The sequence below is a fragment of the Macaca nemestrina genome, chromosome 4 (assembly GCF_043159975.1).
Source record: "Macaca nemestrina isolate mMacNem1 chromosome 4, mMacNem.hap1, whole genome shotgun sequence".
In the NCBI taxonomy this organism is placed as follows: domain Eukaryota; kingdom Metazoa; phylum Chordata; class Mammalia; order Primates; family Cercopithecidae; genus Macaca; species Macaca nemestrina.
Genome location: NC_092128.1, coordinates 119847537 through 119991715, shown reverse-complemented (window position 1 = coordinate 119991715; position 144179 = coordinate 119847537). Strand labels below are relative to the sequence as shown.

Below are 144179 nucleotides of genomic sequence, written 5' to 3'. Positions count from 1 at the left end.
AAAAAAAAAGAAAGAAAATTACTGGCATTCCTGTACACCAACAACAGCCAAGCCAAGTGCCAAATCAGGAATGCAATCTCATTCACAACTGCTGCAAAAAGAATAAAATATCTAGGAATACAGCTAAGCAGCGAGGTGAAAGATCCCTACAACGAGAGTTATAAAACACTGCTCAAAGAAATGAGATGACATAAACAAATGGAAAAACATCCTATGCCCACGGATAGGAAGACTCAATATCGTTAAAATGGCCATAGTGCTCAAAGCTATTTATAGATTCAATGATATTCCTATCACACTAACAATGACATTTTTTCACAGAAGTAGAAAAAAAATCAAAATTCACATGAAACCAAAAACAACAACAACAAAAAAGAACCTGAATAGCCAAGACAATCTGAGGCAAAAAGAACAAAGCTGGAGGCATCACACTACCTAACTTCAGACTATACTATGGGGCTACAATAACCAAAACATCATGGTACTGGTACAAAAACCAACACACAGACGGATGGAACAGAATAGGGAGCCTAAAAGTAAGACCACACACCTACAACCATCTGATCTTCAACAAAGGTGACAAAACCAAGCAATGGGAAAGGACTCAAGGACCTATTCAATAAATGGTTCTGAAATAACTGGCTAACCACATGCAGAAGACTGAAATTGGACCCCTTCTTCACACCATAAACAAAAATCAACTCAATATGGATTAAATACTTACATGTAAAACCCAAAACTATAAAAACCCTGGAAGACTGCCTAGGCAATACCATTCTGGACATAGAACCTGGCAAAGATTTCATGATGATGCCAAAAGCAATTGTAACAAAAGCAAAAATTGACAAATGATATCTAATTAAACTGAAGAGCTTCTGCAAAACAAAAGAAACTATCAACAGAGTAAACAGATGACCTACAGAATGGGAGAAAATGTTTGCAAACTATGTATCTGACAAAGGTCTAATATACAGCATCTACAAAGGACTTACATAAATTTTCAAGAAAGAAAACAAATGAAAAAAGTGAAAATATCTGTTCATGTCCTTTGCCCATTAAAAAATAGGTAAAGGATATGAGCGGACACTTTTCAAAAGAAGACATACATGTGGCCAACGAGCATATGAAAAAAAGCTCAAAATCACTGATTATTAGAGAAATGCAAATCAAAACCACAGTGAGATGCCATCTCACACCAGTCAGGATGGCTATTAGTAAAAAGTCAAGAAATCACAGAGGTTGGCGAGGTTGCAGAGAGCAGCAAATGCTTGTATACTGTTGGTGGGAGTGTAAATTAATTCAACCATTGCATAAGGCTAAAAGAGCTAAAGGCAGAATTATTATTTTGGTGCAAAAGTAATTGCGGTCTTTGCCATTACTTTTAATGGCTAAATGATGAGAACACATGGACACAAAGAGGGGAACAACAGACACTGGGCCTACCTGAGGGTGGAGGGTCAGAGGAGTGAGAAGGTCAGGAAAAAAAAGAAATGAAAATGAAACTATTGGTTACTAGACTTAGTAGGTGGGTGATGAAATAATCTGTACAGCAAACTCCTGAGACAGGAGTTTACCTATATTACAAACCTGCACATATAACCCTGAACCTGAAATAGAAGTTAAAAAAATAAATTTTGTTTAATTTTAAAGAGAAATTTAAAATTAGTAGGATGAAAATTATCAAAAAATAATAAAATATAATTTCCATAACTGAACAACTTGAGTTTCCAGATGAAAAGAGACCACAAAATGACCAATCTAATGATTATATAAATTAATTAATTTATATACTGCACACAACGTGTAGTCCCCAACACCCATCCCACCCTTTCCCTGTGTCCCCCAAGTCCATTGTGTCATTCTATGCCTTTGCAACCTCATAGCTTAGCTCCCACTTATAAGTGAGAACATACAATATTTGTTTTTCCATTCCTGAGTTGTTACTTCACTTAGAATAATGGTCTCCAACTCCATCCAGGTTGCTGCAAATGGCATTATTTCATTCCTTTTTATGGCTGAGTAGTATTCCACAGTGTATACATACCACAATGTCTTTATCCACTCATTGATTAATGAGCATATGGGCTGGTTCCATATTTTTGCAATTGTGAATTGTGCTGCTATAAACATGTGTGTGCAAGTATGTCACTGTTTGTTATTGGTTATTGGTCTGTTCAGAGTTTGTATTTCTTCCTGGTTTAATCTAGGACGGTTGTGTATTTCCAGGAGTTTATCCAACTCCTCTAGATTTTCTAGTTTATGAGCATAAAGGTGTTCATAGCTTTGAATAATCTTTTGTATTTCTGTGGTAGTGGCTGTAATATCTTCTGTTATTCTGTAATATCTTGTTCTGTAATATCTTCTGTTTCATTTCTAATTGAGCTTATTTGAATCTTCTCCTTTATTTTCTTGGTTAATCTTGCTAATGGTCTATCAATTTTATTTATCTTTTGAAGGAATTAGTTCTTTGTTTCATTTATCTCTTGTATTTTTTTTTGTTTCAATTGCATTTAGCTCTGCTCTGATCTTTGTTATTTCTTTTCTTCCATTGGTTTGGGGTTTGATTTGTTCTTGTTTCTCTAGTTCCTTGAGGTGTGACCTTAGATTGCTTTCTGTTTTCTTTGTGCTCTTTCAGACATTTCACCCAACAATCACTCAAGAGCAGGTTATTTAATTTCCATGTATTTACACGGTTTTGAGGGCTCCTTTTGGAGTTGATTTCCAATTTTATTCTGCTGTGGTTTGAGAGAGTACTTGATATAATTTTGATTTTCTTAAATTTATTGAGACTTGTTTTGTGGTATATCATATGCTCTACTTTGGAGAATGTTCCATGTGCTAATTCATAGAATTTATATTCTGCAGTTGTTAGGTAGAATGCTCTGTAAATATCTGTTGAGTCCATTTGTTCTAAGGTATAATTTAAATACATTGTTTCTTTGCAACGTTCTCTCTTGATGACTTGTCTAGTGCAGTCAGGGGAGTATTAAAGTTCTCCACTGTTATTGTGTTGCTATTTACCTCATTTCTTAGGTCTAATAGTAATTCTTTTATAAATTTGGGAGCTCCAGTGTTAGGTGCATATATATTTAGGATTGTGATTATTTTCCCGTTGGACAAGTCCTTTTATAAGTTTATAATGTCCCTCTTTGGTCTTTTCTATTTGCTGTTGCTTTAAAGTTTGTTTTGTGTGATATAAGAATAGCCACTCCTGCTCACTTTTGGTGTCCATTTGCATGAAATATCTTTTCCCACCCCTTTCCCTTGAGATTATGTGTCCTTATGTGTTAGGTGAGTCTCTTGAAGACAGCAGATATTTGCTTGGTGAATTCTCATCCTTTCTACCATTCTGTGTCATTTAAGTGGAGCGTTTAGGCCATTTACATTCAACATCAGTACTGAGATGTGAGATACTATTCTATTTATGCTAGTTGCTGCCTGAATGCCTTAGGTTTTTTTTTTTTTTTTTTTTTTTTCCATTGTGTTTTTGTTTTATAGGTCTTGTGAGATTTCTGTTTTAAGGAGGTTCTATTTTGGTGTATTTCAAGGAATTATTTCAAGGTTTAGAGCTCCCTTTAGCAGATCTTGTAATGCTGGCTTGGTAGTGGTGAATTCTTTCAGCATTTGTTTGTCTGAAAAACACTGTATCTTTCCTTCATTTATGAAGCTTACTTTTATTGGATATAAAATTATTGGATGATAATTATTTTGTTTAACTAGCCTAAAGATAGGGCCCCAATCCCTTCTAGTTTGTAGGGTTTCTGCTGAGAAATCTGCTGTTAATCTAATAGGTTTTTCGTTATATGTTACCTGATGCTTTTGCCTCACAGCTCTTAAAATTCTTTCCTTCATCTTGACTTTAGATAACCTGATGACTATGTGCCTAGGAAATTATCTTTTTACAATAAATTTTCCTGGTGTTCTTTGAGCTGCTTGTATTTGGATGTCTACATCTCTAGCACGGTCTGGGAAGTTTTTCTTGATTATTCCCTCAAATATGTTTTCCAAACTTTTAGATTTGTACTATTCCTTGGCAACATGAATTATTCTTAGATTTGGTTGTTTAACATAATCCAAAACTTCTTGGAGACTTTGTTCATTTTTTTATATATACTCTTTTTTTCTTTTTCTTTTTTTTATCTTTGTCAGATTGGGTTAATTCAAAAGCCTTGTTTTCAAGCTCTGAAGTTCTTTCTTCTACTTGGTCAATTCTATTGCTGAGACTTTCCATTATATTTTACATTTCTCTAATTGTGTCCTTCATTTCCAAAAATCATGATTGTTTTTGATGTATGCTATTTATTTCACTGAAGATTTTTCACTTCATATCTTGCACGAAGAATTTGATTTCATTAAGTTGGACTTCACCTTTCTCTGGTCCCTCCTTGATTAGCTTAATAATCCACCTTCTGAATTCTTTTTCTGGCAATTCTGAGTTTTGTTTGTTTGTTTGTTTCTTAGTTTGGATCCATTGCTGGTGACCTAGTGGGATATTTTGATGGGGTGGCGGGTGGATTAAAGAACCTTGTTTTGTCATATTTACAAGATTGTTTTTCTGGTTCCTTTTCATTTGGGTAGACTATGTCAGAGGGAAGATCTGGAACTTAAGGGCTACTGTTCAGATTCTTTTGTCCCCTGGCATGCTCCCTTCATGTGGGGCTTCCCCACTTCCCCTAGAGATGTGGCTTCCTGAGAGCCACACTACAGTGATTGTTATTTCTTTTCTGGATGTAGCCACCCAGCAGAGCTACTAGGCTCTGGGTTGCTACGAGGGAGTATCTTCATGGAGTCCTGTAATGTGATCCATTTTTAGACGTTTCAGCTGTGGATACCATCACCTGCTCCAGTGGAGGTGGTAGGAGAGTGAAATGGACTCTATGAGTCCACATGGCTGTAGTTTTGTTTACTGCACTGCTTTTGTGTTGGTTGACCTCCAGCCAGGAGGTGGCACTTTCAAGAGTACATCAGTTGCAGCAATATAGGGAGGATCAGGTGGTGGGAGTTGGGGGGCGGGTCATAGAACTCCCAAGTGATTATGTCCTTTGTCTTTGGCTACAAGGGCAAGCAGAGAAGGACCATCAGGTGGGGGCAGGGTTAGGCATGTCTGAACTTAGACTCTCCTTGGTGGGGCTTGTTGTGGCTGCTTTGGGGATGGGGGTATGGCTCTCAGGCCAATGGAATTATATTTGCAGGGTGATTATGGCTGCCTCTGTTGCCTCACACAGGTTGCCAGGGAAGTGTGGGAAAGCCGGCAGTTACAGTGCTACCTAGCTCCCATGCAGCCCAATAGGCCGGTCTCACTCCCACTGTGCCCCCACAACAGCCCTGAGTTTATTTCCAAGCAGCAGGTGAGCAGGGCTGAGAACTTGCCCCAGACTACCAGCCTCCTGGCTGAGAAAGCAAGCGGGGCTTCCATGTTTCATGCCTCCCTGCCTGCCATGACTTCTTTGCTGGGTCTACTACTCCCAGTTTGCCCCCTCCACCAGGTTCTGTCCAGCAAACCTTGCATTTGTTCGAAATTGTTACAAAGTTCAGCTGGAAGTTTCTTTCTCACTGTGGTTTCTTCCCAGTTCCTCTGGGAGCCTTCCCCAAGGATCCTTGTGAAACAAACCCAGAAATGGCTTCCCTGGGGACTTAGAATGCCCATGGGGTTCTTTCCACTGCTTCTCGAACCCTTTTATTTCACTCAGCTCTCTAAATTTGTCTCAGCTCCAGGTGAAGTCCAACCCTTTTCCCATGATCTGGACCTTCAGGTTCCTCAGTGAGGGTACATGTTCAGGGGCAGACAATCAATCCCCCTTTCGCACTTCCACGCTTTGGGCACTCACAGTTTTTTGGTTGTCTCCAAGGGCCTGCAGCAGCAATCCATTTCCTTCAAAGGGTCTGTGGATTCTCTCTGCTTTCCTAGTATTTTCCTGTGGCAGTTCTTGGAGCAAAAGTTCATAATGTGAATCTCCACATGCTGCTCTGTCTGTCCGAGTCCAAGAGTAGATTTTAAATAGTTTGTATGTTAATTTATTGGATGTAGCCATTTCACAATGTATACATATTTCAAAATATCATCTTTGACAACATAACTATATACAATTTTTATTTTTTAATTGAAAGGCCAATTATTTTAAAAAAATCATTTTGAAAATTCATGTGAAAACAAGTTAAAAAAAGGTTTTGAAAGAAAATGGTTGATTATAGTCTGCTAGATAGATTGATCTATGAAAAATATAATTGAATATCAGCTGGTGAAAGATACTCTTATAGTTGCTATGAAAGATGTTAAAAAGTTTAAGAGAAAAAAAGAATTTAAATCAGAAATTAATAATCTTCCAAAAAAGTAATGATCAGGACAAAATAGTTTCAGTGGTGAATTCCACCAATCACTGAAGAAAGAAATGTCATTAATTCTCCACCAATTCTCTTCATAATCTATTCCAGAAAATATAAGCAGAGGAAATATTTCCTAACTTTTTCTATGAAACTAATATTACACAAATACAAAACTATATAAAAGCATTACAATAAAGGAAAACTTAAGACGAATACCTCTCATGAACATCAATCCAAAATTCTTCAGCAAAATATTAGCCAACTGAATCTAACAATTTATAAAAAGAATTATAAACTGCAACCAAGAAAAGTTTATTCCTGTTATTAAAGGCTGGTTCAGCATTAGCAATTTACTCAATGTGATCCACTCTATCAATAGGCACAAGAGGAAAAATCACATACTTTTTTTCAGTTCATGCAGAAAAATCATTTGACAAAATCTAACATCCATTCACAATAAAAACTCTAAGTAAAATAGAAATTTAGAAACAACTTCCTAAACTTGATCCCCAGAATACCTCCAAAAATATGCAGCTAATGTCATACTTAACAATATGAGACTGGATGTTTCCTAAGGAAATAGAAAGTATACATATTTGGAAGGAAGAAATAAAACTGCTTTTGTTTGCAGATGGCATGATTGTCTACATGGAAAAACCCAAACAACAGATAGAAAACTTCCTGGAACTAATAAGCAATAGAAATTTCACAGGATATAAAGTTAATATGTAAGAGTCAGTTGCTTTCCTACATATCAGCAACACACAGTTGGAATCTGAAATTTTAAAAAATGCCGTTTTACAATAGCACTAAAAAAAGAAACATATAAATTTAACAAATTATGTATAGGATCTTATATGGAGAACTACAAAACTCTGATAGAAGAAATAAAAGAAGATCCAAATAAATAGAAGATGTTCTGTGTTCATGGAATAAAAGATTCAATATTGTTAACATGTCTTTCCAAATTTGATCTAAAGATCCAATAAAATCCAAAACAAAATTCTTACAAGCTATTTTGTAGATATCTACACACTGACTGTAAAATTTATATGGAAAGTCAAAAGACCTGGAAAGCCAAACGACATTAAAGAAGAGCAAAGTTGAAGGACTCATACTACCCATTTTCAAGAATTATTTTAAAGCTACAGTAATTAAAATGGTATTATGATAATGGAGAAAAAGTAGGCAGACCAACAGAAAAGAACTGGGAGGTCTGAAATGGACCCATACACACATTGATAATGAAGCAAAGGCAATTCAATTGAAAACAGGTACTCTTTTCCACAAATGTGAAAAAATGAGAACTTGGAGACAGACTTTATATCTTGCACAAAAATTAACTCAAAATTTATCATAGATATTCTATGTTAACATATCTAAATGTGAAATGCAAAATTATAAAACTTCTAGAAGAAAAAACTGTAGAAAATCTAGGTAATCTTGAGTTTCATGATGTGTTTTAAACTACAACACCAAAAGCTTGATCCAAAAAAGAAAATTTGGTAAGTTGTATTTAACAAAATTGAAAACTTCTATTCTGTGGAAGACACTGTTGAAAGAATAAAAATACCAATTATATGCAGGGAAAATGTTTTCTGAATACATATCTGATACATGACATGTCAAAAATATGTGGAGAACTATTAAACTTCAACAATAAAGAAACAAACAACCCAATTTTTAAAAAAATGGACAAAAAAAAATGAGCAGACAACTCACCAAACTAAGTAGATGGATGGCAAATTAGTATATAAAAGAATGCTTACATCGTGTATCAGTAGGGAATTGCAAATTAAACAACGATGAGATACTGCCACACAGCTTTTAGAATGGCTAAAGTCCCAATCACTGACAATACCAAATGCTGACATGGAGCCACAGAAACTCTCATTCATTGCTGGTGAAATTCAGATTGCTACAGCCACTTTGGAAAACAGTCTGGCAGTTTCTAACAACTTAAAAATAGACTTATACTCCAGAAATCATGTTCCTAGGTATTTACGCAAATGAATTAAAAACATGTCCACACTAAAACATTCACAGAAATGTTTAAAGTAGCTTTATTTATAATTGTAAAAACTGAGAGCAGCTAAGATGTCCTTTAATAGGTGACTGGATATACAAACTGTGGAATATAGACAATGGAATATTATTCAGTGAGAAAAAGAAATGAGTAATCAAGCTACAAAAGGCATGTATGAAACTTCAGTACATATTACTAATAGATAGAGATGAATTTCAAAGAGCCAGATACTGTATGATTCCAACTATGTGATATTCTAGAAAAGTCAAACTATAGATATAGTAAAGAGATAAGTGGTTAACAGGAGTTTGGTTCAGGGGAGGGTTGAATAGGTGAAGGAAAGGATGTTTTAGGGCTCTGAAACTATGCCGTATTATACCATCATGGCAGACACATGACAGCATGCATTTGTCAAAACCCATAGAACTTTATAGTACAGGGAATAATCTTAATGTATTAAAAATTAATTTTAAAAATAATGAGCCCAAAAGTTTGAGAACAGTCTAGGAAGCACAGGCAACCCTTGTCTCCATAAAACATAGAAAAAAAAATTAGTTATGTATGGTGGCATGCCCTGGCTACTTAGGAGGCTGAGATGGGAGGATCGCTTGAGCCCAGGAGGTCAAGGCTGTAGTGAGCTGGAATTGTGCCACTGTACTCCAGCCTGGGTGATACAGCAGTCTCAAAAAAAAAAAAAAAAAAAAAAAAAAGAAAAGAAAACAAGAAAAAAAAAAGAAATGTGTTATAAAAATAAGAGGTCGACAGAATCCAGGACGGAACTTGGAATGTGACAAAATAATCTAATTGTACTACAAATGTATACACCGACTTAACAGAAAGGGGTGGATGAAGGGTCGTGACCTTAGCAATTCTGGAAATGAGTGGAGTATTCACAGGGCATTGGTTAACAGTGCTGATAGTGCTATACACATGTACAATAGAATGAACAACTTAGTATGCTAATGGTTGATGATGTGAGCTGGGTTTCTCACTGTTAGAGACAGAGTTTACAAATAAGCAAGGGGAGAAGGCTGGGATGACTTATGTGGCAATGGATTAGGCTTGGCGATGTCAGTATAAACTCATATTTAGTTTAATGTAGATTCAGGTATGTACATCTAGAAATGAGTATAGACATGTGTTTATTTATGGGCTAGTATACAAATATATTTCCCTGCTGTCAGCTGAGTGAGCTTAGGCTACCCTAGTAGCAGTGAACATACCTGGTGCCCAGATCTTGGTTTCTAATACTATACCCCAGTGAAGGGAACTAGAATTCCTTAGAGAAATCACTGATTCTAAGACTGGGGCAGGAAATAGACAAGAGGAGTCTGGGGCCTCTTTTAGTGCCCAAAGGTAAGGAAGTGTTCAAATAAAATTCCCACAATGATGGGAGTATGTCAAAGGGACAGGAGCTAACTGAAAGCACCGCCTATCCCCAAGGCTGGAAAAATTTGAGCAACAATGACCCCAGGTAAGTAGTATGGGTTATAATCTAAAGTATAAAGTGCATATCTCTGAGCTCTTGCTAATATAAGCAAATGAATTCAGGAGAATAGACAAATGCCCTATACAGACAAAGTTCCAAATACTTTATTTACTTTATTTTGAAGCCAAACACTGAATTTATTAATATAGTACTAAGTTTCTGTGTGTGATAAAGTCTTTGTACATAGTAATAAAAAAAAGATGAGGCAGGATGCATTAAGCAGAAACCTTCCTGCTTCTTTCCTCTGTATTCTTACAGAGCCACTGATGAATTGTGAGCACAATCCTCAACCCTTCAAGTGCGGGCTGTGTGTAGCGGCTTGTTTCAAAAGATACAGTTTGGAAAGGATGGAAAAAGAGTGACTTTAAAGTGGAGAAACCTGACAACTCCCCTCATTCAGGTGATGAAGGTCACCATCAACAGTGGCAAGTCATATTGGTAGCATGTGCCTTGATATGATGTGATAAAGATGACACTTTATTTCCACGATCTCACTCCCTCAAACCCATACCCCCAGTGTAATCATAAGAAAATAATCAGATGATCCCAGTGAAGGGGCATTCTACATAGTACCTGGCCATAACAGCTCAAAACTGCCAAAATTATCTCAAAAAGGTAAAAAGTCAGAGAAACCATCACATCCAAAGGAGCCTAAGGAGACAGAACAACCAAAGCGAAGGTAATATCTTGAATGGACTCCTAGATTAGAAGAGGGAGTTAAGTAAAAAATAAAGGAATTTGGAAAAAATATGGGCTGTAGTTAGTAATTATCAATAAAATAGATTCTTTGTTTTCTTGAGATGGAGTCTCACTCTGTTGCCCAGGCTGGAGTGCAGTGACACGATCCCGGCTCACTGCAACCTCCGCCTCCCGGGTTCAAGCAATTCTCCTGCCTCAGCCTCCCGAGTAGCTGGAATTGAGGGCATGCACTACTACACCCGGCTAATTTTTCTATTTTTAGTAGAGACGGGATTTCACTACATTGGCCAGGCTGGTCTCAAACTCTTTTTTTTTTTTTTTTTTAATTTATTTATTATTATTATACTTTAAGTTGTAGGGTACATGTGCATAACGTGCAGGTTTGTTACATATGTATACTTGTGCCATGTTGGTGTGCTGCACCCATCAACTCGTCATTTACATCAGGTATAACTCCCAATGCAATCCCTCCCCCCTCCCCCCTCCCCATGATAGGCCCCGGTGTGTGATGTTCCCCTTCCTGAGTCCAAGTGATCTCATTGTTCAGTTCCCACCTATGAGTGAGAACATGCGGTGTTTGGTTTTCTGTTCTTGTGATAGTTTGCTAAGAATGATGGATTCCAGCTGCATCCAAGTCCCTACAAAGGACTCAAACTCATCCTTTTTTATGGCTGCATAGTATTCCATGGTGTATATGTGCCACATTTTCTTAATCCAATCTGTCACTGATGGACATTTGGGTTGATTCCAAGTCTTTGCTATTGTGAATAGTGCTGCAATAAACATACGTGTGCATGTGTCTTTATAGCAGCATAATTTATAATCCTTTGGGTATATACCCAGTAATGGGATGGCTGGGTCATATGGTACATCTAGTTCTAGATCCTTGAGGAATCGTCATACTGTTTTCCATAATGGTTGAACTAGTTTACAATCCCACCAACAGTGTATAAGTGTTCCTATTTCTCCACATCCTCTCCAGCACCTGTTGTTTCCTGACTTTTTAATGATTGCCATTCTAACTGGTGTGAGATGGTATCTCACTGTGGTTTTGATTTGCATTTCTCTGATGGCCAGTGATGATGAGCATTTTTTCATGTGTCTGTTGGCTGTATGAATGTCTTCTTTTGAGAAATGTCTGTTCATATCCTTTGCCCACTTTTTGATGGGGTTGTTTGTTTTTTTCTTGTAAATTTGTTTGAGTTCTTTGTAGGTTCTGGATATTAGCCCTTTATCAGATGAGTAGATTGCAAAAATTTTCTCCCATTCTGTAGGTTGCCTGTTCACTCTGATGGTAGTTTCTTTTGCAGTGCAGAAGCTCTTTAGTTTAATGAGATCCCATTTGTCAATTTTGGCTTTTGCTGCCGTTGCTTTTGGTGTTTTAGACATGAAATTTTTGCCCATACCTATGTCCTGAATGGTACTACCTAGGTTTTCCTCTAGGATTTTTATGGTATTAGGTCTAACATTTAAGTCTCTAATCCATCTTGAATTAATTTTCGTATAAGGAGTAAGGAAAGGATCCAGTTTCAGCTTTCTACTTATGGCTAGCCAATTTTCCCAGCACCATTTATTAAATAGGGAATCCTTTCCCCATTTCTTGTTTCTCTCAGGTTTGTCAAAGATCAAATGGCTGTAGATGTGTGGTATTATTTCTGAGGACTCTGTTCTGTTCCATTGGTCTATATCTCTGTTTTGGTACCAGTACCATGCTGTTTTGGTTACTGTAGCCTTGTAGTATAGTTTGAAGTCAGGTAGCGTGATGCCTCCAGCTTTGTTCTTTTGACTTAGGATTGTCTTGGAGATGCGGACTCTTTTTTGGTTCCATATGAACTTTAAAGCAGTTTTTTCCAATTCTGTGAAGAAACTCATTGGTAGCTTGATGGGGATGGCATTGAATCTATAAATTACCTTGGGCAGTATGGCCATTTTCATGATATTGATTCTTCCTATCCATGAGCATGGTATGTTCTTCCATTTGTTTGTGTCCTCTTTTATTTCACTGAGCAGTGGTTTGTAGTTCTCCTTGAAGAGGTCCTTTACATCCCTTGTAAGTTGCATTCCTAGGTATTTGATTCTCTTTGAAGCAATTGTGAATGGAAGTTCATTCCTGATTTGGCTCTCTGTTTGTCTGTTACTGGTGTATAAGAATGCTTGTGATTTTTGCACATTAATTTTGTATCCTGAGACTTTGCTGAAGTTGCTTATCAGCTTAAGGAGATTTTGGGCTGAGACAATGGGGTTTTCTAAATATACAATCATGTCATCTGCAAACAGGGACAATTTGACTTCTTCTTTTCCTAACTGAATACCCTTGATTTCTTTCTCTTGCCTAATTGCCCTAGCCAGAACTTCCAACACTATGTTGAATAGGAGTGGTGAGAGAGGGCATCCCTGTCTTGTGCCAGTTTTCAAAGGGAATTTTTCCAGTTTTTGCCCATTCGGTATGATATTGGCTGTGGGTTTGTCATAAATAGCTCTTATTATTTTGAGGTACGTTCCATCAATACCGAATTTAGTGAGCGTTTTTAGCATGAAGGGCTGTTGAATTTTGTCAAAAGCCTTTTCTGCATCTATTGAGATAATCATGTGGTTCTTGTCTTTGGTTCTGTTTATATGCTGGATTATGTTTATTGATTTGCGAATGTTGAACCAGCCTTGCATCCCAGGGATGAAGCCCACTTGATCATGGTGGATAAGCTTTTTGATGTGTTGCTGAATCCGGTTTGCCAGTATTTTATTGAGGATTTTTGCATCGATGTTCATCAGGGATATTGGTCTAAAATTCTCTTTTTTTGTTGTGTCCTTGCCAGGCTTTGGTATCAGGATGATATTGGCCTCATAAAATGAGTTAGGGAGGATTCCCTCTTTTTCTATTGATTGGAATAGTTTCAGAAGGAATGGTACCAACTCCTCCTTGTACCTCTGGTAGAATTCAGCTGTGAATCCATCTGGTCCTGGACTTTTTTTAGTTGGTAGGCTATTAATTGTTGCGTCAATTTCAGAGCCTGCTATTGGTCTATTCAGGGATTCAACTTTTTCCTGGTTTAGTCTTGGAAGAGTGTAAGTGTCCAGGAAATTATCCATTTCTTCTAGATTTTCCAGTTTATTTGCGTAGAGGTGTTTATAGTATTCTCTGATGGTAGTTTGTATTTCTGTGGGGTCGGTGGTGATATCCCCTTTATCATTTTTAATTGCATCGATTTGATTCTTCTCTCTTTTCTTCTTTATTAGTCTGGCTAGTGGTCTGTCAATTTTGTTGATCTTTTCAAAAAACCAACTCCTGGATTCATTGATTTTTTGGAGGGTTTTCTGTGTCTCTATCTCCTTCAGTTCTGCTCTGATCTTAGTTATTTCTTGCCTTCTGCTAGCTTTCGAATGTGTTTGCTCTTGCTTCTCTAGTTCTTTTAACTCCGATGTTAGAGTGTCAATTTTAGATCTTTCCTGCTTTCTCTTGTGGGCATTTAGTGCTATAAATTTCCCTCTACACACTGCTTTAAATGTGTCCCAGAGATTCTGGTATGTTGTATCTTTGTTCTCATTGGTTTCAAAGAACATCTTTATTTCTGCCTTCATTTCGTTATGTACCCAGTAGTCATTCAGGAGCAGGTTGTTCAGTTTCCATGTAGTTGAGCGGTTTTGATTGAGTTTCTTAGTCCTGAGTTCTAGTTTGATTGCACTGTGGTCTGAGAGACAGTTTGTTATAATTTCTGTTCTTGTACATTTACTGAGGAGTGCTTTACTTCCAATTACGTGGTCAATTTTGGAGTAAGTATGATGTGGTGCTGAGAAGAATGTATATTCTGTTGATTTGGGGTGGAGAGTTCTAGAGATGTCTATTAGGTCTGCTTGCTGCAGAGATGAGTTCAATTCCTGGATATCCTTGTTAACTTTCTGTCTCGTTGATCTGTCTAATGTTGACAGTGGAGTGTTGAAGTCTCCCATTATTATTGTATGGGAGTCTAAGTCTCTTTGTAAGTCTCTAAGGACTTGCTTTATGAATCTGGGTGCTCCTGTATTGGGTGCATATATATTTAGGATAGTTAGCTCTTCCTGTTGAATTGATCCCTTTACCATTATGTAATGGCCTTCTTTGTCTCTTTTGATCTTTGATGGTTTAAAGTCTGTTTTATCAGAGACTAGTATTGCAACCCCCGCTTTTTTTTGTTCTCCATTTAATTGGTAAATCTTCCTCCATCCCTTTATTTTGAGCCTATGTATGTCTCTGCGTGTGAGATGGGTCTCCTGAATACAGCAGACTGATGGGTCTTGACTCTTTATCCAGTTTGCCAGGCTGTGTCTTTTAATTGGAGCATTTAGTCCATTTACATTTAAGGTTAAGATTGTTATGTGTGAACTTGATCCTGACATTATGATATTAACTGGTTATTTTGCTCGTTAGTTGATGCAGTTTCTTCCTGGCCTCAATGGTCTTTACATTTTGGCATGTTTTTGCAATGGCTGGTACCGGTTGTTCCTTTCCATGTTGAGTGCTTCCTTCAGGGTCTCTTGTAAGGCAGGCCTAGTGGTGACAAAATCTCTAAGCATTTGCTTATCTGTAAAGGATTTTATTTCTCCTTCACTTATGAAACTTAGTTTGGCTGGATATGAAATTCTGGGTTTAAAATTCTTTTCTTTAAGAATGTTGAATATTGGCCCCCACTCTCTTCTGGCTTGTAGAGTTTCTGCCGAGAGATCTGCTGTTAGTCTGATGGGCTTCCCTTTGTGGGTAACCCGACCTTTCTCTCTGGCTGCCCTTAAGATTTTTTCCTTCATTTCAACTTTGGTGAATCTGGCAATTATGTGTCTTGGAGTTGCTCTTCTCGAGGAGTATCTTTGTGGCGTTCTCTGTATTTCCTGGATTTGAATGTTGGCCTGCCCTACTAGGTTGGGGAAGTTCTCCTGGATGATATCCTGAAGAGTGTTTTCCAACTTGGTTCCATTTTCCCCCTCACTTTCAGGCACCCCAATCAGACGTAGATTTGGTCTTTTTACATAATCCCATACTTCTTGCAGGCTTTGTTCATTTCTTTTTCTTCTTTTTTCTTTTGGTTTCTCTTCTCGCTTCATTTCATTCATTTGATCCTCAATCGCTGATACTCTTTCTTCCAGTTGATCGAGTCAGTTACTGAAGCTTGTGCATTTGTCACGTATTTCTCGTGTCATGGTTTTCATCTCTTTCATTTCGTTTAGGACCTTCTCTGCATTAATTACTCTACCATCAATTCTTCCACTTTTTTTTCAAGATTTTTAGTTTCTTTGCGCTGGGTACGTAATTCCTCCTTTAGCTCTGAGAAATTTGATGGACTGAAGCCTTCTTCTCTCATCTCGTCAAAGTCATTCTCCGTCCAGCTTTGATCCGTTGCTGGCGATGAGCTGCGCTCCTTTGCCGGGGGAGATGCGCTCTTATTTTTTGAATTTCCAGCTTTTCTGCCCTGCTTTTTCCCTATCTTTGTGGTTTTATCTGCCTTTGGTCTTTGATGATGGTGATGTACTGATGGGGTTTTGGTGTAGGTGTCCTTCCTGTTTGATAGTTTTCCTTCTAACAGTCAGGACCCTCAGCTGTAGGTCTGTTGGAGATTGCTTGAGGTCCACTCCAGACCCTGTTTGCCTGGGTATCAGCAGCAGAGGCTGCAGAAGATAGAATATTTCTGAACAGCGAGTGTACCTGTCTGATTCTTGCTTTGGAAGCTTCCTCTCAGGGGTGTACTCCTCCCTGTGAGGTGTGGGGTGTCAGACTGCCCCTAGTGGGGGATGTCTCCCAGTTAGGCTACTCAGGGGTCAGGGACCCACTTGAGCAGGGAGTCTGTCTCTTCTCAGATCTCAACCTCCATGTTGGGAGATCCACTGCTCTCTTCAAAGCTGTCAGACAGAGTCGTTTGCTCTGCAGAGGTGTCTGCTGCGTTTGTTTAGTTTACTGTGCCCTGTCCCCAGAGGTGGAGTCTACAGAGACAGGCAGGTTTCCTTGAGCTGCTGTGAGCTCCACCCAGTTCGAGCTTCCCAGCAGCTTTGTTTACCTACTTAAGCCTCAGCAATGGTGGGCGCCCCTCCCCCAGCCTCGCTGCTGCCTTGTCGGTAGATCACAGACTGCTGAGCTAGCAATGAGGGAGGCTCCGTGGGTGTGGGACCATCCCGGCCAGGTGTGGGATATGATCTCCTGGTGTGCCTGTTTGCTTAAAGTGCAGTATTGGGGTGGGAGTTACCCGATTTTCCAGGTGTTGTGTGTCTCAGTTCCCCTGGCTAGGAAAAGGGATTCCCTTCCCCCTTGCGCTTCCCAGGTGAGGCAATGCCTCGCCCTGCTTCAGCTCTCGCTGGTCGGGCTGCAGCAGCTGACCAGCACCGATCGTCCGGCACTCCCCAGTGAGATGAACCCAGTACCTCAGTTGAAAATGCAGAAATCACCAGTCTTCTGTGTCGCTCGCGCTGGGAGTTGGAGACTGGAGCTGCTCCTATTCGGCCATCTTGCTCCGCCCCCCTCGAACTCTTGACCTCAGGTGATTTGCCCGCCTCGGCCTCCCAAAGTGCTGGGATTACAGGCGTGAGCCACCGCGCCTGGCCTAATAGGTTCTTTAATTTTAACAGTTGTGTTATAGTGACATAATAATATCTAGCTACGTATAATTATGTCGAGTGGTCCAAATAAAGTAAATTTTACCATGTTCCAAAAGGGCTTTCAGAGGTCACGTTTGGATGATTGCCTCCTGTTTCATTCTGTTCTGTGTAGCTCCTTACAATATCTTCTCCCCCAAGACTCTACACAGATGTTGTTACCCTCAAAGAGTAAAACTCAAGGGTGTATCTACCTTTTGATAGAAATCAACAGAATTTAAAAATCATTAATGTCAAAGTTGTATCTTAGTCTTTTGCAAAATAAAAATTGAAGTTGGAAAGTAATGCATTTTAAAATACATGACTTGAAGGTGGTAGGTTTGATTTTACTGAGGAGATCCTTGCTCTGCTCGGGAGGTCTTTTACATCATCCCATGTGAACATCGTGCTTTGGCACTCAGCAGTTCACACTCTGAATACACAGAGGACTTGGCTTGTTGTGTTAAACTGAATGTTATTGCACATTTTATGAAAGATATATAAAGGGTTTCTAGTGCACAGTTCTCGGCTCATAATTGATCCTGAAGGAAATGTTGAAAACTGGTATAAAAAATAGAATTTATTCTCTTTGTTACTATGTTCTGAAAAGCCTAAAATGAGCTTCTTAGTCATATATTATAAAATATGAGCAGGCTTAGCTCAACTTAAGGTGTTGCTTAACTGTGGCATTCCAAGCTGAGACTAAAATTTATTTTGCCTTCAATTAAGATACCTGGAGTCCTGATACCTACCTGTAATTACATCTTAAAGGGTTCTCTAAATGTGGACTTCTCAGCTGAGATATAACTAAAAATATCTAAAACTACGCTATAAACTGAGAACTCTTTGTTTTTTCTGTAGAGTCATCTTTCATTTATAGAAGGAAAATCTCTAAACAGTATATGCCACCAAGAACTCAAGTTCCACAAAGAACTTGAGATGGTCTGCTCCTGGCCTGTGCAGGTCCCTGATGATGGCCCTTTTAAAATATCTGAGTCAGTCATTTCTCCATGCATTGCTTCAAACCCATCTTCCCATTTCCTGTCTTGGTCTCTTCTGGTCCATTTTTCATCCTACAGTCAGAGAGAACATTTTTAAATTAACCCAATTATATCACTTCCATTTGTAAAACCATTCAATGGCTTTCCAATGCCCACAGGCTGAAGTCTAAAGTTGTTATTGTAACCTGTTACTATAGCACATGCTTGCCTCACTTCCAGCTTCGTCTCCAGCCACTCCTCTCTGTGCATTATGCCAGTAAACCACAAGAAACTTCTCTAGGAGCAGGATGTGCTCACTCATGACACTATCACATGCTAGCCTCTGTCTATTACACTTCCAACCTCACCTAACAGTTCTGACCCATCCTTGGATATCTTTTCCTCCAAGGAGCATTCCTGGATTGCAAAGTCAAGACAAAATCCACGCTTTAATAAGGTATGCCCAGCAGCCTTTAGCTCAGGCATTTCGCTGCACAAGATCCACTGTTTTTGAGAGCTTATTATCATTAACACGAGTAATTCTATAGTACTATTGATTTTTTTAGTTTCACTAGAGGAATAAAGAAAATAAACTTCCTAATATTGATTTAAAGAAAAGGGAAGAAGACTATAAAGTAATTTGAATTAGATAATTTAACATCCTTTATATTGAATATTAACCACTACTTCCTTTATGGAGATTTTGCAATGTTTTCACTTATCTGGAGCCAAAAAGTTTGACCTGAATATTATTATGAACACTTTTACACTATTGGTGGGATTGTAAACTAGTTCAACTATTATGGAAAACAGTATGGCGATTCCTCAAGGATCTAGAACTAGAAGTACGATATGACCCAGCCATCCCATTACTGGGTATATACCCAAAGGATTATAAATTATGCTGCTATAAAGACACATGCACACGTATGTTCGTTGTGGCACTATTCACAATAGCAAAGACTTGGAATCAACCCAAATGTCCATCAGTGACAGACTGGATTAAGAAAATGTGGCACATATACACCATGGAATACTATGCAGCCATTAAAAAGGATGAGTTTGTGTCCTTTGTAGCGACATGGATGCAGCTGGAAACCATCATTCTCAGCAAACTATCGCAAGAACAGAAAACCAAACACCGCATGTTCTCACTCACAGGTGGGAACTGAACAATGAGATCACTTGGACTCAGGAAGGGGAACATCACACACTGGGGCCTATTATGAGGAGCGGGGAGGGATGGCATTGGGAGTTATACCTGATGTAAATGATGAGTTGATGAGTGCTGACGAGTTGATGGGTGCAGCACACCAACATGGCACAAGTATACATATGTAACAAACCTGCACGCTATGCACATGTACCCTAGAACTTAAAGTATAATAATAAATAAATAAATAAATAAATATTCTTGATAATATTTTCCTGCTACTTCATGCAGCTCCCACTGCATGAATCCTCCATATAGTTGAAATGAGTAACGATTTATAAATTGTTCTGGGGAAATTGTCACCTCCTTACAAACAAAAATAGAAAGCCAATTATTAAAACCCAAGAGCTTCCCACTGACTGTAGGGAATAAACCAACAAAAACGGGATGTGAAAACAAAGCCAGCCCTCTGTCATTTCCTTCTTCAACTAGAGCTAAAAACTGTGGTTCATTTATCTTTATATCCCTAGACTTAAGAGTGCATAGTAAATGCTCAATAAATTTTGAAGGAAGGGGGAATAAGGGAGTTAGTTAAAAGCTTATCAGTTTTAAGCTGTCTCTTGAATCACAATCATAAGGTCTGGGTAACTGTGTATGTCAAAATAGCTTTCCCAAGGCAATTGTCATAAGTAATTGTGCAATTCTTTTCTCTATCATCTGCAATAAGGGCATTCTAACACAACAGCTGAGATAGCTGGGACTTGTTAATGGACTTGAAAACATGCAAACCCCTGGCTGCTCATTTTTCCGCTCTAGAGAATGGGGCCAGCATCATGGCATTCTCAGAGACATTCTGTGCAGTAAATACTGGTGGTGGAGCTTAGTCACATAAATTCCACAAAGAATATTTGCTGAGATATTTAAGGCCTCTATGCTGAAAGTATTTATTGACAAATGTCTTCAGATTAAAGGAATTTGAGTCATGAAGGAACCAGGATACTGCACCTTGTGAGGCATATGAAAAACAGATTCTCATAATGGTGTAGTGCTTGCTAAATTATGACAAATGATCTAGACTCAGAGATCATGTTCTAAATAACACTGATAACTCCAAAGAGTTCTGGTCAATGGCGATGTCCAACACCATGTGCCAAATGTTGGCAGAAGTACCACAATGATGTGAGAACAGCACAGACAGCAGAATGCAAGAGCAGGGTAAGCAACCCCGTATTTTGTTCATACTCTCCAAATTGACCCCTACTTGACATAAATGCGGGTGACATATGTTCTCCTCTGCTACCACCTCCACCTCATTATTCTTATTAGATTCCCGGTTAAAAGAAAGGTGGAAAAGACATCACCTGTCTCACCTGGCGTGCTCCAGCACAGCACATTATAAAATGAAGTTACATCTTTTACCCTCATGTACTTCGGTGTCTCTTGACTAAGAGATAAAAAGTCTGTTCTTTCAGAGCAATTATAAACAAGAAACATTTTATTTTATTGTCATTAATTCCTAACACTCTTCATTTGTTCTTGTAGGTTCAAGGTTCTCACCTATATTTTATTCCTTCTACCTAAAGAACTTTAACATTTCTTGTAGAGCACCTCTGGTAGCAAAGATTTTTTTCAGATTGTGCCTAAGATGGTGTTTCTGCATTACTTTTGAAGTTTACTTTCACTGAATATAGTACAGCATTTCCCCCCCAGCACATTAAAGACCTTACTCCATTTTGTTCTTTCTTACATGGTTTCTGATGAGAAATTAATTAGTTAATTTGCATTAATTTGCATGTTTACCCAAGATTTTTCTTGTAAGTATGGGGTGGAGATTCCTTTCAACTGTCTACCTCTCCAGGGTGAATTTGGAATGCCCATCATTATTTTTAAAAGATATTTTCAATAGATACTGAATCCTGGGTTAGCAGATGGCTTTTGCATTTAACTTTTCTTCTCTACTGTGTTCTAGCTTGTGTTGTCTTAGACAAGAAATATGGTGGTAATGATTATCTTTGCTCTTCTGTATATATTCTGTCTTTTTCTTCATGGCTAATTTTAGTATTTTTCTTTCTTACTGAATTTTAGAAATTTGACAATAATATGCTGTGGTTTTGGTTTATAACGCCTGAGTCCATTGAGTTTCATGGATCATCAGATTTGAAAAATATATGGCCATTATTTCTTCAAATAATTTTTGTGATTTTTCTGCTCCAATCTTCCTTTCATTTTTTTCTCTCATATTCAATGTATATGTATTATACTTAATATTGTCCAGCCGTTTACATAGGCTCTGTTTATTCATTGTTCTCCTTTTTGTTTCTCTGTATTTCTTTGTTGTTGTTGTTGTTGAGTTTATATTATCCTGCATTCCTGTTCATTGATCCATAAAAGTTTTATTCTACTATTGCATCTTTTAGCCCTAGATTTTACATTTGGGTCTTTTTTATGTGCTCAGTATCTCCTAAGTACATTAATGTTTCTCTTTAAATCTTCTAATATAATTTTAATAGTTGCTTAATGTGCTTCTTTGCTAATCTCATCATGCCTTCTATTTTTGTGTCCATTTTTGTTAAGTTGTAATTCTCCTGTTTATGGATCAAATTTTCCTGCTTCTTTGCATTTCTAATATTTTTCATTGTACATTAAATATTGCATATTCTAACACTCAAATTCTTTATTGGTGCTTTTTTTTTTTCCTTTCAGGTTTATTGGAAATCAGCTTGAGAGTCCCAAGGCTTAAAAAAAGATTGGTTCTGAGTAGCCTTCAGTGTAGGGCTAGATTAACCTTAATCCTATGGTATGAGCTTTCTGGATTCTCTTGTGAACTACCAAGGTGCTTAACAAGGTTTCTCCTATCTGCCTTCTTGGAACTTGCAAATCATTTTGTGCAAACTTTGGTTTTCCATTCGCAGCTTCCCTGTAGCTGTTTTTTCTCTGATACCTTTTTTCACCTGACCTTTGGGTCCTGACCTGTACAGACGTAACACAATACTAGAGGAGATCCTTATGCAGAATTCTGAAGTCTGTTGCAAGTTTCCAAGCCCTGACTTGTCCCCTCAGCTCAGAAACCTTACTGTGTTCTCTTCAGGTTTCCTGTCCCAATACTGACATCTGGGAAGTGCCTCCAGGTAGAACTGAGATAACCATGATGCTCACATTGTTTGTTTCCTTCTTTCAGGGATCCTAATCCTGCACCACCTGTTATCCAATGACTGAACACAGTTATTTTATACTTTTTGTCTATTATTCTAGTTGCTTGTGGAAGGAATCCTTGCTTCTTAAAATTTACTCAACCATGGCCCTACATAAAGTGTTTGATTGCCTAAGGCATTGCATCTGTTTGCCTGATGCTCTGCCTTCTATTGGTATGTGTGCTTCCTAGTACGAAAATAAATCTATTAATTACAAAAGGGTCAATCTTGTTTCCAGATCACGATTTCCATAAATTCAATATAAACTTATCTTTGTCAATTGTATGCCTTCTATTAACATATTTTTTCAATTGCTTTTGCGCTATCATCTTTCTGTCCACAAGGATTTCAGAAGGCATAGAAACTTTCTCTTATGAAAATATAAGAAGCAGAAACACTTGTAATAACTTCCTTTCTTCTTCTCAAAGCCTGTGTGTGTTTTCTTGAAATAATCTTTGGAACTCCCTGTTAATGCACATTATTGTCCCATACCCCTTTCTTATGTTTATTGGATGCTTGCATTATGTTTGAAGCTAGATAAGAGATCAAATCAGCTGATTAACTTTGCTCAGTGGTGGGCACAGAGGGAGCTTTTCTGAACTAACCTCAGAATGCTTAGAGTTGAAAGATGAATACAAAAAGTGTTAACAATGATTTCTTGTTAAAAAAAAGGCATGAATAAAATATTCTGACAAATGAGGAAGAGCTAGTACATACTTTTGCATGGCACATAGATAATATTTAAGTAATACTTATTTAATGGTATAGGAAAAAATAATGAATCTGAATCTGGTACAGAGAGCTAATTGTAGTTCAGCTACCCAGTGAAGAAAATACAAGAAGCAGAGGCTTAGATGGTTAAATAAGCAATAGTCTAACTCCAGAGATGAGGTGTCAATACTCATAGTAATAATCACAATATTAGTTCACACGTACTTAGTGCTTAAGTTAGAAGTAGCATAGAGTCAAGTGCTTTAAAAATTTTCAAATATTGTGTGTTAAGTGTTTCACTTAGTGAAACATAGTTTTGATACACATAGCTTCATCTGATTTGTTAATTCCTCTGGGATCACTAACATTATCATCATTCCCATATTACAAATAAAGTAACTATCCAAAGAAAGTTGAAATTTCAGTAATTCACATAAGGTCACCTACAATTCGTAAGGGATGCAACTGAGGATCCAGTTGAAGCAAGCCACACAAAAATCCATGTTTCTAACCACTGTACTCTATTGATTTCTATGTAGGTGGGGCTTTTGCAGGGCTCTACTGAATTCTATGTAGGCGGGGCTCCTCGTCTGTCTCTGTGGGTGACCAAAGTTCCTTTAAAGGTCATGGGACGGATGGTCTGGACACTATGATTGCCTCTTTTCATCATACAGTTTACAGCAATCCCTTGTCCCCCTCCTCCCCTCCCTGGATCAGTATCTCATCAGCTAGTCTAGGACAACTGTCTCATGTTACTTTACTTGGCTTTTGCTATTGTATCAGCTCCTTTACACATGGATTGTATTTTAAAAGGTTAGAATCTGACAGAACCCTAGGAACCAATAAAAAATTAAACATTTAGCTAACATAGCATGTATAAAATTCAGCCCCCAAAACATACAAAACCTCAAAAAAATGCAAAAGAATGATTAGGACACATCCAGTGTGCATGATCTCCACCATAAACAAATGGAAAACTTATATAAATTCCATATTTAAAGGAAAATTAAACAATGATTGGAAACATTAATCTAGTTACCCTTCAACAGCTCTCTAAAAGAAACCCTGTGATTTTTTATTTATGAACTTTCAATTAAGCACAGTGAAACTATAGCTTCAGAAGTAAAAATCCTCTTAAGCAGATGTCAAATGATTTTAATAAGATACTTCTGTAATTCATCTCTTTGCCACTATCAAAACACACTGGTAGTCTTTCAAGTTGCTTCCCTCAGTCATGAACCTTGATTCCTGTCCCAGTTTCTGTTGTTTTGCCTTTTCCTCTCTTGGGTTGTAATGTGGTTAAGTTTCATTAGAATTTTCAAATAAAATGAATAAAACATATACAGTTAAAATACATTTTTCAAATTCAAATTTACATATTAAATTATTATATTTATGATTATTGAGCTATTGAAAATAATGTGCAACTGTAAGTTCTGTGCAAAATTCAGTTAGAATAAATCTATAATTTGAATGTACAAATATAAATTACTCATAATGCAAACAAAACAAAAAACAATGAAAAATTAAGTAAAATTTAATGGAGAAGTTATACATTTAGGATAAATGTGAGCATTGAGATACTCAGCTTCTTTCTTTCTCATGAATTAGATTTCCTGCATTTATCAGCATGAATTCATGTATTATTTTATAAAATTTAGTTATAATGGGTCAAAAGAGAAGCTTGAATATATGCTCTAATTTTTGTTGTATTATTATTTTCATTTCCTGTTTACAAAAGCAATATATAATTTGAAAAAATGGAAATATTTTACCACAAATAATTGGTTATAATACCAGATCCAGATAGTCACTGTTAGTATTTTTGTATATCTTCTTTATCTTTTTTCTTTTTTTAAATTTGTTATTATGGAAAAGTTAAAATATACTGTAAAGAAGGAAGAATAATATGATGAATATCTATGTTTCCCTTAGCCAGCTTCAACAACTTTCAGCCCTGCTTTTTCTCCACTCTTCTCTCCTAAGTCCTATTGGATTATTTCAGTGCAGTTTCATGACATTATATTGTTTCATCCATGAATTATTCCGAGTCTCTTCTAAGAGACATGAGGTTTTTTCATTTTTGCTTAATTTAGTATTACACTTATGTAAAACATTTACATGTGACCAGAGTATAACTGTGAAAGAATGTGTCTACAGAAAAGTCTTGCATTCACCCAGATTCTCTCTGCTACCATCCTGTTACTTTCCTCTCTATGTGGAAAACCATTTTTCATTAGTTTATGATTGGTCCTTTATTTTTTTAAAGCATTGGTAGATACATATTTGTGTTTACTTCTTCTTCTTTGTTAAATAAAATACACCTTGTGAAGCACAGTTTTTTACCTTGCCTTTTGTTTGTTTAAAAATTGTATCCCGAGGCTGGACGTGGTGGCTCATGTCTGTAATCCTAGCAGTCTGGGAGGCTGAAATGGGTGGATCCCTTGAGCCCAGAAGTTTGAGACCAGCCTGCACAACTTGGTGAAAGCCTGTCTCCACAAAAATACAAAAATTTGCCAGGCGTGGTGACATGCATCTGTAGTCCCAGCTACTCCAGAGGCTGAAGTGGGAGGACTGATTGAGCCCAGGAGGTAAAGGCTGCAATGAGCAGAGATCCCACCACTACACTCCAGCCTGGGCAACAGAGTGAGACCCTGTCTAAAAAAAAAATTGTAACCTGGACACCCATTTTCAGCAGTGCATACAGATTTCTTTCATTCCATTCTTAAAGCTGCTGATACTCCACAGCATGGAATTATTATTTATTCATCTAGTTCCCCACTGGTGGACATTCAGCTCAATTACAGTCTTGCTCCTGCATGTAGTACTTCACATGAGAAACTTGTGCATACATTCTCCAATACATTTGCCAGTTTGCCTTTGGTGTACATACTAAGAATTTGGATTTCTCAAATTGTGATTCAGATGAAATTTTGCTGGATAGCACCAAATTCTCTTCTACACAGTTAGCATTTTGTATGTGAGTTGCTGTTGTGCTCTAGTCCACATTATGTTGTCAAGCATCTGAATGGTAGCCAATTTGACATGAAAGAAATATCTCAGTGTAGTTTTTCCCTTAAATTTTATCAAAGTTTAATATACATACAGAAAAATTCACAAAACACAAGTGTCCGACTCAATGATTTTTCATAAAATAACTATGGATGTATAATTAGCCTACAGTTAAGAAATAGACATTGCCAGCCCTTCAGAAGCCCTACTCAGGAACTTTATCCACCCAAAAGTAACCATTGTGTTAAATTCTAAAACCCTCAGTTTGATTTGCCTATTTTTGCACAATTACCTGAATCAAATTGTACAGTAAATGCTCTTTTATTTACAGTTTCTTTTTTTGAGGGGTTTAAATATTGTTTTTATGAGATTTAATTTTGTTGCAACATGTGATAATAGTTTGTTCTCATTTCTGTATTGCATTCCAATGTATGAGAGAATCATCATTTATCCTATATTTTTGTAGCATTACAATGTATCTGATTTTTGCCTGTTATAGATTGCTACTATGAACGATCTTATATAATGTTTTCTTCTGAACATATGCATATATCTGCACAATATTTATAAACATTTGGCATTACATTTAAAGTTACCAGGCATTCCAAGATACAGGATTCTATGACTGAAAACTAAGAATAGAATGAGACTACACACAAATTCCCAGATGATACAGGTATTGTAGTTAAGAGAAAGTAATTTTTAAAAGCTATGATTACAAATAGTGGAAAGATGGATAAAATATTTAAAATGGAGAAATTTACCATGTAATTGAAATATATAAACACCTACAGTTTTAGAAATAAAAAAGAACTCAACTAATATGTTTATCAGGCTACTAGACAACACAAAAGAATTTATTATTGAAGTAGAATACAGATCAAACAAATATGTCCATCCAGAATACAGCACAGAAATCAAAAGTGTAAAGAGAATATATCTTACTGAAATTAGTTACAGAAAAGCATGACTGCCATTAACACCTACATTCAACATTATACTTCAATTCTAGCCAAAATACTAAAAAAGAGAATAAAATAAGATATTTAAATACTAGGGGGAAAAACCCATCATATTTAAGATAACATAATTGAGCACATAGAAAATTCAAAGTAATCAAAAGGTAAACTCAGGTTTATCAATGAATTTAGAAAACTTGATGGACATGATATGAACATTAAGTACCTTCCATGCAATAGCAGCAAATACAAATGACAAAATATCACAATAATATTGGAAAACATTAAACACTTAGAAATAAATGTTATCAAATGTATATGGGTCTTCTGTCTTGAAAACTATATAACACAGAGATTACATAAGTAACAAATAAATGGAGACAAATAACATCTTTAATAATTAGAAAACTTAAAATTATAGATATAAAAGATTTTCTCATGCTGATCTATAGAATTAATGTAGTCAGTCCCACCCAAAATCCCAGCAAACATTTTCTACAGGAATTTGTAAGCTAATTTAAAAATGCATGGAATTCACAGGGTTCAGAATAGCCAAGAAAATCTTGAAGACACAGAAACGTACAATATCACATATATTTAAAAATTTATCGTGACAAATGTCCCCCAAAAATAACATAAAAGTTACCATCTTAATTATTTAAGTGTGCAGTTTAATAGTGTTATGTATACTCACATTGTTATGAAACAGATCTTTAGAACTTTTTCATCTTGCAAATCTGAAACTCTATACCCATTAAATAGCAACTCACCTTTCCCCCTTTCCCTAACTCCTGGTAACTACCATTCCATTTTTTGTTTTTCTAAATTTAACTACTTTAGATAACTCACATAAGTGGAATCATATATTATTGGTATTTCTGTGACTGGACTGGGTTATTTCTATTAGCACAATGTCCTAAAGGTTCAGCCACGTTTTAGCATGTAAATAAATTTCCTTCCTTATTAAAGGAGAATATTGTTCTTTTATATGTATACCCTGCATTTTGCTTATCCATCCATCCATCAAAGAATATTTGTGTTGTGTCTCCCTCTTGGCTATTGTGAATAGTGTTGGTATCAATATGAGTGCGCAAACACCTCTAAAAAGAAGGGTGCTTTCAGGTCATGTCCATGGCCTCAATAAAGGTGTAGAACATGACCCCTGTCCTATACCTACATTTAACTTTATACCTTTAAATATATACATTTATAAATAAATTTTCCATTTTATTGTTGAGGTAGAATACAGATCAATAAAAAATGTGGGGTGCAAACACCTTACTTTGAAATATTTTGGATATATATGCAGAAGTGGGATTGGTAGATTATATTATAGGTCTATTTTTAATTTTTGGGAAAACCTCCATATAGTTTTCCATAGTGGCTGCACCATTTTCCCATCAACAGTGCACAAGGTTTCCAATTTCTCTACATCCCCACTGACACTTGTTACTTTCCGTTTTTTGATAGTAGCCATCCTGATGGTGAGAGGTGATATCACATAGTTTTAAAAGTTATGGTGTAAGTGTGACCTCGGCTCAAAGAAAGACAAGTAGGTCAATGATTTCTTAATAAAGAGTTCTGGAAAACATTTATCAATATAGATATATTAGTTTTAGAACAAAGGTAATATTGTGATGCAGTAGACAAAGTGTTCTCTTGAATGTGTGTTCGATTAAGTACATATAAGGAAAAAAAATGAATCATGACCCCTGTCATATGCCAAACACGTAAGAGTCACCAATCCCAGATAGATTGCAGATTTAAACACAAAACTTTTAGAAAACCTAAAAGAATAAATATCTTCATGATGTTGGTTTGGCAAAAATTTCACAAATAGAATTTGTAAAGCAGTAGCTATAAAAAAATAATAATTTGTTTTAATTTTAAATTAGAAACTTATTTATCAAGAGAAATATTAAGATAACTAAGATACAAGACCTAACATGAAAATATTTGCATATATGTATAAATGTAATAAAAATAAACAAAAGAACAGAGTAGAGACTTGACAAATGACTGTAACTTCACCATTATTTGTTATTGGAGAAAATACAAATTATAACTACACTATAATATTATGAATATACACTCAAAAATAGATAAAATGGAAAAAAGATAAACAATAGCAACAATAGTGCAGATGTGGTGCAATTTGATCTCTTGTAGACAGCTGGTGGGATTTATACAGATATAACAACTTTGGGATTCTAAATTTACAGTGCCTATGACCCTGAAATTTGAGCCTAACTTTAGAAGCAATAAAAATGTATTTAAAAGACCAATTATATAAAATTTCATGTAAAAATATAGACAAGATTATTCATAGAAGAAATATGTAAGATAGGCAAAAAAGGAAACACTCAAATGCCAATAAATAAAATGATTAAATTAGCTGTTATATATTCATAAAATGTACAGTGGTTATTATTGATGCATAACTTCAACTCTTAAAAAAACGAACAAGCCTCAACAAAAAAAAATTAAAGGAAATAATCCAAGGACATTTATATAAAATTCAGAAAGAGGTAAAGTATATATGGGTTTATAAGTCAAGGTAGGGGCTATCTAGAGAGGAGGTTGTAACCTAGACAGGGAGGGGAAAAAGTGGACTTCTGAAGCACTAATATTCTATCTCTAAATCTTTTACATGGTTGTGTTCATTTTGTGAAAATCGATAAAGCAGTTCACTTCTGATCTATATGCTTTTCTATATCAGTGATACTTCAAAACAACTTTATAAAAACTAGAGAAAAAAAAAGAAAAATTAGAAAAATGATGGAACCCAGGATAGAAGCATGTACAAGGGCAGTCCCACAACACTGGAGGTATAGACAACATAATAGAAGGTGTTGCAGGAAGTCAGGCACTCCGAACGGAGGGACCGGCTGAAGCCGTGGCAGAAGAACACAAATTGTGAAGATTTCATGGTCATTTATTAGTTCCCCAAATTAATAATTTATAATTTCTTATGCCTGTCTTTACTGCAATCTCTGAACATGAATTGTGAAGATTTCATGGACATTTACCACTTCCCCAATCAATACTCTTGTGATTTCCTATGCCTGTCTTGTCTTTAATTTCTTAATCCCGTCATCTTCATAAGCTGAGGATGAATGTCGCCTCTGGACCCTGTGATGATTGCGTTAACTGCACAAATTGTTTAAACTATATGAAATCTGGGCACTTTGGAAAAAAAAAAAAAAAACAGGATAACAGCGAGGTTCGGGGAACAAGGGAGATAACCATTAGGTCTGGCTGCCTGAGAGCTGGGCAGAACAGAACCATATTTCTCTTCTTTCAAAAGCAAATAGGAGAAATATCGCTGAATTCTTTTTCTCAGCAAGGAACATCCCTGAGAAAGAGAATGCGTTCCCAAGGGGAGGTCTCCAAAATGGCAGCTTTGGGTATGTCTGTCTTTTATGGTTGTAGATAAGGGATGAAATGAGCCCCAGTCTCCCATAGTGCTCCCAGGCTTCTTAGGATGAGGAAATTCCCACCTAATACATTTTGGTGAGTCGAGTTGTTTGCTCTCAAACCCTGTCTCCTGATAAAATGTCATCATGACAATGTGTGCCTGGAAGTTCATTAGCAATTTTAATTTCACCCAGGTCCTGTGATCTCACCCTGACTCCATTCGCCTTGTGATATTTTACTACCTTGTGAAGCATGTGATCTCTGTGACCCACATCCTATTTGTACACTCCCTCCCTCCCCTTTTGATAATCGCTAATAAAAACTTACTGGTTTTGCAGCTTGTGAGGCATCATGGAACCTGCCGACATGTGATGTCTCTCCTGGATACCCAGCTTTAAAATTTCTCTCTTTTGTATGCTTTCCCTTTATTTCTCAGGCAGGTCAACACTTAGGGAAATAGAAAATAACCTACGTGAAGTAACTTTGAAATATTGGGGGCTTGTTTCCCCCAATGAGAAGGAAAACCCAGGCTATAGGGGGAAAATGCCCACTAGAATTCTTATAATTCATTAATGGTATATTTTATATTTAACTCAGATCTCCGTGATAAGGCCTCTTTTCACGTTAAAACATTAATTTTCTCCTACCATAAAGTAAGGTCTTTTTTATTGTTTACTTTGTTGGGTACATAGTAGGTGTATATATTTATGGAGTACATGAGATATTTTGATACAGGCATATAATGTGTAAAAATAACATCACAGTAAATAGAGTATCTATCACCTCAAACGTTTATCCTTTCTGTTACAAACAATCCAGTTATACTCTTGTAGTTATTTTTACATGTACAATAAATTACTGTTGACTGAAATCACTCTGTTGTACTTCAAATACTAGATCTTACTCATTCTTTCTAACCACATTTTTGTACCCATTATCCATCCTCATGTCCCCACAGCCAATGTCTTTTCCAGCCTCTGGTAACCATCCTTCTACTCTAAATCTGCATGAGTTCAATCGTTTTAAAATTTTAGGCCCTACATTTGAAGTTTGTCTTTTGATACCCAGCTTATTTCACTTCACATAACAACCTCCAGTTCTATCCATGTTGTTTCAAATGATAGGATCTTCTTATTTTTAATGACTGATTAGTGCTCCATTGTGTATATGTACCACATTTTCTTTATCCACTTGTCTGTTGATGGACATATTTTATTTTTTAAATGTTCTTCCATCAGATTCTGAATGGATGATTCTATGAAGAAAATTTGTCCTGAAAGCCCAAATTTTGCCAACTTATAAAGATATGTTTCAGCATTTTGAAAAGTCTGCATATAATTTTCAGTCTTTATTGCTATTAGGAAATTGTGGTCTTTAGAAATAAAAATTCTGGATACTTTGATAAGGAATCAAAACAGTGGGAGCATGACAAATAGAAATATAACAATATTTATTTAAACATTTTTATTTATATATCTGAGGTTTGTAGTTAAAACATAAAATACATTTCATAAAGAATATTACTTTGAAATATGTGTTACATTTAATTTATGTTAAGCTTCATATAATGATCATACTATCACTCAGGCTATATTTCACGTGACAGATTTAATACAATACAAATTTGGGAATTTAATTAATTAATGTATTTATTTAAGACAGAGTCTTGCTCTGTCACCAAGTCTGGAGTGCAGTGGCATGATCTCAGCTCACTGCAATCTCCACCTTCCTGGCTCAAGCGATTCTCACTTTGCAGCCTCCTGAGTAGCTGGGATTACAGGCATGTGCCACCACACCTGGCTAACATTTGTATTTTTAGTAGAGGTGGGGTTTCGCCATGTTGGCCAGGCTGGTTCTGAACTTCTGGCCTCTAGTGGTTTGTCCCACTTGGCCCCCCAAAGTGCTGATTACACCATGCCTGGCCCAAATTTAGGAATTTCATAATAGTTTATTTTTAAATAACATATTTACTAAGCTTTATAGAAATTATGATCACCTTTTATAAAAGCAAAGTTATTCTATTTCTTAATAAAAATAGATACTTTAATAGAAGAATCAGAAAAAAATATTTTACAACTCATTGAGAATAACCAACTTTTCCAGTGAGCCAATGGAAATTGTAGGGATTGAGGTGGGTCTAAATCATCAGCTCTTTGTAACTGGAGAGAAATCATACCATAGAAGAGGTAAACTAGGGAAAAAGCAGACATTTTAAACAACGGCCTAAGGCACAAAATCTATAAACTTGCATGCCAAGTCGCCTCCCATATGCAGATAATTCCAATTTCTGACACATAATAAAAGTATTTCTTGAATAATTAAATGAGTGAATGAGTGAATAAATGAAAAGTTCAAATCAGTCAAACTAAGATGTATAAATCACCACGTAAGAGTGACCGGCGCTTCCAAATATCAATTTGACCTTTCTCCTACTCATACTGTTTTCAAATACCCTGGGGGCCAGTGTTTTTAACAAATTAATATGACCCTGATTGGGCATTTTTAAGATTTTCATCTTTTTCCAAGGTAGTCTTTAGTCCTTTTTCTAATTATAACCAATTATGATTCCAGTGTATATATTTTCCTGATACATCATTTGATTATTTCTCTCATAAACCACAGTTTGTGTTTCTATTCTCTTATGCACGTATTTTATAATTTAAATTAAAGGTTTCAAGTGTACTTTATGATTTAAATTAAAGGTTTCAAGCATTTATGCTCACATGGGTCTTTAATTTCTGAGAGTCTGCTTCCACTTTCATATCAGTGAGCTGCAAAATATAAGGGAAATGTGAATCAGAATCTAAGCAGAAAACCCATATAAAAGTGAAGATGCAAGCAGGAAACAAGATGTCAATCAGATTATTGATTACTGCTCTGGTTGTTCCAGGTGATGTGCACCAAGTTGTGTAGAGCTAATAATTCAGTGAGAGAGATAAGGTTTAAATGAAGGAAAGAACTGCAAAATCATGCAATGTGTTTAAGAATATAGAAATCAATAAAATACGTAAGTGTTCTTGTTCTCAGTCTAGTGGAAAAGTCAGACACGTAAACCAATATATATAGTGCCATTTGCAAAATTCTATGATAAAATATAGACAAAAAGCTATTAGGACCCTGAAGAAAGAATGACTGACTATTTTTTAATTGGATCATTCATTTACACCTTACTTTAGTGTACTTTAATTGTCATAATTGGGAAAGGTCACTAAGGTCTTCCGTGGGTTTTCCCTCTCAAATGTAGACTTGTGACCTTATAGCAGGATATTCTTCTCCCTTCCTTAGTGAGGCAACTTCATTGGTCAGACCCATCTGGCATCTACCACCTTTTCTTTTGCTCTGCCCCAGGGGAGGGAGGAGGTATGACTTATTCTAATTGGCACTTTTAGAGAGGTTAAAGTGGGCATGCTGGTTTCAACTCCCTGCTTTGCTTCAGGAAGTGCTTATAGGGAGCAGCTGTCTGTTTCTCCATTTGCTGTACCTGAGGAGGAGGAAGTCTCACTGACTCTGGAACTGTGTGTGCACATCTGTTTAGCTTGGGATGTCAGTCGGCTAGCCCATTTTTCTCTAGAGTAACCATAGTCTACATCCTCCCATTTAGACTTCCTCAGGAATAAAGACCTTATTTTGTTTGATGGCTATCTTATAATTAAATTTTTAAAAATTTAAATAACAATCTCATAAGAAAAGAGCGGTGTCTTTATTGGATAATTTAACACTCAATAAAGCCACCTATAGGAATAATTGGACTTGCAAAAAAGCCACCTGGACAGTCACATGAACAGGAATGTCCTGCCTCACACCCTCTAACACAGAGAGCAGTGTCCCAGAGAGCCCTATTGTAGGACCAGAGACAGAAATATAGGAAGGGAGAATGGGACAGAAAAATAGGAAGGGAGAATGGCTCTCTGCTGCTTCCCAAGATGGTGGTCTTCTCTTGAGCTCAATTTACACAATTTACACAAATTATGTATCTGACATATTGGTCCAGGACAGGGTACCATACATTTTCTGTTAGACAGCATATTGGTGTTCTAGGGCTGCCATAACTAATAGCCACAAGCCAAGTGATTTAACAGGAATTTATTTATTCACAGTTTTTAAGGCCAGATATTTGAAATCAAGATGTTGGCAGTACTGGTTTCATGTGGAGGTTCGGTGGGAGAATCCATGCCATGCCTCTTTTCAAGCCTCTGGTGACTTCTGCAATCCTTGGTGGTTTTTATTTCATGATTGTCCTCCAGTCTCTGCCTCCATGTTCACATGGCCTCTTCCTCTGTTTCTCTGGGTCTCAAATCTCCTTCTTCCTTCTCCTACAAGGATACCAAAGAGTTAAAATCTAACTTGAAACCAGTGTGGCCTTGAGATCCTTAACTTAATTACATTTGCAGAGACCCTCTTTCCCAATAAGATCAAATTCACAGTTATAACAAGTTAGGAACTGAATATTTCTTTTGGTTGAAAGGGCACACAATTCAACCCACTATGAATAATTATACCTGTTATCAACTCATTGCCCTATGCATGTCTTCCTGAAATTTCTGTGTTTTCTGTATGTTTGTTTTTTCTTCCAGAATCTTTTGCAATAGATTGCTAACAGAGTAGGAAAGTTTTCTTATGTGATAGAGTTCAAATTAGGAAATTTGGATTTAATTTCATTTCACATTTGTATATATGATGACATACTTTAATAAAAATATCGCTGACCTTAGTATTGGCCATGTAACTGGGGACATTAATAATATTTTGCACATGAACTAAGTATGATTATGATAATTAAAGCATGTAACAGTACCTGATTCATAGTACACACATTTCATATTATGTGGATGCATTCATATGCAAATGTATGAATAAATGAGCAATAGAGTGAATGAATAAAATAATGAGTAACGGGGAGAAAACCAAAGACAGATCAACCAGTGACAGAGTTTATGTTAGTAATCCAGGATGAGGTGATGAGAGTGAGATAGGAGTGAAGGGAATGCAGTTAGACAGCTTCAATTTTCAAAATGTTTCAAACAGAAACTAAGCTCGTTTCATGAGTGTTGTGAGTGGCACAACATCAGACATAACCAGGTCCATGCACATTTGTGTTTTTTCACAAGGTCAGACTTTTAGTGATGCTATCTCAATCATAAAAGCCATGGGCTACATGGAGTTCCCAAGGGAGCAATTTTCCTTAGTACCACCATTTCAGTAGTCAGAGCTGTGGGCACATAGTCTCAAGCCACTCCACAAGTCAGTCAGTGTTGCAAACCATATGTAGTAGTATACTTAGTCAATGTGTAAATGTTATAGATTAAGCATTCCACATCAAACAAAGTAACATTTAAAGTCAAGAGAGAATAAAATAGGAAAAGTGATTAATGAAATAGTCCAGGAAGAGTAATGTGGACAAGGATAGTGCCATGGCTTGATCTGGGTGGGAGTCAGTGGCTTCCAAGAAGAGTTTTTGATTTGGACAGAACCTTTGACCAACAAATGCTGATCAGAAGTGACAGCCATATGGGAGTCTATCAAGTCAGCCATCATGAGCTGGTGAAGTATTGCTTTTTTTATGGCCACAGAGTCCTCTGGTGAGGGCTGATGTCCAGTTACGTTTTTCTGCAGTTGGGTACAGTCTCTACGGATTAGGCTAACTTCTGGTCCTTGTTGGTATGATGCCTTTTGAAATGTAAGATGGAGTCTTTTTTTCTAAAATGAAATCACTTATATCAAGGGTGCTCTATACAATAGGGAAAAGAATAGGAAATAGATCAACTATGCCTTCAAGGTAAATCTAGAACATGTAGATATTCTAAGGCTGTTAACTTGTTGCTTGGAAATAAAACTATTGAGGGACAGTGATAAGCACATTTTTTTTTTTTTTGACAGTGAGGTAACTGTGGGTGACCCTGGTAAATATTTCCTTTAAACCTTGAACATGCAGAGTTATAGCATGAGTAAGAATTTCAAACAAGCTGCGTGGGTTTGGCTTACCTTTCACTGTCTATGAGTTGTAGTGATGAGATTAGTATATACGGGCATTAGAGTTTACAGGGATTATTATGTCATGCTATGCTATAATCATTATGTTATATGTACTTGGGGTAGAATGGAGATGGTATCTCTCTCTTTATTCTCTGCTTTGGGCAACTAAAAGGCTGCAAGGACATAGAAAGCACTGGTGGCCTGAGGTGTTGTGACCCCAGACCAATAGGCACAGGCTTCAGGAGAATGAGCTCTTGGCTGTTTCAATTCAAGTTGTTTCTAGTCAGTAAAGCTGATAGAAGACAAAGCATACACACATACTAGAATTTTCACCAATGTACATGACCAGAGTTAGTGGGAGAAAAAATAGATCATCAGTCACAGAAGCACCTTGAATAGCAATCTTGAGTTAACTCTTTCATCCATGACTCATTTTTTTCCTTTATTCCTTGTGGCACAGACAACTTTAAAATTCCTGCCTATATCTGCCATCAATGTGCTAGCCTCTAGTCCATGGGTGGTGACTTCCTTCCAATTATAGTTTATTTCCAGTGCATGGCTTATTTCCTTATTGGACTATTCTTAGCATGTTATGTGGAAAATGCCAGTTTACTCCCAATGAAACTTGTGTCCAATTTGTTCTACACTGATTGTGCTCCTCTAAATTTTGTAGTACAAAAACTGAAAAAAAAAAATCTACAGCAACCACCACTACTTTGTGTTTTTCTTCCCCGTATTGTCTTGTTTATTTATATGTCTTTGTCTGGTTTAATGTCATCTAAATTGTATTTTTTATTAACTGTCTTTGAAAGTCCCCCTCTCACTACTGCCCATCAACACTTTCTTATTAAATAAGAAATGCTTGATGAGTTACTACATTTTACAGGAAAAATATAGCACACACAGTAACATTTGAATTTTAGATTAAAAATAGGCAACTTTTTCTTCTTACATTTTATTGATAATCGCTATGGCTTTGAAATGAAGGTGGCACTATGAGTATACAGATCTGTTTTGTCCTGCAATCTTTGGCCATATTTGCTTGTTTGTTTTAAATTTCAGTAATTGTCACTATGCGTTGAATGGGCAAGTGACGTGAGATGTGACTTTCCAACGTAATAGTGAATGGAAGTCCAATCTGATTAAGATTTTAACAGAGTTTCCAGTCACATAAACAAAACCCTATAGATTGCAAGGCTCCCATGTCGCTTCAGCTCCAGCTCCTTGACAATGCCTGCCACCCGCACAGCATTTTGGCTTTGCTTGCACAGCAGCATCCTTCGTTCTCTTTAGGACATGTTTGTAGCTCATCACATATTTCTTTTCTTTGCTGTGTTCACCCAACAGTAAATGAGACTCAATGCCATTCCAAATAACGGGGAAAGGGGAAGTTCCCCGTTTAGTGCTTATAAAATAGAGAGGCACTGAACAAATTCCAAAAATGTCAGTTCTTTAACAAAAGGTGCCAGGCAGGATATATCCAGGTTCTGAGACACCTGATACTTACATAATTTGAAGCCATTTTGAGTAAATGAACACAAAATTATGAATACAATTTAGAAGAGATAATGAATTTTCTCAAATGCCTGCTTTTTATTGGCATTAGAGAAACCTACCTCATTTATATTTCTTAGGGCCTCTCCATCAAGTATGTGGATACTTTATGACTCATTAACTTGTCTTCCTCTTCTTACTTCCTAGTTTTTTCTTAGTATGACTAATTGATTGATTGCTTGCTTAATTCATGAAATACTTTCTGACATTCTCTGTCAGAAAGAATGTGCTGGGCACTGTGTTCCATATATTTATAGAACATTTATTAAGTACGTACTACATGTCAAAGTCTGCTGTGTTTTGTAGGTGTCATTTTGTGAAACCCTCGCCATAACCCTGAAGGAGTTTATACTGTCATCTCCACTTTGCAGGAGAGAAAACTGAGGCAAGAAGTTGAAATATTCGGCCAAGATAGCATAGTAAATGGCACAGTTGGGATTACAGCCCGAGCAATCTTCATCCAGACTCTGAGTCATAATCCCAGGACACAGTCTCTGGCTGGCTGACACCCGTGCTAAGAAGAGGCAACTTCCCCTACTTCCAGGGAGCTGACAGTTTACTGAGCTCAGAGTTGTACACAGGACAACTAAATCAGTAGGTGCCATGGAAGAGAAAACCAGGGGACTCTGGGACGGGTAAGGGATAGGGTTTGTTACTCCCACCTGAATTAAGGGAGATTTCAGAATCGAAAGTAAAGCCTATCAATCCTCTTTGGTAGTTACACCGCGAAAAGACTCCCTCATCGCTTATTTCCGGCTCAGGTTGCGTTTCTGAGTCAGGGCATCCGGAGCCGCCCCGGGGACCGCGCCCTTCCTAAAATAACCGTGGGGCCTTGGGGCCGGGCCGGCTCCACCTCAGGGCACTTTCCTTGGGGCCGGGCTGGCTCCATCTCAGCGCACTTTCCTCAGCCAGCGGGTACTGCGGCCGCCAGCCAGGAGGGGCAGTGCCTCGCGCGGCCCAGGCCTGTGCTTAACAGTGAGAACAACAGCGAACACGTGGAATATCTACATTGAACAGAGATTTTCACCAGAAAATGCAGCAGGTGTATCCACTAGCAAAATGCTAAATTAAAAACTTATTAGAGTAGAAATATAGGTTTGATATGAACACCTGTTTCATAGAATCTCCTTGCCTGAGGCTGGCCGGACTAACCACCGGAGAACATAGTTTAAAAAACCTCTTGCAGATGGAGAGGGCAGTTCCTGGGTGCCAGTCACGCAGTTCGGTCCTCAGGGCTGCTAAGTGCTCATTTATATTTCTAGTTCATTTATATTTCTTAGGGTCTCTCCATCAAGTGTCAAGTAAGCTCAGCTCCGCGTCCCTAGGGCACGTTGGTCCCGTCCCCTAGGACCTGGCTTCTCTAACCCCACACCTCTCCCGAAGGGGCTGCAGGAGTGGCATGAGGAGCCAGCTGCCAGTCGTTTCTCTTACTCTCCCACTGCCAGAGTTTCCCTGGACTTAGACGGGCGTTGAGCTACACAGAAACCCACCCCTGTGGCCATTTCTGAGATCGGCTTGCTCCCGGTGTCGGCAGCGACCAGCATTCGGCTGGGGAGTGCTCTGGTCTCAGCGGTACAGAGCCCTGCACCTCCCCAGCTGGCTCTGGTCCTGTTTGCCATCCTCTAAAATGGGCAGGGAATCTCAATGCCTCAGTCGTGTTTTGTGGCTGGAGTGGAAGCACAAACAGGAGCAATAGCGTTGCGCCTGCCCCCCGTGGGAAACGTGCTGCGGTCGCTGCTGCTATTGCAATTACTGCTCATGTCAACACTGCCACCGCCCTAGCAATAAACACAAAAAGTGACTGGCACACAGCCAGTGCTCTGACGGCGGGTGCTTTTTGTTGTTGTTGTTGTTGTTATATAAAGATACTAACAGTAAGTTCCTTAAACTCAGAATTTTGAGAACAGTTTTAATAGTTTTAGCCCATACCCAATTTATGACAAAATTATATGAAATGGGGAAAATGTACAAGTAGGCTACAAATATTGTATTTCTTAGAAAATTATGTATTGCATTAACTCAAAATAATTACAGGACTTGAAAGTCTGAATATTTTGGAAAGGGAGATCCCCTAGGAAAACTGACGAAGTTTGAGAGTTAGGAGAATGACATATGATCAGAAAATAATTGCTGTAGCATCAGATCCCATGGGATATCATAGGTGATATTGTTTTTTGATCTTTATCATAATAAGCAATTAAGACCATTGAACATTCTCATTAGAGATTGAGATGACATCTTTGGTATATGTGTAGAAAGGAATTAAGGGTGAATAAAGCTAATATATGAGACTTTTGGAGGCCCTTACATTGTTCTAGGAGAGGAGAGAGATCACAATAGCTTTGACCAGGATACTGATAGATGGATGGAAAAAAAGAAAGAGGTTTGTTAGAAATAATATACCAGAACCTAATGATAGATTATAATTGAAAGATGAGGTACAGAGTGGTGTCAAAACTAGTTCCAGCTTTTTGAATTGCATAAAATGATGGATGGTGGTGACATTAATCAAGATAGAACACATTGGAAGATTTTTTTTTCTTTTCAGGGAAAAGGTCATAAGTTTGATCATGAATCTAGATCATGAAGAGTCATCTAGCTTGGCAATACATCTTGATAAGTCTGCTGTGTAAATGTTGTAGTTAAAGTCATGAGCATAGATGAGAAGTTTCAGGGAGAGAGAATATAAAGGAAAACTGTGAAAAACCAGTGGCAATTAGAATCCTTCCTACCTCAATTTATCAGACAAACCCATTCTACCAAAAGAAATAGATACAGTCTATTATTAAGAATGACTACAATAAAGTATTCATTATGAGAAATTAGAAAAATGACAAACAGAAGGCAAGTAATTCTTTTTTTTTGACTCCTCTTCCCTTGAGTTCCAAAATTCTTGCCGTTTTCAAACAGTCCAAATAGTCCTATCATGTGTAGAAGGTGTCACTTATGACTTCTGCGAGTTTCAAAACCACTCTGAGAACAGGTGCAGAGAGGCTTCAGAATTTCCACCCTCTTCATGACATGGAACTTCTGGGCTCAACACCTGGCGCTTACTGGAGCTGTTGGTATGGGGGAACCAAAAATTGGTACAGAGAAATGGAGCATATTCTCTATCTCATTCTTTCTCTTCTTTCCTGCTGTTGTAGCACACAGTTCTATTCTTCTCTTTGGAAGATTGCTAAAAATGTTGAGGTAAGCAATCAGAAAAGTGGAGGGGGTAAAAACTTGACTCCATCCTTTCTCTCTTGCTCCCTTCACATCTTCTCTTGCAGAAGGTTGCCAGATGACAGAACAGAAACTCCGGAGTCACCATGCACGGCCCACCAAGGTTGGAAATTGATGATACTCTAGAGATTAAACTTATTTTATGTGGGTATCAAGTAAGTACAGCTGATGCAGATGGCACACAGGAGTAGAAAGTCTAGAGTCTAATTGCCTGAATTTAATAAACAAGATAAAACTTTGTGACAGCATTCAGATGAGGTCATGAATCTACCACAAACCAACAAAGAAGCATCAGTGGATCTGAAAACAGCATGAAATATCTCAGGTGTCTAGAACCCTACATGAAACAGTGAACTCAAGAAATAAGTGGTGGATAAATGAAAGAATTAGTAAATGAACAATGGAAGATGCACCTCATTTCTGTTAATAGGAAAATTGGTTGGATTGGGGGAGGAAAAACATGAAAGATGAAAGACCAGTTTGAACTCTTTCTTTCATATTGTCTATATTTCCCCAGAAATCTAAATTCTATTCCTAGCCATTAGAAAAACAGAACAATCTGTCATTGATATACAGACATAAAAAGCTTAATAATGACATGGTTTTCAAACATCATAAAACCCTGACAAGTATTGAGGATTAATGTCAGAGGGTAATGTCTTCCCAGCCATATACTTTGTATATTCCAGTTAGAATTCCTTATTTTTAAAAAACCATCCTCACTTTCTTACACCAGGCTTAGGAGACAGGTCTTCCACCTCCCCAGTTCTTGTCACTGGCCCCACACAAAAGAGATCTAAGAACCTTTAAACTTTAGATCCTAATAATAAAGATATAAAACTAAAACATTAACCATAGTTCTAGTAAAAAAAATGCTTTTTTTTGGTTGTTTTAAACATTTCATTGATTTTGAGGAATATATAGCACCAGATTCTGGTTGAATATTTAAATATTCAAAGGCTTTATAATGGTGTGACATTTAACAAGTGAATATAATAGCATTTAGTTTAAAACTACTGCTCTCCAGAAAAACAAGGGAAATGTCCTTGAAACAACTTACTGAAGACTCAATGATAAAAGAAGATTGTGTCATATTATCCTTTTAATGTTTAGTTATAGCCACTTATCTAGACAATGTATTGTCATTTTACTAAAAAGAATGTTTTCATTTCTAGTGCTTGAACATTTTGAGAGAAAACTTTGTTGACATTCCTAAGCAAATATATTGAGGTTAAGAGAAAAGTAGAAAAAAAATGTTATCTTAGAATTGGGAGAGATTGGAGCCGGGAATTGGAAATACTGCTTTGCTTTGCCTTCTGCTAGTTTTCCAGAACTTCGCCCCCATTCCTGTTCACTAACAGAAAGCAGGGAACTTGAACAAGGAACCATGACCTAAAACATGGGGTGCTTCCTTTTCTTCATAAGAAATTTGGAAAAGGGTATTAGAAAAGGCTGGAGTAGGAACAGGCAGCTCTGCAGGGCTGTCATTTTTAAATGAAAGGATAAAATGCTAATATTCTTTATTTGGAAACTGAATATATATATACACACACATATATACACACATATACACACATATATACACACATATATACACATATACGTACAAATATGTACATATGTATGTATATGTGTATATATGTATGTATGTATATATGTATATGTACATATATGTATATATGTGTGTGTGTGTATATATATACACACATTTGATTTTCTCCTGACATAATTGCATTAGATGAAAATTTCTGCTAGGTAATTATGATGTGAATTTAGGACTTATTTTTCATTCTTTATGCCTCAGAGTACCGTGTTTAACACATAGAATATATGTAATTAGAGTCTCTCACTGTATCGGAAAACTTTTAATGCTTGTTGCTCCATTAAATTCACAGACATTGTAATAAACAGACATTGTAAGCCATGATTTGTATATATAGAAACTAAAGTGCAGAGATGTACCAGATATACCCAAGGCTACACACCCATTAAAAAGAAACACATCCCTGCCAAAGCCTAGCCAAGATTGTGAATATGTATGAAGGTTAAAGTCCATCGCAGTCCTGATCCTGTAGGTCATTCTTACTGGCTCACATAATGAGTCCAACTAGTGGAATTTGCTTATGCCTCTGAATAGGATGGTAAAATGGAACGTAGGATTGGCTTAGTCCCCCCAGGCAAGAAGAGCTGCAGGTACTCTCACATCCCCAAATATGACTGATGCAATACGTGCAAAGACAATGGTCAAAAAAGAGTTTTGAAACCCATAATCTCATGCCCTCTGCAGGGATCAAAATCTTGAAACTGAAGTTATCAGAAGGGAGATTTCTTTGGTAAAATTTGCCAGTGGGCTGTGAGACCCATGTTTCTATCACCTCAACTTTCTGAGAAGGATTCCAAGGACACTGTTTGAAGAAAAGTAAACATATTTGCTGTGTTTCAAAGTAGACAGGTGTCAGACTTACGCCTGAAAAATATCCACAGACAAAAGGCTGATTGAAGGGGCCACTGCATTCTTATCTGAGAGTCACCAGAAAAATCATATCCAAATTTCACCGAGGGAGGAAGGAAGACCTAGCCCTAAGATTGGGTCTGATTAGGCAGTGTAGAGAAAGAGTAAGATTAATCCGTGATTGTGTTTGTCAAGCTATTGGTGCACTGCCTTTACTTTCCTTTATTCTCCCTGACCTTATCTTATACTTCATTGAATAAAGATATTAAATTAAGGATTATATCCTTTAAATTAAAGGATAATCAGAGTGCTATATCTTATTAGTGATGTAGATTCAGAGATTGCAAATACCCTACATTTGTGCTAGTCTAGTAGGATAACATGTCACATGTACATACTCACTGTTGCTCATTGTTCCTTTATCTTTCTTCTAGTGCTTTCCATTTCTTTGGTTTCTGAGCTGATGGGTAAAAATAAATCTGGACCCCCTTTCATTACACAACATGCGCTCTCTCTAGACTTTAGAAAGACAAAAAGGGAACCATCCTGAGGCAGGTAGTTTACATCTACTTAACCTTGACAAATAGCATTTCTGCAGGTTCTGCTCTGCCTGGTTCATCTGAGTCTCTAGAGGTAGTAATCATAGTACTGTGATTAACACGTAGAATACATGTAATTAGAGTCTCTCACTGTAGAGGAATATTGCTAATGCTTCTTAATCTGGGGTTGGGACCAAAGCTTAGATATAATGATATTTGTGTTTATCTCCCTCTCCCTTCCATTTTGAAGGGACAGAAGTAGGATAGGATTAAATATTGGGGATTTGGGCTTAATATCTATCTGTGTTTCAGAGAATGTATTGATAATATATTCCATTTATTATCTAATTATATTTTAAACCTTTCTACCGTGACTTACATATGCAAAGTTGGAAGAATTTGGTTTTGGTATTAGTTCATGATAATAATTCTGAAAGCCTATTATTTGGACAACACTGTCATTTGGTACATATTATACAATCTCATGTTGTAAACGGAGTAAAATTCATGATGGAAAATACAATTGAGATTGTTTTTTTACCTTAATATCAGTGTTCTCTTTGGGCAGACATTTTAAAAATAATTTAATACATTGATCCATTTCACAATTTTAGGACATAAGGTCAGTGAGCTTTAAAGAAGCATGTGTGAAGATGGGCTAGTCCATCTAACTGATACTTAATGGATAGAAGAAGCAACATCAATGATTGGGGAAGCAGTTTCATAAAGGCCTGGACACTTACGTCTAGCATCTTTAAGGAAAAGCAAAGAGGCTAATTTGGCTGTAAAGCAATGGAGAGGGAAGTGGGAGATATGACAAAGAGGTAGCAAGGAAGAGATTGTGCCAATCTTTGTAAACCTCTGCAAGATGTGAAAAGGAGATTCAATGCCAGGTGTTAACTGACTCCAACTCATATTTTAGCGGGATCATATCCACGATGCTGAGAATAAATGGGAAGGAACATGAGAAAAACAGGGATACCAAAGCATTGTAGTCATTTAGGCAAGAAATTGCGGTGACTTGGACCAGGGTGTAAACACTGGAGGAGAAAATAGGTGGAAATATGAATATATTTTGAAAGTACAGCCAACACTATTTCCTGAGCAGATGGAGTCAAGTGCAAGTGAGAAAAAGAAGAGTCAATAATGACTCCATGATTTTTGCCATGATGAATGGAAGGATGAAGTAGACATCAGCTGTAATGGGAGTGGCTACAAGTAAAGTATGTTTAGGATTAAATTCCAGGATTTAATCTAAAGATTAAATCTTTAGAATCTTTAGAAATACTCATTTTGAGATGTCTATTTGATACCCAATGGAAATTGAGTAATTAGGTAGATATGTGAATCTGGGATCAGGAAAAATCACATATGCTCTAGAGATAGAGAGTTATCCACATAGATAGTATTAATTAATTATTTCGACTTTAATTAAAATTTCTGAAAGTTGTTTAATTGTACATGTATATCATAAGCAGTTTCCAAACTGAAAAGTCATATTTATAATAACGGTCAGAATATCATCAGAATCCAGAATATCATCAGAACCTACACATCATGTGCCTCTCAGTCCCACGACCCTCCACAAAATAAACACTGGCCCAGCTTTTAACAGCACATATGAATTTCCTTTGTTTTGTACTTACCATACAAAATTCATTCTTTTGTGTCTGGCTGCTCTTGTTCATCATCATATTTGTTGTAGATAAGCATGTTGTTGTAGCTGTAACTCATTCATTCTCAATAGTAGTCTATTGTAATATTATAACACAATTGGTATTTCCATTTTATTTTTGTTGGGTACTTGGGTGTTTTACAACTGTCTTGTTAGGTTGCATGTTTCTAGAAAGTCACCCATTTTTCTAGATTATCTAGTTCATTGCTGTATAGTTATTTACAGTTTGTCTCTTATAATCCTATTTATATCTGCAGCATCAGTGACTATGTCTTCTTTTTCATTTCTGGTTTTTGTTGTGTATACATTCTCTGTTTTTTCTCTAGTTCATCTACTAGTTGCTTGTCAAATTTGTTGATCTTTTTAAAAAACACTTAATTTTTCTGTTGTTTTTCTATTCCTTATTATTCTGCCCTAATCTTTATCTTCTTCTCGTTGCTGACTTTTGGGTTAATTTATTCTTTTTCTAGTTTCTTGAAATTTAAAAGTGTTTTTTTTTGAGATCGTTCTTCATTTTTAAAGTAGGTGTTGCCGGGCATGGTGGCTCACGCCTGTAATCCCAGCACTTTGGGAGGCTGAGGCTGGTGGATCACAAGGTCAGGAGATCAAGGCCATCCTGGCTAACATGGTGAAACCCTGTCTCTACTAAAAATACAAAAAATTAGCCGGGTGTGGTGGTGGGCACCTGTAGTCAGAGCTACTGGGGAGGCTGAGGCAGGAGAATGGCGTGAACCTGGGAGGTGGAGCTTGCAGTGAGCCAAGATTGTGCCACTGCATTCCAGCCTGGGTGGCAGAGCGAAACTCCATCTCAGAAAAAAATTAAAAAATAAAAAATAAAGTAGGTGTTTACCTCTATAAATTCCCCTCTTATAAGTTTTTTTGGTGCATTGGTTTTGGTATGTTGTGTTTTAATTTTCATTTGTCTCAGGATATTTTCTAAGTTTCCTTGTGATTTATTATTTTACCCATTGTTCTTGTTTAAGAATATCTTGTTCAATTTCTGTATATTTATGAATTTTACCGTTTTCCTTTTTCTTTTGATTCCTTTGCTACTGACTCCTTTGTGGTCTATGAAGACTCTTGGTATAATTTTGATCTTCTTAAATTTGTTAAGACATTTTTGTGGCCTCACATATGACATATCCTGGAGAATGTTGAATGTGTACTTGAGAGGAATGTGCCATTTTGGTGTTATTAAGTGGAGTATTCTGTATATGTCTGTTAGTTGCAATTGGTCTATGGTGTTGTTCAAGTCCTCTGTTTCCTCATTGATTGTCATAGTTTTTCTATTCATTATTTATTTATTTTTTCAAAGAAACATGAGAAACTTTATTACTACCTATGTAGCCTTTTGATCCCAGTAATAGACCCACACCCTGCCAAGTGGTATTGGGATCTCTTACTGTTATTGTTTTATTGTCTATTCCTTTCTTTTTTTTTTTTTTTTTTTTTTTTTGAGACGGAGTCTTGCTCTGTCACCCAGGCTGGAGTGCAGTGGCCGGATCTCAGCTCACTGCAAGCTCCTCCTCTCGGGTTCACACCATTCTCCTGCCTCAGCCTCCCGAGTAGCTGGGACTACAGGCACCCGCCACTTCGCCCGGCTAGTTTTTTGTATTTTTTTAGTAGAGACGGGGTTTCACCGTATTAGCCAGGATGGTCTCGATCTCCTGACCTCATGATCCGCCCGTCTCGGCCTCCCAAAGTGCTGGGATTACAGGCTTGAGCCACCGCGCCCGGCCTATTCCTTTCTTAAATTCTGTCCATGTTTGCTTCATATATTTGGATGCTCTGATGTTAGGTGCATATATATTTATCATTGTGATATCTTCTTGATAAAGTGATCCTTTTGGCATTATATAATGTTGTTCGTTGTCTCTTGGAATTATTTTTGACTTACTTGCATTTTTGTCTGATATAAGCATGGCCACCTCTATTTTGTTTCCCATTTGCATAGAATATCTTATTCTGTCCTTTCACTTTTAGCCTATAGCCTCTGAGTGTCCTTATATAAAATGTGCTTCTTCTAGATCATTTCTAGTTGGATCTTAGTTGTCGTTGTTCTTTTTTCACTTACCCACTCTATGTCTTCTGATTGGGTAGTTTAATCCATTTATGCTTCATACTGATTACTGATAGGGAAAGGCTTACTGTTGCCATTTTGTTGATTTTTTTGTGTATGTCTTGTAGTTATTTTGTTCTTCTTTTGCTGCCTTCCTTTGTATTTTGTTGATTTTTTTGTAGTGATTTGCTTTGATTTATTTTCTCAGCTTCTTTTGTGTGTCTTCTGTAGGTATTTTCTTTGGAGTTACCATGAGGGTTACATAGAAGATCTTAGAGTTACAAAAATCTATTTTAAATTGATAACAACTGAACATCAATTGCATACAAAAACTCTACTCCATTTGTATCTTCCCCTCCATTTTCTATTGGTGTTATAAATTCTACCTTTTTCTATTTTGTATCCATTAACTAGTTTTATATAGTGATTTTTATGCTTTTGTCTTTTAAATTTTACACTAGAATAATGTGATGTATATGCCACCATTAGAGCATTACATATGCCTATATTTGTCTATGTATTTCCATTTCCAATGTATTTCCATTTCCAGAGAGCTTTATTCTTTTATGTTTTTGTATTGCAGTCTATTAATAAATATAAAAATACAAATTTAATAAAAATAAAAAATGTTCTTTTATTTCCACTTGAAGGGCTTTTTTTTTTTTTTTTTTTTTTTTTTTTTAGCATTTCTTATGAGGTCAGATCTAGTAGTGATGAAGTCCTCAGCTTTTAAAGCTTTTTTCTGAGAAAGTAATTATTTTGCATTCATTTTTGAGGACAGCTTTGATGGATATACTGCTATTGGTTGGCAGGTAGTTTCTTTCAGTATTTTAAATATATGCTCCCATATCCTTATGGCATAAAATGTTTCTACTGAGAAATCTTCTGATAATCTTAGGAAAGCTCCCTTGTATGTAGTGTATTGCTTTTCTCTCGCTGTTTCAAAATCCTCTCTATCTTTAATTTTGACAGTTTGTTTTAATGTGTTTCAGTGTGGACCTGTTTTAGTCCATCCTTGTTGGAGCATTTGAATTCCTTAAAATTGAATTTTCATTTCCTTCCTCATATTTGTGAGGATTTTGGCCAATAGTTCTTCAAATAAACTCTCTGTTCTATTCTCTCTCTCTCTCTCTTTTCCTTCTTGTATTTCTATAATTCATGACTTGGTATGCTTGATGGTATCCCATAAGTCCTTTAGGCCTTCTTTGCTTCCCTCATTCCTTTTACTTTTTTCTTCCCTGACTTGATAATCTCGAATGACTTGTTTTCAAGTTCACTGATTCTTTCTTCTCCATAATCAAGTCTGCTGTTAAACCACTCTACTGAATTTTTCAGTGCAGTTATTGTGTTCACCATGTCTAGAATTCTTTGCTTTTTTAATACCTTCTATAATACCTCTTTGTTGGTGTTTTCATTTTGTTGACTACTTTTTTGTTTCCTGAGCTCAACAAATTTTGAATTCTTTTTTGAGTAATTTATATACCTCCTTTACGTTAGGATCAGTTTCCGAAGATTTATCTTAATCCATTGTTTAACTCGTATTGCCCCATTTCTTCGTATTCCTTCTTAGTTTTTTTCTGCGATTTGACTATTTCATTATGGATGCTTGTGTCTTTGAAATTGTCTGGGATACTACAACTCTTAATTGATTTCTAGAGTTCTCATTAAGACTTCGTGGACCAGACATGGTAGTTAAATCAATGTCTGTCTGAGAATGAGGTTTTGCGTTTCCTGTTCTGCAATTTGCTAAGATCATTTTCTTGTAAATATTTTCTAACAGATTAAGAAGGCTTCAATTTATTTCTAGTTTTCTAAATTTCATTTCTAGTTCCTTAATTTTATCAAATGCTTTATTTTGTGTATGTGAGTATAATGGTATTTTGCCTTTATCTTTTTAATATGATGAACTACATTGACTTTTTAATATTAAACCAACTGTAGAATAAATACAACTTAATCATGAGGTATTTATAGTTGTATATATTGCCAAACTAAATTTGCTAAAATTTTATTTTTTAATTTCACATCTATATTAATGGGAGGTATTTTCTGATCTTTCTCATAATTTCCTTATCCAGATTTGATATCAATTTATACTAATATTATAAAGCCTATTGGGTTTTCTCTGTTTTTACTCTTTTTATAAATTAAGCATATTATTTTTATAATTTAAAAATATTGGCCAGGTGCAGTGGCTCATGCCTGTGATCCCAGCACTTTGGAAGGCTGAGGCAGGTGTAACACTTGAGGTCAGGAGTTCAAGAACAGCCTGGTCAACATGGTGAAACCCCATCTCTGGTAAAAATACAAAAAAAAAAAAAATAGCTGGGCATGGTGGCTTGTGCCTGTGATCCCAGCTACTGGGGAGGCTGAGGCAGGAGAGTCGCTTGAACCCAGAAAGCAGAGGTTGCAAGCAGCAAAGATCATGCCACTGCACTCTAGCCTGGGTGACAGAGTGAGCCTCTGTCTCAAAATAAATAAATAAATAAATAAATAAATAAATAAATAAATAAATAAGAAAATAGAATAAAATGAAATAATAAAAATATTGACTTTTATTATAGATACAGGGGGTACACATGCAGGTTTGTTGCATGGGTATATTGTGTAGCTGAGGTTTGGAGAATGCATCCTATAATTTAGGTAGTGAGCATAGTACCCAATAGATAGTTTTTCAGTCCTTACTCCCCAGTTAGTCCTCACTGTCTATTGTTCTCATCTTTAAAGATGCCCATGAGTACCCAATGTTTAGCTCCCACTTCTGGGAACATGCAGTATTCAGTTTTCTGTTCGTGTGTCAATTACTTACGATTATGGTCTCTAGCTGGATCCATGTTGCTGCAAAGGAAATAATTTTTTTCCTTTTATGTCTGTGTAGCATTCTATAGTGCATATGTACCACGTTTTCTTTATTTAATTCACCATTGATGGGCACCTGGGTTGATTCCTTGTCTTTGCTATTATGAATAGCTGAGATGAACATACAAGTGCATATGTCTTTTGGGTAGAATTATTAATATTTATTTTCTTTCGGATATAAACCAAGTAATGGGATACTGGGTTTAATGGCACCTATGTTTTAAGTTCTTTGTGAAATCTCCAAACTGTTTTCAAAAATGACTGAACTAATTTACATTTCCACAAACAATGTATAAACATTCCTTTTTCTCTGCCAGCATTTGTTAGTATTTGGTTTTTAAAAAATAGTTATTCTGAGTGGAGTGAGATACCTCATTGTGATTTTGATTTGCATTTCTCTGATTAGTGATGATGAGCATTTTTTCATATGTTTATTGATTGCTTGTATGTCTTCTTTTGATAGGTGTCTTTTCATGTCTTTTGACCATTTTTTAAAGGGGTTACTTGCTTTTTTGTTTGTTGAATTGTTTTTGTTCCTCATAGGTTCTGGATACTAAATCTTTGTCAAATGCATAGTTTGTAAATATTTTCTCCCATTCTGTGGTTGTCTGTTTACTGTGTTGATAGTTTCTTTGGTTGTACACAAGCACTTTAGTTTAATTTGGTCCTACTTTTCAAATTTCGTTTTTGTTGAAATTGTTTTTAGGGACTTAGTTGAAAATTCCATATACCCATGTAACAAACCTGCATGTGTACCCCCTGTATCTAAAATAAAAGCCAAGAATAATTTTGAGAAGGGTATTTCCTAGGTTTTCTTCCAGGATTTTCACAGTTTGAGGTGTTACATTTAAATCTGTAAAGGATGTTGAGTTAGTTTATGTATATAGTGAAAGCTAGGGGTCCAATTTCATTTTTCTTCATATGGCTAGCTAGTTATTTTGGCATCATTTATTTAATAGGGAGTCATTTCCCTATTGCTTGTTTTTATTGGCTTTATCAAAGATAAGATGGTTCTAAGTGTACAGCTTTATTGCTGGGTTTCCAATTCTGTTACACTGGTCTATGTGTCAATATGTGTACCAATACTATGCTGTTCTGGCTATGGTGGCCTTTTAGTATAGTTTTGGGTAGTGTGGTGCCCTCAGCTTGCAATTTTTGCTTAGAATTGTTTTGGTTATTCAGGATCTTTTCTGGTCTGATAAGAATTTCATAATAGTTTTTTTTTTCTAATTCTGTGACATATGACATTGATAGTTCAATAGGAATAGCACTGAATCTATAAATTGCTTTGAGCAGTACGGCCATTTTAATGATATTAATTCTTCCAGTCCATGAGTATGGAATGTTTTTTCGATTTATTTGTGTTGTATCTGATTTCTTTCAGCAGTATTTTGTAGTCCCTGTGAAATATTTCACTTTTTTGGTAGACTCTATTTTTAAGCATTTCAATATTTTATGGCTATTGCAAATGGGATTGCATTCTTGATTTGGCTCTCATCTTGAACATTATTGGTATATTATTGGTGTATAGAAATACTACTGATTTTGTACATTAATTTTGGATCCTGAAACTTTAATACAATTCTTTTTCAGTTCTTGGAATCTTTTGGCAGAGCCTTTAAGGTTTTCCAGGTATAAAATCATATCATTAATGAAGAGATATAGTTTGGCTTCTTTTTGTATTTGAATGGCTTTTAATCCTTTCTCTTGTCTGATTCTCTTGTTCTGGCTAGAACTCCCAGTACTATATTGAATAAGAATGGTAAGAGAGGGAATCCTTGTCTTGTTCCAGTTCTCAGGGAGAAATGGTTCCAGCTTTTGCCCATTTACTATGATATTGCTGTGAATTTGTCATAGATGACTCTTATTATTTTGAGGTATGTTCCTTTGATGCCTTGTCTGTTGAGGGTTTTTTATCATGATGCTATGTTGGATTTTACTGAAAGCTTTTTCTGTGTCTATTGAGATGATAATATGATTTTTGCTTTTAAATCTGTTTAAGTGCCAAATAATCTATATTGATTTGCATATGTTGAACCAGCATTGCATTCTAGGAATAAAGTCTTCTTGATTGTGGTGTATTACCTTTTTGATGTGCTGCTGGCTTCAGTTTGTTGAGGATTATTGTGTCTAGGTTTATGAGGAATATTGGCCAGATGTTTAATTTTCTCATTGTGTCTCTGATAGATTTTGGTGTCAGGCTGATGCTGGGTTCACAGAATGAGTAGGAAGTTACCCCTTCAACTTGATTTTTGGAATAGTTTCAGTAGGATTGGTACGAGTTCTTCTTTGTACATCTGATAGAATTTGGTTGTGAATCCGTCTGGTTCAGGGCTGTTTTTAGTTGGTGGGTTTTAAAAATTATTAATTCGGTTTTGGAACTTGTTAGTTGTCTATTCAGGGGGTTTGTATTCTTCCTGGCTCAATCTTGGGAGGTTGTGTGTTTACAGGCATTTATCCATTTAGCTTTTCCAATTAAAGTTTCTAATTTGAGTGTATACATTTGTTCATAATTGTTTCTGAAAACCTTTTCTGTTTCTGTGGGATGGCTTGTAATGTCACTTTTGCCATTTCAGATTGAACTTAATTGGATCTTCTGATTTTTTCTTTGTTAGTCTAGCTAGCAGTCTATCAATCTTATTGATTCTTTTGAAAAAAGGGTTCATTGATCTTTGCGGGAATTTTTGCACCTCAATTTTGTTCAGTTCTTTTCTAGTTTTAGTTATTTCTTTTCTTCTGCTAGCTTGTTTTCCCCCTAGTGTTAAGTTGAGAATTTCTTTGTTAGTTTTCAACCTTGATAATCTGTCTAACGTTGTCAGTGAAATGTTGAAATCTTTTACTATTATTGTGTGATTATCTAAATTTTTTCATAGGTCAAGGAGAACTTGCTTTATGAATCTAGGTGCTCCAATGTTGAGTGCATATATATTTATGATAGTTAAGTCTTCTTGCTGAATTACACCCTTTATCATTATGTAATGCCTTTCTTTGTCCTTCTTAATAATTCTTGGTTTAAAGTCTGTTTTATCTAATATAAAAATGGTGACTCCTCCTCTTTTTTTGTTTCTGTTTTCATGGTTCATGTTTTTCCACCCATTTGCTTTGAGCCTGTGAGTGCTATTACTTGTGAGATAGGTCTCTTGAAGACAGTAGATGGTTGGTTATTATCTTTTGATCTAGATTGCCACTTTATATATTTTAAGTGGGGCATTTTGTCCACTTAATTTCAGGGTTAGTATAGATATGTGAGATTTTGATCCTATCATTGTGTTGTCAGCTGGTTGTTATGTATACTTAATTGTGCAGTTGCTTTATAGTGTCTGTGGGCTATGTGGCTTAGTGGGTTTTCTGCTATTCTTTTGATTTCATGTTTAACACTCCCTTAAGAACCTCTTGTAAGGCTGGTCAAGTTTTAATGAATCTCTCAGTGTTTGCTTGTCTGAGAAAGTTTTTTCTTTCACTCATGAAGCTTGTTTTGGCAGGATACAAAATTTTTGGTTAAAATTTATTTTCTTTAATGGTGCTGAAAATAGGCCTCCAATCTATTCTGGCTTGTAAAGGTTTTACTGAGAGGTTGGCTTTTAGCCTGAGGCATTTCTCTTTGTATATAACCTGACCCTCCTCTTAGCCACCTTTAATATGTATATATATATATATATATATATATATTTTTTTTTTTTTTTTTTTTTTAATTGATCTTGATGAATCTGATTACTACATGCCTTGGGTATGGTCATCTAGTAGAGTATCTAGCTGATGTTCTCTGTGTTACTTGAATTTGCATTTCAACCTTTCTAGCAAGATTGGAAAAATTGTTCATGGACTGTATCCTCAAATATATTGTCAAATTTCCTTACTTATTCTCCTGTCTCAGGAATGAAAGTGAATCATAAGTTTGGTCTCTATACATATTCCCATATTTCTTGGAAGTTTTACTCATTATTAACGTTTTAAAAAAATTTTGCTTGTCTGAGTTGATTTGAAAAAGTGGTGTTCGAGCTCTGAGATTCTTTCCTCAGCTTGGTCTATTCTGCTGTTAATTCTTCCAATTGTGCTATGAGATTCTTATAGTGAATTTTTCAGTTCCCAAAATTCAATTTGGTTCTTTCTTACAATTACTACTTCATCTTTTAGCTCTTGGATTCTTTAACTGGATTCCTTGGATTGTGTTTCACCTTTATCCCAGATTTCAAAGAGCATTCTTGCCATCCAGATTGTGCATTCTATGCCTGTCATTTCAGACATTCCAGTCTGGTTAATGACCACTGCTCTTGGTTTAGTAGGCTTATTTTGAAATTAGGGGATACTCTGGCTTGTTGAACTGCCAGGGTTCTTGCCCTGAATTTTTTTCTCATTGTTGGGGGAGGGGGCTGGTTTTTCTTTAACTGTGATGTAAGTTGAGTATAGTCATTTGGTTTCATTTCTTGCTGCTTTCAGAGACTCTGTATAGGATCTTTATTCGTGGGTGAATTCTTGTACTTGGTTTCACAGCTGTGCATCTTAGCTGAGTAGTTTTGGTGTTGCAGTTTGGACTGCAATCCAGTAGATGGATAAGAGTAATGGCTGATAAATAGACTCTTACTAAGCCATACAGCTCTCTTGTGTTATCTTACATTCACAGGCGTGCTCTGCAGTGGATGGCCTCAGTGGGGGAAGAGAACATTTTTAGCAGGCCCACTCCTGGGCCATATGGGGATACTCCAATCATGGGCATCACATCCCTGTTGCTTTTGTGAGGTGTTCCAGGTTGCAAGTCTCCCTCAGGCAAAGGCTGTGGCAGGGAGATAGGCTACACCCTTTCTGGACTGGCCTTGTGGAGTGAGTTACACCCTGCTCCTATGCTCACCCACTTAACACACACTTCTTGCTCCGCTAAGTGCTTTGAGAGTAGGGGCTCCTATCCCACTTTAGTGCAAGTCGCAAATCTTGGCTCAGCATTCCCAAACTGCACACTGCAGCCCTGGGGCCCTGATATGGCCTGTAGCTTGGAGTTGGGCTCCAGCTGTTGTGGGATATCCAAAGTGCTCCCAGGTTGCTGGGAAAGTACTCATATGAAGCAAAGCACTTACGCTGTGCGTCAGATGCTGCACTGTGCAGGAACTCCTATGAGGCAGCTAGGCAGGGGCCATGGGAGGAGCTGTTTGGCAGGAAGCCCTGCAGAACAGATGCATCTTTGTCCCATGGGGAAGTTGGCCTCACTTTTTCCTGGCCTGGTAATCAGCTGGGACTAGAGCCTCTCAGAGGGAGATGGGGACCCCTGTGGGATGGGTACCAATGACCATGCTCCACCAGAGCTGCCCTGCACACAAAAGCTGCTGTGCTCCATATTAGCTGAAGCCCTGTCTCTGCCTACTCCCCAGGCAGATGCCCCTGTGAGCTCAGCTGTCAATAGGGAATGTGGGGGCCCTGTAGCTGGGAATTCAGAGGTCCATGGTGAGAGTGGGCTATTCCTCAGTCCCCTCACTCACCACTTCTTCAGGAACTGTTCAGGTCCAGGAACTAGCCATAGCATTTGGGTACCCCATGAAGGTTCCTAGCTTCCTCCCTTCTCAGTCTCAGTGTCACCTCTCCATTCACTTGGTGTTTTCTCTCTAAAGATATGCCTAATTTATGTTGGTTTTCTTGATAACTTGGTCTTTCTTGGTGGGAGCAGCACTTCCTGTCTGTGCCTACTTTGCGATCTTGTGTGGCCCTCTCTCCTTTTTTTCTGCAGGAATTTGTAGGAGTTCATGAGTAAAGTTGCTTTGCCATGGCATATTCTTTGAGGGGAAGTTTTAAATTTAAAACACAAAAATATCATTAATAGATAATAGAATTATTGAAACTTTTCATTTCTCCTGTTTCAAATTATGATGTAATGTAAGATATAATTGTTTATTCTGGTAATACAACGATATTTGGGCTTTATTTGTAACACAGCAATAGCTTAGTTAAGCCTGACTATAATCATGCAGAATAATTATTTGGTGACATTCAGCATTCATTTATTATTTTAAAAAGTACTTCCTAAAAAGTAGGAAGACATTTATTAACTTTATTTAACAATATAAACCTGGGAATAAATGCCTGCAGTAAATATCATAATTAATGCAGAGTTTTTGAACCTTTCTTTAAATTTAAGGCACAATGTGAGGCACTCTCATATGTTTGCTTAATATTCTACTGAAAATCCTAGTTAATGTAATTATGTGAGAGTAAGAAATAAATTTTAAGCATTGAAAAGGTAGAAAAATATGTCATTTTTGACTATAATATTTAATTTTTGCCTATGATTACAAATATCCAAAAGAATGTAAAGACCATTATAAAAGTTATAATTGAGCTTAAGACATTTGCTGGATTGGCAGTACATAAAATTCAGTCATATTTCTATATATTGGTAACAAAGAGACATTATAAAAGTTAAAAAATACAGTTTATAACAGAAACAGAAAAAAATTAAGAAAAAAATCTGTCAAAAAGCATACAACTATTAAGAAAAGTTATAAAATATTGTTGAAAGTCATAAAACATTATATAAATAAAAGTAGAGATATACCATGGACATTAATTGGGAAACTTACCGTGTAAATATATCTTGCTTGAAAATTAACTTATATCAGCAGTTTTTAATCTTTTTGGTCTGAATACTACTTTAAAATTCTTCAAATTTTTAAAATCCACAGATCCATTTTATTTGTGTAGATTATATCTATCAACATTTACCTTATTAGAGATCTTAAGATACAAATTTTTAGTTTATTTTAAATGACAGAAGTCCACTAAATATCAAAATAAAAACATAATTTATGAAAGATGATTATTACTTCCAAACAAATAGTATAATGAACAGAGTGATTTTGTTTTTTAGTTTTGGAAATGTCTTTAATGTCTAGCTGTATCATCGAAGATGTGATTTGGATATTTGTCACCTCTAATCTCATGTTGAAATTTAGGCTGGGCTTGGTAGCACGTCAACTATAATCCTAGCATGTGTCCAGTGATAAGCATGCAGGTGGGTTTCAAGGGTCCATGGTATCATGGGTGCTTTTCTCACATCATTATTAGGGTATAATTAACAAGTAACAATTATATACATTTAGGGTGCAAAATGTGATATTTTGATTTATGTATACATTTGAAATAACACAGTTAAACAAAGTAACATATCTACCACATCACAGTCACTATTTTTTGTGTTTGTATGATAAGAACACTTGAGATCTACTGTTTTAGCAAATCTCAAGTATAAAATACATTATAATTGACTGCTGTCACCCTATTGTACAATAGGTTTTTAGTACTTATTCATTTTATACCTGTTGCTTTATACTCTTTTCCCCTTAACCCTTCAGCCTCTGATAACACCCATTCAAATTTCTTACAGTATATTTATCTTTTTTCTTTTTCTTTTTTTTTTTTTTTTGAGACGGAGTCTCGCTCTGCCGCCCAGGCTGGAGTGCAGTGGCCGGATCTCAGCTCACTGCAGGCTCCGCCTCCCGGGTTCACGCAATTCTCCTGCTTCAGCCTCCCCAGTAGCTGGGACTACAGGCGCCCGCCACCTCGCCCGGCTAGTTTTTTGTATTTTTTAGTAGAGACGGGGTTTCACCGTGTCAGCCAGGATGGTCTCGATCTCCTGACCTCGTGATCCGCCCGCCTCGGCCTCCCAAAGTGCTGGGATTACAGGCTTGAGCCACCGCGCCCGGCCTATCTTTTTTCTTTTTACATTTCACATATCAGTGAGATAATACAGTATTTGCTTTTCTACATCTGACTTATTTTACTTAGCATAATGTTATCAACGTAAACATATTTATCACAAATGGCAGGATCTCTTTTATTTTTCAAGGCTAAGTAATATTTTTATATACATATATACACCCATAATATATATGTAAAGGAATGTATAACATATACATAATTGTCTTCATTCAGCTGTTGATGGATGCTTAGGTTGTTGTTTCCATATTTGGGCTATTGTAGTGATGCAATGAACATGGGAGTGCAAATATCTCTTTGAAACTGTTAGTTTTTTCCTTTGATTACACACCAAGAAGAGGATTGAATCATGTGGTAGTTCCATTTTTAATTTTTTGAGGAATATGTATACTGTTTTCAATGGCTGTACCAATTTACATTTCCAACAACAGTGTACAATGGTCCTCTTTTCTTCATATCCTGAATGACACTTGTTATCTTTTGACTTTTTAATAGTAGCCATCCTCACAAGTATGAGTGGATAGCTTTTGGTAGTTTTAATTTACATTTTAAAGCCTGCTCTCTCAACTACCTCCTTCCCCAGACTTTTCCTTCCAGATATTTTCGTTCTCTCTATGGCTTACCATGTATAAAATTTCTTGTCTTATTCGTCTTTAAATTCATTTTGCAAACACCGCTAAAGCAAACCACTTCCTTTCTGGGGAATCTTTGAGGCAGGCAAAAAAGGGCTAACCCTGGAACTGATAGCTCAGGGAGCCACAAGACAGATCGAAACACACAATTATTTGAAACTTAAGACCTGCACACTCCCTCTGGTTAGAGTAACCTACATGAAAAATGCTGACTGCCATCTTCTTGGCAACTGTCAAGCTGGGGATTAGAGGATGTAAGTGGGTAAGGAATGATACCATAGTGCTCACTTATCAAAACCCAGCTGCTTCTTTCTTCATTCAACATTCCCCTGGTTGTTGTAAGTTTTGTTATTAGATTCTGGAATTCTAAAATATTTAATTCTATTTTTGCCAACTTATTTATTGCCTTTGTGGTGGGATGGTGTTTTCTAGTTCCCTACTCAGCTATTTTAGGTGATGTCAACTTTAACAAATAGTCTTTGGGACATCGTGGACTTCCTTGTTATTTCAATTTGCTTTTTTAACTTTTATTATTATTATTATTTATTTAAGGAGTACAAGTGCCGTTTTGTTACATATATGGGTAGCATAGTGGTGTAATCCTCTCCTGAATAATGCATATTGTACCCATCAAGTTATTTCTCATCTCTCACCCTCCTCCAACTCCCGCCACCATTCTGAGCATCCATTATCCATTGTCTATTATTCCACTTTCTATTCCATGTGTGCTTATCGTTTAGCTCACACTTATAAGTGAGAGCATGTGGTATTTTGCTCTATGCTTCTGAGTTATTTTACCTATGATAATGGCCTCTAGTTTCATCCATGTTGCCCCAAAAGATATAGATATCTTTCTTTATATGACTGGGTAGTATCCTGTGGTATGTATGTGTGTATATATATATTCTAATATATATATGCACATTAAAATGTATACATAGCATCTATTCTATGGTATACATATATACACATACCACATTTTCTGTATCCAATCATCTATTGATGGGCACACATTGATTCCATACATTTTCTCTTGTGAATAACAGTATACTAAACATACAAGTGCAGGTATTTTGGGGGTATAATGATTTCTTTTTCTTTGAGTAGATTACTAGTAGTGGGATTGCTGAATTGAATAGGAGTTCTATTTTTAGCTGTTTGACAAATGTCCATACATTTCTCACAGAGGTTGTATTAATTTACATTCACACCAATAGAATATAAGCACACTGTTATGTCTGTATCCTTGCCAACATCTATTCTTTTTTGAATTTTTTATAAAAGCCATTCTGTCTTGTGTAAGATGGTATCTCACAGTGGTTTTAATTTACCTTTCTCTGGTGATTAGTGATGTTTTTCATATGTTTGTTGGCCATTTCTATGTCTTCTTTTCTAAAATGTCTGTTCTTGTCCTTTGCCCACTTTTTAATGGGGTTATTTGTAGTGTTTTTTGGTTATTGTTGAGATGTTTGAGTTCCTTGTAGATTTTGGATATTAGTCTTTTGTTGGATGCATAGTTTGCAAATATTTTTTACCATTCTGCAGGTTGTCTGCTCACATGGTTGATGATTTCTATTGTTGTGCAGATATTTTAGTTTAATTAAGTCCCATTTGTCTATGTTTTTGTTGCATTTGCTTTTGAGGTATTAATCATTTTTTATTTGCCAAGGTCAATGTCCAGAAAAGATTTTCCTAGAATTTATTTTTGTTCTTTTATAATTTCAGGCCTTATTTTTAAGTCTTTAATGAATCTTGAGTTAATTTTTGGATCTGGTGAGAGATGAGTCCAATTTCATTCTTGTGCATGTGGCAATCCAATTTTTCCAGCACACTTTATTGAATAGGGTGTCCATTCCCTAATGTATGTTTTTGTTAACTTTGTCAAAGATAAGTTGACTGTAGGTATGTCGTTTTATATCTGGATTATCTATTCTGTTCCATTGACCTATGTGTCTATGTTTATACCAATACATTGCTATTTAGGTCATTGTAGCCATGTAGTACAATCTGAAGTCAGGTAATGTGATGCTTCCAACTTTGTTCTTTTTGCTTGGGATTGTTTTGGCTATTCAGGCTTTGTTTGTTTGTTTGTTTTATATGAATTTTCGGATTTGAAAAGGAATCTGTAAAAAATGATGTTGGTATTTTGGTCGAAATTGCATTGAATCTGTAGATTGATTTGGGCAGGATGGTCATTTTAATAATATTAATTCTTCTAATTCACAAGCATGGAATTTTTCCATTTGCTTGTGTTATCAACACTTTCTTTCATCAGGGTTTTGTAGTTTTGCTTGTAGAGATTTTCACCTCCTTGATTAAATGGACTCGTATGCATTTTATTTATTTTTGTAGCTATTGTAAATGAGATTAACTTTTTGATTTGGTTCTCAACTCGATCATGCTTTTCTTTAATTTTCAAAGAACACTTCATAACTTGATTTTCTTTTTTGCTTTCTTCTTTGCACATTATCTTTTCAAAATCTTGGCTCATTTTCTATTAACACTCTTTTGTAAGAGTGTTTTATAACGAATACTTAATACTTATTTTAAAATATTTTTCAATTTTTTATTTTTAAGTTTTATATTTGGTGAACTTTTAAACATAGAGTGTTTGCAACTTCAAACACAAAATAGTTTGCACCTATTAATCTTTTTTCTTGTATAATTTTTGCATGTGAGGTAATGATTCTTTGAAAGTACTTCTGTGTCCCACTCATAGAACATATCATTTGTATAGTTTTGTGTTTTCATATTCTCTTAAAACTTCAGCCCAAGTGCAAATTACTTTGCCATACAGATCATGGCATTTATCTAATTTCACATTTTTCTTTTAATTCACTTGTTACAAATCTAATCCTATGGTCTAAAAAATGTTATTATCAATAAACCCTTTATAATACCACTTTATTCTGTACTATCATTTTAGTGAGCGTATTCTGAACAATTGATTGCATTATAAAAATGTTTAAGTTTTGGCCGGGCGCGGTGGCTCAAGCCTGTAATCCCAGCACTTTGGGAGGCTGAGGCGGGTGGATCACGAGGTCAGGAGATCGAGACCATCCTGGCTAACATGATGAAACCCCGTCCCTACTAAAAATACAAAAAACTAGCCGGGCGTGGTGGCGGGCGCCTGTAGTCCCAGCTACTCGGAGGCTGAGGCAGGAGAATGGCGTGAACCCGGGAGGTGGAGCTTGCAGTGAGCCGATATCGCGCCACTGCACTCCAGCCTGGGCGACAGAGGGAGACTCCGTCTCAAAAAAAAGAAAAAAAAAAAAAAAAAAAAAGTTTAAGTTTCATGTCATTTATTTATTTACAAATTAAACATCTCTGATAACTGCTTTGTTTTTAAGTTTTTATATGCTTTGTAATCTTGCCCTTAAGAATGGATTTATTTTTCCTTAACCTTTTGCCTGTACTAAATATGTGTTCGTCAGCTTCAGGTAGACACTTTTCATGGTGATGAAAATTAAAATAATACAGAGAGAAGCATATGTTCATAACAAAAAAGAACAGTTTATTCGTCTAGAAATTAAGCACCATTTGAAATTATCTCTAACAGACAAAATCAGGAAGACCTAGGGAACTTCATATAGTTCATATATCCTTAGAAAGTGTGGAAGTGAGAGCCCAGTGTCTTGGGAATATGGAATTTTTCACGGGAGTCAACACTTTTCAACCCGATTTGATCTAGTAATCTAAATTATTTGAGGCTCTATATCCTCAAATGCAGATACAACATTTCAACTGTTAAATGTAGGCAAACATAATGCCATCAAATAATTATTGTAAGAAATGTATGTAAAATTGCTGGCTGTGCAAATATTAGACAATCTTTTGACTTTCACAAACTAATTTAAAATGTTCTCCTATTATATTTACTTGGCATAGGCTTAGTCTGCAATGATATAAAGCTTTCCATTTTTAAGAGATAAAGTGATTCCTTCTCCAGTACATTTCCTTCAAAAGAAATATATAACAGTTATAGATATAAATGCATCCAATATCTGAAGGAAGAAATAGCATTACAATAGTAGGAGACTTCGATATCACATTTACAATAATGAACAGATCAGCCATACATAAAATAAATAGGGAAATACCAGGCTTGAATAACATTGTGGACCAAATGGACCTCAAAAACATATACAGACCATTTCACCCAACAGCAGCTAAATACACGTCTTTCGCAAGTTCACATGGAACATTCTCTAGAATAAATCATATGTGAGATCACAAATAAGTTCTAACAAATTTTTAAAAATCACTTTGACTATCCTTTCTAACCACTGTAACATAAAACCACAAATCAGTAACAAAAAAAAAAATTAAGTAATTACAAATGCATAAATACAACAAAGTATTGAACAGCCACTGGGTCAAAGAAAATATCAAAAGAGAAATCAAAACTATATCAAGATAAATGAAAATAAAGATACAACATAGCAAATTTTGTGAGATGCAGTAAAAGCAATTTTAAGAGGAGTTTATAGTAATAAATGCCTACATTACATATACAACCTAACATTACATCTCAAATAACTAGAAAAAGAACAAGAATAACAAATTAAGCCCAAATATAGCAGAAGAAAGGAAATAATAAAGATTGCAGCATAAACAAAATGGAGAAAAGGAAAACAATAGAAAATACTGAAAAAAATTAATTGTTCTTTGAAAAAACAAACAAAAATGACAAATAGTTTGCTAGACTAAAAAAAGACAGAAGATACAAATAAATAAAATCGGAAATGAAGAAAATATTATAAATATATATAAAGCAAATCATAGAAAATATGAAAAATTTTACATCAAAAATTGTGCAAAATTACTAAAAACATACAACCTACGAAGACTGAATCAATGAAAAATAGGAAGCTTAAATAGATCAATTAGAAATTTTAGGCCGGGCGCAGTGGCTCAACCCTGTAATCCCACCACTTTGGGAGGCCGAGACGGGTGGATCACGAGGTCAGGAGATTGGGACCATCCTGGCTAACACGGTGAAACCCCGTCTCTACTAAAAAAAAAAAAAAAAAAAAAATACAAAAAACTAGCCAGGCGAGGTGGCGGGCACCTGTAGTCCCAGCTACTCGGGAGGCTGAGGCAGGAGAATGGCGTGAACCCGGGAGGTGGAGCTTGCAGTGAGCTGAGATCCGGCCACTGCACTCCGGCCTGGGCAACAGAGCGAGACTCCGTCTCAAAAAAAAAGAAAGAAAGAAAGAAAGAAATTAAAAAAAAAAAAAAAACTGAATTGCTAATTAATACCCTTCCAAAGAGAAAAAGCCCAGGGCCAGATGACTTCTGCCAAACCCTTACAGAAGAAAGAATGCCAATACTTCTCGAATTCTTTAAAAAGTAGAATAGGTAATTTTCCAACGGTTTTTATGAAGCCTGCATTATTCTGATACAAACACTAGAAAAATATACTATAAGAAAAGAAAACTTTAGACCAAAATGCCTGAGAAATATGGATGCAAATATCCTCCACATTATTAAAAAAGTAAATTCAACCACATATTAAAGCCCATTTATGCTTAGTGTTCCCTTTATTGGAATACTAAGCATGTGGGAGTTATTTATTTCCTGCAGCTCAAGGTCATAGCCAAAATCTGATTGCAAAAATTCAAAAAATTGCAACCTCAGGCATAAATCGATTGAAAGTGTCATATACCATGACCAAGTAAAACTTATCCCTGTGCTATAAAGATGGTTTATCACATGCAAATGTATCAATATGATACACAAATTAAAAGACTGATGGATAAAAATCAAATGGCCATCTCAGTAGATGCAGAAAAAAGCATTATTCAATTCAACACCCTTTTGTGATAAAAATTCTCAACAAAACAGGTATAGAAGGAACTTGTCTCAACAAAATAAAGGCCATTTGTGAAAAGCAGACCTCTCACATCACACTCAGCAATGCAAAAATGAAAAATTTTCCACTAAGGTTCAGGATCTTAGCAAGGCAAGGATGCCCACTTTCACAACTTCTAATCAACAAAGTACAGGAAACCAGAGCAATGAGGCAAAAAAGAAATAAAAGGTATAAAATAAGAAAGGAAAAAGTGAAATTTTCTTAGTTTGCAGATGACATAATCTTATATGCAGAAAACCCTATAGATTACACATACAAACAGATAGAACTAATACACAACTTCAGCAGTTGCAGTATAAAAGAATTAACATACAAAAATCAGTTGTGTTTTTATATATTAATAATGAATTATCCAATAAGAAATTAATAAAGTAATTGCATCCACAATAACATCAAAAAGAATCAAATATCTAGAAAAAAAACTTAAGCGAAGATGATAAAAGACTTGTACATTGAAAACTAAAAATCACTGATGAAAAAAATTAAAGCAGACACAGGTAAGTAGAAAGACATCCCACATTCATGGACTGGAAAAATTAATATTGCTAAAATGTCCATACTGTTAAAAGTGATGTGCAAATTTAATGTAATCTCTACCAAAAGTCTCAGTGGCATTTTTGTCAGAAAATTTTACATGGTTACATCCCTAGATAGAGTTAGGATTTAGCAGAGTTTTGCAAAACAGAAAAGTCTGGATGGAAACTGTTCTCCTCTTGGCCCTTCAAAAACACTACTGCTGCATTACTACTGTGTTTATTGTTTCTCCTATTCCCTGGGATGGTAACAAGCTGTCCTATCTATTTTTTTTTTTTTTTTTTTTTTTTGAGACAGAATCTCACTCCATTGCCGAGGCTGGAGTCCAAAGGCACAATCTCAGGTCACTACAACCTCCACCTCCTGGGTTCAAGCAAGTTTCCTACCTCAGCCTCCCAAGTAGCTGGAATTATAGGCACCTGCCACCACACCCAGCTAATTTTTTTTATTTTTTTTATTTTTTTATTTTTAGTAGAGAGGGGGTTTCACCATGTTGGCCAGCCCAGTTGACCTCAGGTGATCCACCTGCCTTGGCTTCCCAAAGTGCTGGGATTACAGGCATGAGCCACTGTGCCCGGCCATATCTACATTTTAATTAAAACTTTAAAAATGGGTAGAGTGAATAGAATGTAAAAATATTGTAGGAAACATGAAAGACTAAAAATGAATTAGATTGCTGGACTTTTATCTTCTTATTCAAATATTCCCAGTTATGGTTACCTTTTCATTTTCTTGTTGCAGAAAAATAAATCAAAAACTTAATAATGACACATAGGTAGATTTCTGGAAACCGAAGGATTCAATTATTCATTTTTGACCATAATTATATGTTTTAAATTAAGTCAAATTTTGAAATAGTACTTTCTGTAGAAACAAATTTTAGTGATAGTAATCCAAATGCTGAATTTTTCATTTGAAAATATAAAACTATAGAAAATATGCCATAGAATTTTAATATTAATTACAACATTTTGAAATAGCTTTTATTTAAAAGTTGTCAAATTTTTCTCAACTAAATTTATTCATCACTTTTTCTTATTTCCTAATAACTATGTGTAAATTCAAATTGAATGAGAATGGATAGGCATCTTCGATTTAACTAAAACAAATCCTGAGCCTTTTTTATTGACCTTTCCGTGTGGCATTTAGAAAATTTTGGACTAAGGCATATGTTAAAACAAAAAGAGAGGTTGAAAGTAGCCTCATGGAGCTAATGCTTTGGTTTCCAATGAATTAAAGCATTAGAGACATCACTTATTTCCTGACAATGAGCAAAAAGGCCAAATTTCTCTTTGTGAATAGCCAGTAACTGTATATGTTTTCTTAGGCCAGCATGACCTACAAATACGGCACCCTGAGAGAGACAGGGTGAGTCATTTCAACAGTTCAGTTAGGCAGGACCCAGTGAAAAACAAATTGCTTTCCTCTCAAACCCAAGCTCATCATTGCTCATTTGAGAGTTATATGGAAAATAGATTGTAATGGTCTCCATAACATCCTACTTAATGTTACTCTTCTAATTATTATGTTTTTGAAAGTGTATTTTCCTGATGATATATAATTGTGTGTTACTCTGTAACCCACTTCCCTTAGTTTTCGTTTTTTTTCCCCCAAACAACAACAGTAGGCAATGTGGTCCTGGAGAGGTACCACACACATGCACACACACTCATACACACACTTAAGCATTAAGGATAAATAGGACCCAGAAACATTTTAAATTTCATTTGCTATTATGTCCACACTGATCTGTAACATTTGGGTAGTATATTATATAAATTAAACTTTCACCTTAACAAAAATGAAGATAATGTGGACTGCAGATGCATACATTGAAATTTCTAGGTGCTAGTTTACTGGGCACAGGAAATAGTATCTCATTCTCTGTATCATCACTGCAACTCTGCAAAGTAGGCTTACTTTACAGGTAAGGAAAATGAGGCTTATAAGAGGCCCCAAAACTTGCACTCAGTCATTAATGGAGAATCAAGTGTGCTATTTGTCAGATTCCAAGGCTTAATCTCTATCCATTGCGTTATGCCCTTCCTTTAAATATTCGCTGTTGTGTATGTTTTATTTCTTTAGCCATTTGAATATCTCTGTTGTCCTCATTTTACATTTGTAAACCGAGTCTTGGATCCTCATATGTAGTAGCGAAGGTCTCTCAAAGAAAAGGTGGAAAAACTGGCCTATACTTTCATATTTTAAGTCTAGACCTTTAACTCTTTGTACTACAAAATACATGAAAGAAAATTTTTTTTCTAAGAGTCTGTACTTACATACTGATTAACATGCAAAGAAAAATAACCCAAACAACCCACAAACAAATACACAAACAAACACAAAGCAACCAATAATCAGAGATAATTAGATAATTATTGGGTCTTTGAGGGCCACTGCATCCCTGTCTAGTATCTGGCAGAGAGGAGATGCTCAAAAATGGTTATTAAAAGCATTAGTATATGTTTTCATGTGATTTGTATTAAAATCAATCTCCAGATACAGCCAATTTCCTTTCAGGTCAAAATCCTACAGGTTATTTACAAAGGTATAAAAATGAAGTTGGCTTACATATGACATCATTGAATCAAAGTTAGAAAATGTACATTCAAAGATTGGAAGAGAAATTATTGTGCCCAGATAATGAAGGCACATATTGGAATAAGTCTCTCCAGTTATTTCCAGGTTCTATAGTCCTTGTTTTTAATCTCCGTTCGACATAAAATGCACATGATTTATAATACATCATCTTTGAGAAGTATGTTTTGAAAAATGTATGATTACTGCCCTACCACTCTATATGATGTTTTTAACAAAACAAAGTGAAGGAAAGAAATCATCTCACATTTCATTCCAAATGCAAGTGTTAATTCATCGTTGTCTAGGGTAATGTTGTGAAATTTGTTGCAGTGTTAACAGTGTGTGTGTCTGTCTAATGTTGTGGGCACTGAGAGACCTTGTTAACACATATGAGGTAACAGTAAATAGCCTTGTTAACAATTGTTGATCCTGAGGAGAATGTTCTTAAGCCTTTTACATTTTAACATGAAGGCTTGTTACACACAGTTCTTTCACTTTGTATTAAGAAACCGGTTGGGGATTTTGGGTTGTCATCAACACATTCTATTTTTTGGCAGTTAATCAGAAATGGGTATTAAGTTAGTGTTTGGTGCCAAATGGCTGACGTTATGTGGGTAATGCCTGTATAATTAAAGCAGATTTAGATGTTAAAATAAAGAGCGTTGACAATATACAATAATTTAAAAATTATGCTGTCTACTTCTTCTTTCCAAAGAGCTGGCTTAAATGTGTAATTCGACCTATTTGGATGTTGACGAATACATCCAAAGCAATAGTTCAGGATTGAATTAGTCATACTGTAGAAAGACTACCATGATAATTCACAACAGTGGAGGTGACTTTAAACCTTTTGTTTATGTCTCTGATAATAAAATTGAACAAAATAACAACTACTATATTTAGAATAACACATATAAATAAAACTTTTTTAAAAAGGCAATGCCTTGGCAAAGTTTAGGATGTGATGAAGAAAAGGATATGTATATATTTTCACTTAATTTAAAATAATTGCTTAAAATTAAAACAGTACAGGTTCTTTTAGTAGTTACATGAATCAAAAATATGTAGCTATTGGAAGAATGAGGGATATTTCCATGGAAGAGCCAAGCCATAGATAGGAAGGGCCAGGTTCAGACTGGACTTCAGGAATGCTACAATATTGATTATTTTCCTTTAGCTCTCTTCTTTCTTATTAAAAACTAATTTATTCCACAATCAGTGAAATGTAGTCCCTGAACGTTTCTAAATTTACATTATACAGCTTTAGCACAGGCTTAACCTCCAGAGTACAGGGAAAGTTCACTGTCCTAACTCCAGCCAGGTTTCCACCCAAGATCATTCCGCTCAGAGAAGGGAGAAGTGTGGAAATGTTGGCAATTTCTTACGTAAATATTATTAAGAAAGGTGAAGGCTCTGAGATTTTATCCTACTTATGAGGGTCAGGCTGCCACAGACTCATTGATGCTGGCAAAAGACATAAGTTTCCATAGTAAAAACAAAGGACATTGTTACTAGTGGTGCAGCAAGCAGTCTGAGCTTCATGTTTTGTAAAAACAGACTTATTGAGACAGAATTTGCAAACCATATAATTCGCCCACTTAAAGTGTACAAAGGAGTATTTTTCAATATATTCATGGATATGTGCAACCATCTTCACAGTCAATTTTAGACTTTCATTAACTCAAAAAAATCTCTGAAACATTTAGCTATCTATTACTCCAACTGTCCATTCCCCTTAGCCCTAAGAAAGCATTCAATCTACTTTTTGTCTCTATAGATTTCCCTGTTTTTTACTTTGATGTGAATGAAATAATAGTTTGTAAAAGTTTTGACTAACTTCTTTCATTTGGCCTAATGCTTTTGAGTTTCAGCCATATTGTTGCATGATTTATACTTTACTTTTATGTCCAAATAATATTCCAATGTATATCACATTTTGTTTATCCATATATCTGTCAATGGACATTTGAGTTATTTCTACTTTTTGGCTACTATGATTAATGAGCATTTTTGTGCAGCTTTATGTAGATATTAATTTTTATTTCTCTTGGTTATATACCTAGGAGTAGAATTGCTGAGTCATATGGTAACGTTGTATTTAATTGTTTGAGTAACAGCCAGACTGTTTTCCAAAGTGACTGCACCACTTACATTCCCACCAACAGTATATAAGCCTTCCAATTTCCCCACACTCTCACCAATCCTTGTTATGATCTGTGTTCTTGATCCTAGTCATCCTAATGGTGTGAAATAGTATTTCACTGTGGTTTTTTTTTAGTATTTCCCTCAAAACTAGTGATGTTGATCATCTTTTGTTTATCTTCATTGGAGAAATGGCTAAAGTATTTTGCTCATTGTTAAATTTTTTTTTTATTATTGACTTGTAAGTGTTCCTTATGTATTCTAGACACAAGTCTCTTAAATATATGATTAACAAATTATTTTCTACCATTCTATGGTTTGTGTTTTCATTTTCTTGATGGTGATAGTATCACTTGAAGGATCGTGAAGAATCACTTTCTTGCCTTAAAAGAAAATATTACAGTATTTTAATTAGCTAACCAAAATTTATTATATTGATTATATAGTTTATAAATTAATTATATATATTTATTCATAGTTATTCAATTTTCTCTTCAAGTCCTCTATGTTGTTGTATTTCTGTTTCCTCTGGCAAAAATCTACATATCACATTTATTCAATTAAATAATTTAAATCTACATATAGATTTATTATATAATATAGGTATATTACATTAATATAAATCTTGCCTACACCAGCATCATTAAGACGATCTTAACATCTTTTGATGCATAATTTCTAAAATTTTGATGAAGTCAAATTTATCTTTTCTCTTCTTTCTTTTGTCTCTTGGACCTTTCATGTCATATCTAGGTATATCCAGTGCCAAATTCAAGATCATAAAGATTTATGCCCATGTTTTTGTCCCAAGCATTTTAAAGTTTTAGCTCTTCCACTTATATCTCCTATTTTATTCTTCTTTTTTCAGGATTATTTTTGCTGTTCTGAGTCCTTTGCAATTCTGTATTAATTTTAGAATCAGCTTGTCAATTTCTACAAGAAAGAAAGCTGGAATTCTGACAGCAACTGTGGTAAATCTGTAGATCGGCTTAGTGAGTTTTGCCATTTAAAAATATTAAGTCTTCCAATTTCTGAATGTAGGATGTATTTGCATTTATTTAGATCATCTTTACTTTCTGTTAACAATGTTTTGTAGTTCTCATAGTATAAGTTTTGTATTTCTTTTGTTAAATGTATTTCTAAATCTTTCATTCTTTTTGAAGCCAATATGAATGGAATTTTCTGAGATTCACATTTGTATCAGTTCCCTTTGGCACCAAAGCCCCGAAGGTTGCTGCACACACACTGGGTGTACATCACATACGATGAACCCCAGGCTTGGGCAATGCCGATTCTTAAAGGAAGTGCAAGCACACCTCCCAGTATTTGTCCTGGAGAAAGAAATTTTAAGTATCTTGAAAGGCAAACGAATTTGCCCTCTATTCTGCAGGAAAACACTATTTCTGTCTTCAAAGATATATGCTACCCAAACATTTTTGCAAAGACATTCTGGAACAAAAGTTGGTACATGATGTGCAGAAACACTGGAGACCTAAGAATAATTGTTTCCTATCAAATAAATGTGTAGAATGGGGAAACAGAATTCCCCATGAAAGAATGGAGTTCTGGACACATCTAGAAAGAAAACTAAATGAGGCAAAATAAAATTAGAAGACAGCAAGCATGAAATTGTACAAAAAGTTTATTTTTATAAGCCAAAATTTATTATCACAAAGAGTTATAAAAATCCAGAACATTTGGGTGCCAAACATTGTAATTTATAGATTTTTGCCAGAGGAAAGAAACAGAAATACAGAAATATAGAGGACTTGAAGAGATAACTGAATGATTAGTAATAACTATATATAATTAATTTGTAAAGTTTGTATAATTAATTTTAAAAATTCTGGTTAGCTAATAAGATGCTGTAAAATTTTCTTTTAAGGCAAATACAATAAATATATGACAACTGCATTATGTAATAATTCTCCAAAGGTAACTTTATTAATTTTGAATAATAATTATACTGGATATCCTGTTTAACAAAATGAATACAACTAGAAGTGTATTTAGAAATATACAGCAAATAGTTGAAATTATGAATTACTTAGAAATTGATACACACAACTCTAAGAAATTGTCAGAGAGGAAATAGTGTCTCTATTCATAGACTCTCTAGAAAATATTAAAATAAATAAAATAAAAATCTGCTGGGTACTTGCAAGTGAATATCCATAAATTCTTTCCTTATAAAATAACAAAGTATATAAATATGCTTGTAGTGTTTCTAAATAGCTACTACAAACAATTTCAAAGACTATGTGTTTCAAATAATTCCTCTAATTAGAGGCTTTTCTTTGAACTGTCTTGTGTTTTTCATAAACCTATTCATAATTTTAATTTAGTTCAATTTTTCCAGCTTTTGTGTTGTTTCCACTATTTTCCTATATAAATCTTACTTACACGAACAACACTAATGTGTTCTTTGTTTTCTTCTAGAGGCTTGTTTTACCTTTATAATAACTTGATTTTAATAATCAAATTTATCTAGACTAGATTTTTGACTATTTAATCAAAATTTATTTCTCCTATAACTGGGGAATTAATCCAGTGTTGGTATTGATAAGACCTTCCATTATGCAGTTTTGTTTTTATCATATGCCAAGTGACATTGTGTCGTTCTGTTTCTGGAGCCCTATTCTTTTTTATTGGTACCCTTGTCTATTCTCTCACCAAAATCATAGTGTTTGAGTTATGACAGTTTATAATAAGTATTGCTCTTTAGTAGTATAAGTCTTCTAGCTTGGTTGTTTTCTGAGACTGTCTTGTCTCTTACTGGCTCTATGCATTATGATACAAATTTTAGAATTATTGTAGCTTGCCAGTTTACATGCACAGATACATACAGGTTGCCGAGACAGTCATTGGGATTACATCTAATCTATATATCAATTTGGTGAGAACTGTCATTTTCAAAATGCCGTATTGAGGTTTCCAGTCCACAAATATGGTATGCCCATCCATTGAGTTCCATCTGCTGTGTAGAGATTATGCAAATATTTGATTTCTTCCTAGGTATTTGATGTTGATTAATGCATTCATAAGTGATTTCTTCTCTCAATTTCAGTTCCCAGCGTGTTAGTGTTTGCATAAAGAGGCAAAATTGATGTGTGTGTTTGTGTGTGTATTGATCTCATATAAACTGAGCCACTAAAGCCACTTACTAAATTCTAATAGTTTAACTGAAGAGTTTATTGCATATTCCACATACAAGTATGTTGTCGTATTTTTTATTTGCCTTATTTCACATTCTAGAAGGTGTAGTACAAGAGGAAAATAAGAATTTATAGTGGATATATTTTATTGGTACTGATCTCAAGGGAAACATTTTCAGTATTTCACCATTAAGTTCTTTTCAAAGGACTAAATTATGACTTTGTTAACTTTTCTTCAATGTACATATGTTTCTATTAATTTCTACTCTTATTGCCATAGCTTCCTTTCTTCTATTACATTGTGTTTAATTTGTTTAGTTTAATTTTTAAGCTAACTTCTTTGACCCAAGTATTTAGTATTTATTGTTTTGTTTCCAAACATTTAGGAATTTTCTAGTTTTCCTTTAGTTATAAATTTCTGCCTACCTTATTTCCGAAGTGATTAGATAGCAAACTCACTTTAGTTAAATCATCTGAAATCTCTCATGACTTGCTTTAAGGCAAAGCATATGATGAGTTTTGTAAATATTCAATTTTCACTTGAAAATAATACATTTCTGAAGTTGTTGGTTGAAGTGTTCTGTATGTATACCAAGTTAATCAAGTGTGTTAACCCTTTTCTTTATACTGTAAATAACTACTGATTTTTTTGCTTGTTCTGTTCTTGAGACCAGTTTATTAAATTTTCAAGTGATGATTATGAATTTGTTCATTTCTCAACTCTGTTTTACATATTTTCAAGCAATGTTAATAGATGCAGGGGATTTTAAGATTTTAATACTTCCCTTTTTAGTTGACCCTTTTGAAATGTCCCTCTTTATGTCTCAGTAATATGTTTTTCCTTAATCTTATTAATATATTTACAGCAGCCCTTTTGGTTAATGTTAGCCTAAGGTATTTTTTTCTCAATCTTTGCTTTCAAACTTTGTTTAAACATGTCTTTTGTAAGCACAAGATCTGGTCTTTAATCTGCCTGGCAATTGTCTTTCAATTGGAGCTTTTTATGTATTTAAGTTAAAAGTAATTACTATTATATTTGTACTTAAGTCTACCATCATGGTTTCTGTTTTCATGCTCATGTAAATCATTCCTATTAAAAGTCTATGGGGCTTTCACATTTGAAAGTTATTATCTCTGGGAATAGAATTCCTCTGGTAGGCAGCAAAGAGGCAAAACATCTCCATCCAATACAGTCCAGGAGCCCACTTAGGGTTAGCTTGCTATCTTTTCATGACTTGTTTTACTTCTGGTTTACCTCACTCCTAGAATCTAGTGCTCCAGGGGTCCCAACTGAGTTTCTAAGGCCTTTTCTACGATTCCTCTCTTTTGATGGCTCCTGAATTCCAATTCTGCCCACCATCAGCATGAGGTTGCTAAAATCTTGCTATTCAGTCACTGTGCTTGAATTTTTTGTTTCTTGGCATGGAAAGCTGATTAATCATCTCGAGGGAAAATAAGTGGGGAGTGTTGGTAGCACTTCTTTTCATCCCTCTTTCTCCTTAGGATCCTAGGTCATCATGTTCTATCTGCCTTGGTCTTTATGCCTCCATGATATTGCCTGAAGCTCTGAGAGATACCTGGACTTTCTAGACAATTCTGGCCTGTCTCCTTGCTCCAAGAACCACATGTAGTGGAAGGAATAAGCAATATTCAGAAGGCTCCGTTTCCTTCTATGCTCTTGCTCCTCAAGTCCTTGGTGCCTTGGCGTGTTCCAAGATTTTAAACAAATTAAATATAATTATAAAAATAATGTGTGTGTAAAATTCTTTATTTAGTTATTCTCAACTGGAGCATTGGTCTTCCACAATGCACACCATGAAAGGTGGCAGTGAAAATCTTACTGTGGTTTAAACAGTAATTTCTGATAATACTTATGAGCTAGAACACCTTCACATTTTCATTTACCACTCATGTACCGCCTATTTTATGCACCATTTCAGCATACTTTGCCCATTTGTCTCTTGTGTTGTTGATTTTTGAGTAATTTATTTTTAGAAGTTATCCATATGTTCCAGACACAAACTTTATGATGGTTGTAAGATTGGTTAACATATTCTCTCACTCTATAGCTTGCCATTTCCTTCTCAAAATGATGTCTTTTGAGAAACTATGGTTGTTAATTTTAATGTAGTTGAATTTATCAATATTTTCAAATATGATTAGTGTTTTTGTGTCTTATCTGGAGAATATTTCTCTATGCCAAGAATGTAGAACTACTTCTAATATTTTTCTAGAATTCTATTTTCTGCATTGACATTTTGATAAAAATTGATCCAAAATTGACTTCTTATGGTATAAAACAGGTATCAATTTTTATTAATTTTGATGTCGATATTTGATAAATTCAATATTAAATTAAAACATAAATTTTGTCTCTATTACTCTGCAGTGCCAATTTAGTTATAAATCAAGTGTTCATCCGAGTGAATGTATATTTTTATAATCTCCACTCCATTCTATTGCTTGATTGGTTTATTGTTGCAGAAAAATGCCACCATGTTAGTTACAGTAGTCTTAAAATAAGTTTGATATTGAGTAGATCTTGTCCATGCAGTAGGTTATTCTATTAATAGATTGATTATTTATGCTGGCCTTCTTCCTACTGTTGGGTTACTAGACATTTATTCAGTATTCCATTTGTATTTTTATTTATTTATTTATTTATTTATTTATTTATTTATTTATTTATTTTGAGATAGAGTCTCCCTCTGTCACCCGGGCTGGAGTGCAGTGGCATGATTTCAGTTTACTGCAACCTCCATCTCCTGGGTTCAAGCGATTCTTCTGCCTCAGCCTCCCAAGTAGCTGGGATTACAGGCATGTGCCATCAAGCCCGGCTAATTTTTGTATTTTTAGTAGAGATGGGGTTTTACCATATTGGCCAGGCTTGTCTTGAGCTCCTGATGTCAAGTGATCCACCTGCCTCATCCTCTCAAAGTGCTGAGATGATAGGCGTGAGCCACTGCTCCTGGCCAATTTTAATTTATTAATTGCAATTTTGGCTATGTCTCTTCCAAAAGTTTTTCCAAAGGAGTTGATCTAGAGATTAAAAACTTCACAGTCTACCTAGAATCAATATTTTACCACTTCAAATTGGAATGTAGAAACCTTACCTCAGAGACCTCATCCTTCTTTCATCTTCAAATGAAATATATATTGATATATTACATATATGTTATCTACACACACTGAAAAATTAAGAAAATTTCATGAATTTTGCTTGCTACTGACAAACTTATTTTAAAGAACTAAATAGAAGAAGAGTATCTATTATAAGTAGCCAATTTTACTATTTCTGTTTCTCCTTTTTATGACTTTGGATGTTACAAGTTTCCTTCGGGTAACTTTTCCTTCTGCCTGAAAAGATTTCTTTGGAAAATCTTTCAGAACACATCAGCTGGCTACAAACTCACTATGTTTTCCTTCATCGGAGAATGTCTTTATTTTACTTTCATTGTTGAATGATGTTTTCACCGAATATATAATTCTGGGTTGTCAGTTCTCCCCTTCCAACAATTTAATAATATTGTGCCATCCTTCTAGCCTCCATGCTTTCTGATAAGCAATTTGAAATAGTTTGAATTGTTCTGTACAGAAAATGTGCTTTGTTTATCCAACTGCTTTCAAAATTTTTATTTTTCTTGAGTTTCCAACAGGTTGATTGCTAGGTTCCTGTGCATGATTCCTGCTGGAGGTTCATTCTGCTTTTGAATAGGTAGGTTTACATCTGTCTCAGTCAGTTCAGGCTTCTATAACAAATATCTTACAGGATGGGTGGCTTAAACTTATACATTTATCTTCCCAGGAGGCTGGGAAATCCAACATTAAGTTGCTGGCAGATCTGGTGTCTGCTGAGGACATTCATTCTGGTTTCCTGACAACTGATGGCTGTTTTCTCAGCCATCTGTATTCTCACATGGTGGAGAACAGAGAGAGAGGAAGATCCATCCTCATGACCTAATTACTGCTCAAAGGCCACACTTCCTAATACCATCACATTGATTATTTGGTGTCAACATATGCATTTTGAAGGAATGCAAATATTCAGTCCATAACATTCTGTACTGCGACCCCCAAAGTTCATGTCCTTTAACAAGCAGAGTACATTCATTCTATCCCAACAACCCCAATACTAATAACTCATTGCAGCACCAACTCTAAAGTCTAACATCCAAAGTTTCATCTAAACATCATCTAAATCAGATAAGGCCAAGATTTAAGGTACAATTTGTTCTGAGACAAAATTTCTCTTGAGCTGCAAACTTGTGCAACTGAAACACCTATGTGCTTCCAAAATACAATGGCAAGACAAGTATAGGACAGGCATTTTTATTCTAAAAGTGAAAAGCAAGAAGGAAGAAAGGAAGAAAGTGGTGATGGGTCCCAAGCAAAACCAAAACCCAGTAAGTAAAATCCCATTAAATCTTAGGCTATGAAAATAATCCTCCTTGGCTTGAATCTCTGCCTTTCAAAACCAATGGGGACAAAAGTACCACCCCCAGGACCTACTGGGGTGGTGGTCCCACCTAGACCCACTGGGGCTGAGAAGGGATTGCACCCCCAAAACTCTGAGTGGTGTCTATCTGGCCTGCTGAAAGCATCTGGCTTCTTAAAAAGCTAGGTAACAGTGGCCCCTTTGAAACAGAGGCGGCACCTCTAATGATCTCTGAATCTTCTTAGTGGCCATGCTTCCCTTGTCTTGAAGAACAGTACACATTCACAGATGAATAGATCTATGGTCCCATCTTGTAAAATTCAAGAAGTTTGAAAGCATTCCTTAATTCTTTCCCATCTGCTTCTGCTTAAGTTCAAACTGGCAGTTGATGAGGTGCCTGATTTAAGTTTGTGATTCACACCTATATAACCTTATCAAACAGTTGCTTTGCCAAACCCTTAGTGTTCTCTTCTGAACATATTATTTGAAAAATAATTCTGAGTTTTAGTAATTGCCATTCTTACTGGCATAGATGATATCTCATTGTGGCTTTGATTTGCATTTCTCTAATGATCAGTGATGCTGAGCTTTTTTTCATATGTGTGTTGGGTGCATAAATGTCTTCTTTTGAGAAGTGTCTGTTCATGCTCCTTTTCCCACTTTTTGATGGGGTTGTTTGGCTTTTTTTTTCTTACGAGTTTTTTAAGTTCCCTGTAAATTCTGGATATTAAACCTGTATCAGATGGATAGGTAGCAAAATTTTTCTCCCATTCTGTAGGTTGCCTGTTCACTGTGATGATAGTTTCTTTTGCTGTGCAGAAGCTCTTTAGTTTAATTAGATCCCATTTGTCAATTTTGGCTTTTGACGCAATTACTTTTGGTGATTTCATCATAAAATCTTTGCCCATGCCTATGTCCTGAATGGTATTGCCTGGGTTTTCTTCTAGGATTTTGATGGTTTTGGGTTTTACATTGAAGTCTTCAATTTGTCTTGAGTTAATTTTTAAAAAGGAATGCTTTTACATAGTTGGTGGGAATGTAAATTAGTTCAACCATTGTGAAAGACACTGTGGAAATTCCTCAAGGATCTAGAACCAAAACTACCATTTGACCTAGTAGTCCCATTACTGAGTATATACCCAAAAGAATATAAATAATTCTGTCATAAAGATACATGCACACTTATGTTTATTGTGGCACTATTCACAATAGCAAAGACATGGAATCAACCCAAATGCCCATCAATGATAGACTGGATAAAGAAAATGTGGTACACCATATACCATGGAATACTATGCAGCCACAGAAAGGGATGAGATCATGTCATTTGCAGGGACATGATGAAACTGGAAGCCATCATCCTTAGCAAATTAACGCAGGAACAGAAAACTGAACACTGCATGTTCTCATTCATAAGTAGGAGTTGAACAATGAGAACACTTGGACACAGGGAGGGGAACAACACACAAGGAGGTCTGTTGGCGGTGGAAGGGGAGGGACTGCATCAGGACGGATAGCTAATGCATTTGGGTCTTACAACATAGGTGATGGGTTGATAGGTGCAGCAAACCACCATGACACATGTATACCTATGTATCACACCTATCCGTTCTGCACATGTATCCCGGAATTAAAGTGAAAATAAAAAAGATATACTGAGAATTTCCCAAATTTTTACATTCCAGTTCCTTTTTGTTTAATAATTCCACCTTCAAGTCACTTCTCTCCTTTTACATTTACTATAAGCAGCCAGCAGAAACCAGATGCCCCTTCAACACCTTGATTGGAAATCCTCTCAGCTAAAGATCTAATTTCATTGCTTGCAGGTTCTCCCACAACACAGTAGAACACAAACACAATTAAGACAAGTTTATTATCACTTTACAACAAGGATTATCTTTTTCTTCACTGTCTAATGACATGTTACTCATTTCTCTCTGAGATCCTGTCAAAATAGCCTGTACTGTCTATATTTCTACCAATATTCAGTACATTATTAGTTAGGGATTCTCAAAGAAGACAGATGCTTTCTTGGCAGCTACACTTCTTTTTTTTTTTTTTTTTGAATTCTCTCTAAGTTCACCTTTAAATATCCTTCCTGATAATCTCAGCTTCCTTTAACATGAACTTGAAAACTCTTCCAGCCTCTACCCTACCCACTACCCAAAACTGCTTGCACATTTTCAGGTATTTGTTATACCAGCACTCCCACTTTCAGGACCAGTTTCTGTTTTTGTCAGTTTGGGCTGCTGTAACAAATATACCACAGACTGTGTGGCTTAAACAACAAGCACTCATTTCTCACAATTCTGGGGCTAGGAAGTCCAATATCAAGGTGCTGACATACGTGGTATCTGTTGAAGGAAGCTTTTCTTACTTGCAGATGTTTGTATTCTCATTATATTCTCACATGGTGAAGAGTGGAGAAAGAGCAAGTAAGCTTTCTCTGGTCTCTTTTTGTAAGGACACTGATCCCATCAGGTGAGCTCTACCCTCAAGGCATAATCATCTCCCAAAGGCCCCACTTCCACATACCACCACATTGACATGGGGAGCATAAACATTCCGTCCATAGCAATGGCATTTGCCAAGCTTGAGACTGTTCTGCCATTTTTTTTCTTCAAACATTTTTTTCAGAATTGCCTTCTGCCCCCTTTAAATCTGAAATTCTGATGGCATTAATGTTATCTGTTTGTTATTGTCCCAGAGGTCCCTGAATCAACTGTTTTTTTTTTTTTTTAATTTGTTTGTTTTTTAAGACAGTGTCTCCCTCTGTCACCCAGGCTGGTGTGCAATGGTACGATCTCTTCTCATTGCAACCTCTGCCTCCCAGGTTCAAGCGATTCTCCTGCTTCAGTCTCCTGAGTAGCTGGGATTACAGGCATGTGCCACCACACCTGGCTAATTTTTGTAATTTTAGTAGAGATGGGGTTTCACCATGCTAGCCAGGCTGGCCTCGTACTCCTGACCTCAAATGATCCACCTTCCTCATGCTCCCAAAGTGCTGGGATTATAGGTGTGAGTCACCATGCCTGGTCAGTCACTCTTCATTTAAAAATTTTTTTTTATTCCATTTGTGATTTAGAATGGATACAACATGAGTTTGTTAAGACTGTCACAGGAAAGTACCACAGATTGGAAGGCTTCATACATTTATTGTGTTGAGGAATAGTACTCATTCACAGGTGAATAACTCTATGATCTCATCCTGTAAAATCCAAGAAGTCTGAGAGCCTTCCTTAATTCCTTCCCATCTCCTTCTGCTTCTGTGTCTGGCTTATTTCACTTAGTACAATGTCCTTCATATTCATTCATGTTGTCACCAATGAAATGATTTCCTTCTTTTTAATGGCTGAATATCCCATTGCATAGATAGTCCACATTTATTTATTCATTCCTCCATCAGTGGACATTTATGTGCCTTTCATGTCTTAACTATTGTAAATAATACTGCAATGTGAGTGCAGATATCTCTTAAAGATTCTGATTTCAATTCCCTTGGATATGTACCCAGACGTGAGATTGACAAAACATACAATAATTATATTTTTAATTTTTTGAGAGACCTCCATACTGTTTGCTGTACTAGCTGTGCCAACATACATTAACACCAATGGTGTACATGGGTCCTTCTTTCTCTACATTCTTGCCAACATGTTATTTTAATTTTTGTTACAAACATTCTAACAGGTGTGAGGTGGTATCTTATTTTGATCTTGATTTATATTTCCTTGCTTATTTGTAATGTTGAGCACCTTTTCATATTACCGTTGACCATTCATATATCTAGAGAAATGTGAGTTCAGTTCCTTTGCTGATTTTTAGTAATTTGTTTTGTTCTGTTTAGCTATTGATTTGTAGGAGTCCCTTATAAATTATGGATGTTAATACTTTGTCAGTTAGATTTTTTCCAAATATTTTATCTCATTCTGTGGTTGCCTTTTTATTTTGTTGATTGTACCCTTTGGAGCAGAGGCTTTTTACTTTAATGTAATCCCACTTATCACTTTGTATTTCTGTTGCCTATGATTTGGTGTCATGGGCAAAATCATTGCCAAGTGCAATGTTGAAAATATTTTACCAGTTTTTTTTTTCTAGAACTTTTACAGTTTCAGGTCTTATGCTTTAAATGTCTTAACTCATTTTGAATTTATTTTTGTTAATGGGATAAAAAATGAGGGTCAAATAGCCTTCTTCTGCATGTAGATATCTAGTTTTCCAAACACTATTTATTGAAGAGACTATCCTTTCCTCATTGGATATTCTTGGGGGTCAAAAATCAGTTAACTACCTATAAGTGGGTTTATTTGGGGGTTTTCTATTCTGTTGTGTTAGTCTATATGTCTGTTTTTATGCCAGTGCTATACTGCTTTAATTACTTTAGCTTTGTAATATAATCTGAAATCAAGAAGTGTGATGTCATCAGCTTTGTTCTTACTCAATACTACTTTGGCTGCTTGGTGTCTTTGTGATTTGATATGAATTTCATGATTTTTTAAAATTTTCTGACAAAAATGCCACTGAGACTTTTGGTAGAGATTACATTAAATTTGCACATCACTTTTAACAGTATGGACATTTTAGCAATATTAATTTTTCCAGTCCATGGATGTGGGATGTCTTTCTACTTACCTGTGTCTGCTTTAATTTTTTTCGTCAGTGATTTTTAGTTTTCAATGTACAAGTCTTTTATCATCTTCACTTAAGTTTTTTTTCTAGATATTTGATTCTTTTTGATGTTATTGTGGATGCAATTACTTTATTAATTTCTTATTGGATAATTCATTATTAATATATAAAAACACAACTGATTTTCGTATGTTAATTCTTTTATACTGCAACTGCTGAAGTTGTGTATTAGTTCTATCTGTTTGTATGTGTAATCTATAGGGTTTTCTGCATATAAGATTATGTCATCTGCAAACTAAGAAAATTTCACTTTTTCCTTTCTTATTTTATACCTTTTATTTCTTTTTTGCCTCATTGCTCTGGTTTCCTGTACTTTGTTGATTAGAAGTTGTGAAAGTGGGCATCCTTGCCTTGCTAAGATCCTGAACCTTAGTGGAAAATTTTTCATTTTTGCATTGCTGAGTGTGATGTGAGAGGTCTGCTTTTCACAAATGGCCTTTATTTTGTTGAGACAAGTTCCTTCTATACCTGTTTTGTTGAGAATTTTTATCACAAAAGGGTGTTGAATTGAATAATGCTTTTTTCTGCATCTATTGAGATGGCCATTTGATTTTTATCCATCAGTCTTTTAATTTGTGTATCATATTGATACATTTGCATGTGATAAACCATCTTTATAGCACAGGGATAAGTTTTACTTGGTCATGGTATATGACACTTTCAATCGATTTATGCCTGAGGTTGCAATTTTTTGAATTTTTGCAATCAGATTTTGGCTATGACCTTGAGCTGCAGGAAATAAATAACTCCCACATGCTTAGTATTCCAATAAAGGGAACACTAAGCATAAATGGGCTTTAATATGTGGTTGAATTTACTTTTTTAATAATGTGGAGGATATTTGCATCCATATTTCTCAGGCATTTTGGTCTAAAGTTTTCTTTTCTTATAGTATATTTTTCTAGTGTTTGTATCAGAATAATGCAGGCTTCATAAAAACCGTTGGAAAATTACCTATTCTATTTTTTAAAGAATTTGAGAAGTATTGGCATTCTTTCTTCTGTAAGGGTTTGGCAGAAGTCATCTGGCCCTGGGCTTTTTCTCTTTGGAAGGGTATTAATTAGCAATTCAGTTTTTTTTTTTTTTTAATTTCTTTCTTTCTTTCTTTCTTTTTTTTGAGACGGAGTCTCGCTCTGTCGCCCAGGCCGGAGTGCAGTGGCCGGATCTCAGCTCACTGCAAGCTCCGCCTCCCGGGTTCACGCCATTCTCCTGCCTCAGCCTCCCGAGTAGCTGGGACTACAGGTGCCCGCCACCTCGCCCGGCTAGTTTTTTGTATTTTTTTTTTTGTTTTAGTAGAGACGGGGTTTCACCGTGTTAGCCAGGATGGTCCCAATCTCCTGACCTCGTGATCCACCCGTCTCGGCCTCCCAAAGTGGTGGGATTACAGGGTTGAGCCACTGTGCCCGGCCTAAAATTTCTAATTGATCTATTTAAGCTTCCTATTTTTCATTGATTCAGTCTTCGTAGGTTGTATGTTTTTAGTAATTTTGCACAATTTTTGATGTAAAATTTTTCATATTTTCTATGATTTGCTTTATATATATTTATAATATTTTCTTCATTTCCGATTTTATTTATTTGTATCTTCTGTCTTTTTTTAGTCTAGCAAACTATTTGTCATTTTTGTTTGTTTTTTCAAAGAACAATTAATTTTTTTCAGTATTTTCTATTGTTTTCCTTTTCTCCATTTTGTTTATGCTGCAATCTTTATTATTTCCTTTCTTCTGCTATATTTGGGCTTAATTTGTTATTCTTGTTCTTTTTCTAGTTATTTGAGATGTAATGTTAGGTTGTATATGTAATGTAGGCATTTATTACTATAAACTCCTCTTTTTTTTTTTTTTTTTTTTTGAGACGGAGTCTCTCTATGTTGCCCAGGGTGGAGTGCAGTGGCCGGATCTCAGCTCACTGCAAGCTCCGCCTCCCAGGTTTTTACGCCATTCTCCTGCCTCAGCCTCCCGAGTAGCCGGGACTACAGGCGCCCACCACCTCGCCCGGCTAGTTTTTTGTATTTTTTAGTAGAGACGGGGTTTCACCGTGTTAGCCAGGATGGTGTCGAACTCCTGACCTCGTGATCCGCCCGTCTCGGCCTCCCAAAGTGCTGGGATTACAGGCTTGAGCCAACGCGCCCGGCCTAAACTCCTCTTAAAATTGCTTTTACTGCATCTCACAAAATTTGCTATGTTGTATCTTTATTTTCATTTATCTTGATATAGTTTTGATTTCTCTTTTGATATTTTCTTTGACCCAATGGCTGTTCAATACTTTGTTGTATTTATGCATTTATAATTACTTAAAATTTTTTTTTGTTACTGATTTGTGGTTTTATGTTACAGTGGTTAGAAAGGATAGTAAAAGTGATTTTTAAAAATTTGTTAGAACTTATTTGTGATCTCACATATGATTTATTCTAGAGAATGTTCCATGTGAACTTGCGAAAGATGTGTATTTAGCTGCTGTTGGGTGAAATGGTCTGTATATGTTTTTGAGGTCCATTTGGTCCACGATGTTATTCAAGCCTGGTATTTCCCTATTTATTTTATGTATGGCTGATCTGTTCATTATTGTAAATGTGATGTCGAAGTCTCCTACTATTGTAATGCTATTTCTTCCTTCAGATATTGGATGCATTTATATCTATAATTGTTATATATTTCTATTGAAGTTACTCTTTTACCATTATGTCATGACTTTATTTGCCTCTTGTGACAATTTTTGACTTAAAGTCTGATTTATCCGATAAAGGTATAGCCACCCCCTTTTTTGGTTGCCATTTTCTTGGAATATCTTTCATCATCATTACATTTTTTAGCTTATGTGTGTCTCGAAATCTAAAGTGGGTGTCTTGCAGGCAGTAGATAGTCGAATGTTGTTTTGTTTTGTTTTTATCTGTTCTTCCAATTTATGTTCTTTAATCAGTGATCTTAATTCATTTACATTTAAACTAATCATTTATAGATGAGGATTTGCAATTATCATCTTGTTTTTTCCTGTTTGTTTTGCAGTTCTTTGTTCCCTCTTGCTGTTTTCTTTTGTGATTTGATAATTTTTTGGAGTAACATATTTTGATTCTTTTGTCTTAATCTTTTTTGTGTCTGCTACACATTTTTATTTTTGTCTACAGTTACCATGAGGCTTGCATACTTCTTATTGTTAGAGCAGTCTACTTTGAACTGCTAACAACCTGACTTTAATCACACACAAAAACTCTCCAGCTTCATTCTCAAAGCACCCACTTGATATTATCAATGTCAGAATTTACTTCCTTTTACATTGTTTATCCTTTATCCAAATTTTGTGGCTATATCTATTCTTAATACTATGTCTATTAAAACTAATATTAGGGTTAAAAGTGATTTATGCACCACTGTCTTATATTGTATTATACACCAATGTTATATTGTTATTACAATGTTATATTGTTATAGTGTTGTATTGTTATAATGTTATTACAATGTTATATTATTATATTTTCTGTATTTATGTATATATTTACCTTGAACAATGATACTTACACTCCAATACGCTTTTGTGTTGCTGTTCAGTATCCTTTTGTTTCAACCTGAAGATTTCCCTTCAGCACTCTTTGTAAGGCTGGTCTAATGGTGATGAACTGTCTTCGTTTTTGTTTGTCTGGGAAAATATTGATTTCTTCTTTATTTTTAAAGAACAGTTTCGCTGGGTACAGTTTTCTTGTATGGCACTTTTTTTTGTTGTTGTTTCATCAATTTGAATATATCATTCTAGTTCTCTGGGTTGCAAGGTTTCTGCTGAGAAGTTCACTTACAGTCTTAGGTAAATTATCTTGTATGTAATGAGTCAGTTTTCTCATGCTACTTTTAAATTCTCTGTCTTATACTGGAAAATAGGATTGTAATTTTTGCTTTGCTGTGGATTTATTTGTAATCAGATTTTTTGGGGATTCTTTGGGATCTTTGAATCTGTATGTTCATTTCCCTCTCTAGATGTTTGGGTTATTTTTTAAAATAAACTTTCTTCTTTCTGTTTCCTCCCTTCTTAGACTTCAATCATGCATATATTGATTAGTTCATTTGATGGTTTTCCATGAGTCTCATTGGCTTTCTTCACTGTTTTTCATTTTAATTTTTGTTCCTTTTACCGGGTAATATCAAATGACCTGTGTTCTAGCTTACCAGTTATTTCTTCTATTTGATTGGGTCAGTTGTTGAACATTCAACTGAATTTTTTTGCTTCAATAATCATAGTCTTCAGCTCTAGAATTTTTGCTGGGTCCTATCCCTTTATTAAACTTCATATTTTGTGGCCATGTTGCCCAAAGTAACTTATAGATTCAATGCTATTCCCATTAAACTACCATTGTCATTCTTTATAGAACTAGAAAAAAACTACTTTAAAATTCATATGGAAACCAAAAAGAGCCCATATTGCCAAAACAGTCCTAAGCAAAAAGAACAAAGCTGGAAGCATCATTCTACTCAACTTCAAACTGCACTACAAGGCTAGAGTGACCAAAACAGCATGGTACTGGTACCAAAATAGGCACATAGACCAATGAAACAGAATAGAGATCTCAGAAATGGAACCACACATCTACAATCATCTGATCTTTGACTAACCTGACAAAAGCAAGCAATGGGGAAAGATTCTTTATTTAATAAATGGTTCTGGGAAAACTGGCTAGCCATTTGCAGAAAATTAAAACTGGACCCTTTCCTTACAGTTTATACAAAAATTAACTCAAGATGGATTAAAGACTTAAATGTAAAGCCCAAAATTATACAAACCCTAAAGGAAAACCTAGGCAATACCATTCACGACATATAGGCATGAGCAAAGATTTGCTTTTGACATTTTCATTATAAAATCTTTGAGAAAATTTTTGCAATCTATCCATCTGTCAAATGTCTAGTATCCAGAATCTACAAGAAACTTAAATAAATTTACAAGAAAAAACAGCCCCATTAAAAAGTAGTTGAAGGACATGAGCAGACACTTTTCAAAAGAAGATGTGACCAAAAAACATACGAAAAGAAAGCTTAACATCACTGATCATTAGAGAAATGCAAATCAAAACCACAATGAGACACCATCTCCCACCAGTCAGAATAACAATTTTTAAAAATTCAAGAAACAACAGGTGCTGGCAAGGGTGTGGAGAGATAGGAATGCTTTTACACTGTTGGTGGGAATGTAAATTAGTTCAACCATTGTAGAGTACACTGTGGTAATTCTTCAAAGACCCAGAACCAGAAATACCATTTGACCCAGCAAGCTCATTACTGGGTATATACCCAAAGGAATATAAGTCATTCTATTATAAAGATACATACAAATATATGTTTGTTGCAGCACTGTTCACAATAGCAAAGACATAGAATCAACCCAAATGCCCACCAATCAGATTGGATAAAGAAAATGTGGTACATATATACCATGGGATACTATGTAGCCATAAAAAGGAATGAGATCATGTCCTTTGTAGGGACATTGATGAAGCTGGAAACCATTATTCTCAGCAAACTAACAGAAGAACAGAAAACCAAACACTGCATGCTCTCACTTATATGTGGGAGCTGAACAATGAGAACACATGGGCATAGGGAGGGGAACAATACACACTGTGGCCTATTGTGGGTGGCAGGGGGAGGGAGTGCATCAGGATAAATAGCTAATGCATGTGAGGCTTAAAATCTAGGTGATGGGTTGATCTGTGTAGCAAACCACAATGGCACACATTCACCTGTGCAACAAACCTGAACATCATGCACATATATCCTGGAACATAACGTTAAATTAAATTAAGAAAATTCAAATAAAAAATAAATAAGTAAACTTATATTTTGTTCATGTATTGTTTTCCTGATTATATTTTGTTCATTCCTTTTCTGTCATCTTGTAGCTCACTTATTTTCTTCAAGAGATTATTTTGAATTCTTTTTTGACAGTTCTTTGATTTCCATTTTTTTTTAAGGGTCAGTAACAGCAGCTTCACTTTTTTTCATTTGGTAGCATCATGGCTCCTTCATTCTTTATAACTCTTTATCATGCACTGGTATTTACACATTTGAAGAAGTAATTAACTCTTACATCCTTTGCAGACTGGCTTCAGCAGGGAAACCTTTTTTACCAGTCAGTCTAGCCAGAGTTTCTGGGAAGGCTGGCTGGAGGAGTCTATGGGACACTGGGTCTATTGCTAGGTTCTTTAGGTGGGCCTATAGTCAGGTTGATGGGTGCAGGCCTTGTGGCCTTCATTTCAGAAACTGCAGAGAAGTCAGATGCTCACTTTACTCCCACTTTCTTTTGTGGACAAACTCATGGACTGAGAGTTATCTTTTTTTTTTTTTTTCTTTTTTTCTTTTTTTTTTTGACACTGCATTATGTGAGTTTTTGAGAGAGGGGAAGTGTGTGAGCAAAACTGTTTTTCTTACCCTCTTCAATATCTTTTATCACTTCTGTGCTCCAATTGGGTAAAGAATCCTCTCACCTGGATCACCTGGATTCTGAAGTTCTCATGAACATATTTTTGTTTGTAAATGATCGTTAACTTTGTGTCTTAGTAAGAGGACGAGGACTGGAAACTCTTTTTTTTTTTGAGACAGAGTCTCGCTCTTGTTGCCGAGGCTGGAGTGCAGTGGCACCGTCTCGGCTCACTGCAACCTCTGCCTCCCAAGTTCAAGCAATTCTCCTGCCTCAGCCTCCCAAGTAGCTGGTATTACAGGCATACACCACCATGCCCAGCTAATTTTGTATTTTTAGTGGAGAGGCTGGAGTGCAGTGGCACCGTCTCGGCTCACTGCAACCTCTGCCTCCCAAGTTCAAGCAATTCTCCTGCCTCAGCCTCCCAAGTAGCTGGTATTACAGGCATACACCACCATGCCCAGCTAATTTTGTATTTTTAGTGGAGACGGGGTTTCATCGTATTGGCCAGGCTGGTCTCAAACTCCTGACCTCATGTGATCCACTCACCTTGGCCTCCCAAAGTGCTGGGATTACAGGCATGAGTCAACGCATCCGGCCAGGACTGGAAACTTTTATTCCACTGTCTTGCTGACATCAATTCCCCAAATTCCTTCAATGTGAAGTTCCTGCCAGTGTTACTTCCTCTGCAACAACTTTGTCATTTTTATCTTGATCACTTTCCTCATTTATGTAAGTAGATTCACTTCACTCAGTTTCTGTGGCTACACATCTATAGTTTCTTGAACAGTGGTAGTGTTAATACTCCCACAGCTGGCTATTTTTTTCCGTAACTCCATTTTAATTCAATTCAAATTTTATTTCTAATACATCACTTATCACTTATTTGTTGCATGTATATATACATATATATAATTTTTTAACCAAATCCTTCATTTTAATTATTCATATTGACTTATCACATGAAGACAAGGAAGAAGCACAACTTCATGCTTTGCTGCCTGTGTAGGAGCTAAATAACAGATGTAGTTACTCATTACCAGTGGACTTTGTAATAAGTGCTATAATTGGTCACTAATCATAATTCAAATCTGTTATTTATATTGTGATTTGTGGATTAAATAACTGGAAGAAAGTTTGTACTCTATGCAACTACTGCTAGTTAATATACCATGAAGTTGAATCATGCTGTTTGGGAACTGGCACTATTTAATATTTGACAATTTTTATTGATATATTTTTATATTCACTAACCTTTCTATCTTTGATATCCAATCTCCTATCAGTCACACTCAGTATATATTTTTAAAACTCACACAGTGAAATTTTCATATGTAATTTTGGTCTTTTTAATATCTTTAATATCGCTACTTAACGTTTTTTAACATGTAGAATAGTTATATCTGTTTAAGTCTCTATCTGCTAAATCTAATGTCTGTTAGGTTTGTTTCAGTAGATTTAGTGATGTACTCATTACATTTAATAGTTTCTTACTTCTTTGTATACCTAGTGATATTAGATTGTATGTTAGAAATTACACATCTATTTTCTTTTGTGCTGGTTATTTTCGTATTTCCATAAATATTAATTAGCTTAGTTCTCAGATGCAATTAAATTATTTTTAAATGCTATGATCTTTTCAGGTCTAATTTTTAATAATTATTGAGTGGGACAAAACTAATCATAATTATTCTTTACTAGTGTATTAACACACATCTGCGTGCTTCCCCAATGTCTTAGGAATTATGAGTCTTTCCAGTCTGGCTTGAAATAACAGGCATTGTTTCTGGACCTGTTGTTTGAATCACACAGTTTCCTCTAGTTGTTTTAGGCATTTTCTTTCCTCAGCCTATCACATTTTCCTCAGAAATATATGTGATTAGTACTTAGATGACTACTTGAAGGCAAACCTCTGAGGATATTCAGAATTCTTTCTTTACATAGCTTTCTTCTCTCTGATATTCTTTTTTTATGTTCTCTTCAGAGTCCTGGCTGTATTTATTTAACTCAGAAAATTCCCTGGACTCTCTCTGGGTTTCCCTCACCTGTGCTCTAACTTGTACCTACTTTCTCAGAGGAGTGAGCTGGCCGATTGTAGCCCTCACTTCATTTGCTTAACATCCTTCAGGGATAACTGCCCATTGCTTTCTCAAGTTCATTGTCTTGAAACCATCACTTGATATAGTTTATCAATTTTTTGGTTGTTTCAGGAAAAAGGTTAAGTTCTGCCTCCATTATTTCATTTTAGTTGAAAGTGTAAGTCTCTCCAATCTATTATTTGTTATTAAAGCAGCATTTTTATATTGCTAATCAGGTTAACCTATCTTATGGCAAAATGCACACACACCACAACAGTTCTACCTATGGGGAATCATCAAAACCCCTCACAAAAGTTTCTGAAGTACTTGCAGTTTATGAATTATGTATTCTTGCTTCTAACCATTCATACATTTTTATCCTTGCTTAGCATACCCTTTCCATTGGTTGGTTGATACCTGATTTTACATATACAATGGACTCTTGAACATTAGTTTGAACTGCGTGAGTCCGCTTATCTGCAAATTTTCTTCCATCCCTACCACCCCTGAGAAAGCAGAACAATCCCTCTCTTTTCTCCTCAGTCTCAACTCAGTGTGAAGACAATCATGAAGACCTTTATAATGATTTACTTCCATTTAATGAATAGTAAATATATTTTCTTTTTTATTAATTTTTTTTCTTTTTCTTTCTTTTTTGTTTTTAGAAGGAGTCTCGGTCTGTCACCCAGGCTGCAGTGCAGTGGCATGATTTTGGCTCACTGCAGCCTTCGCCTCCCAGGTTCAAGCAATTTTCCTGTCTCAGTCTCCAGAGTAGCTGGGGCCACAGGCACCCACCACCACCTGGTTAATTTTTGTATTTTTAGTAGAGACGGGGTTTCACCATATTGGTCAGATTGGTCTCGAACTCCTGACCTCAGGTGACACACCTGCCTCGGTCTCCCAAAATGCTGGGATTACAGGCGTAAGCCACTGCACCTGGCCTTATTTTCTTAATAGCATTTCCTTTTATTGTAATAAATTACAATAAATTATTGCTTAATTTACTGTGAAAATATAGTGTATAGTACATATAGGATACTAAATATATGGTAATCAGTTGTTTATGTTATTGGTAAGGCTTTTGGTCAACATTTGGCTATTAATAGTTAAGGTTTGGGGGAGTCAAAAGCCATGCACAAATTTTCAACTATAAAGGGGGTCTATATCCCGAACCCCTGCATTGTTTAAGAGACAATTGTATTTACAAATCTTAGTTTAAATGTCTCTTTAAGAAACCTTCAATGACCACCAAAACCAGTTAGATCTCCTTCTTTTCAAAATCTATAACTTCTTGTACTTTATCCGAGATAGCATCAGGTAACATTGCATTTTCATTGCTTGCTTGCTTAATTTTTCATTTGTATGTTGACTGTGATTTCCTTTCAGGTGTGGTTGAGAATTTTTACCATACCATGTTCCCCTAGCATAATTCATAAGGCATGACAAAAGCCCAGAAACAATTATTGAATCTATGAAATTATAAAATGTATTTTGTTTATTTGGAGCATTTCAAGTAAGTTCCTACCCAAGAAAGAAATGTTAAGCATATTTTAATCTCTGACCTCCTTGAAAATGTCAATGATAAAGCAATCCACTTGACTGCGTGTGATAAGGTTTGGCTCTGTGTCCCTACCCAAATTTCACCTTGAATTGTAATTCGAACTGTAAACCCCACGTGTTGGGGAAGGGACCTCATGGGAGGTGATTAGATTATGGAGGTGGTTCGCCTATGCTGTTCTTGTGATAGTTAGTGAGTTTTCATGAGGTCTGATGGCTTCACAAGGGGCTTTTTTCCACCTTGCTCTGCACTTCTCCTTCCTGCTGCATACGACGAAGGCCATGTTTGCTTCCCCTTCCGCCATGATTATAAGTTGCCTGAGGCCTCCGCAGCCCTGTGGAACTGTGGGTCAATTAAAACTCTTTCCTTTATAAATTGCCCAGTCTTGGGAAGATCTTTATAGCAGCATAAGAATGAACTAATATGGTGTGCTTGAAGAATCATTTTTGGAATTGAACAAAATCAGCTGATTTAAGCCTCAGCACTCACACTGTTGAATAATATAATTATTTATCCTTTATCCTAATTAACCTCTTCAAATCTCTTAAAAACCTGACTTAACATTTAGGAAGTACAGGTTATTTTTATGTTTTAATCTACACCAGATGATTCAGCTAAAAATCAACTAATTCAATCACTATAGTTTAAATGAATATAGACTCTGATTTTTGGATGATGTTCTCATAAACACCAACTAAACAGAGAATGAGTCATAATATCTCTAAGGTATTTAAGCAATCAAGCCCCAGAGCCAGCAGGAAGGAAAGTTAACTAACATAACTCATCCAGGACACAGACATTATTGGAAATGTAATTTCTGCTTCAGCAGTACATTTTGAGGGATGCTAAAAGAATTACAGTGAAAGTCTGAGAGAATAATCATGTTCTTATAAGTTCAATATTGGATAGAGCAGTTCCTTTGAAATAAATACAACCGAATAAAACTATTGAATATCCTTAGACATATAAAATATCATGCTTCCACATACACATTAAAGGCATGATCAGATGTTGTGGCATGTGTGTGCATTTGTACATGAGGGACTGTGAGAGTGGAAGATAGGAAAAGAGCAAGAGAGTGATTATAGATAGCCACTTCAGAGTTCAAAGATGGAGTGATATTTCTAGGAAAGTATAAGTACTGTTACATTCCTACTAAATAGTTACATCAAGTTTGAAGCTGCCAAAAGATGGTCTTATCCTAATTGAGTAACTCTTGTAAGGTGTTTAGTATTATACTTAATTTAAAATGAGATATAAATTAGAAACATGTCACTTAAAATTGCATATGCTTTTTTTTTTATAAAACATAAGCCTCGTGATTTCTTTTGAACACACCACATCAATTATTTAATTTAGTTTGCTTTTAACTTGTAGACATATGGAAAGTGCATTAATGCAGAGCCCCAAAGGAATCCAGAGATGTTTGGAAAAATACTGATCTTTAAGTCCACCCCAGAAAGTCTAACTGAATGACCTTGAGTACAGCCTAAGTGTCAGGACATTTATAGTCTCCTCAGGGGATTCTAAGGTATGACTAAGGTGGAGAAACACTCTATAAAAGGAATATAGGCTTCCAAGCACGAATTTTAAGGATTTTACAATAAATTTTACTTATGAATGTTTTTTTCTTTCTGTATAATTTGAATTTCAGCAGTTAAATAGATTTCACACTAAGGTAGAAATATGCAAACTTTCTCTAGAGCTTCCACCCTAAATATCTCCCAATAATGTGATAAGAAACGTTTTTCTTAATGTCATTCCCGAGTGGCAAATATAGCAATTATCATGATATGTATCATCTTTAACTCCCTTTAATGTTCAACCCAATATTTCCAGTTACTTATAGCCATAGACTTTCTACAGCAAGCTTGCTTATTTGCAGTGATATAAGTCTTAGTTGAAGTGATATACGAAGTTAAAGGCAAGGGAAACAGAAGCTATGTCCTTTAGAAGGCTTGAGGTCAAGGGTATAGACTGGAAACCCAGAGGGATGAATGAGATAACTCCTGAAGACAGAATGTAAAAGGTAATGGGGTAAGAGAATAGTATCTCTGAAGCAGTTGGAAAAAAAAAAAAAAAAAAAAAAAAAAAGAAAGACAGACATTGACAGAGTTCTCATGAGAAGAAATTAGGTAAACTTTAATCCTAACCAAGTGCTGCCGTTGGAGAAATAGTATTTGGCTGGACCCTCAGGTCTCATATGTGATAATTCTGTCTTTACACAGCCACCTATTGCAGTTTGCAGTCTTTAAATAGGATATGTGAATGGAAGACAAAGTTTGCAAAATTAATTCTTTGTTTTGCCACAAATTACAGTGATTTATCTTGCCTCAATTTCTAGTGATTTATCTTAGATGGCATGGGTATCTAGTTTTGTCTCGCTTGTACCTAGCATACGTGGCTTAAAATAACTGAGAGAAGATCAAGAGACATTCTGAGACTTTTTGATCCTAAATCTATACCCGAATCTTGGCCTGTTAGATCTTGGTATTCTGAAGATGAAAGTAACTGATTCTGTGAAAGTGTGGCAGGTGAAATGCAAAAGACAGGGTAGATCTCTGAGGCTTAGAGCAGAGTGGATTTCCTCTGCCCACATGGGTCTCCCTAAACCGGATGGATACCACAGGTCATCATGCCACACTTATTACTTGGAGAAAAGAGGGTAGGAGGTAAGTAAGGTGATCAAGAGACCTCTGCTAAATACATTCAGAGCCTTCTCCTCTTCTCTCACAGTGCACACTCTACCACCAGGTACCCTGAGTCAATGTTTCCTCTTAATAGATGACTGATTTAACACATGTTGTAAAGGACACAGTGTAGCCTTTGAATCCCACTGTAAACCATTTGGTACATTTTGCTAAATAATAATGTTAAAAAAAAAACCATATGTCTTCCATCCAAATATAGATTGAGCATGTGTCAGACATCATCTTCAAATCATAAAATAATGAGGGAACACAAATGATGTTAACAGCAGTCCAAAAAACAACTGATAACCAAGATAAAGATATATGGACAATTTAGCAGATGCCTGGGTTAAGTGCAATATTGGTTAATATGCAACAGGGCTATAAACCATGCTATTTGGGATTATATATTCAATTGGATAGAAATTATTTGCAGCTCTATTGGATAAAAATCTCTAAGGTATCCTAAGCCCCCACATAGTTGTAAAATAGCCTATTGATTAGAAAGTTAACACCAGTACTGCACTAAAAGAAAACTCAGTCTTTTTTTGTTGGCCCATTTCCAAGTTTCAGATAATTTTTCTTAGTAGTTTGGTATATTTGGCTTGAAAGTCTGCATGAGGTGGTGGGAGCAAAGGGAACCAAAGGAAGAGACTTTCATCATTCCAGGCACTGTGTTGAGAACTTCACGTACTATAGCTCATTTACTCCTCACCACACAGTAGGCATTGCAAGCTCACCTTTATTGGTGTAGAAAATCTGGTTTAAAGAATTGGCCCAGCGTGGTGGCTCACGCCTGTAATCCCAGCACTTTCGGAGGCCAAGGCGGGCAGATCACGAGGTCAGGAGATCAAGACCATCCTGGCTAACATGGTGAAACCTCGACTCTACTAAAAATACAAAAAATTAGCAGGGATTGGTGGCGGACACCTGTAGTCCCAGCTACTTGGGAGGCTGAAGCAGGAGAATGGCCTGAACCCCGGAGGGGGAGTTTGCAGTGAGCCAAGATGGCGCCACTGCACTCCATCCTGGGCGACAGAGGGAGACTCCGTCTCAAAAAAAAAAAAAAAAAAAAAAAAAAATTAAGTAGGCCAGGCCCGGTGACTCACACCTGTAATCCCAGCACTTTGGGAGGCAAGAAGCAAGCGGATCACTTGAGGTCAGGAATTCGAGACCAGCCTGGCCAACATGGCGAAACCCCATCTCTACTAAAAACACAAAAATTAGCCAGTCCTGGTGGAGCATGCCTGTAATCTCAACCACACAGGTGGTTGAGGCAGGAGTATCACTTGAACCCAGGAGGTGGAGGTTGCAGTGAGCCAAGATCATGCCACTGCACTCCAGCCTGGGCAACAGAGTGAGACTTTGTCAAAAACAAAACAAAACAAATAGAACAAAACAAAACAAATAGAACAAAACAAAACAATACAAAAAAAAAAAAAAACAACAAGTAACTTTTTCACAGTACCTTGAAGTCTTGAAGTTAGGGAAGGTGGTAACTGGTCTATCCAATTTCAAGATCCTTAGTTTCTTCCATCACAACCTTCTGCTTTTCTTAAAGAAATGTGTGTTCCCAACCAAAAGGACATCCACACTGGAAACTTCCACTTAGGTTGTGCAAAAACATGATTTAGAGCACACAGTTTTTTTGGTCTCAACCTCAATTCTGTGTCATTCTTCAAATAGATTCTGACCTGTTTCTAAATTCCCAGGCTCTTTACTTTTGCTTATTCTGGATGATGAGTCAGGCACTCTATCCTGGCCGCTTTCACTTCGGCTGCCTCAGACAAACACTTCTGGGAAGTAAGAAGTTAAGGAGCTGCTTCAGGGAAGTAAGAAGGATACTCAGTTAAATCTCCTTATAACTGTTTTTCACTGGCAAATGAACTAATAGTGTTTGCTAGGGAGAGGAGAAAGTCCTTATCAATGGGAAGCTTTGAATGGGCTGTGCTTGGTTGTTTAGGATTGCTCATGATACGTATACTTGGGATCCATGAAGTTACAAGGCATGATACTGAAGAAAATGTCATGTAAGCTAGATAACTATCTGAGTATGAATTGAAGATGCTTCTTGACTCAGGTGCCTTTCTTTCCCCTCAGGATGTAACTATATATATTATTTAGAGACCTTATATGCAAATAGATAGAGCCCATATCCAGTGTAGTGAGAAGAGACCTAGAGACTGGTGGGCAACACTCCAGACCTCGCTATGCTTCAATACGCTTTGTGGTTACTTGGACCCTTGAAATTATGAATATGTTTTGGTGCTGACAAAGATCTGAGATTTCCATGAGTCTTATTTGACTACCTGATCCTGTTTTATCTCAATTGCTTCCTAAATTTGGCTAAGAAATTTATGGGCTCACCATTTAAAATTGTGTAGATTGGGTACTGCACAATTCTAGGGGTCTCTATTTGCATTGTAGACTATGAACAGTTGGTTCTGTGTAGCACAGGGTGAGTGATGACATGCAGCATTTCTCCTGCAGAATAACCCAGGCTTCAAAGGAAAGGAGTAGGCAACAGAAGTTTCCATATTAATTCCCTTTGACATTTTATAAAAATCAAGAACAATTGTTACATTAAAAATAAAAGTTTTTAAAATATAAAATTGATTTTAATGCATGTTATGAATGTACAATCCTAAGTTAGAGGGTTCTGATGGATAACTTTGTAATCTAACTGTAAAATCTATTATACATTTAATATTCATATTCTGTTAGTGATGACTTGCACTCTGAAGAAACTAACTATGCCATTACCTGCCTCAATGTCAGAGGAACACCATATGATATTCAACAGGACTACTGAAAATAGAGAGGAGCACCACACAAGTAGAAATAAATATCAACATTATCAAAAAGCCAACTACCTCATGACCTTGAGTTGCAGTTAGCAATTTGTTTGTTTGTTTATTTAATGTAAAGGGCAAATAATGCATATTTTAGATATTAGGGAATTCAGTCCCCTGTTTCAACTACTCATCTCTGCTAGTATAATGAGAAAGCAGCCATAGACAATACAAAAATGGATAATCATTCCATTGTTGTTTACAAAAAGAGACAGTGGCCCATTGGGGAGAGTATATCTGTTGATGGATGGCCATTTCAGGTTCTCTAGAAAAGGCAATAAAGCTCATTTTAGAGATGCTGCCCATGGCAACTCTTGGAGATGATTTAGATTTAGATAAAGGGTTTAATTTTATAAACTGCAGATTGTCTGGTGTGCCAGCAAGACTTGCTCTGAAGCAATCTTCAGTCTCTGAGCAGACTGGGTTTCCTGTGTAATGTTAATATCGATCTTGGTAAAAATTTCACACCTTACGTATGTCACAAATGGCAGTAGGAGAACGTATTGTGTGTTCTCACTCTCACCATCATCTTTCCAAAGCTCAGGATTACATTCATCTTGCTGATGTGTGAGAAAGTGTATAAACCCAGTGTGCAATGGTGAGACTTGGCAGAGCCCTGCTCTTGATCAAACCAATAGTTTGGGTGACTCACAGAGAAAAGGGCTGGGCCTGGGGTTGATTCCCGGAGTAGTGGCAGAAGGTGGAATTCTCAGAGAGATTGATGAGATGGATTCAGAAACTTAAGTTCATTTGAAATGTTTGGAACTGAGCTGAAATTCAGGCTCAGAGAGATGCTTTTGATCAAAGGCAGAAATATAAATGAGAGTAGAATCAAGAATCAGAAAAAAGGAAGAAACAGATCAAAGAGGTTCCTGATTGGGTGCAAGGGAAGATGCTGTAGTGATCATTGGAAAGCCCCCTAGGTGGTTGTAATCTGTGAAATGCCTCTGTGTCAGAATAACCTAAGTGTTGTTATTTAATGTAGTTAACTCTGCCTTGAAAATAATCAGAACATGGTAGGAAGGTTTTCCATTTTCAAGTGTTTTAGATTTCTTTTCTCTAATTTTTATTACTTTTTTTTTTCTTTTGCTGTGACAGGGTGTGTTTTCAAAGTGAAAGGATTCTGCATGGAGCACAGGAGTTATTTAAATAAGCAAGGCACGCATCTTCGTTTATTTGCATGTGTTGTGTTCTTGACACCATTTCCTGAAGTGACTCCTCTGGCCCTCCATAAACTTCATGGAGTTGATTTCAGAATAAGTCTGGGCCTCTGTATTCTCCTCACAAGTGAACAATGGTAGCATTCATACTTGTTATGCTAAGAAGAGCATCCTCCAACTCTGTTTTGTACACTTACATCATGATAATGGGCTTCGAACTGATGCTGTCAGCTTTCAGATGTCGTAATCTGAATCTTTAAGGTATGTATGTTGGATTTAGAACAAGTAGTAGAAGAATACCATTTTTTTTGAATGGGAGAATTCTGTGTTATGCTGTTCTTTTTTAATGTGATGAGTAAAGATTTGGATCTGTTTCAGGATTTAAATGGATAAGCATCCTTTAAAAAAAAAAACAAAACATTTTTAACTTAGAAATACCAATTCACTTGACTTCCCAGAATGATTTGCAAATGCAAAGCACTTCCTCTGAGTAAATGGAGGGTTGTTATGGTATTCAATAAATAGTGTGGGCTGAGGCAAAAGGAGAAAGCCTCCATCCTTCCAGAGGAGTTTAGCTCATCAAGAACATAGGCATGCAGTCAAGTCACTGTGAATGATGTGGTTTCTACACGAATCCCTTCCATTAGAATTTGGGTTATGTGGGAGTAGAAGTGTCATCTAAGGAGGCCAGCTGTCTTCTTAGGCTGTGCCATTTATAGGATTCTTGTGATCTGGATTCTTGTTCCCAGCTTTGCAGTTTCAGCATTTTGCAGTTTTAAAGACATTCAGAGTTGATCAGATGTGAGGAGAAAAACAGACGCTAAGCAAGTACCAGGAGACTGGCTTATCCACCAAAGACTGATCTGCAAAATTGAATGGGAGAGACCCTTTCCCTGTGTGTGGGATGCTCTGTCTCCTATGAAGAAATTTCATCAGTGGTAGTGTGAATGTGGAATCATAATAATATAATTTCAGATGTTTATCAACCTGTGACCATGTGCTAGTTCTCTACATTTTATGTCAGATCTTATTTAAAACTCAACAATCTATAAAGTAGATACTGTTATTATCACTACTTTCCAAAGGGAAATGGAGGTTTTTGTCAGCCAGAGGTGACAGAGCTAGTGAGTGGTGGGTTTTGTTGTGACTGCAGCAGCCTGGCTTTAGCTCTCTCTTAACCCTTAGCACACATGCAAATGAGCATCCAGATACCATACCTTCCATAAAACACTGATCAACGCAATGCTACCCTTCCGGGCTCATGAGGCCAAGTGAGATATTTGGTCTTAACTAAGGCTTGTTTTTAAGGTTTTTTAAAGATTGTCTTTGGCACAGTGATTTGGAAATTATGCATTCACTAGTAAAGGTAACAGTTTGTTTCATTCCAGTGTTGAGTTCACTTCAATTCAACTCAATTCAGCATTCATTGAGAAGCATGTGCCATAGAATTAATACCGGATGAGTATTATTTCATCAAATCCTCTCAATAGCCTGATAACACTCCTTTGGTATATGAAGAATTTAGGCTCAAATATCTTACTTAATTTTCTCCAAGTCTGACAGACTACATTACAAAATATTGAAGAGAAGTCTTTGAGAAACAAAATAACCTATTTCTAATCAACCTGCCGCCATTTACTGCCTCATTGACGCTGAGTGATTTATAACCTTGGAGATAATATCCCAACCACACAAAGTGTCATCAAGACAGAAGGTGATTATTCATATGAAAGTACTTTTTAAACACTATGCAGCTCTTCTCAGAAAAATTGCTAAGTTAAAATGCTGCGGCCACCTTTGCCTCTAGAACATCATTCAAAAACAAGACAAATGAGAAGGAGGTATTTCAACTCCAGGTACAACAATACCAGGAAAGATACACAATCCTGAAACACAAAATATGAGAAAGGCTGCTGAGCAGAGTGAAGTTCAGGTAGGGGTGCTGGAAGGTATTGAAGTGGAGCTGTAGATTTCAGACAAGCAGGACAAAACTGAAGGGTGCTATTCTCCCTGGAAACAGGGATGCCAGCTGGAAGAGAACAGCTCTGTTCTGTGGACTGTGCTCGATGCTTTGGCCTGGGGAGAAATACAGGCTAAATAACTTACATGGACACATCTATCTGTGCTATGCTTCCTGCCAGTCTGGAACATGGTCTTCTCTCTCTTCCTCACAAACTTTCTGCAAATGGCAGGCCCTGGAAAACCTCATAATACTCGAATGGGAATAGTGAGCAAAACAAAGAATCTAGAGGTTCATCTATGTTGCAGCATGTGCTAGTACTTCATTTCTCTGGCTGAATAATATTTCATTATATGCATATACTACATTTTGTTTATCCATTCATCTGTTGATAACATTAGAGTTGTTTCCACCATTTGGTTATTGCCAGTGGTATTGTTTTGAACACTCATGAATGAGGATTTGAATATCTGTTTCAGTTCTTCAGAGTATATCCTTACGAGTGGAGTTGCTGGGTCATATTGCTTAGATACAGAAAGCAGATTTGTTGTTGCCAAGGGCTGGGGAAGAAGGGCTAATGAAAGGTTACAGGGCATAGGGTCTCCTTTGAGGTTAAGGGAAATATTTTGAAACTTGATAGATAGGTTCAGACTAAATTGTAATTGTATGATTCAGGTACTCCAGAACTGGAAAGTAACTAGGTTTTCAAAGCTGCAGGAGTGGAATTAAAAAAAACTTAATGCTGACCCTGGAAACTCATATACTTAATTTAGCTATCCCACAAATAAGCCTTACAGATTGGGCAAAAAGAAGTTTTTAGATTTCACTAATCTAGAGAAATAGATAACATATACACCTGACAAAAATCAGTGCAAGGACTTGAAGTTATTCATTAAAATATGCTAGAAGTTAGTTCCAAACATATTTCCTATGACACAAATAAAGCCGTGAAAAAAAATCAGTAAAAAGCAAACATGAAAACACAAATGCACCAGAATATACAGTCCAAAGACAATTTGTCAAAGGTTTTAACTGGAAGGGCAACACCCTTGAGGAAGGGGACAAACCTCACAAGACTATAGAATATGACTGAGACCAAAATATTAATGGCACCCATTATGAAGTATACCCAAAACACACACCTGTTTCTTGCATGTAAGATGAAATGGTGGCCGGGCGCAGCAGCTCATGCCTGTAATCCCAGCACTTTGGGAGGCTGAGGCGGGTGGATCACGAGGTCAGCAGATCCAGACCATCCTGGCTAACATGGTGAAACCTCATCTCTACTAAAAATAAAAAAATTAGCCGGGCATGGTGGCGGGCACTTATGGTCCCAGCTACTCAGGAGGCTGAGGAAGGAGAATGGTGTGAACCCGGGAGGCAGAGCTTGCAGTGAGCAGAGATCGCACTACTGCACTCCAGCTTGGGCAAGAGAGGAAGACTCCATCTCAAAAAAAAAAAAAAAAAAAAAAAAAAAAAAAGGAAAGGCATAATATATCAATGGTTTGTGGTCAAATACCTGTGGAGGCATTGGGGACATTAACATGACTTCCTCATTTGTCTTTCTAAAAGAAGAGTATTGCCATCAGGAGAGAAATTTAAGAATTAAATGTTAAGCAATGGCTTAAATGATGTGTAGAATTATATAAAAACACACATAGATGCTACTTGGCCAAAAGGTTGGAACCCCATGGATCCTACAGCATCAGGAGCAGACAGACGATGAAATTATCACTAAAACCAATAAATAAAGTTTAAGACACAAGATGCTGAAGTCCCTAAAACAAAGCTAGAATGTAGGGATGTAGGACATTGGATAAAGCTAATAGATTCTTCCCAATATGAACTAATGCAAAAAAAAAAAAAAAAAAGAGAGAGATCTCACTGATTGTGCAGGAACAGAATTAGATCCCGACTTTGTTAAGAAAGCCAGTTGTAAGGACTAGAATGTAAAAAGCTTAAGACAACAATATAGCATAGGACATGATTAAGTGGGTTGGTTACAAATTTAGAACTGAGCTTCAGTGGTTGTGCCATGCAAGTGATAGTAAAGTTAATTAAAGTGTTAGCTATGTAGAAGGCATGATAAATCATACCACCAGGTTGTTAAAAAGACCTTAAAGATTTACACAACCAGATCAATACATCATATAAAGCAATTATATGTATAAAATCTTAATATAAAAGAAATACTGTATAAATATACAATGCCATCTAGCCAGTGGGTTGAAAATAATTGGTATGGAAGAACAAAATGAAGCAGAATGGGTTACATAACCCAAGCACAGGTGTTCTTAAGAGGACTAGAATTAAAAATTGAAAATAGGCCAGGCATGGTGGCTCACGCCTGTAATCCCAGCACTTTGGGAGACCAAGGCGGGTGGATCACGAGGTCAGGAGATCGTAGCCATCCTGGCTAACACGGTGAAACCCCATCTCTACTAAAAATACAAAAAGAAATTAGCTGGGCGTGTTGGCAGACACCTGTAGTCCCAGCTACTCGGGAGGCTGAGGCAGGACAATGGCGTGAACCCAGGAGGCGGAGCTTGCAGTGAGCTTGCAGTGAGCCGAGATTGCACCACTGCACTCCAGCCTGGGCGACAGAGGGACACTCCGTCTCAAAAAAAAAAAAAAAAAAAAAAAAAAAGAAAAAAAGAAAAAATTGAAAATAATGTTTGTCAAAATAAGGGAACTTTTCCAATATCTCTACGAGTAATATCTGGAGAGAAGTAAAGAAGGTCACACACATGGCATTTCTGTTAGATTTATAACTAAACAATCACTCCCGTCATCTGATCTTTGGATAACAGAGGACAAACTCTGCTCTAGATGTAACTGGATTAAATTTGTGGATAATGTTAATGGATATATTCAGTTAGAAATGATTCCTATAATTTGCTTCTAACTCTAAATCTACCACAAAATCAACTTGAGGGAATGAAAGCATTCCCTCTTTAGATGAAAAGTAAAGCCAAAAGAGCTTGATGTGGCATGTTAGAATGTACATCAAATTACGAATATGACTGACAAGGAGCACATGGTATTGTCCAGGCAAACAGAAAACTTGATATACTAAGAGAAAATCTGAATTGCCCCCAAGGTGGATTTTCCTTCCATAATAACATTAAGATTTCTGAGGAAATGAAGTAATTCTAAGAATAGCCTCTTTGCTTAATAACACATGAAGGTAAACATTTCTATAAAGAGACTCTGGGCACCAAATGGAGGAGATAACCAAAAAGACAGTAATGGATACTACACGTGCAAATGTAATGATGGAAAGTACCTTGACAAAGGTAGACATCTATTCACTGTGTATAGCTCTCCCCAGCTATCCGCTGTGTATAGCTATATCACCTCTTGATTTGGATGAGTGGAAACACTGGACCATTTGGAATCCTTTTGTTATTACTGAGTTAATAACAATATATTCCTCTTCTTCTCTTTTATTTTTTGAGACAAAGTCTCACTTTGTCACCCAGGCTGGAGTACAGTGACACGATCTTGGCTCACTGCAAACTCTACCTCCTAGGTTCAAGTGATTCTCCTGCCTCAGCCTCATAAGTAGCTGGAATTCCAGGTGCACGCCACCACATTCGGCAAATTTTTGTATTTTCAGTGGAGACGGGGTTTCACCATGTTGGTCAGGCTGGTCTCAAACTCCCAACCTCGTGATCCACCTGTCTTGGCCTACAAAAGTGCTGGGATTGCAGGTGTGAGCCACTGCACCTGGTCAATATAATATATTATTCTTACAGGCACCATGACAATATTATTGATAATAATAAGCAAAGAGAAAAGACTCTTAAATCCTATAGATTGGAAACATGCACTGTGGTGTGGTCCATAGGTGTCATTAGCAATCCAGATTGAAAGGGGAATTGATCTTACATAAATGATCATTACACTCTCTGATTAAAGGTGTATTTTTAATAGCTTTATTGAGATATAATTTACATACACAAAATTTATCCATTTAGAGTTGGCAATTCAACAATTTTAAGTATATTTATAGTATGTATGTAATTCTCCTCATAATCTAATTTCAGAACATTTCATCATTTTCAAAACAACCTTATACCTGTTAGCAGACACTTCTTATTACCCCTTCTATGCTTGACACCCCACCTTACCTCCCTCAGTCCTGGCCAAACAGAACTCAACTTTCTGTCTCTATTTATTTACTATATATGACATTTAGTATGTACGATATCAAAAAGTATGTGATCTTTTGTTACTAGATTTTTTTTTACTTAACATAATATTTTCAAGTTTCATCCACAATGTAGCAGGTATCAAGTACTTCATTTTTTACGGAAAAACATTCAATCATATGGATATTTTACGATAATCTATTCATCAGTTTAAATATGTATATTTGAGCCTAGCCATCCTTCAATGCTTTCTTAACAATGCTATACAATCTAACAGTCCATTACCAAGATTTACTAAAAAGAAAAAATAATCATATAATGATATACGAAGATTTAAGAATGAGACATCCTGGGATAGGTTGTGTTATGTGAAATTGTAAGCTTATACATATTCTCTCACTCTGCATGTTAATGTACATATATAAATATATTCGTTAAACTTAAAACTAGATTTTCTATCAGAAGTGTAACCTTGTTGATAAATATATTTCTGTTAGAGCTGATCACCTCAAAATTGTAGATGAGTTGTAGTATATGTTCTTTGTACCAACGAGTTCTGGAATGTATTGTGAAGGATAGTATACTACTTCAATAAGTCATATACCTAGCTGTTGCAATGAGATACACAATATGGGGTAGAATTAGGAAGAATGCAGCCGATGCAACTGTGGGCCAATAGAATGTGAGGTGCATTCAGAGACAACAGGATCCCTTTAGGTACTATATGACCCCAACCTTCCTAACTGGCCCAGAACGTTGGTCCTCTATACACCTGGGAGTGTACTAGGCTGTCTGCAGAGGGCTACATCCTGACAATAAAGCACCTCTAATCCCTTGTGATAACATTCACAAGTAGAGGTCTCTAGACACACGAGCCAGGAAAGAAGAGCAACAGCTGAGAGACAGAGTGCACAAGCAGTCCATGATTATGCCGTGTACCAGATAGTAGGCATCCTCTATTCACTTTCTCTTGGTGTGCTCACAGTTGCTGCTTACCGGAAATAGATGAATAAAAGCTGTGCCAACTAAGTAGTGTATGTGGACAATTTCTCTTGGTATTGCTTATTTGTAGACATCTTGAAGAGAAGGATTTATGACCTCAGGGAGGTTATTGCTTGGAAAAACACAGGTGGCCTCTCCTAGGAGAAATGGGTGGTAGTAATTAGGAGAGGTAGGAGAGGGAAGTCAGCTTATTTTTTACTACATATCATCTTGCAATATAAGTATATTAGGTACTTTTATTGTAAATGCCTAATATAAACATCTATTTAATCTAGGTTACAAAAAATAAAATTTTCTAATATTTAAACAAAACATATTTTAAGAAAATTCCCAGTCCTAGTATTGAGGAATGAGTGGGCACAAGCTAGCATAATGTTGTGTTTTGTTTGGGTTTTAGTCTATTTGGGTATAAACAGTTTTGTGGACAATTTGGGCTCTGGAATCAGAGAAACTTGGATTTATATTCCAACTGTGTTGAGTAACCTTAGACAAGTTTTTAATCTCTCTGAACCTCTCTTTTTCACCTGTAAAATAAGGATGAATATTCCTACTATAGATAATTATTATAAAATGTAAGTATATGAATAATCATAGCATGATTTTCGACATGTGATTGATGATCCCTAAATTATAATTTTCATCTTCACTCTTGAAATGAAGTGTTTAAGTCCCATTGATCAAGAGAAAGACTTAAAGTTAGAGATAACTAGAAGAAGAGATTTGAAGACAACTGATAACATAGGCGTGAGAAATGAGCTTTTATCATCATGGGTAGGAAAACTGTTTAGATGTAAGCGTGAACTAAGAAGAGACTAAAAGTGATGGCCAGGAAAGCTACCCTAAGATTTTTTCTCTTAGGACTTTTGGGTTGTTTGGTTTGTTGCCTTGGTAACTTCCTGTTCTCTGCTATTATGTAATGCTGATAATTACACACTAAGGCTATTATGTGAAAAAAGAGTAGTGCAGTTCTCAGAAAGACAAGAAGACATATTTTGGATTAACGTTTAGTCTTATCCTGGCTGAAAATTGCTACTAATGGATGCTCTTAGATGACCTGAACAATAAAACATTCCCCAGAGTGTCATTATGAACCTGCTGCTTCAATGATGGATCCCTGCTGCCACTGGCTGAGCAGTACTACCGCTTTGTGAGATAGAGTAATTAATACAAAGGAAAACCACAATGGGATTGTTGAGAAGGTTCTGTCCAGAGAAAGGGTTGAGATATATATACAAGTGAATTAAATAGCCTGTGATTTAAAAGCCTCTGAACTCAATCAATGGACCAATCATGTTCAGAGCCACTCTGATGTATTCTATTCTCAAATGGCATTTGGTAAAGGGCCTCTTTTGATTTTCCTCTTTTGATTTTTTCACTACAACTTAGGAAAATACACAAGATTTTAAGCACTTAAAACTGAAATCACTTGTAGATTTACAAACAATTTCACAGCAGAGGAACCAAGGGGTAGAGATAAGTAACTTGTTTGATGTCCTGTGGCTTCTAAATGGTGCAGGAGTAGCTTTTGAAATCTTATTTGTGAGACAACACAGCCCATATTCTTTCCTGCTATAATATCAAGGCAAATCGTAGACGTGTTTGGATATAGAAATTCAGAAGAGCCAGAGGGCAAGTTTAGAAAGATCAACTCATGCTAGAAAGTACAACTAAACTACTAGGACTTTGTAAGATAAAGCAGTTACCATCAAGAACTCTAGTGTAGGAGATAATGAAGCAAAAATGAATACTGAAGGGCAGATGATAGCATCTACAAATTTTCTTTTATTGGTAAGCTATGTCTTTCTTGCTCTCTATTTAATAATAATTTTCAGAGAAGAGAGAAGAGCAGAACCATTCAAGGAAGTGATAAGGTATGACTCAGTAAAATATTCCTCTCCTATAGGAAAAGCAGGCTGTAAAAATCTCCCATTTTGACCTTAGGAAGTGTAGGAAAGAAAACACAACATTTTGAGGAAGCAATTGATGAAACATATGTGTCCTGATCATTTCTTCCATCACTAAAATCTGCTTGGGTGTTAGACCACTGCGCAAGTTACCTCTGAACCAAATCAAAGAGGGCAAATTTTACAGCAAGAGCAGAGGAATGGGCTTTGATAGCAGAGCCTAAAATTCATCCGGATGGCTATATTTAAACTTCCTACAAGCCCCAAGCCATCATGTGGATGGCAGCTGGTCATCTGCCAAAAGAGCCCTATATCCATGTACCTATGGTAGACAGAATTCTATGATATGACCCCTAGCGAGTCATGTCCTTGCATAGTACCCTTCCCATGAGTGTGCGTGGAGCCTGAAATTTGTTTTAGACAGTAGAAGGTGGTAAAGGTCATGAGATAGTTACTCTTATGATTATGTAACATTACTAAGACTCCATCTAAGCAGATTATAGTGAGGGGTTCTCCTGCTGGCCTTGAAGAAATAAGGCTCTCTGTTTTCAGAGTGCTTATGAAAACTAACGTTGCAAGGACCCGAGGGCATCCTATGAAAGCTGAAAGTGGTCCTTAGACAACAGCAATAAATGGAAGTTTCAGTTCTACCATCACAGGGAACCGAATTCTGTCAACACCAGGCAAGCTTGGAAGGAAATCCAGAGCTACAGAAGGAGCACAACCTGAACCACCCTTTGAATTCTTGTGAGACCCTGAGCTTAGAACTCAGTTAAGCTATGCTCATAATTGTGACCCATAGAAACTACATATGTTGTTTTTAGCTGCTAAAGTTTTGGTAATGTATTATACAACAATAGGAAACTAACTCTCCAAGTGTATACTGAATGAATTTTATGTATTATGTAGTCATCTTCTAGGAGATTAAAATACAAGTTCTAAGGCAGATATTTAGTCAACAACAACAACAAAATGATCTACGGTCCCAGGAAATTTGGTCATACCACTTAACATAATTGTAGTCTTCAGCAGCCCATAAATGATATGACCCGGAATTAGCACAAAACATTTATTCCATTTGCAGATATAAGCCAGCACATATCTGAGGATCAGGCCAGCTGCCTCACAATGGAATTTAGCCAAAATCCCAGCATAAAAAGTGGCATTCACCTCAAATGACTTCCACAATTCTCTGAGAACTGAAGGTTGTCCAGTATTTCCAGTTCCCATATTCGGTAGGAGACGGCACGGCAGAAGGAGAAACAGAACTAAGAGTGGCTTCTTTTTCCTTTATTTAAATGATGTAATATTCAGCTCATAGAGGATCTTTTAGATAAAAATATCAACCTTGAAAAGTCTGAGGTATATGCTTGAGAAAATGTGTACTCTACTCTTTTTGGCTCCTATATGTTAGGGCTCATTGGTTTATAGTATTGCTCAAGTTCTCTATTACTTTATTGACTTTATTTCTAGATGTTATATCCATTATCGAAAGTAGGATATTAAAATGTACAGCTATTATTGTAGGACTGTCTATTTTAGCCTTCAAATCTGTCAGTTTTTGCTTCATATATTTTAGAGTCTGTCATTAGATGCATTGGTGTTTATAATTATCATATTTTCTTGATGAATTGGCCATTTTATTAATGTTTAATCTCTTTTTTTGTCTCATAACAATTTTTGACATAAAGTGTATATTTTTCTGATATTAATCATTCCAGGTCTCTTTTGATTATTATTTGCATAGAATATACTTTTATATCTGCTATGGTTTGAAAGTGTCTCCAAAAAACTTGTGTATTGGAAACTTAATCTTCAATGTAATAGTGTTGAGAGGTGGGCCCTTTATGAGGTAATTATGTAATGAGGACACCAGCCTCATGGATGAATTAAGGTTGTTATTGTAGATGTGAATTAGTTGTCATGGAAGTGGGTTTCTACTAAAAAGGGATGAGTTTGGCCCAGTTTTCTGTCTCACATCTGTTTCACATTATTACTTCCTCACCATATTATTCCCTTCTACCATGTTACAATGCAGCAAGATAACTCTCACCAGATGCAACCCTTTAATGATGGTCTTCCCAGCCACCAGAACCATGAGCCAAATAAATGTCTTTTCTTCATAAATTATCCAATCTGTGGCATTCTGTTAGACCAGCGGAAAGTGGATTAAGATATTATCCCTTCACTTTTAATCTACTTGTATCTGTGGAATTTCTTGCAGACTTGCGGACAGTACAAATTTGGGTGCTATTTTTCCATCCATTCTGCCCATCTTTGCCTTTTACTTTGGGACTTAAAATTACATTTAATCTAATTATTAGTAAAGGGGATATCCTTCTGCAATTTGGCTATTTGTTTTATATATACACACATATATGTATATATAATATACATATAAGCATATTATATGTATATCATATGTATATTATATGTCTATACATATTATATGCATATATGTGTGCACACACATATAATATGTATATACATATACACATATATACGTATACATATTATGTGTATATTATATGTATAATAGATACATTTTATATATACATACATATATGTATATATGTATTTGTTTTTCAGGTGTTTCATTAGTGCTTATTTTGTTTTCAACAATTTTTTCAAGTGTATCATTTTGATTCCCTTCTTACTACCTTTACTGTATTTCTAAAAACTTATTTTCTAGGTTTTACTTCGGGATTACAATTAACATCTTAAATTTATAACAATTCAGTTTCAATTAATATTAACTTAGTTTCAATAGTATGGAAAACTGTTTCTATACATTTCCACCCTTCTTTATGCTATTATTGCCACAAATTACGTGTTTGTACATTGTGTGCTCATAGGTGATAACTAGAGTAATTGTGACAGGGAAATACAATTTTGTACCCAATATTGTCAATAGACTTTTGTTTTTTACTAAAAACAAAGGGATGTTTAGGTTTGTCTAAAATAGTGGTATTTTTTTCCAGAATATAAAAAACAATAAAGAAAGACAGCTTGAGAAAGTTCAGCAACTTTGAGGAAAATGAGTTTTGTTTGCATAGCTTTTAAATATGTGAGTCTGAAAATATGCTATCAAATGTCTTAAAAATAGTTGCAGTAAGCTGAGATCACGGCACTGCACTGCAGCCTGGGCAACAGAGCAAGACTCCATCTCAAAAACAAAACAAAACAAAACAAAAAACAGTTGCAAACTTTGTTTAGTTACTTAGTTGTTTGAAAGATTGTGCACTTTATATATAAAGGCCCTAGGGATTTGTTAGTTCCCTTACTTTTCAGAAAACTTTCTTATTATAGCAGAAACATTAATCAAACCATTGTGAAATAGTTCTATATTGTATGTACTATACTTCATACATATTTTTCATATTTTTACTCTCTTCTGTTATATTCTTGATTAATATAATAAACCGACAAGAGTTACTTAGTCTTACTAAACAGGTTTGTGTTTCCCTCTTATGCTTGCCCCAAGACTCTACTGTGTGCTACAAGCTGGAATTTGGGATTTAAACAAAAGCCAGCTTAGGACCCTATGGAAACAGCTGTTCCAGGGACTTAAACTATTGATACTTCAAGGAACAGACAAGAGGGAAAAGAAATCTAAACTTAATTTGCTTAGAAAATTTTCAGAAAGTACTAGTTTAGATTTCCAGTTAGTGGCACAGGTACTTCATGAAAGAAGACTGCTGACCCCAAATTCACCAAACAACAATTAATTGCATAGAACTCAGTGAACAGAAAATTTAATTGTGGTTCTTTGCTTAGGGTATTGATGATTCATTTTTATTAGAGGTTTATTGAGATATCAATTACGTACTATTAAGATTCAACCACTGTAAATGGACAGGTTGATGACTTGTAAATTCATAAATAGTCGTGCAACCATTTCCACAATTCAGTTTTATAAAAGTTCTATTTTTCTTCCAAGTTCCCTTTCCCTTTCATTTTCAGTTTATATCTACTCCCACACCTGAACTCAGACAACCATTAACCAATTTTTTTATCTTGCAGATTTGTCTTTTCCTGGACATTTTTCTGTGAATGGAATTACACAATATGCGGCCTTTTGTGTTTGTTTTCTCTCACTTGGCACACTGTTTCTGAAGTTCATCCATGTTGTGTTAGGTATCAGTAACAACAACCCTTCTATTGTTAAACAGCAATACATTGTGTGCATATGCCACATTTGTTTATCTGCTCACTAGGTGATGGATATTTTAATTGTTTCTACATGTTGAGTGCCATGAACAGTCACAAAAAAAGATTGTGCAGACTGGCCTGGTGGCTCATGCCTGTAATCCCGGTACTTTAGGAGGCTGAGGCAGGCGGATCACAAGGTCAGGAAATCCAGACCATTCTGGCTAACATGGTGAAACCCTGTCTCTACTAAACACACACACACACACACACACACACACACACACACACACACACACACACACACTAGCCGGGCGTGGTGGCGTGCACCTGTAGTCCCAGCTACTCAGGAGGCTGAGGCAGGAGAATGGCATGAACCTCGGAGGCGGAGCTTGCAGTGAGCCGAGATTGCGCCACTGCACTCCAGCCTGGGCTACAGAGCAAGACGCAAGACTCCATCTCATAAAAAAAGAAAAAAAAGAAAAAAAAAAGATGGTTCAGATTCCATTTTTTCATGGATAAATAAATACAAGTGGAATTACTGGGTCATATATTATATTTAACTTAAAAAAATCTGCCAAATAGTTTGCTAAAGTGGAAATAACATGTACATTGCTGCCAGCAATGTAGGAGAGTTCAAGTTTCTCCATGTAATTATCAATTCTTAGTATTGCTGATCTGTCTGATTGCAGCCATTCTAGCATGTGTGTACTGGTGTCTCATTTGGTTTTATTTTACATTTTCCTAATGACTAATGATACTGAATATGAAAAGACAAAGTATGTAGATGAGTGCTGTGGTTCAAATTTGTTTCCCAAAAAGCATATGTTGAAAATTTAATCCCCAATTCAACAGTTTTGGGAGATGAGGCCTAATGGGAGGTGTTTAGGTCATGAAGGTCATGAACACTCTGCCCTGTATGAATATATTAATGCCAATTATAGAAGGGCTTGTGACTGTGAGTTCAATCTGTTTCTTTCTCTCACTCTTTCTTGCCCTTCTGCCATGTGATGATGCAGCAAGAAGACCCTCGCCAGATGCCAGCCTCTCAACCTTGAACTTCTCAGACTCCAAAGTTCTGAGCAAATAAATTTCTGTGTACTATAAATTTCCCTGTTTATGGTATTCTGTTACAGTAGCATAAAACAGACTAAGACAATTAGCAAACACAATCTTGAGAAAAAGAAAATTAAGTTTGAAAAAAATCGCATTACCCAACTTCAAAACTTAATCCATAGCTATGGTAATTAAGTCAGTGTGATACCGGCAGAGGGCTGGACATGTAGATGAATGGAACAGAATGGAAAGTTTTGAAATAGATCCAAAGAAGTATGGCCAAGTAATTTAGAGAAAGTGTCAGCAGCAATTCATTGCAGCAATTGTACATCAGTGGGAAAGGTAAATACATAAATAAATAAACCAGACTTGATATAATTTTTAAAGATAACCACTAGGTACTGAGTTAATACCTGGGTGATGTAATAAAGTGTAGAACAAATCTCTGTGACACGTGTTTATCTATGTAACAAACCTCCACATGTACCCTCAAATCTAAAATTAAAATAAAAAAAGAAATATATACAAACCATATAAAAATAAAAATAAAAATTAAAAATCACCTGTGAAGAGAACCATAAAAAATGAATAAAAATGGATAAGAATACATTTAAAATGAAAATCTGTAAAATCTTTACAAGCAATCATATAAAAATTTTTGTGACCTAAATGTAGATGAAGAGTTCCTAGACATGACCCAAAAATCATAACCCATAAAAGGAAAATAATAAACTGGACTGCATTAAAATGTAAAACTTTTGCTCTCTGAGATACCCTATTACGAATATGAAAAGGCAAGTCACAAAGTAGGAGAGATTATTTGAATATCACATATAAGACAAGGGGCTCCTGTAAATATGAAGATTACTTTAAACTCAAAAGTAAAAACAAAGAGTCCAATTAAAAAATTGCCAAAAAACCCCAAAGAGACAATACAACAAGGAAGATATATAGATAGCAAATGAGCACATGAAGAAATGTTCAACATGTTTTGCCATCAGGGAAATGCACTAGAATCATGACCATGTATCACTGTACACTTATTAGAATGACAAAACAAAACACAATATAAACAACTAAGGGTACCAAATCCTAAGGAGAATACAGCGAAATCAGACCTCTTATGCATTGTTGACGGGAATGTAAAATGATACAGACACTTTAGAAAACAGTTCAGTGGTTTTTAATAAAACAAAATTAAGCTAAACTTACCAATGACACAGCGATCACACTCCTGGGTATTTATCTTAGAGATATAAAAACTTATATTTACTTTAAAACTGGTATACAATTGTTTATAGCATATTTACTTGGAATGGTCAAAAATTGGAAATAATCTGAATTATGTTTTAACAGCTGAATGGGTAAACAAATTATGACACCTTCATTTAACAAAATGTCACCCCATAGCAAGAAAACAAACTATTGATATACACAACAAATTGTACGGATCTCTAGGGCATTATTTTGGATGAGAAAAGCCAACATCAAAAGATTACCTACTGTGTAATTCAACATACAAAAGATTCTCAAAATGACAATCATAAAGAGATAGAGTACAGATCAGTGATTTTAAGAGATTAGGGAAGGGAGCAGAAGAAAATGCAATATAAATATTACTTCAATATTTATATCATACTTCACATATTGTTTTTTGTGAAAAATAAAAGAACAATTTCCATTTTAAATAAATAAATGGTAATTCTGGTCCAGGAGGTAATGTATTCTGATATTAATTTCTAGATTTTATTTTCTGAATTCAAAGTCTTTCTAACAGTTCCTATTCCTTTCTGCTGTTCCCTAAGTTCATTTTAGAGTTTATAACTACTTTTTGAAATCTCCCCTTGAGTTAGAAGATCTTCTAGCAAGTGCCAAAATTCAGCAGGTAAAACTATCTCAGCTGAGGAGAGGTGCAAAAAGAGGTTTTCTCTCTGCAGCCTTGAGATTTGAGCCCATCAATCATACACCTGCTTTTTATTCTCCCTCTTCAGGGTCAAACAATTCTTCCTCTTCCCCAGAGAGAATTCTTCTCAAAGGTGATGCTTTCAAGCTTTTCCTGAATAACTAATTGGCAAGGAAAGTGGAGAGAAGTGAATCTCCTGAGGCTGCTGTTTTCTCATGATTACTTTTATAGTCAGTGATTTTTAGGCTTTCTTATGCCTTCTTTATACGAAGCTCACTTAGATAATAATGGAAACATTTCTATACGTCTAGATTCATATGCAAAATAGTTTTGAACCAATCGCAAACAAAACTTAATGTCACTTTTTCCTTAGGTCCCCAGCAGCTCTGTAGGTATAGTGGTGTGAGTGTGTGAGTGCGTGTGTGACACACTCAGATCAGCAGGAAGTATTCGATCACTACTGCGAGAGCCCAGGACTGAACTGCTCACAGAGAGGAAGGAAGGACTGTTCTGACTCAGACTGAAAGGCTGTCAGACCGCCTCTGTGGCACTCCTCCCCCCAGGGCTCCAGCCTGTTTGCTTTATCCTGCTGTCATGGTTGCTCTGGCCCTTAAATGGGAGGCTGGATCCTGCTATGTACAGTTCTAAAAGCAGCATCTCAAAGAGATATCAGGACAATATCCCAAATAGAAATCTCCAACCAACTGGTTGTTTCACTGCAAAACACTGTCCTCTGTAACAGGTGTTGCCAGCGAGAAGCGCAATTACATCTGGAGTGTGAGTTTCTGGATTGCTTGCATAGGACTGGAAAGCCCTTGTCTACCCACCAAAGCCAGATTATGTCCACTAGAATTGATCCAGTGGGACACCTTTGTTCTTCACTAAGGATTGCTCATCAGAATAGTTCACTATTCCTACAGCTTGACTTTCTCCAGGAACTGATTCCCAAACTCAGATTCCATAAGTGTATTTTACGCAGCTGCTGAAATCTGCCAACCATTAGTCATATCTGTGATAGAGCGATATGAAAATAACTAAGATCATGAAGCTGCAGGTTCTCAAACAGATGCCTACTCCTATCATGAACTCACAAGAGGACATTAAACGTTTATCAGGTGAAATAATTTTAAGTATTTCCACAGGCTTTTCCTGAATGAATATGACCACTATAAAGCAAAGGTAGTTCTTTTTTTTTAGTTGAGGCCAACCTCGGCCACTTAGCTCAAAGGAGATGCAATTTTCTTTCTGAATTATTTTTCATCTAGCCATGCCTAAATATTAACTGAAAGACTGAGCTTGAAGAAAAACTCCCAAACCAATAAAAGTGATGTTTGTGTTAAAATTTAGAAAAGAATGTACTTATTTTTTTGTGTTATAAACTGACAGTAATAAGAAAGTCATAAAAGCACAAAATTAGGGGAAAAAAACCATATTCCTGAGCCAAAGATGACATGAGGCTGTCAAAGGCTATGACAGTTGGATCTGGTTTTGGGAGTGAGAAAACTGAGGATGGACAAGAGCTCTGTACATGGCCTATAAAAGTGAATTGCAAAACCTCCGTATACCAACAGGCCATATCATGTTGGAAAAGCAAGTTGGACTGCGTTTGGGCATTGCTGTGGATGGTTCAGTCTTCTTTGATGTGGCCTCAGGAAAGTAAAACCAAATGAAGAATTTTGTAGTCATACCTCTGCGAGAAAAGCAAGCTGTCGGGCTGCCAGTATGGGAAAGTGAGGGAGAAAAATGTGGGTGGCAATCAGCTCTGTAGCTAATGAAACTAAGCAGCTGGGGAAAGACAAATGTTAAATCATTGCATGAATGGGGAACAATGTCATGGCCTTGCTGCTGGCCACATGCACGTTTAACTTACCTGGAACACAGACATAACTGTTATCAGCGAGAAACTACTTAGAGGAAGCAGAAAACGTATAGAACAGACATATAAAATGCCTATGAACAAACTCACTTTCTTCTATCTGCTCTAGTATACTTTTTTAAAAAATTATTTTAAGAAAACCTTCATCTAACAATGAGGAATCAGCATAGGACCAACTTGAAGATGATGTAAGAGGGACATGCTTAAACAAACAGAACAGTGGCTAACAACACTTCCGTTTCCATTAACAAGGAGAACTAGGTAAACTGGATCTCTTCCCACTTCAGCACCTAGCAATTCCTGACACTGAAATATCAGCACTATTAAAAATAAATGAATATTCATTCAATTCTAAGCAATAATTGAATGCCTATGGGCCAGAAAACTCCTGTCATCCCTAAAGGTAATCAGCTTACAGGCTAGCACATGAGTTTTAATACCACAATGAGTCAGAAGATGAGATACTAGCTTTAAGTAATACATGTAACCTAACGAGGTTGTTAAATATACATAAAATAAGAGTTTTAGAGAAAGAGAAAATGCACAGAGGATAGCTAATGTTCAAGGAGGAAGTGGCTGGTTTTACATGACTGAAAAACTATGAATCTTAAATTTGAAGTAACACAATAAATGCTAAACAGGATTAGTAAAAATGAAGAAACATGACAGAGAGCTGGTGACCACTATGACAATAAAAATCCTAACAATAGTCCCCATCTTAAAGGGGGTTGGAGTTTCCCAAAAAAAAAAAAAAATGCATTCATTTAGGGTTAGCTGTTGGGGATACCCATAGCTAAAATATAAATATTCAGGCTCTGGCTGAATTGGATTAAGGCTTCTATAGATGGTACGCTACAGCCAACAAAACCAAATGCACTCTTTCCAAAGGAAAATAATGCTGGAGAATATTATAATGATATTTTCTCAGTGCTGAGGGCTGAGAAAATAATGGTTATTCTGGTTTCTATAGTCACCTAAAAGGTAAATCAAAAGTGACAGTGGAGCCAGGCGTGGTGGCTCACGCCTATATTCCTAGCAGTTTGGGAGTCCAAGGTGAGTGGATCGCCAGAGGTCAAAAGTTTGAAACCAGCCTGGCCAACATGGAGAAGCCTCGTCTCTATGAAAAATACAAAACTTAGCCAGGTGTGGTGGCAGTGCCTGGAATCCCAGCTATTTGGGAGGCTAAAACAGAAGAATCGCTTAAACTCAGGAAGCAGAAGTTGCAGTAAGCCGAGATTGCGTCACTGCACTCCAGCCTGGGTGACAGAGCAAGACTCCATCTCAAAAAAAAGTGAAAGTGGAAAAAATTCAAAATCTTGAAGGAGTTTATAATTCCATTTACAGACTGTGCCAGAACATGTTTACTGCATTCAGCATTCAGCCCACTTTTTTCTTTGTGCATGAAAGGTTTTGGAAAGACAAAACTTTTATCCCCAAATGGCTTGCAGGTAGAATTCTGCATGCAATACAGATTGTGCCAATGAAATATACTCACCAGAAGTTTAAAAGGGAAAAGAGAGGTGGCAGCCACTGCCTGTCTTGAGTATCAGACCCACAAGGCATAAATGTGCAAAGGGGCTAGAATCCACATTCCACCTGTGGTCACAAGCTCCATATTGAGGGAAGTACTTTTTTGGTGAACAATGGCAGTCCCCATATCCTGATATCAAGATTGTAGTTGGAGATTAAAAAAAAAAAAGGCAGCTTATATCCTCTTCACAACTTTTAAAGATTCGGTTGGCCAATGAAACATATATCTTAAATTATGTTACCGTAGGATATTGGAGTTCTGTGATACATGAAAAGAGGATCTGACAGTCACAACAGAATTATGGGATTAGAAGAGTAGGAAGAAGGAAAGTCACTCAACTAAGTTAACACAAACTTGGAGAACTCATTTTGACTTTCTGGGTCACATTTTACTTATCTTGTCAATAAACCAACAACGAAAACATCTACTAATCAAGACGTAATTAATCTGGAATGTACACCAGGGTTGTGTCCCAAAACTTGTGCCACATAATAGGTTGGTCTACATGAACTCAAGGTACCTTATGGAGGGAAATTCTATTATTTCAATGGTTATGATACATCATTTTATAAAGCTACCTTGACAGTTTTCTGATTTTATTATTCTACTATCAAAGTAGTTTGTGTTATTTCTATCTCCTGAAATTGAAATTTATAAGTGCGCTTTCTTTTGAACTTCTGAGACATACTTATCATTCTTAAGTCGCTAGAGGATGCTTACGAAAGGTAAGATATTGCCAAATTGTATACTGAGAAGGAATATCACAAAAATGGAAACAGCACTGCTCTTTCTCTTTTAGCCTATATCTTCTTTTAGCTATTTCACTCAAAAGAGGAGTAAAATCCTTTAGAATGAAAAGGCAAATAGTACCTCTCTTCACTGTAAACTTTTTACTAGAAAATTCTCTGCTATCAGTCCTCCTCAGGATTGTTGTCATTTCTTTCTACTGGAATGGGTCCCACAGACCTTCAGCTGTAATCAGTACTTATAATCTCCAGTGGAGGAAAGATTCATTTCTGGAAAATCACTGTTATTATTCCGACATCCAATCATGTTTGGCACAGAAATCCCGATGAGTAGTTTCATCCCGACTCATACTTTGCCCTCTTCCTTTTTCCCTTCCCCCAAACCACCTCTAGCCTAGGACACAGTGGAGCCACCTGTGAACAATTTTCGACCACTTCCTTCTTAACATCAGGAGGCTGAACTGTTTTTAGGAGACTGGAGGCATCCTAAAAGTTAGAGTCTTTTGTTGTGTGTGTGTGTGTGTGTGTGTGTGTGTGTGTGTGTGTGTGTGTGTCCTAGTTTCAGTTCGGTGCAGACTATTATCTGAGAGCTGTATCTGACTTCTGTGTGAGAGACAACATTATCTCTGGAAAGCTGACAGCTGAGGATAAATAGTTCAAGGAGGAAGAGGGGACCGAGGGTCACTGCAGTCTTTGTGAATAACTCACTGCGGCAGTCATTATTATTGGGTGTTACAAATGGTATTTGATTGGGCCTTACCAGGACTGTTCAAAGTGACTGCTATCTCAGTTTTACATTTGAAAAAGTCCTGAAGTTTATCAACTTGTCTAGGTAAGTATGTGAGCCTGGGATTTTAACTGTCTTGGTTCACAGAAGAGAATAATAAAACCTGTATGTATGCAGATGCATTATTTGCTAGATTCTGCAATGATTGGGTCTTACATATCATCTATAGAATCAGCCCTATTAACAAAATAAAAAATGGAAATTAAAAAATGTAAATAACGTGTCAAACAAAACCAACCACCACCAACAAAATAATTTCATAAATAGGATATAATTAAGCTAGAATGTATACCTGGGCTGCATACCAAGGATTGTACCATTAATTTTACTGAGTTGCTGAGGTAAGCCCTGGCCTTTATGTGAGCTTGTGCCTGGAAATATTACTGTGAGGTTTCTAAGGCTAAAGGCCACTTCTTAAACCATGGTACGAGCCTCTGCCTTGTCTTTTTATTGTTCTTTATTCTCAAATCCACAGAAGAAATGTGAACGAAACAAATGAAAGTATACAAAGATAAAATATTCTTGACCAATTAACACCTGAAAATAAATTTAGGCACTCTAATCATCAAAAACAAATGAATGTAAATCACCTGATATTTATTCACTTGGTTTCATAGCTTGGCAGGTGAGTAAGTGGAAAGTTATAATAATGTTAATACATATTCACTTATATTGTTTATGCACGTGGGCTAGAATTTAGTAAAAGCTTTAAGAGTAGAAATTTTGCAGTGTACTTTAAAAAATGTTTTAAAATTATTTAACTCTATTCCATAATTTCCTTAGCAGATGTTCTCTCCTAAATAAATAATAAAAATGTGAGCTACTCAGGAGGCCGAGGCAGAAGGATTGCTTGAGACCAGGAGTTCAAGCCTGCAGTGAGCTATGATTGCCCCACTGTACTCCAGTCTGAGTCACAGAGAAAGAACTTATCTCTAAAATTATTTTTTAAAATAAAAATAAAAATATTATTTATAATATGTACTAAATAAATCCCCTTTTGCATAAAGAATTAACCTAAAATTAATAAGCATTAATTATTACAAATCCAATGAAAATAATGTTTAAAAAGAGGAGTAAATGACCTGGAAAAATGAAAGCTATAATATCAATTGGAAATATACAGAAATTGAATGTACACTGTTTTCTAACTTGTGTGAATAAATTAATGCATAAGTAAAATATTGAGCCTGGGCAATATAAGGAGACCCTGTCTCTACAAAAAATAAAAAACAAAAATTAGCTGGGTGTGGTGCTGCATTTGTAATCTCAGCTACCTGGGAGGCTGAGGTGGGAGGACTGACTGAGCCCAGGATGTCAAGGCTGCAGTAAGTTGTGATCACCCCACTGCCACTCCAGCCTGGGTGACAGAGTGAGACTCCATCTCAAAAAAAAAAAAAAAATACTAGAGAGAAAGCATCAAATCTCTTCTGTTTTGGCCTTTGAGTGGGGGATTGTGGGTGTGTTTTGTTGTGGTTGTCTTTTTTTCCACAGTAAGCATAAATGTACCTTACAAAATAAATGTATTTCATGGTTTAAGATAAAATAAGCATGGTGCTAAAATCCCTTATTCATCCAGTTGAAAAGACTTTGTAACCGATTACACACAAATCTCAAACATGTTATGACAATGTCAACCCCAATAGATCCAGAAATGCAGGTCCGGAGAGGGACCAATGCTTTCAAGAATCAATGTAGATTTTAACCCATGCCTCCTGCATAACCACGACCCATTACATTAGAATCTCTTGGGGGCGGCCTTAGCACTAGTGTGTTAACAAAGCTCTTCGGGTGTTATTATTGTGACCTGAGATTGAAACCAGTGGGCAGGAACAAGAGCAGTAATTTATGACAAAGTAAAAAGTCCTGAAAGGCAACAGAGGTGGCCAAGGCTGCAGAGACTAGAGAAAGATGTCTGAAAGGGACACAATTCCATGAGGCTGGGAGCAAGTATAAAAGTTATTTATGAAATTTTGCTTTTCAGAACAGCAGAAATAAAAAATATAATAAAGGAGATCATACTGATCCTTCTAGATACTCTCTGAATAAAGTGTTTTATAGACAGGGAAATAAAATAATGTTGTTTGCAAAGTAAACTATGAATGACATGGATTCTGTAGTAGTTCCTAGGTATTTCCACCACACACCACCCAGCTTACTACTATTTAATTATGTGGTGGGGTGACAGGTGCTTGCCATAGTCCATGTTCCTCTCCTCCTGCGAACACAGGAAGACCTCCCAATCGCCTGACTAGATAGTGCGGGGTTGGGGGAGAAGTTTCTAGTTCTACTAGAAACCTCGTGAGTTAAAGAGACCTGTGTTATTTACCTTTGAAGGTAATTATAAGCAAAGGTGATTGTTTAAAAAAAATACCACCTTTTCTTCCTCTGCTGTGGCAAGTACAGAACTGCATGTTGAAGCGCTGACCTGAAAAGATGGAGGAATTTTCAGGCAGCTCAGTCCCTGAGCAATGAGGTAGAAGAGCATCCTCCACCAAACTGCACTGAATATATAGTGTGAGCAACAAACAAACCTGTGGTATGGTGTCACTGAGGTTTCTGAATTAGTTTCTTACTGCAACATACTTTCATATTCCCTCAAAGAAAGGTTAATATTACTAAGAAATTTCTTGGTAGAATGTAAAATCCCAGTGCTGTCTTTAGTATTGATGGCATTTTTTTCAGATTTTTAAATGTTCATTTAAAAGTAATCCTAATGAAGAAGAATACATGCCAGTGTCCATTATGCCTTCTAGTTACAAAGTTAACTGCACACCAAATACTGGTTAGATGTGATTTAGCTTGTATACAGCATAACCTCATAATAACAAAAGGTGGGGTTTTCTTTTTTAATATATAATTATCATGCTAACTCACCAGAAATAAAATGTGTTAAATGAATCATTATTTCCAGTGTGGAACATATGTTCTCCATTCAAATATATTTGTGGAATTTAGGGAGAAACAGTTATAAAGGTTTTATCACAGAGTTCAAGGAAAAATGAGAAGGACAAAAAAGGCAATAACGTCAGACATTTTGAAAGGAAGACCTGACATATCACAGGTAGCTAGACTTCACATCTGAGAAAAAGCACTCATGTTTCTAGAAGATAGGTCTTGAAATAAAAATCTATTTAGACTGATCCTCTTTTCAAAACATTATTGCAATTTGATCATGCAGTTTTCACTTTTAACAAATTTTTCCGTTTTTAGCATAAAAATTAATAATTCTTTACTTAATAAAACAATTATCTTCTGAGGAGCTTTGGGCTCTGGAGGGACTCTGTTGCACACACTTTCTCACACTCTCCAGGGGCTGACCCCCAGAGGTCTGCTGACCCTGGGTCTGCCGGACATCGCCTCAGGCATCCCATCTCCATCTCCTACACCTCTACTAACACACATGATTGTCAGTGTTTCCAGATTAGAAAACTGGTATCCAAGCTTAAATGACTCAGGGAATAATGGCATTCACAAGTGCATTTTACAAAATAGTGCCATGATTCATAGGCAATGTCATAAACAGTTGGGTACAGGGAAAAGCAAAGTAACCTGAATTTCATACTCGAAGCACTACACATAAGTTCCAGATCCACTGGAAAACATAAACATTGTCCAAACACAAAAACGACTAATCCTCCCCTTTCCTGGTTAATATGAGTGACTGGCTGCCTGTTTATCAATCACAACCATATGATCCTTTATCCTTATAGATAAGATTTATTAACACATTCAGTCTGAGCATAGTCATTGTTTCCTGCCCCTTACGTGTCTGCTTGTCTAGTGCGTTCAATGTTTGTCTAATAGAGGAATTGCAAGAGACAGTGGGCACAAGTCTGCTAAGTTTGTCATCAAGCAGGTCTCCGGGGCTAGGAGTTCAGAAGGTCTCCTTGACTGGTGTCCATTGAAAATCTGCCCCAGGTCACCACTCATACAAGAGCACCTTCCTCAGTCTTGTCTCTCTGAAAGCTGCGTCATGCAGCTTCATCTCTCTGGAATCATTGGCTTACTCCTGCCCCTTGTCTCTGATGATCTGCCTTTGGCCAAGTTGTGACAACACAAGATGACACAAGGTCTATCCTTACAGATTGCTCAATTCTTTTTGGTCTGCTCCATCTAAAACTGAGTCTCTCCGAAGCCAATGTGTGTCTCCTTCACATTTTCTTAATATCATGCTCACTTGTGTGGTTCTCTGTTACTGACCCAATTTCACCAGACACCACTTCAAACTGCAGGGGGTGCTTTGGGGAACTTTGATAAAAGTACTTTAGGAAAAACAAATAGAAGAATCTCATGAGAAGTTTGTTTGTTTAAAAGATACATCATTTTGTTTAATATAGGCACCTTTCCGCCTCTCTCTACTTCGAGGATGAATAGTGCTGATTTTTAAATTGTATGGTTTGATAAAATTGTCAAAGCCCAAATTAGGTGAAAACCAGCCACATGTCCATCACTTGTGTGTATGCTTACATAAAAAGATTATTTTTTCTATATTTAAACATTCTTTCCAGGGATATAATTAGGCTTCTACAATGATAATTTCATATTCACCTCTGCCTTTTATTTTGTTTTCTATTACTCTTCCTTTCTTCTTACTCCTCTTGGGAAATTTTAAAAGTTGACTGATGAAAAAGCAAATAATTCACTTTTTGTGTGTATATGCTATGAATATCTTGTCCAGACACATAGTAAAATTTATCTAAAAGAAGGAAAAAATGTTATTCAACTTTATTTCTTTTTGTGGATCCTTAAAAGTACATTTACGAAGTAGTCTTGTTACTATAACAATAATTGTAAAAACCTGGCTTTAATTCTAAGATAAAAGCTAAATTTCAGGCATAATTCGAAGTTTTTAAATATTCAAAGTCTTTAACATACAAAAATCAAAAATAATGTCACACAATATTTGGGTTTGAATATGATGGTCATTACGTGTTTTCCTGATTTCAGCTGTTTAAAATTCCTACATTGGTTTTGTGAGATAAATTATCATTTTTCTATAAGTTGTTTAAAATTAAAAATCATATATACAAAATTGTGTTGGCAGCTGCACGGTATAATAATGGATGTGTTTGTAAAGAGATTAATGTTATACTATTCTCACAATGTTAAAAGTCATAAAAATGTAATGTGTTAGCTAAAATTGCGATTTCCAGATCCTCAGCTAACTTTCAGCTCTTAGGCAAATGATTAAGTTAATACACAAATAATCTTTGAATGGCTGGACATTTTATAAGTAAGACAAAGATACAAAACATTGGTTTCTAAACATAATTTTAATTGACCCACTTTTTTTAAAATGGCAATAGATTAAACAAATACGAAGTGTTGTTTTGATAGCTCTCAGTTGGGGACCTCAAGGTCACTCTTATGTTCTTGCCACATAAACATGTCTGTAGGCTCTCTCTTACTTTCTCTGATTTCTTCCCCTTCTGGCCTCCAGATCCTCTTTTAAAAGGGTTTGACTGATTAGGTCAGGCCCACCCACACTCTAAGGCAGGAATTATTTAGGTGTGCACCCCAGGCGTCAGGAACTTTGTGGGGCATTTGGGAAGCCTGCCTACAATCTGCACAGAGACTGGAATAGGAGCTATCAGCAAAAAGGTTTGTTTTAATGATTGCAGTTCCATAAACTCCTTTTACTTTGTGTTCTTGAAAATTTCGGACAGGTACTGGGGTACTGACTTGAGCAATTGCTTGTTTCAGCTTCCCCTGAGATCCAATAGCCAAGACAGAGTCACTTTATCTAAGAGCTGCAGCAGCAAGAGTGAAATGTGTGAAAACTTTGTTTTAGTCCTAAAATCTTCACTAACTTTAGTGGGTCTTCATATGGCATAGACTCTTCTCTTGACATGAAGTCTTCAATATTTTTGAACCATTCCCTAACTTTCTCTCAAATTCTGTTGTTTTGCTTCATCTCTTTATACATAATTATACCTTGCTACAACACCTTAAACCTAACCATTTTGTATTCTCTACCTGAACAAGGAGAATCCTAGGATAACTTAACCTTTGATAGGGAACTATTGTGTCCTACAAGAATCTTCCAGATATGATTCTTTTGGATAATCCTGATTTCTTTGTATTGATAGTTCACACTTTTTAAATGAAAGCTTGCCAAACAGGCTATGCTGTTACAGACATAACTTTATCCTTGAAATAAAAGATTTTCATAAGAAGTAAAGCAGTTCAGATAGCTAAATTAATTGTCTTTGCCCAGACCTTCTCACTGACAAAAGATAAAAGAGCAAACATATGGATAGAAGGTATGTGACACTGAATTATTCCAAAGAGCAATTTGAATTTGAAATTATTTGGAAACAAAGATTTCCTGACTACTTCTGGAACCAATATGAAATGAGCCATAAATTATTACGATCTCGAGAGGCTTTACTACCACGTAAGGAGATAACCACAATAAAGGTAGAGTTTAGTAAAAGTCCTTCCTGGTATTACCTATAATAATAAACAATAATAAATGTGAGCATGCCATTAAACCAACACTGACAGGGTAACTTCAACAGAGTATTGCAGAGGCGGTTCCCATGCCTGCCTATCTGCCAATGGCACCACCCTGGCAAGAGAATAAGCTCAACACAGGCAACAATTAAAAGCCGGTTATGACCACCCCAAGTGGACTAGGATGACATTCTTGTTATTGTAATTTATTCTTTCAGTAGATTGAGGTTTGAAATCACAAACATTAAAAAAATACAAATGCTGTATTTTATTTTTCTAACATGCTGAATCCCAAATTTCTTCCCCAGTAGTGGGGCATACATTTGAATGGAACTGTATCAAAGGACCCTGAAGCTTTACTTTTTTACTTCCAATTTCTACTCTCATTACTATCCATAAACATCAGTAAAATAAATGGCATAACATAAATAAGCAATACACATATGGTAATAAACATGAGTAAGAGAAGAACTAAGTGATAAACTCACTAAAGCCCATAAACCTCTCAAACTTCCGAAGGGGTCCAGAATAAGTCACCGTGGGACAAAATTTTTCTTGGGCTGAAGATACTTAAGGTCATAAAATGTCTCATCTACCCAAAAGCAGAACCTCCAATAGGAGCTCACAACAATTCAACTGCCATAAATCCCCTCCCTGGGAGCAACCAGAGAAGACTGACTCCTATCCCAGGAGACGAGATGCAGTCACTACACCTAAACAGACACCGTCACAAAACTATCATATCTTCCATGTATTTGCCTAAAGGCTCATCTATCCTGGCTAAAAGTTATTTGTTTTCCTGTATGTGTCCTCCTCCACCTGACCTCACTCTCCTCACCTTCACCTATTAAGATGACATATAAGCCCTAAGTTCCAGCTTCTCCTTTGATTCACATTTCTCTGTGAACTCCCATACGTGTATATGTGATTAAAATCAGCTTTTTTTTTTTTCTCTTGCTCATCTGTCTTTTGTCGGTTTAATTTGCAGGCCCTAAAAAGTGAATGTAAGAGAGTACAGAAAATGTTTTTCCTCTCTGCTACTTCCAAAGCCCCAAATCCTAGCTTCTACCGCACAAGAAGCTTGGGAGTCCTATGATATCTCCAGCTTCATCACTAACAAGTACAAGCTGAATACTTTTGTAGTAAGTGTAGTGTGGATAATTCCTAAGAACACTCAGTTCGGGGCTCCCGATTGATGGATATCTAGTGGATATCCATAAAGTGGTCAAGAGACATTGGTGTCAGTCTTTGAAGAAGAGAAATATGAATCCAAGGATCAACAGGAGATTCACTGCTGTGTCATTTGCTAATAGTACAGAATAAGACCTTTTCCATTGAGCTTCAGGATAGATTTTTTTCTGAAGTCTTTTTCAGAAACGCAGACCTCAGGCTTCAAGTCATGGACGCAGAGGCTGCTTTCATGGGAGTTCAGCTTGTAACACTACATTTTCCTCGTTATTATACTTTTTGTTTGTTCGTTTGTTTTTTGTTTCTGAGACTGAGTTTTACTCTTACCACTGGCTGGAGTGCAATGGCATGATCTCAGCTCACTGCAACCCCTGCCTCCTGGGCTCAGGGGATTCTCCTGCCTCAGCCTCCCGAGTAGCTGGGACTACAGGCGTGCTATGCTCAGCTAAATTTTTCTGGATTTTTAGTAGAGATGGGGATTCACCATTTTGGCCAGGCTGGTCTCGAACTCCTGACCTCAGGTGATCTGCCTGCCTTGGTCTCCCAAAGTGTTGGGATTACAAGCGTGAATCACCACGCCCAGTGGTTATTATACTTTTATAACGAATTCAGGATTCAAGTGGTGTGAGTCTCCAACTTTGTTCTTTTCCAAAATTATTTCGGCTGTTGTAGTCACTTTGCCTTTCCATAGAGATTTTAGAATCAGCTTATTGCTACCTATAAAAACCCACTTAGATGTTGATTGAAATTTTTTTGAACCAGTAGTCAAAATTTGGGAGGTTGTTGCATCTTAAAAAATTGAATGTCCATGAAAATTGTCTCTACTTATTTGTCTTCTTTGATTTCTTTCATCAAACTTTTGAGATTTTCAGTATATAGACAGTGCACATATTTTGTTACATTTATACCTAAATCTTTTTTGTGCTATAATAGTTGCATTGTTTTCTTAATTTTGAATTCAGAGCCTTCATTGACAGCATATAGAAATATAATTTATTTTTAGCTGATTTTGTGTTATGCAAAACTTATTTGATATGTAACACTCTACCATTGTAACATCTGCAGATTCCAATGATGTGAAGTCTCATTGGCTACAATAAGCAATTGCAATGTGCAATGACACATGTTTCCTGATGGTTTTAAAGCACACACATAAATGTTTTTAACTGTGAAAAAGTTTTTAAAAAATTTGTATTGTACTTCATGATATTTTAATATTATATCATGTTAATGAATATGCTCCTAAGTAATAGAATAACATAAATATTAATGGTCATTTGATAATTGTTTTATTAAAGTCTCTTTGGTACTGCCCAGAAATTGAGGTAGTGAAAGACACTAATTGTGGGCTGCTGATCCTTTTACAATATGATATAATTCGTCTCCATTTTTTATTTTCAACAAAATTAAATGAGACCTTATTAAACTGACAGCTGAAAGTTTTGATAATATTCAACAATGTAACATTTTAAGGATGAGTTCAAATAATTATTAGTGCTACAAAAAATCCCCTTCTATTACCATTTGTTTATATATGTAAAAAATTTTTAATTAATCTGAACTGATTGAGTTGAAAATATCTTTATACATCTCACTGAGGAATATTTTTACAATGTAATTTTACTTTAAAAAACTATTTTGAATATATTTACATTGTTTGATCAATTGTGAGCCTGTGATAATTGAAAATAAAACTCAGTTCAGAAGATTTGCTTATTATTTAGTGCCTCAAGTCTTTAAAAATTGAAATTTCTATTTTTACATATGTAATTTTTCAGATAAAAGGATGATTACATAAAATAAACTTTCAGGACCAAAACATATTACATTGAAATATGGTAGATGTAGAATGAAAGTTATGTAGAATAAAAACAAAAACAAAAGATTTAAAATCATTGCATAGAAAAATTTTTTTTTCAAATAAATTTTAGATGGATGATGTGTGGGTAGTCATATACTATGATATTTAAGTTCCATTTGTTATATTTAAATGGTATGTATGATTATTTTATTTTCAATATTGGCAATTCTAATATGCCAGTCATTGCATTTTTGCAAGTTTTTAAAGGCATGATGATTTTTCTATAAAGAAATTAAATTTCTAAAAATCATAAAATGGGTATGTCATTTTTTTCAACGTTAATTTATGATATAGAGAGGAAAATTTATAGACCATAAGTCTAAATGGCTTTTGACAAGTTAGATTAGCTCTCCCAGCCTTAGGTCTCTTCTCTGGCCTGTTACACTTGGTCATGTTTGACACTTTTTCTAGGAGGAGAAACTTTTCCTCTACCTTCTTATTTCAGTTTAGGGGGTTTGCAAATTAAACTTGCAGAAGACTGATTAACAAGAGAACAACAACAAAAAAAGAGATTTAATTACATATGTGCGCTTGGGAGTTCACAAAGAAATGTGATTCTGAGGAGGTGGTTAGAATTTGGGGCATACACCATTTAAGTAAGGAATGTGGAGGGGCAGAGTGGCACTTCTGGAAGGAAAAAAAAAATGGCTTTTAGGAAAAATAAATGGGCCTTTAGGAGAACAGATTAGAAATATGATAGCTTTATGATGATGTCAGTTTAGGTGATTTCTTATCTGAATGCTGACTTAGGTGTGGACTTCTCTTTGTTGGTAAAAGGCGACTGAGTCTTCCCTGGTTGTGAAACCCCCAGGGAGGGGATTTGTGACAGCTGAATTATTTGTGGAGGCTTCGCTTTTAGGAAGATAAGGGGACTACAGAAAAAACCTCTTCCTACAGCTGTTGATTCTCAAACATCCTCAGCTTAACATAATCTTTATGCCACTGTGGCATATTCTGGCATACTTCACTCTCAATATTTTCTTCATTTCTTATATTCACCATATCTGCTGTCAATGGTATCGTTGGTGCTAATTGTGCCCTAAACTATGTGTACACCAGAATCTTCTGGCAATTGGAAAAAGCAAACAAGCAAAAAGCAGAAACAGACTCCCAAATGTACAACAAAGCTCATTAAAGAAATTTTCAGGAAGAGAAATCATAAGTGAGAGAGTGAAAAATATATGTGTTAATAGTTCCCGTAATGAGCATAGGAGATCTAGTGCTTGAGAACTGACCTAAACAGTCAATCCAAGCAACAGGTTTTTATTTTTTATTTTTTATATTTTTTAATTAAAAATCTTATGATTAGCCAGAGTTTCTATAACAGCCTGTTCATTGTAGTTATACTGTAGAATTTATAAATATGCATTTTGAAACACAAACGTGTGCTACAGTCATTTTCTCTTCAAACAATAAAATTAGATTAGATTTTATTGAACCATAACTTTATTGTCATAAGCAAATAAAAATGAAAGAGTTCTTAGAAACAAACCACATTGTAAACTAAAAATAAATTCCTAAACCCCTCAACTGACTGAACAGACCCCCTCTTGGTCAAGGGAACCCTAGATAAACCTGAAAATCTGACTTTTTGGCCATGACAAGAAGGGAGGCTGAACATGCCTTATTAACCTCCCTCTCTTCTGGAGTTTAGGTTCAATCGAGCAGCGTTAGTGTTAACATAGATATGATTAGACTGACAAACCAGACTCTTTGTGGCAATAAGATATCAAATTATAAACAGGACCTATGATCATGCAAGGCAAAGGTTAAGTCATGCCCTCTAAACCACAAAATCTTTTTTTTTCAATAACCTAGTGTAATGTGACCTACTTTCCAACTTGACTCAGGTATGGCATTGCATGACAGGTGCCAGATCCCCATATCTTAACTCAAGCATCCCTTTCCACTGACTTCACGTCTTTTAGACAAAGCTTAACTTTTTCAAGTAATTGTCAACTAAAGAATCCCTAAAGCCTACCTATGACTTGCAAGCTCTCACTCCAAGATGTTCCACCTGCTTGAGCTGAACCAATGTATACCTTCCATGTATTGATTTATGATTTTACCTGCAAATTTGTCTGCCTGAAATGTATAAATTCAAACTGTAACCTGACTGCATTGGGCACACCTTTTCAGGACATCTTGAGGCTGTGTATCCCTGGGCCACAGTGACTCCTATTGGCTCATAATAAACCTCTTTAAAATATTTCACAGTTTGTTTTTCTCCACTAAAATCATAAAATCATGCTTATCCTAGATGGAGAAATTAGAAAAAGGAGAAATTGATTTCAATGCCAGGAGCTGGAATCCATTTCCTATTCAAATGCTTTTTATCCCTGGGAATACATTTTTTGACTTCCCTCAACTGTCCACTTGAGGGGGCAGATGTTGAAATGCACATCAGTGGGCGGGGAAAAGAGACACCCTGTTTCCTACTTTTAAGTGCTAATATCCTTTGCCTTGTTTCTGTAGCAAAGTCCTCCTTAAAGGAAGGATATGTCTGTTCACGCTTCCCTACTTTAATATATCCTGAGAGGGATGCTGTTTTACCTCTTGGAAAAAAAAAAAAAAAAAAAAAAAAACCTTTGTGTAACATTAGAGCTCGAACCATTGTAAAGATAGTATACACTAGAATCTGTATTGTAGTCCTCAGTGTCACTAATGTGTCCTCTCCTTTATGTCATCACTGTTAAGGTGTTGTCAATAGAAAAAACTCATATATAGTGACTGTGAGTGGACAGCCATGGGCTCCCCAAAATTCAATCTGATATCATGTAGCCCTGAGAATACAGAAGAATGATAGGTTTCATTGTGTCCAAAAATCTTTAGACTTAGGATGAAAAACATTTCTACTTCTTAAGAGCTAAAGAAATGTAAAGTTCAGCCAATCATAACATGAGCAGGAGTTGTGTCCTGCTGTGGGTAGGTGACTGAAATCTGGGGCTATGTTCCATCTCCTTAGTCACTGGCACAGAAATATAAATAGAAGTCAGCATGTCCCATCAGAGTTACATAAAATGGTCTAGTCACAATTTTCTACTTTTAATTAAATGCTATTTACTAGATTGTTGTTACTTTTGTAAGTGGATCCTTCTCTTTTTAAAAATGGAAACATTTACAATTAAGAATAGATGAATGTAAAAGAATCAAAATCAGTTAAGATCTCTTTAATTCAGAAAGAACTGGTTGTTAGTTAGCAAATTGTGATGTTTAAAAGAATTTAGAAATCCTATCAACTACAATTTTAAAATATGTATTAAATAATCAGTTTAGATCTGTGAGTTGCAAGCTAATTATTAAATAATGTATAGTACTGAGTTATATAATTAAACTTTGAGTATATGTTCAAGTAGACATAAAGTATAAACCATATAACAAAAACTATAAATTAAATTTATTAAATTTAAAACATTTAAGCTCTTGAGAAGAATATTTTTGGCTACAAAATTCAAATACATAAGCTAGAAACTAAACATGAAATTAAGTATAAAAAGATTTTAAAGGTGACTAACAAATTTTGTAAATGGAATCAAGTATTGAAATGCTCATTTGAAGTGATTATTAAAATGTGCAATATTTATAAATAGAATATTTTATAAATTGACTGTTACATATTAATAAATATATAGCTTTTTGTAACTTTAACAACTGTAATACTAATTGTATAAAACAAAAATAAAGTTCTAATTACACTTCTCTGTACAAAATAATGTTCAGGGATAGTAAGATCACACATCAGCATATGTAAAAGACTATTAACCCAAAACAAGATATTTCCCCCTCTCAGAATTTGGGAGCAAACCCAGAAATATCCACCTTCTAAAAATTGTCTTATCAGAAGAAAGGCCGTTTTGGCAAAGACATTTGTAAAGTTATTATAACAAGCAATGTACAATAAACACTTGTGCCAGGAAGCAGGTTAAGACTGTGCAGATATTTATGAACACAAAGCCTCACAACAGTCCCATAAGAGTAGATATTATTCTTCTTCCCACATAACAAATGGCAAACAAAAGCATAGTGTAGTTAAAGCAGTTTTCCAAAGACACATAGCTGCTGGGAAATAGAGGTGGCTTGCAAATTGTGGTCCTCAGCACCATTCAGTTCTGGTAATAATGAAAGCACATGATATCACATCATTCCATCATGGACACAGAGGTTTCTTTCATTGCCATTAAGAGGACCAGACTCTTTACCTAGGTCTGGGACCAGAGTGTCTCTTGGAACACCCCAAGCTAGTACTCTTGCTCTGAATGACAGCAGGTAACCCAGCATGCTGAGTGTGGCAGATGTGCTCACAGGTGAGCTTTCTGCTGAATTGTTCTGGGTTTCTGGTTTCAAATCTCCAACTCCCTCCAGTAGAAATAACTGGTAAGGTCTCTTTAGAAAGAGTTCTAAGATGCCAAGGCCAGCTGTAGGAGCATCTCTTAATCTTGACCTAAAGAGGGTGGTCTAAGGACAAATACCCTTGTGCATCTGGGAGAGGCTTTGGGGAGAGGGCTTGAGTAGCACACACAAGAGGTCCAGCAAGTGTGATATTCACTAGATGTGTCCTGGGGTCAGTTGTAGTTTGGAACCTAGAGGCCTGAGATCTAGAAAAGACAAGATGAAATGGTGAGTTAATAGTTTTCCCAGTCTCTCCCAATCTTGTCCACGAGTCAGAGTATTCATGATTTTCTTGAATTGGAATAAAGAAGCTTAAGGTTTCCATATATTCTTTGGGCTATGACTTTCCCAGTGAAACAGAACCAAGAACTAGCTACAGTGAGATCAGGGAGCAGTTATTTCTTTGAGACATGCAGACTTTCTGAGTCCTTGTGAATAAGAGAATGGAAGATTAAGCAAAGCAAAGCAAAGGCAAATGTGCATGAAAAGATGCATTTGGAATTGCATGACCAGGAAATTATGGCCGAATTGGAGACCAAATATTTTTTAAGGGTATAGAAAGTCTTCTTATGACATACACTTCCTTGGAATGGGTGCTAACCGTCATCTCTGTATTCGTTCATTCATTCATTCGCTCATTCTTTCATAGAACTTTACTTGGGCCTCGTTCCAGGTAGAGGAAAGCTAGTTAGTCATTGGTGTGATTCTTGCCTTGCAGGAAGAGATGTAACAAACCTCTCTACAGTATTTAAAACCCACATAATCCTCATCTAGTGGGCCTCTAGATTACCTAACATAACTTGATACTTTTCTTAATAAGAATAAAGCAAAGTATAGCACCCTGTGTGCAAATAACTTAAATGCCTGCTCTGCAGAAGAAACTTGGATATACCGGCAGGCAGTTGGTGGATACTGGCACGTGACATCAGCCCCAAATTTGCATTTTGCAGTGATGATGCAGTGATGCCTTCCCCAAAGTATGGAATAAAGGTTCCATGTCATCTGTTGTCTCAGAGTGAGTACCCTTGGATCAGGTTCACTGGAATAACAAATATCTATTTTCACAGTGATGAAAGCAAGTGTCCAAGCCCGACAGCTTCCTCCAGTCTTGAGTGGGGCAATTTGTCCCTGACTCCCACCAGCTGTGGTAAGTGAACCAATGGCTGTATAAGCATGTAGTATTATGCTGCAAATAAGAAAGTTAGAGTTGGGGAAGGTCATGTTCAAATATGCAATCAAATTCAGACAGGCTTGAAGTAGGACTCTGAGGCCAGAGTGAGGACAAGAATTTATACTGCAAAATAATAATTAATAGGTCAAAATGACATTCTAGCATGGTCACTACTAGCATTGGCAAGCTGTTGCCAAGGAATGGGCAATACATTCCCTGTGTTCCTGGGAATATGTTGTGTGTAGGGCTACAGAAATTTAGTCTCTGAGAAGAAGATGTATGGGATATGTTGAAGGCATGTTATGAAATTTTTTTGTCTTAGTTTGCTGCGTGGTCATAAGGCCACCAGGTATGGAGCCCTTTTGAGATATGGAGAGGAAGAAAGATATTTACCAACATTTTTGAGAAAGGGCGAATGCAGAGTCGGATTATTTTCTGAGTTATGTTTACCGCTTTTGGAATTTCCCTTTCCCCAAAACCTTCCCCACAGTGGAGATGGCTGTATTAACAGCCTCTTCCCCTAAATACTCTATTAGAAGGGATTCCTCTACAGTGCTGTGTGAACCAACTGGAATACTGAGGAGGATGTGAGTGGGTGTGTGGCATGAGTTCCTGAATGTCAGAGATTTTGACTCACTCAATCCTGCACCTGTTGGGGAGAGTACCCGCCAGAAAGTATTCAAGCAATAAATAAACACGTAAGCCTTTTGGGGAAGACATTTGTTCTTCTTGCCATGTCTCTCTAAGGAGGAAAACGTAAACATGCTTCCCATTTCAATCCATGCAGAGTGTTCACTCTTTTCTCCCCATTTATCTGAATCTCATTGACTCATTTTCAGATCACAAAGTTAATTAATCATTGGGGACACTTGGGCATGAAGTCTGTGATTAACAGCCACAGACTCTATATTTTTCTCCTATTTCTCTATTTTTCCGGTTTCTATGCCAACTTTCTTTATTAACAGTCCATTTAGTAATAGGATTCTTTGTATGTGTGAAGATTCTCAGGAGCTATTCTCTGACAGAGAGATGTCAAGCAGATACAATGAGAATACCAGTTTTTGCACATCGGCTCTGCAGTAATGGACAGAGATACAATATTAGGTGCAGCACATAGAGTGAGGAAGCAACTGTCCACATTGCTGAGTAAGTGCTAGAAGAGCCTGGCTCTCCAGTATAATCTCCTTCTCATATTGGAATAGGGGCTATGTGGTGCGTGGGATGACAGCTCCTGTGGGGTGGGACAACCACACAAGAGATGGAGCATTTATTATTGAAGCAATATTCCATGTTGGGTCCTATATCCATTTATACATAAAGTAAATGACGGCTGACAAGATTTATATCTTATTGCTAAGGGAAATGATAACATTTCAAAGATCAACATTTTCATATGCAACATACATCAATGCCAAAGTTAGTGAGTTTTAATTATTAGTTCATTCTTTTTTCTCTTCCATACATATGTATCATGGCCTTTAGGGAGGCAGTCATTTTTAGCTATGCAGAAAGGCAGATCACTTTCTTCTTCATACCACCATCATAACCTTGAAGCCCTGCTATATTTTCATAATGCCTATTCATCTTTTTTTTGTTTTATTACCTATTTCTGGTTTTTCAACTTTTGTTTTAGAATCAGAGGGTGCATATGCAGGTTTTTTAGGCAGGCATATTGTGTGGTGCTGAAGTTTTGAGTAAGATTTAATCTGCCCCCCCTCATCAGGTGGTGAACTTGGTACCAGATAATTAGTTTTTTTGCGAACCATTACATCCTCTCTCCCCTCCTCCCTTTCTTGTATTCCCCAGTGTCTATTATTCCCATGTTTGTGTTCATCTGTGCCCATTGTTTTGCTCTCACTTATAAGTGAAAATTTGTGGTATTTGATTGTCTGTTTCTCCACTAATTTGCTTAGGATATCAGTTTTCAGCTGCATCCGTGTTGCTGCAAAAAACATGATTTTGTTCTTCTTTATGGCTTCATAGTATTTCATGGTGTATATGTACTACATTTTATTAATCCAATTCACTATTGATGGGTACTTGGGTTCCATCCATGTCTTTGCTATTGTGAATAGCACTACAATGAACATATGGGTGCATGTGTCTTTTTGGTAGAATGATTTATTTTCCTCTGGATATATACCCAGTAGTGAGATTGATGAGGTAGTCCAAATTTCAAGTGGTAGCCCAAATTCAGTTCTTTCAGAAATCTCCAAACTGCTTTCCACAGTGACTGAACCAATTACATTCTCACCAGTAGCATATAAGCATACCCTTTTCTCCACAACCTTACCAATATCTGTTCATGCTAGAGTCTTAGTATGTTTTTTGTTTAACATGGTTATGTTTTCCTTCCTCTGAAATTTTATTAAGAATATGTTGCTCTCATATACACTATTTTGACATTTTTAGACTTACTACGTTTGTATATTAGTTACAAATATCTTGCTCTTTAGAAGGCATTGTGTTTTAAAGCAAAAGAAAACTAGGGCAGCAAATAATCTGTAATCACAGAGATATTATTTTAGTGTGGTGCTTTTTTGATATATCAGAGTAATAGTCAGGATTTCTTTCTAAAACAATAACAAAAAAAGCTTTTGAGGAAGGAAAGAAGTGATCTTGTTTATTAAAAACCTTGACTTTGAAACTTTAAACATTTTATTGCTTCCATGTCCAAAGACTACAAAGCTCCTAAGAGTCAGACTCCATAGGTCACTTACAGTGTTTTACTACTGAGGTAGAATTCCCCCTTATAATATCCACTAGTCTACATTTTTACACTGGAAAAAAGAAGTTCAAAATTTAGGAACTAGCACAGCCTGTTCTTGAACTGTGCTTGTTATTTGAAATACTTAACTCAAAAACAAATCATTTATTTGAAACTTTCCTTACTAGTTCTAACTCTACCACAGAGTCAGTTCTCTAATCTTTATTTCCAAATATGTCCTCTGGACATTTGAAGAAAGGCATCATAAGGTTTCTAAAATAATCTTTCCTGTGACATGTATTCTAAATATCATCTTTCCTTTAATACTTATTCAGTGGCTCTATTACATGTCAGGATTTCATGCTGGTTCCTGAAGACATGGACGTGAAGGAAAGAGCTTTTGTATCCATAGTCCATTGGGAAAGATGCTAAAAAAAAAAAAAAGTGAATGTTGTAGCAGAGTGATAACTCTGTGGGTGTGTAGCTGTAATTTAAAGTGGTAAACAAGGCTTAGCTCAGAATGGATACTTTGCATGAAAACATGATTTCCTTAAAGTGAACTGGCAAACATGCTTTTTTTCAAAGCAGTTGAATAGTTGTTTTCTTTTCAAAATGGTTAAATTTGTACACAAGTTTATCTCAGTACTGATAAGTATATCACTGTTGGTAAATACATGTTGTTTGCATTTATGCCTACCTCACCCCAAAGAGATAAACATATTCCCTACACTGAAAGTTGTAAATACGTTTTTTAAAATACTGAATGTATTGGTAAAGAGTGGTATATGTAGTAAGTAACTGATATAACCAATGATATAATGGCTGATGTTACTCAGAATGTGGCTGAGAAACTGAGCAGATACAATGGGAAGATTTCCAGCTAGGATATAAGTCCACTTCTCCAAACCACTGCACCAAAGGCTTTCCTCTTTTCTGAGTGCATAGTTTAACACTGTCGAACACAACAAATATTTACCACATGGCAGGGAAGACTGTGTTTCACTAAACATTGTGACAGATAGTGCCAGCTGAGAGTGAATGGCAGTCAGGGCACTGACACACTGGACATCTTTGTTTCTACCCTCTTTCCTCTCTTGTTCATACTTGCCACTTAGCTAGTTGCAGGAAATATGTAGGATTTGTCTAAGTCAGGTGGTATTTGTGTTCAGTTTTTTTTAGTATTGTCTACTCATTGGTTTCTCAAGCACAAGCCTTTATTAGCTTTTGAGGTGTGACTCCTACAAAGAAAACAGAAGAGAAGAAATATTCAATTCGTTGGCATCTCATAACAACTTCAAATTAAAGCATAAGAGGTCAGAATACCATAAGAAGTTCAGAAAACATAGTAGTAGATACTAATTTCACTCTCAGTGATTGATAGTATAGAAAGAAAAAGTCATTAAAGTTTTGGAAGAATTGAAGAATGTAATTCATATGAATGTATTCATACAATCAAACATGTATGACATGCATGTATATAGTATACACGTAACAAAATATGGCTCCAAGTGTGTTAAAAGATAAGCAAACTAGTTAAAATAAAAATATGTTGAGAGTGGCACAAGTGCATATATGGAAGCTGGCAGCCTTGTGCCTGCCAGCACCCTGCTACAGCTGACAAGCATTCACCCTGCTGCGCTGCTGCTATTGCTGGCAAATATGAAGGAGCAAGTAACCCACTGCTACCACCATGACAAAGTGCTTTGGCTGGTACTACCTGTCAGAGTGTTCTGGCCAATGGTATGGGAACACCTCAGCCCTTCCAAGGCAGCAGGTTCTTAACCTTGGGGGGCAGGATACAAAACTGGGGACCTGATACCAGTCCCACCCAAGAATGACAGCATGCAAGCCAGGAGTGCTGAGCTGAGCTTTGGCCCTCTAAAACCTTTCAGAAACAAAGCCAGATGACTGAACCCATCTTAGATCACAATCAAACCCAAGGGTATCAAAGAAGATAAAAGCAAACACACACACACGCACACACATACACACACACACAGAGACACACACACACACACACACACACACACACACACACACACACACACTCCCCAAAACAAAACCACTGAAGAGAAAGCAACTTCAAAGACTAAAAGAACATCAGCCCACACAGATGAAAAAGAACCAGCACAAAAACACTGGCAACTCAAAAAACCAAAATGTCTTTTTACCTCTAAATGACTGTACTGGTTCCCCAACAATGGTTCTTAACCAGGCTGAATGGTTGATGTGATCAAAATAGAATTCAGAATACGGATATCAATGAAAATCATTGCGATTCAGGATAAAGTCAAAACTCAACCCAAGGATTCTAAGAAATACAATAAAATAATACAGGATATAAAAGATGAAATGGCCATTTTCAGATAGCACAAAATTGATCTGATAGAGCTGAAAAACTCACCTCAAGACTTTCAGAATATAATAGTAAGTATTAACAGCAGAATCAACTAAGCTGAGGAAATAATTCTAGAGGTCGAAGAATGATTCTCTGAAATAACTCAGTTGGACAAAAAAATAAATAAATAAACGAAGGATGAACAAAACATCAGAGAAATATGGGATTATGTAAAGAGACAAGATTTAAAACTAATTTGTGTCCCTGAAAGAGAGAGAAAGCAAGCAACTTGAAAAATGTATTTCAAGATATCTTTCATAAAAATTACCCCAATCTTCTTAGAGAGGCCAGTATTTAAATTCAGGAAATGTAGAGAATCCCTGTGAGATATGACACAAGACAACCATCCCCAAGACACAGTCATCAGATTTTTCAATGTCAAAATAAAATGTTAAAGGCAGTTAGAGAGAAGGGACAGGTCACCTACAAAGGGAACCCCATAAAGCTAATAGTGAAAAATAAATAAATAAATAAATAAATAAAGCTAATAGTGCACATTCATTTCCACAGAAACCCTTCAAGCCAGAAGAGGTTGAGGGCTTATATTAAGAATTGTTAAAGGAAAGAAATCCCAACCAATAATTTCATAAACAGCCAAACTAAACTTTATAAGCAAAGAGGAAATAAGATCCTTTTCAGACAAGTGAAAGTTAAGGGAGTTCATTACTACCAGGCCTGCCTTACAAGAGGTCCTGAAGTGAGTGCTAAATACGGAAAGGAAAGACTGTTACCAGCCACTAAAAAAAAAAAAAACCACGAATAAGTACATGGACTATTGGCACTATAAAGCAACCATACAAACAAGTCTGCATAATAATCAGCTAACAAGAAAATGACAGGATCAAATTCTCACAGATCAATAATAACCTTGAATATAAAGGAGCTAAATGGTAAAATTCAAAGGCAAAGAGTCGCAAGATGGATAAATAAGCAAGAAATAATAATATGCTATCTTCAAGAGTCCCATCTCAAATGTAATGACATGCATAGGCTCAAAGTAAAGGGAAGGAGAAAAATCTACCAAACAAATGAAAACCAGAGAAAAGCAGAGGTTGCTATTTTCATTTCAGACAAAACAGACTTTAAATCAACAAAAATTGAAAAGGACAAAGAAGGCCGTTACATAATGGTAAAGAGTTCAATTCAAGACCTGTTTTAAATATATACACATCCAATACAGGAGCACCCATATTCATAAAGTAAGTTCTTAGAGACTTACAAAAGGACTTAAATAACCATAAAAAATAGTGATAGACTTTAACCCCCACTGATAGTATTAGACAGATCATCTTAGCAGAAAACTAATGAAGATATTCAGGACTTGAACATGACACTTGACCGAATGGACCTGACAAACATATACAGAACTCTCCACAGAAAAACAACAGAATATACATTCTTCTCATCTGCACATGGCACATACTTTAGAATAAACCAAATGCTTGGCCATAAAACAATCCTCAATAAATTAAAAAAACTGAAATACTACCAACCACACTAATAGACCAAGTGTAATACATAGAAATTAATTCTATGAAAATCACTTAAAACCATATAATTACAAAGAAATTAACAACCTGCTCCTGAATGACTTTAGGGGAAACAATGAAATTAGGCCAGAAATCAAGAAATTCTTTGAAACTAATGAGAACAAAGACATAACATACCAGAATCTCTGGGGCACAGCTAAAGCAGTAGTGATAAGAGGAAAATTTAGAGTGCTAAACACCCACATCTATAGTGCTATAGATATTTAGAAATATCTAAAATTAACAAAGTAACATCACACCTAGAGGAACTACAGAAACAAGAACAAATAAATCTCAAAGCTAGCAGAAGACAAGAAATAACTGGAATCAGAGTTGAACTGAAGGAAATTGAAACTTGAAAAGTCATGTAAAAGATGAACAAATGCAGGAATTTGTTTTTTTGAAAGAGTAAATAAGATTGACAGACTACCAGCTAGAAAAATAAAAAAGAGAGATGATCCAAATAAATACAGTTAGAAATGACAAAGGGAACATTACCACCAACCACAAAGAAATACAAAAACTCATAGAGACTACTATGAACACCTCTCTGAACACAAGCTAAAAACCTAGAAGAAATGGATAAATTCCTGGAGCAATACAAGCTCCCAAGAATGAAAGAAGAAATGGAATCCCTAAACAGACCAATAATAAGTTCCAAAATGGAATCATCAAGAAAAAGCCCAGGACCAGAGAGATTCATAGCTCTATTCTCCCAGATATATAAAGAAGAACTGGTACCATTCTTACTGAAATCATTTCCAAAAAATTGAGGAGGAGGGACTCCTCCCTTACTCGTTCTGTGAAACCAGCATCATTCTGACACTAAAACCTACCAGAGACACAGCAACAACAACAAAGAAAACCTTAGGCCCATAAATCCCTGATGAACATAGATCCCCAAATCATCAACTAAACACTAGCAAGCAGAATCCATCAGCACATCAAAAAGCTAATCCATTACTATCAAGTAGGTCTTATCCCTGAGGTGCAAGGGTGGTTTAGCATAAACAAATTAATAAATGTGATTCACCACATAAACAGAACAAAAGATGAAAAACACACAATCATTTCAATAGATGCAGAAAACACCTTTGATAAAATTTAACATTTATTTATGTTAAAAACCCTCAATGCACTGGGCATTGATGGATCATACCTCAAAATACTAAGCCATGTATGACAAACCCATAGCCAACATCATACTAAATGGGCAAAAGCTGGAAGCATTCACTTTGAGGACCAGAATACTACAAAATGCCCTGTCTCATCACTCCTATTCTACATAGCAGTGAAAGTCCTAGACAGAGCAATCAGGCAAGAAAAAGAAATAAAAGGCATCCAAGTAGGGAGACAGGTGCTCAAACTATCTCTGTTTGCAGACAATATGATTCTATACATAGCAAACCCCTTAGTCCCTGTCCAAAAGCTCCTCCAGCTGATAAACAACTTAAGCAAAATTTCCAGATACAAAATCAATGTGCAAAAATCAGTAGCATTTTGCCACAACAACAACATCTAAGTTGAGGGCTAAATCAATAATGCAATCCCATTCCCAAAAGCCACAAAAAGAATAAAATACCTAGGAGTACAGCTAACCAGGGAGGTGAAAGATCTTTACAATAAGAATTACAAAACACCACTCAAAGATATCAGAGATTAAATAAACAAATGGAAAGCATTCCATGCTCATGGATAGAAAGAATCAATATCATTAAAATGGCCATACCGTTAAAAGCAATTTACAGATTCAATACCATTTCTATCAAACTACTAATGACATTCTTCAAAGGACTAGAAAAACTCATTCAAGGCCAGGCGCGGTGACTTTCGCCTGTAATCCCAGCACTTTGGGAGGCCGAGGTGGGCAGATCACGAGGTCAGAGCACTGAGACCATCTTGGCCAACATGGTGAAACCCTGTCTCTACTAAAAACACAAAAATTAGCTGGGTGTGGTAGCGCGTGCCTGTAATCCCAGCTACTCAGGGGACTGAGGCAGGAGAATCGCTTGAACCCGGGAGGCAGAGGTTCCAGCGAGCCAAGATCGTG

The 144179-nt window shown here is 36.2% G+C and overlaps 1 long non-coding RNA gene across 1 annotated transcript; it reads right to left on the bottom strand.

Annotated features, from left to right (window-relative positions):
- Positions 1 to 34620: 34620 nt before the first annotated feature.
- On the bottom strand, positions 34621 to 96928 carry LOC139362550 (uncharacterized). Its single transcript, XR_011621695.1, has 2 exons — positions 96819 to 96928; positions 34621 to 34862 (listed from the first exon to the last, which is right to left on the bottom strand). It is a non-coding gene; the product is annotated as an uncharacterized lncRNA (long non-coding RNA).
- Between the last annotated feature and the right edge of the window lie 47251 nt (positions 96929 to 144179).